Source organism: Dunckerocampus dactyliophorus, chromosome 2, assembly GCF_027744805.1.
Source record: "Dunckerocampus dactyliophorus isolate RoL2022-P2 chromosome 2, RoL_Ddac_1.1, whole genome shotgun sequence".
In the NCBI taxonomy this organism is placed as follows: domain Eukaryota; kingdom Metazoa; phylum Chordata; class Actinopteri; order Syngnathiformes; family Syngnathidae; genus Dunckerocampus; species Dunckerocampus dactyliophorus.
Window position 1 is genome coordinate 28,748,517 of NC_072820.1, and position 144,179 is coordinate 28,892,695.

At 42.3% G+C, this 144,179-nt stretch overlaps 4 protein-coding genes and 1 non-coding gene across 8 annotated transcripts in view; all 5 read right to left on the reverse strand.

Annotated features, from left to right (window-relative positions):
- Window positions 1-484: 484 nt before the first annotated feature.
- On the reverse strand, window positions 485-55,261 carry prkcea (protein kinase C, epsilon a). Its single transcript, XM_054760667.1, has 15 exons — window positions 54,208-55,261; window positions 35,838-35,901; window positions 25,829-25,994; window positions 25,700-25,734; window positions 22,682-22,770; window positions 22,478-22,607; window positions 22,272-22,414; window positions 17,622-17,721; window positions 16,060-16,274; window positions 14,083-14,256; window positions 13,842-13,996; window positions 11,018-11,156; window positions 10,601-10,789; window positions 9,622-9,768; window positions 485-3,254 (listed from the first exon to the last, which is right to left on the reverse strand). The coding sequence occupies exons 1-15, from the start codon at window positions 54,550-54,552 to the stop codon at window positions 3,105-3,107; spliced, it is 2,241 nt and encodes a 746-aa protein (XP_054616642.1). The 5' UTR covers window positions 54,553-55,261; the 3' UTR covers window positions 485-3,104.
- An 11,082-nt stretch (window positions 55,262-66,343) lies between these two features.
- six3b (SIX homeobox 3b) lies at window positions 66,344-68,449 on the reverse strand. Its single transcript, XM_054767594.1, has 2 exons — window positions 67,710-68,449; window positions 66,344-66,947 (listed from the first exon to the last, which is right to left on the reverse strand). The coding sequence occupies exons 1-2, from the start codon at window positions 68,393-68,395 to the stop codon at window positions 66,806-66,808; spliced, it is 828 nt and encodes a 275-aa protein (XP_054623569.1). The 5' UTR covers window positions 68,396-68,449; the 3' UTR covers window positions 66,344-66,805.
- A 10,560-nt stretch (window positions 68,450-79,009) lies between these two features.
- On the reverse strand, window positions 79,010-103,833 carry ppm1bb (protein phosphatase, Mg2+/Mn2+ dependent, 1Bb). 2 transcript variants are annotated; one of them, XM_054767414.1, is made up of 6 exons: window positions 103,459-103,833; window positions 85,118-85,960; window positions 84,688-84,805; window positions 84,499-84,610; window positions 84,346-84,403; window positions 79,010-82,374 (listed from the first exon to the last, which is right to left on the reverse strand). In XM_054767414.1, the coding sequence occupies exons 2-6, from the start codon at window positions 85,946-85,948 to the stop codon at window positions 82,345-82,347; spliced, it is 1,149 nt and encodes a 382-aa protein (XP_054623389.1). In that variant the 5' UTR covers window positions 85,949-85,960; window positions 103,459-103,833; the 3' UTR covers window positions 79,010-82,344. The 2 variants fall into 2 exon arrangements, with proteins under 2 accessions (XP_054623389.1, XP_054623388.1); XM_054767413.1 differs by lacking the exon at window positions 79,010-82,374 and adding an exon at window positions 82,815-83,847.
- Window positions 103,834-108,154: 4,321 nt separating this feature from the next.
- mta3 (metastasis associated 1 family, member 3) overlaps window positions 108,155-144,179 on the reverse strand; it is a 46,352-nt gene continuing 10,327 nt past the window's right edge. Inside the window, exons 4-20 of one of the 3 annotated variants that reach the window (XM_054766923.1) lie at window positions 139,685-139,811; window positions 139,497-139,560; window positions 139,302-139,419; window positions 136,529-136,631; window positions 131,317-131,416; window positions 131,044-131,232; window positions 125,876-125,950; window positions 123,405-123,463; window positions 123,098-123,216; window positions 122,352-122,509; window positions 121,181-121,400; window positions 120,014-120,106; window positions 117,555-117,716; window positions 117,426-117,457; window positions 116,599-116,729; window positions 111,755-111,955; window positions 108,159-110,205 (exon numbers count right to left, since the gene is read on the reverse strand). In XM_054766923.1, coding sequence (XP_054622898.1) covers window positions 111,784-111,955; window positions 116,599-116,729; window positions 117,426-117,457; window positions 117,555-117,716; window positions 120,014-120,106; window positions 121,181-121,400; window positions 122,352-122,509; window positions 123,098-123,216; window positions 123,405-123,463; window positions 125,876-125,950; window positions 131,044-131,232; window positions 131,317-131,416; window positions 136,529-136,631; window positions 139,302-139,419; window positions 139,497-139,560; window positions 139,685-139,811 — 1,922 coding nt within the window. In that variant the 3' untranslated portion in view covers window positions 108,159-110,205; window positions 111,755-111,783. Of the gene's footprint in view, window positions 111,956-115,637; window positions 115,711-116,598; window positions 116,730-117,425; window positions 117,458-117,554; window positions 117,717-120,013; window positions 120,107-121,180; window positions 121,401-122,351; window positions 122,510-123,097; window positions 123,217-123,404; window positions 123,464-125,875; window positions 125,951-131,043; window positions 131,233-131,316; window positions 131,417-136,528; window positions 136,632-139,301; window positions 139,420-139,496; window positions 139,561-139,684; window positions 139,812-144,179 lie in introns of all 3 variants that reach the window. The other 2 variants (XM_054766924.1, XM_054766922.1) reach the window with 2 other exon arrangements.
- On the reverse strand, window positions 108,995-109,088 carry trnai-uau (transfer RNA isoleucine (anticodon UAU)). The gene is made up of 2 exons: window positions 109,051-109,088; window positions 108,995-109,030 (listed from the first exon to the last, which is right to left on the reverse strand). It is a non-coding gene; the product is annotated as a tRNA-Ile (tRNA).

Here is a 144,179-nt window from a genome sequence, read left to right on the forward strand (position 1 = left end):
CGTGTTCAGCATCAATCTGCATTTTCTTTACGGGCTTATCTGCTATAATGTTTAAAATGGCAAACTCTAATGCACTTATAACAACCGTAATAACTTGTTCAATTAGTGGCTTCTAAGAAAATCACTTATAAATTAAATATATAAAATAATGCAGATTTGTAAGAAACCTTTGCACGTTTACCTTCTCCTCTCCTTGTCCGCTCTCATGGCATGTGGCGGGCGTCTTTAGTGCACCGTCACCCTGGACCCTCCAAAAGAGAGTGGGTGGGGTCAGTGGTAGATCACGGCCCCTGGTAGCTCGTCCCTCACCCAGTCAGTCTTTGTTAATTAGACATAGGCGACTGAAGATTGTGCAGCTGCAAGTTGAAAGGTCAACGGGGGCAGGGAGAGCATCCTCCCTCCCTCCCCTTGAAGCGTCATCCAAAAAAACAAAAACAAAAAAAAAGGAAGGAAGGAAAGACGACGCAGAGGAGCCTCTTACAGCCACGGGGACAGCTCAGTGTTTTTCTTTTATTGGAGTCAGAGCAGACAGGACCAAGCCTGTCTGTCACACTACATTTTGGCACAGAGTAAAATAGTGTGACCGGGATCAGGCTAACCCCTGGATGCACAAACCTTCACTATACATACATCGATTATACTGCACAGCCCCCGAACCCCCCCAACTCTGATGTACAGTGCACGCAACAGTCCTTTTACATGTATGTGCGTGTGTGTGTGTGTGTGTGTGTGAAACGTGAGGTTCTCTGCCTGTCTCCTCCCATCATTCGGCTGTAACAGACCTAAAATAGTATATTTAGGAGTAATATACACAATGATAGACTTTACAATAATAATAATTTGAATAAAAAAGAAAAAGAGAGCGAGCAATAAGAAGGAAATAAAGCCAGTGGCTTTTTTTGTTGCGTGGGAAAAAGGGGAGAAAACACTGATGGTAGCAAGAATTCACACAAATAAAAATGTACATTCAAGACAATATCCCCAATAAGAACGAGCGGCTTCCTATCTTGGCGGTTGTGTAATTAGTTGAATAGCCTGTAAAGCTCCACATTCATTGGATGCACACGAGACGGTGAGTGTCAATCACAACAAAGCAATAAGAAAAAACGAGGGCGAAAGACGAGCCATATATATATATGTATATGTATATATATTACAGTATAACTATACATATATATATATATGGGTGGGGGTATTGCACAGAGGGGTATATTTAAGCCATAAATGGGCCACAATGAGGGCAATTAAAACACCGGGGGTTGGGGTGTCCATGCGCCTTCTTGTTAGCTAGCTAGCAGACAACAGCAACACTATACAGCCACTCCACACAGGCTGCTATGTACAGGCGGCAGCACCTTCAGTCCGCATGGTGCTGGATGGGAAAGTGTGTGTGTGTGTTAAAGCATGTGCAGGTGTTCATATTCATAGTCATAATTAACCCAGGCGACATGAACGACGACAACAACGGCGCGTGTGAAGAAGATTCTGAAAGTAAAGACCAAATAGCTGTAAAGTATAAGTCTGTGTGTGTGTGTGTGTGTGTGTGTGGTAAAGGGATTTGACGCGTGTGTATGTTCCCTCTGCATGTACAGCACAAAAGTGAGCACAACCTTCACATTTCAGCAAGCAAATCTTGTCAAGGGCCAACACTATAAAATGCATCTACCATGTTCCCTCGTGCCATCGCGGTTCACATTTAGCAGGCTCGCTCTTTAGCGTTTTTTTTTTTTAGTGCAATTAGTGTTTTTTTCAGTTTGGCCCTTTAAGAATTGCATTGTGGGAAGTTGAGTGTTGTAGTTCTCTGCTTTAGCACAGGTGGCGGTGTCTCTCTACTCTCTCTCTTCTGTCTGCACTGTCCATTGTCTTCTCCATCCTGATTGGGTGTAGACCACTGTCAATCAATATCCTTCGTGCAGTCTCCTGTTGTGGTCATGGCTACCAAACTAGCTAACCGTGTCAGCTGCTTGTTAACCGCCGATACTGTAAACAATAGAAAAAACAGAAGAAGCTAACCGTGTGAGGAAAATACGACGACAGGAGCAATATTTTCTGAGAAGGATACAAAAACACTGCAGCCGAACGGTGCCAGGACGACGAGGCACGACCAGAGGAGGGAAATATGCATGAGTCACTTAATTTCTTGTGTCCAACCTTCTAGGTTGATCACTTAAATTCAAACAAAATTTGAACTTTGAGAGTTTTTAAACAAGAGAGAAATGTGATAAAATGTTCATGCCTGTCTGAGAAAAGTGTATCAAGTGTACGGTGAGGGGTTTTACAGCCTTAAAACATATATAATCATTATAAAAAAATATATAGTTGGCTACTTTGCGGATTTTTCTTATTGCGGGCTATTTTGGGAAGCTATCTCCCGCAGTAAACAAGGGAACACTGTACTTTAAAGTAGTTAGTATATAGCTTGTATAGCAGTATAAATATGCCATCCACAGAAAACACCATCCACACACAGCCATTATTTTCAAGCGAGTGCCAAGACAATTATCTACAGTCAAGCAGGGGGTGGTGGTAGAGTTATGGTCCAGGGCTGCACGAGTGCCACCGACACGGGAGGAGCTGCAGCTAACTGAGGCGAAAGAGGAATTCCAACATGGTAAGGAGGCCAAACACACCTCCAGGATGATCAAGTACCTCACCGAGGAAGCTAAAAAGGAGGGCCAGGGGATGGCCTCATGGAGGAGTGGAAGAGGATTCCAGTATCAACCGGTGCAGCTGTGCTCAATTCAATGCCCGACGGCATTAAAGGGATAGTTTGAATATTTTGACATGAAATTGTATGACATCCCTGTCAGCAGTGTACTACACCAACGGTGACTTACCCCCCCCCAATTGGTCCCGTGAGTCACTGTTGCTGTAGTATACTGCTGACGGGGATGCCATACAACTTCACGTCAAAAAATCCGAACTATCCCTTTAAGGCAGTGCTTGACAATGTTAAATATTCACACCGAGGACACAATGTGGATATGTATTCATTATTTAGATAATAATGGCTGGGTGTTAACTAGATGTGATCAAAGGGTCGCTGAGATATGAGGGTTGTACTCACGTGTGTGTGTGTGTGTGCGTGTGTGTGTGCGTGTGTGTTAGGTCTGCATTTCCTCCGGGGCGCAGTAGGAGAAGTCTTTGAACTCCTCCTGATTGATCTGCCGGATGATGGTCTCGTCGGTGGGTGTCAGGACAGGGTCCTCCTTGGTGAAGTCCTGGTCAAAGTTATTCACGTCTCGCTTGGTCTTCTACAAGACACACACACGCGTACAATATTAGCGGACACTCTAGCGTGTGTCAGATTGGCGTCCTTTGTTGCAACCAAACGTGATACGAGAGCGCCACCTTCTGACCGCTGTTACCTGCTGTATCTCACTAAACTGCGATTTTGTTAGTTTTTAGACCATCTTCTTTTCATTATTTTATTCTTAGCTCAGTGTGTAACCTGTGAGTAAGAACTGCATTGCTTTAAGTAACCTTTGTGTTTTACTGCGCATATGACAATAGACCTTTTCAAAAATGAAGTTACTGCCTGTTCCCTGAGCCGCCGCCAGGGGTCCCCGTTGAACTACAAAGCGAGAGGTATTATGTTGTAACGGGGGGGAAAGGAAAATTACACATGCATTCATTTATATCGTCACATTTTTAAGTACTTAAGGAAAAGAACGGTGAACATGCAAGCCTTTTACATATTTTAGGTGTTATTTTCACTTAAATGTGCAGATTTGAGGCTCTAAATCAGGGGTGTCCAAACTTTTTCCAGCAAGGGCTGTATGCTGAAAAATGAAAGGATGCAAGGAACACTTACATATTTTGTACAGCAACACATGCAGATATGCCAAGAATGCATCTCAGTTTTGTCATATAGGGGGAAAAGCCTATATAGTCTTTTTCCCAGCATTTTTTTTTTCATTTTCAAAATATTGAATACTTTCATGAACTTTCCACTTACATAAACTTAATATTATTTCTTCTAGTAATATTATGACTTCATTCCCATAATATTTAGATTTTATTCTTGTACATTAAAACTTTTTTTCCCAACCTGATTTTTCAAATATGACAACTTTATTTTGCTTTCTTGGTTACTCATACCATTACGACTTTTAAATTATGAGTTTATTCTCATGAAATCCCAACTTTTTTTCTCATCAGAATATGACTTTATTCTCGTAAAACTGCAGCTGTTTTTTCCATTTCTGCTGTTTGTGTAAATTTTACAACTAGTTCAACTTTCGTCTTGTACATTTTCCTCTCGTAATATTATAACTTTATTCCCATAATATTATCACTTTATTCTCGCATCATAACTTTTTCAAAAAATTTTCAAAAATCACAACTTATTTTGTTTCTCATATTACGACTTAAGAAAATAACATTTTTTCTTTACTATTTCTATGCTAGTAAAATACCGTTATTTTCCCTCACAATATTATAAGCTTATTCTTGTAAAATTATAACATTTTCTCACTAGATAAAAAAAGGTTTTCTCTGAATATTTTGACTTAATTCTTGCTAAATTACTGCAAACTTTTCAATTTTGCTGTTTTGCTACCACAAACGGCCCCCAGACTGCACTTTGGACACATCTGCTCTAATGATTTACTTATTATAGACAGAGCAGTCGTTAAAGGGATGGGTCAGAGTTTTTGACATTAAGTTGTATGACAAGGCCATCAGCAGTGTAGTGTGTTCCACAGCAGATGGAGACTGTGACTTGACACGATACATACAACCAAAGCCTAATTTTCGGGGGAATCCCCACTCTCTCATCCTAACACGCACATATACAGTATTGACAGGCTTTGGCAGTGTGGGGATTGGATGCGTACTCGACTTTGGGAATCTAGGCCCTATACGTCACATTGACTTAAAATTCAAAAATTGTTTAAGCTGCAGATGCAGCTGACCTCTCTCTTCTTCTGTGTCTACGGCATCTTGGAGACGAAATGTTGGCACTCGTCCGTCAGCTTGGCTTTTACATATACTCAAGACCGGTTCTAGGCATGCACATATGGGGGGGGGGAGGGCAGTCGGAAATGTGAAGGGGACATTATACATACACATCATGCGCCAACACATTTTTTTTTTTTTATAACAGTGTTTTGTTCACGGCATGTGTTGTTAGCTGTGTGTCCAGCCCTCAACCTGGACAAGTGGATTGCACTTTACCCTCTATCCTGAGACCTGGCCAACTTGGGTGTCCCACCTGAAGACTCAACTCCTGGCAGTCTGTTACATGCAATCCCCCCTCTGTGCATGTGTAGGCAATTAACTATTCCCCAAGTTGATTGAACAAATATATTACATATACGTTATATTAACTTTGTTTTTAGTTGTTAATTATTCGCTGTCTAACGGGTCACTTTCTCTGTTTCCTGCCCCCCCACCCCTCAGGAAACAGCCAATCACTGTTAGTATGCAAATGAACCAAGACGCGGCGCTGTGGTGTCAGGTTTCAAAACAGAGCCACGGATATGAGAGATGAGGGGAGCAATCTTGCACTGTCCCTGGCAGAATTTTAATTTCTAAAATTTAGATTTGGGGGGAAAAGACATTTATTTAGGGGGGCGTTGCCCAACCTTGCACCAGTGTAGAGCCTGCCCTGTATGTACTGCAGAAATCAGTGCACACAAAGTGCATTGTAAGTGCGGAGCAAGTGCTTACTCCGTATGGTCCATGTGAGTTCTGCGTGCTCATTGGACAGTTGAACCGGAGAAGTGACAAGTAAGCACAGACAATGCGCTTATCACATGCGTAGCATGCACTTGCCTAGCCTTAGGCAGCCTAAATACAGCAAAAGTTTCTCAAAGTGCTACGGCGTGTCTGCGTGCTCCCAAATCCGTACTAAGACGATACTCAACGCGTACGGATCCCCAAATTTTGCCCACCTTTTTGTAAGTATACAGCACGCACTTGAAAGTGCGGTAGGTTGGGACCATCATCTACAGTAAGTCACTGGGGATTTGTCTAAATGATGACATTGGTGATGACATACAGCAGTCATCACCAATTGACTCCGGATCCAGTGATGGCCCTTTACGGACCCTTGACCAATTAAAGTGAATGGGAAATACACTGCTCAAAAAAATTAAAAGATCTGGGAGGAGATCCCCCAGGACACCATCCGTAGTCTCATTAGGAGCATGCCCCGACGTTGTCAGGCATGCGTACAAGCACGTGGGGGCCACACAAACTACTGAGAATCATTTTGAGTTGCTACAATGACATTTTAGCTAAATGGACCAGTGTGCTGCATCATTTTTTCACTTTCATTTTTGGGGTGTCTTTGATTTCCCCCCTCTATAGGGTGATCATTTTCATTTCTATCAAATGATGTGGCATCATTTTGTTACTAATACATCACCCACTTATTATCAGGAAACATATTCAAGATCATTTTTCCCCCAGTTTGGATCTGATGTGTTTTCGAAGTGTTCCTCTAATTTTTTTGAGCAGTATATAATAACAACATATAACCATGCTCGCGTACCGATCGCAGCGGAAGCTTACGGGCGTAATTACTTAAGTTATTACAGCTACGTGACAGCAAACGCGGCGACGTCACTCAAAATGAGACACTGAAATAGTTTGTTTACTTGCCGAGTGAATGAGAACCACGGCTTGCTCAAAAGTAAGAACATTTGAAAGAGAAAACCGAACGTTTAAAAGTGAATGGATGGACCAATATGTGTTAATTCTTCCAGAATCCAGTGCCAAACCACTGTCTCATATGCTCTGAAACCGGAGCGTCGGTCAAAAGCGGGAATGTGACATGCCATTATGAGACAAAACACAGGTCATTCAAGGGGGAAGTGTCTAAAGTCTGATGTGAAAGTGTGGATAATAACATATAGCCCAGTATGAAACATCTACGAGGGTCATAACACATTCAATCACGGCACAGCAACGTACAAATGAGTGTTCACTTAGGATTGTGTGGGTAAAACAAAACATCTTTCCCTGACGGAGAGTGGTGGAGTGCTTCTGCTGCAGAGATCTTACTCAAAGGTAAAAAACAAAAAGAATTGTGTGACAAATTCAGGCAAATCTCAATGACGGCTACAACAATAACAAGAAAATGTGAAACTTTAAGAGGATGTATTGTTGCAGCTTTTCTGTTAAAGAGACACTTGTTAAATTGTTTTTTTTTCCCCCCGAGACACCCCTGCAGTTTTATTTAATTTGAAAATAAGCCTTTGTGTTCATTCGTTGTTCGTACAGTTCAACTTTGTATTATTTACAGTATGAGCAATTTGGTCCTGTTTTCTTTTAAATGCAATTTAGGTGACAAAATAATTGTGTTGTAGGGTGATGTGCAGGGTTTCATTACATTTGACATTCACATGACTTAACCTGTTTGATGCAATTTAAGGCAAAATAAGGTTCGAACCTTCCGCTGTGAAAAAAATGGCATAAACAGACCTTATTCAATTTTAGTTTAGTTTAGTTTTTATTGACTTCTCCTCAGCTTTTAATTGCATTCAACTGCATATTTTAGCGGAAAGTCTGAAGAGCATCCACAGCATCGAGCCCGGCCTCATATTCTGGTTGATGGACTTTTTTTCTGAGAGGTCGCAACGTGTGAGAGTAACCATCTTCCACTAGGTCGCCGCAGGGGTGCGCCCTCTCCCCACTTCTAATTAGTAGGGATGAGTTACGGATAATACATTTTTGCAGAGTACGAGCATGAAACGAGTACAGCTCATCATTATCCGTAATTGTGATGAAGGAAAATTCTCATTGGGTAACTACTTATGTATTCACTCTTCACACTCTGTGATTGGCCACACACAGCGACCGCCCCTCCCGAAGACAGACTCACTACAGCCAGAGCTCTTTCACACATAACACAGTGACTCTGCGTGCTCGACTCCAGCTCACCTTCTCTATTTTGCTCAGCTGGTATCTAAAGTTACTTGGTAAACTTGTTTCGTTACGTACGTGGTGCATTTGACAAGACAGAGCTGTACATGGCTCGCGTTGCGTCGGTCACTGCTGGTGTTTTGTTTTTTTCCCGTCTGCTTGCTTCTAATTTGGCTGGTGATATAAATTCAGTTGGAAAACTTTGCTCGTAGTACCGAAAGCGGTGCTTTCGAGAAAACTACAGTGAACAAGGCTGACAGATTTTTTCCCATCACTGGATGTTTGCAGGAATCAACTTCACACAGATCATTAAATTCTTTTTTTTTTTTTAAGTCTTACAGATCACTTATACACATACACAGTGCACATATAGCTGAATAATAAACAATAAATATAGCAACTTCTGATCAATCCATGTCAATTTCAGACTTAAAATAATGTACAGATTTAATCCCGACCCATTTCCGGTTAAGAAACGCCCACTTCTGGTTTATGCCGCGCCCACTCCAAGTACAGCTACGGATCATTTAGATGGGTGAACAGATACAGATTGATTACAGATACAGATATGACTCTGTGATTGTGTCTCTTCTCAGGGATGATGACCCTGATCATGGACCTGTAGTGTCTAAGTTCATTGACTGGTGTAGCACGTCCTTTTCAAACGTGAACGTGTCCAAAACCAAAGAGATGATTGTAGATTTTAGGAAGAATCCTACAGTCTTCTCTCCTGTCATCATTAATGACCAGGCTCGGAGGATGTATTTTTATCGTAAGTTTTGCGGTTTCAAAGTGGATAACACTTCTGAAAATGTTTTTTTTTGTTTGTTTTTTTTTACTGACCTGGTATGGGCTGCTCACCCTTAAAAACAGGAGCAGGTTGCAGGGCATCACTAAAGTGTGCAGCAGAATTGCTGCCACCATACTGAATGACCTGACTATGTTGTACCAGAGGTGGACTCAATTCAATTCAATTAGTCCTTGATGGTCCCAGTCATCCCCTGCATGATGAGTTCAGGTTGCTTCCATCAGGTCGCAGATACAGTGTTCCTTAATGTACAACCAATGGGATGAGGAATTCTTTGGTTCTGGCAGCCATTGTTCTGCGGAATAACTCTTTGGAACGTTGCTGCTGTATTTATTGTTTTTAATATTGTATTTATTGTTGGTTTGTTGTCTGTGTGATGCTGCTGGCTGTAGAACAAATTGCCCCTTGGGGATAATAAAGTTTACCTTGACCTTGACCCTCTAGCATTAATTAGCATTCGATCATTCATCCATTCATTAATTTTCTATGGGAGTATACTGGAGCCTATCCCAGCTGACTTTGGGCGAGAGGCGGGGTACGCCCTGGACTGGTCGCCAGACAATCACAGGGCACATATAGACAAACAACCTTTCACACTCACATTCATACCTGTGGACAATTTAGAGTCACCAATTAACCTAACTTCGTAGCACAATATAACATTCAATCATCTTTATCCTTAATGATGGTCGCAGTCAAGCAAACCAAATGAGCGGCCAGTATTGGTGGGCATGTCTCCTCTCTCTGGGCTTTTTATGATGTTCATTTTCACTTGGTGATGGCTTTCCTTTCCTTTGCCGCACTTGGGAGATATACTGAAGTGTAACCAGCGAGCCTCGTGTTTATGGAGCAAAATAAACCAAGGAACGTCATAAACCGAGGACAAACTGCAATAGTTTTTCATTTGGCATCATGAGTATGATAAGTGTAATGTTTCTTACAATTCTGGGCTTAAAGGGGGGTCGAACTTTCCTCTGCTCCAGCAGCACCCAGTCGATCTCTCGGAAGAAGGCGTGCGTCTTGATGGCGTCCTCGCAGCCTTGGCTCACCACGCAGCCCAGACGCTTGGCCGGGTTCTTGGTCATAAACTGCACACAAACACAGCGCTGTGATCACGACAGATGCAGCGGGGGGGGGGGCCTACTTGTAGCGCCACAATGGCTCGGCGGATGGATGGCACAAAGAAGCGTAGCAGCGCTGAGTAATCAAACGGGGTCGGCGGAGAGGGCCACCATTGAAAGCGAAGTCGCTTTTGTGGTGTCACCCGTTAAGTACAGCAACATCAATTTGTGGCGCTATGATCACATTGTTATTAACGCACACCTGACTGACTTTTTGTCTGCTTCTATTTGTTTTGTTTTTTGTCGCCACTAAATGCCGTTAAGTGCACTTTCAATGGTTTTGAGTGCGCTCGGAGCTTCTAGTGCATAAAATCTGAATGACTATTTAAACTCTTTGGACCAGAATGTTTTTGTAGAGCTATAGCTATTCAACTAAATTGCCCTAGGGGTCACATTTTTAGAAAACACACCTCGATGATACATAGAATGATTAACAAACACAAAAAAAAAAAACACTGGTGATATAACAACACAAAATTGAGCGTTATTATCTTTGAAAAGGCAGTATTACTGTAAATTAATGCCTATAGTCCTATAGTCCTCCTAGCATGGCCATTAAGGGCTATGGCTGTAGGCAACCTCCTGATGTAGTTTTTTTTGTTATTAACTCCACAAGATGGCATTAGCTGCATTTGAAGTATCATGAGTGGTCAGCAGCTTTATCTACCTCTGCATTCACTTTAAAATGTTTCCACTCAGCTTGTTTCCTTTTCACTTTCTCATGCATTCCAAATCATTATATTGCCTGCTTACAATTAACGTCCCGCTTGTGTCCTGTGATGCGTTCAATGACACGTACTGCTCTGAGGATGGACACGGCCTCTTTGCTGAGCCACACGGGGTAGAGGACGTCGTCGTGGAGGATGGACTCAAACAGGTCGTCCTCGTTGTCGGCCTCGAAGGGCGGCTGCCCAGCCATCATCTCGTACATCAGGACCCCCAGGGCCCACCAGTCCACCGAGGCGCCGTACTCCAGTTCTTGCAGGATCTGAAGGGCAAGAAGCGCATCATCAATCATCCCTCTGGCGCCAATCAGAACATAATAACCCCTTATCCCCCTCGGGGCGGATTCCATACTAAGATGATGACGATAAACATTGATTCAGTGGAAGTGATTCTCATTTAACAGCAGTATCACATGCTGTCTTTGTTGCAAAACAACTTAAGAAACATTTGATCTTTTCTCAACTGTGAAAGGACTGAGACCTCCTCTCACCTCGGGGGCGATGTAGTCGGGCGTGCCGCAGAAGGTGGTGGTGGTCACGCCGTTCATGATGCCCTCCTTGCACATTCCAAAGTCGGCCAGCTTGCAGTGACCCTCTGCATCCAGCAGAATGTTGTCCAGCTTCAGATCCCTGAGAGAAACACCACTCAATGTACCATCAATCAGCGGTTGGGATAGACCTGTAAATTGCCCTTAATCATCAACTGTGGATATTTCTGAGCAATTCTATGATTTTACAGGAAAACTGCACTTTTTTAAAAAATGTGCCCATCATCCACAATCCTTATGTGAGACAAGTACCAAAAAATACCAACAACGCTCCATTACATATAATGTGACATGCATATGGCATACAGTTTTCCTCTAACTATGAGGGAACGATTTGTACTTTTTACCATAGCCAGCCACCAGGGGGAAATCAATATCGGTATGCCTCATTTTTTTACAAAACACAAATCAGTGTCTAAAGCCTTGGTCACAATCCGTCGTACGGGCTCTTACAGCTGGTCGCCGTGCAAAAAATGCAAGGAGGCCGCACGTGTGACATGCTGATTTTCGAGCCACAGATGGGAAGCAGAGGTTATTTGCCATGTCAAACAAACTTTACGAGTGCTTATGTTTTTTTCAGGTTGCAAGACAAACGTACACACTTTGTAGGTCTTTGTGCGTCGTCCGTACGGCCAACGTTTGTCTTTCATACGTTTTGCTGGTGTCAGGTTTGGGCAAAATATTAACCCTTTACACTTGCAGACTCTATATGTGTGTCCTGCACCACATGTGCACATGTAATTAGTGCGGCCAAGGCACGTTCAGATATTTTTTTACGTGCTCCATGCCAGTCGAGTAAGTAAGTTGTGCGTTGCCCGTATATGCACTACTGAAATAACGATACTTCCAATGCTCTAAAGTCGATTCTCAAATCAAAATATCAATACTTATAATACTTCAGATTAGGGTTGTCACGAGACACGACATGAGACGATGCACGAGAAAGACTCTACAAGAACGAGACAAGATTTTAATTTTACTTTTAAGAAAAGTACAATGAAAACATATGAAAAATATATGAAATATATTATAGAAATATATATATAGAGAAATATCCACTCTTCTGCAATCTGTGTATACTTCCGGCACTGCCTCCACCCACCGAGACAAAGAGACGTTATGTTATGACTGACAAAAGGTCTCACTCCCTTCATGCCGTTGCGACAAGGTGCTGAAAGCAATGCACAGAGTGAACCTCTTCCTGCCTGTTGGAGGCAGGAGACGAGAAAACAGACATGCATGCACATGGCAATGTATTGAGGCCGGCAAAATATCAAGTTCATTTTCATTTATTGTGAGACTAATTAATTAATTTATTATCATCCCAGGCCTAGTGCCCACTAGTTTTTTTCTGAACAAGAAATCTTGTCAAATTTTAATCTGGTGAGATCTTGTGACATCCCTACTTCAGATATATGATTTTGTCCTCTGTTTTTGTTGTAGTTGTATATTAGCTTGGCTATATTGTAAATCACCCCGCAACCTCAATATACTTCAGGGTTTACAATAAATCAGTAAATTACTATGATTTGAAATACTGTACACTACTTTTTAAAATTTACCAGGCATATTAGGTGTATTTGCACAAAGTATCAGTATTGGATCGGTATCATTGATATCAGCCTGAATTTTATCCAGTATCGAATTGAGGAGGAGAGAAAAGGTGCAAGAAAGGGAGGAGGAGAAAGAGAGAGGGTACACGGTAAACTTACTCCTTTATGGTTACCACAACTACTTTATAGTCACCTTTAGATTCGTGTCACCCAATATAGTAAACATAAAAAGAGAAAATAAGACATATAGGTGCTCGTGTGTGTTACTGTAAATGTGTTCCCTAGGGGAGCTGAGTGAGTACATATAATTGTTTGAGCAAAATAAAGTCCATAGTGCAAAATAACTAAACAAAGCAAAAACTACTTCAATTCATTAAATCCTTTGGATTTTATTCCCTACAATTATAATTCCCAAGTTTATAAACAATATATACATACATAGATTATATTTGAACAACACAAATTAACTCACAGGTACTACACCCTGATAAGGATAATACGGATATTTGGATCAAACTTTCAATTGATGGCCAATTTAAAAAATAATATTGAATGTGGAGAGCTATTTAAAATGTTTTGGTCTGGTTGGTTTATTGCAAACTACTTCAAGTTTCTAAACTTTGCAGATAAACAGAAGATAAAAAATACAATTGAACATCTGGGCTGCACAAAAAATATCGCATTGCCGATTCACACCAACATGTGATCTTATTTCTAAATGATGATTCTTTCTATTTTACTGAATGGGTTATGACTTTGTGGCTTATTTTGAGTCTTTTCATATATTTCCATTAAAACCCGCCAAGAAGGGAGGAAACAAGGTTCTTGAAAGCAGCACAAGGCAATTAGGGGTCTAAATCAGGCTTCATAACGACATAATGTTTTTTCAAATGTAAGCATGTGGCTCCCACAGAATCGTAATCTCAGTTCTAAGCAAGAAAATCTTGATTCAGAATTTTTCTGGAATGTGCATGCCTATTTCGTAGTACGGGGTAATTATACAGTAAAAAATGAACATCACAAATCTTGCAAATGTGTGAATTACATCATGAGGTTTTATGCATTATTCAATGAGAAATAAAGAATAACTGCCAAATGTCACTAAATTCTTGGATTCACAAAAGTGTTTTTGCATAAACCAGCAAGCTAACAAACATCAAGGTGACCTCACGTGTGATGATTAGCATGTTTTAGCAGGTCTTGTAGCGGGGTACCTGTAGATGACTCCATTGCGGTGCAGGAACATGAGTGCTGAGGTGACCTCGGCGGCGTAGAATCGAGAGCGAGGCTCGTCAAACTTGCGGGAGCGCTGAATCTGGAACATCAGGTCTCCTCCGTTCACATATTCCATGACGAAGAACAAGCGGTCCTGGAAGGAGCAGAGCGGAAACGACATGATTGTTGACAGGCAGGACGGAGACAGGTGCGGATTATATACTTTTAAGATACACATACTCGGGTCTGAAAGCAGCAGTACAGCTGGGTGAGGTAGGGGTGTCGGCGGGCCAGAGCCAGGATGCGCTTCTCCGTCATGGTGCAGTCCACATCGTCGTCCTGCAGGATCACGTCCTTCTTCAGAACCTTGACAGCATAAACCTCCTCTGTCCCCTTCAGCTCAGCCAGCATCACCTGAATGAGGACACTAGCTGAACTTTATTGTATAAACATCCATCTATTTTCTATGCCACTTATCCTCATTGGGGTTGTGGGGGTATGCTGGAGCCTATCCCAGCTGACTTTGGGTGAGAGGTGGTGTACACCCTGGACTGGTGGCCAGCCAATGGCAGGGCACATATAGACAAACAAGCATTCACACTCACATTCATACCTATGGACAATTTAGAGTCTCCAATTAACCTAACATGCATGTTTTTGGAATGTGGGAGGAAACTGGAGCACCTCTGAAAGGCAATTTGCACATGGAATTGTGTTTAAAAAGATGACTTGGCTATTTAAAACAAACTTTTAAAAAAATTCTATAACTGTATTAATGTAAATAATTGTAATTTTATTTATTAACTTAAATCAATGTATTATTATTAAATTTACATATTAAAAGTATAGTTCTGATTTTTTGACATGAACTTGTATGACATCCCCATCAGCATTGTAGTCCAATAACAAAGACTTACCCCCCCACTTGGTCTCCTAAGTCCAGTTCTGGTCCGTGATGAAGAACATAGTTCCACTTACAGTAGTTGCTGGGGACAATTAAGTAAATAATCTCAAAATAATATGCGTTCAAAAGAGTAATACATTTGCATCACAAAAATGCCTTCTCAAAAAAATCAGACCTCACAAAACGCTTGGCGTTATATATCTGTCTCCCGCCGTATCCCTGCACACTGCTGCCTGTGCGTTCGTGTGTATGTGACGAAGAAGCTCGCATCTACTTTCGCGACGGAGACCTGCGGCCATCTTGTTTACGTATGTGTTCCACAGCGGAAGAAGATGCGAGTGTCTTCGTCACATTCACATGAACGCACAGGCTACAATGCGCGGGGATACGGCGGGAGACAGATATAACACCGAGCGTTTTGTGACGTTTGAGATGCAAATGTTTTAATCTTTTGAACGCATATTGTTTTTAGCAGCCACACTCCTTACGTAAATGTCACCAGCAACTAAGCGGAACTACGTTCTTCACCACAGAAATCTGACCAGAACTGGACTTAGGAGACCAAGTGGGGGGTAAGTCACTGTTATTGGTCTACAATGCTGATGGGGATGTCATACAACTTCATTTAAAAAAATTCCAACAATCCCTTTAAATCATTTTTTTAAAAGTATGATATAGGCTATTTCAAACAATTTAAAAAGATGTCTATAATCTATTAAAAATAAAAATACAAACTTATTAAATTGATTAATTAATAATAAAACATCATTAAATGTATTTAATAAATATTAAATAAATATATATATATCTATTTTATTTAAATTTTAAAAAACTCAAATTTAAATAAAGTCATTAAATAAAATAATTTGGTACCTTCTCCAGCTCCACCAGGAGGACACCAAGGCGTTCCCAGCCCAGCTGTGAGACATAATCCCTCCAGCGTGTCCTAGGTCTGCCCTGGGGCATTCTCCCAGCTGGGAATGCCCAGAACACCTCACCAGGGAGGCCAGGGACCGGGACATGTGCAGCTGGTTTTCTCTCTAAATTTAATGGATGCGGCTTAACACCGGTGCGTCTTACACACCGGAAATGACAGTAAATTTGTAATTAAACAATAAACTAAACCCAGTTTTATAATAAATTGCTTGTAGGGTTTATCAACTTTTATGTGAGTTAGCTTGTTTGTTATTATTTTTAGCATTTTATTGAATTGGTTTATTTAATTTATTGTACTAAACAGGGCTTTGTTGAGCCCTGCGGTGAAATTCTACCTGGCAACAAGACAGAACAAGAGCATGAAACAACAGACCAACCTTGCCGAAGCTGCCTTTGCCGAGAACCTTGATCAAGTTGAAGTCCTTTAGGGTCCTCCTCTGGCTCTGCCCGTTCTCCCGGACCCCAGAAGAGGAGACTGTGGACGAGGATGAGGAGGAGGTTGTGGAGGAGGAGGAGGAGGAAGAGGAGGAGTTCTGTGGTCCCTGCTGGTCCAGTGACAGTGCGTCCTGCAGGCGATCCAACTCGGCCAAGTCTGTAGGCAGCACATCAGGTTCTACAATGTTCTTCGCCCAAAACTTTGTGTGCTTTAACAGCAGCGACCCACTTTACACAACAAAGCAAGACGGTCTAGAGGAGTCTTCAACTGGCGACCCGTGGGCAAAATCCATCCCATAAACAACATCAGACCGGCCTGCATGTTCAGTTCAAAACTTGGGAAAGACTAACGCTTTTCTTCCTAAGAACAGCAGAAACCTCCTGTCAAATACAAGCTATTTTACAGTAGATTCCTAAAAACAGCAAAGCACTCATATAGATATTACACTCGTGTTTTGCAGTAGATCCTTAAAAAAAGCAGAGCATCCCTGTCATTTATAGGATCTTTGACTGGTATTTTTGCAGTAGATTACTAAAAACAGCAAAGCACTTTTGTTTTGTAGATCTCTATTTGACAAAGCACTTTGACTAGCATTTTGTGGGAGATTCTTAAAAACAGCAAAGCACTCATATTGATATTTAACTCAGTTTAGCAGTAGATCCTTAAAAACAACAGAGCGGCCCTTTCATATATGGGATCTTTGACTCGCATTTTGGTAGTAGATTACTAAAAACGGTAACGTACTTTTGTTATGTAGATCTTTGACTAGTGCTTTCTCAGTACATGACTAAAAACAGCAAAGCACTACTGTCCCATATAGGGTCTCTGGCTAGTATTTTTTCTGATTTCCCACCTCAAAAAAGGCTGAACTCTCCTGTAATATAGAGGATCTTTGTCGAGTGTTTTTACAGTAGATTTTTAAAAACAGCAGAGCTCTCCTGTCATATAGAGAATTTTTGACTAGCATCTGTGCAGTAGAGTACTGAAAACAGTAAAGCACTTGTTATACAGATCTTTTTGCAGCGTTTTTGTATGAGATTCCTAAAAATAGCAAATCACTCCTGTTATATACTGTAGCTCTTTGCCATGTGCTTTTGCAGTATATCCTTAAAAAGAGCAGAGGGCTCCTCTGATACATATAGGGTCTTTGACTAGTATTTCTTTGCAGTAGTTTCCTAAAAACAGTCAAAAGAATATTTTTACTCAACATTTTGTCAATCGTAACTTTGTGTGCTTTAAGAGCAACAGTGACCCACTTTACAGAACAAAACATGATGCCTCCACAGAAGAGAAAGTTAACTTCTTGTCTCCCTCAGCTTGTGTGAGGGAAAGTGTGAGATGATGATGACTAACTGCGAGCAGCAAATGGCGGTGGGCGGTGCGATATCGCTCCTCAGGTTCATTCTCAGTGGGCCAACAACACTTGCTTTGAAAAGGCCACATGACACTGTCAGCGCATCTCCTACATGCTAGCCAATGTTTGGATGCAAGGTGTGTTTTTACCCTGCTGGGAGGGCGAGGCGGGGACAGCTGACTGGCTGAAGCTGTTCTCCGACTGCGACAGCTCAGGGGGAGACTGGGGAGTGTCCTGCCCAGGGGTCAACTGGAAAGACAGAGGCAACGTGAGTGAGTGTCAAAAGCCATGTTTAACAGGTACTTTTCTTGTGGTACACAATAACAATATTTTAGGTGACTGAAAATAAGACTTTTTGGACACCTTTGCCCAGATTTTCTTGCTTTTAATCTATGTTAACATAATAGATCGTGTGAGCCCATTTTACGACCAATGTGCTTTTTCCCTGGTGTGCCTTATTCTAGAAATTGCTTTCTTCAGGCATCTGACTGACTGAATATTTAGGGGTTATCACGCCTCCTCTGGCATGCGCTTTAACTACCTTTTACTTGTTTAAAATCATTTTAAAAATTTTGAAAACATTTTTTTGATCATCTTGTTCACAAAAATATGGTTTTAGTTAAAATTACCAAGCAATTTATTATAAAATTTTGAAATTACATTTTATGATTTTTTCTACAGTCTTTTTAGTTTATTTTAATTAATTTTTGTTGTACTATGAATGGCACAAGCTTAAGCTTTCCGCTATTTAACACCATCTTAATTGGCCAAATATTATTTATATTTTTATTATAATATTTAGGTTTATTTATTCAGATTTACATATTATTTTATTGTTTTTTAATATTGTATCCAGTGGTGTAAAAAAGTGTTTGCCCCCTTCCTGATTTATTTTTTGCATGTTTGTCACACTTAAATGTTTCAGACCATCAAACAACTGAAAACAAAATGCAGTTTTTAAATGAAACTTTTTACTATTAAGGGAGAAAAAAAATCCACTTACATGACCTTGCGTGAAAAGTGATTGCCTCTACCCGTCAAAACATAATTTAACTGAGATTAATTACCATCAGTCTGGGAAAGGTCATAAAGCAATTTATAAAGCTTTGGAACTCCAGCGAACTACAGTGAGAGCCATTATCCACAAATGGCAAAAACATGGAAGAGTGGTGAACCTTCCCAGGGGTGGCCGGCCAACCAATATTACCCCAAGAGCGCAGCGACAACTCATTCGAGAGGTCACAAAACAACAACATCCAACTGCAGGCCTCACTTGCCTAATTTAAGGTCAGTGTTCTTGACTCCATAAGAAAGACACTGGGCAAAAACAGCCTGCATGATTATGGTTACGGTTTAATTTATTGCGAACATGCATACAGATTACATTGAATGCTTCGTGTTACAATTCACAGCTCCACATGTCCGAAAGGAGTAGGAAGAAGCAGAGCTTATTTAATCCTACCCCCTCTTTGTATCACATCAATTGCTAATACACACCCAGGTACTGTAGATTTATCTACATTTTTTTTATTATAATTTTTTTCTTTTTTTTCGTTCCCCCCGTTATCTGGAACCACATCCTGCCGCCTTTGGTGTTGTACTGTGACTGCCCTTGAATGCAGATTCATTTTAGTACTTTTTGAGCAGGCCGTTTCATGCTGACATCCTCCCATTATCCTTAATGTCTTAGTAATATGATTTTTAATATGAATCCAGATCGCTGATATCTTTGACAACAAGCACTCTTGCTTCTCCTGGACCTCCATTTAGCTTGATGTAGATTTTACTGTTGGTGCTCCAAGTGCTTCCCTGCTTCCTCATGCCTCATGCTTTCTTGCCGATGTCGGCATTGCGTTTTGTCAGATGCTCATTCATGTAGACGTTTGTGCCTCTCAGCTTCCTTCCCTGTTTCAGCAGTGCAGTTTTGAATTTCCTGTTGGAGAACTTAACGATGACAGGTGTGGTGTTGTTTCTGCCATTTAGTGTGACGTAAGTGTCGATGGTGTTGATTTCCCTTTGATTGTAGTAAGTTGAAAATCTGTTGCTTTGTTGAAGGAACATCCATTCCATCTGGTTCCCCCCTGTTTTGGACTGCCCTCTCTTTTGACCTGAATGTAATTTGGAGCCCTGTGAGGATCACATCATTCATTCGTACATTCTGATCCATCTCGTCAATTATATTTTTCATTTGCATAGTGATATTTTCCTTTGCTTCTTTCTCTTCCTCAAGAGTGGTGCAAAAGGCAGCATTATCCTTCAATAATGCCTTGATATCATCCTGTAAAATGTTGATATCATTGCATAATGTTTTTATTTTCTTCCATAGGTTTTTTGAACTTCTTAAGAGCAGCGCACAAGGCAGCTTCCACAGGTTTTATAGCCTCCTTAAGTCTTTCACTGCCAAAGACGTCGACTGACGTTGAATTTGCTTCTCTGTAGAAAAAGCTTGTTTTCTCTGTTTTTTGGTCAAAATCAGACGTTTTTGCTGAAACTACCCTATGTTCTACAGCCAATATCTAAAGACCCAAAAAGGCTTTTTTTCTTATGAAAGAAGAGGGTCTAAAGTTTCTTTAGATAATTTCAAGGTTTGTGTAAAACTCAAAAGTTCTTGAACGTTCAGCAAAAATGCCCAAAAACTCTGGCAGTATGGAGCTCTCTGCTCTGAACATGGCTGGCAGTAATTGGGTTAAGAGCAGCATGCAAGGCAGCATTGTCTTCCAATAATGCCTTGATATCATCCTGCAGAGCCCTACCATCCTTGCATAACGCTCTACTTTCTTTTTAGCTTCCTTAAGAGCAGCGCGCAAGGGCAGCGTTGTCTTCCAATAGTTCTTTAATATCGTCTTTCAGAATCTTGATATCATTGCATAATGCTCTGTAAGCTTGTGTCAGACCTTCTGAATCACACTGCTTCAAAAAAGTGCTTCGGTGCTTGTATCATTCCGCAAATATCACGTGACCGATTACATTGGAAGCGTCATACATCACAGCACGTATTGACTGTTCGAAACGGATTGGTGGCTGTCATTGGCTTGACAGGGTACTTTGGCGCCAACTTGTGTATATAATAACTACCACGTTGGCTTGTAATGAGAGCATTGGCGAGTTTGTTTGTGTATTTATAATGGCGACCTTTGTTTCACCCGGTTTACTGACATAGGTTGCTTTGACTTCACTCTTCCACCAGATGTCGCTAATGTTGCTTTTCAATGAAGCACAAAAGCTTCAAATCTGTTCCGGCACAATTTGAACAAAAGTCTCAAAGCTTCATGAGGCTTCACCCTCACATCTCTAGCTTTAACCTCCTTAAGAGCAGCGCACAAGCCCACGTTTTCATCTTGCAACTCCTTGATTTCTTTTCTTCGTGCTTTGGTATCCTTGCTCAGTGCCTTATTTTATTCCATGTTTGTGACATCATTATGGACATCCATGATCATTAGACTGAAGCTGTTGTATTTATATTTGATGTCTTCTTCCAGAAACAATATGTCCATACTTATTTTTGTCAATACTTGTATTGTTTGCCAATGCAGACGCTCAATTTCTCGCTCTATTCGTGATACAGTACGCGCTTGTGTTTAATTCCTCTCCTTCCCCAAGGCTTGTAATATCAATGTATTTCTCTTGCGAATATCTTCAATGTCGTCATCCGACAGCCTGATTGACCCTATTTCTGATTTGAGTCTGTAATTGCAGGACCAGTGTCATTTTGCTTTGTATTTGACATTGTTGCTAGGCAAACGCTTTGAAATTCAGCAGTTAGCCAGTTAGCTTGACTTGCGAGCAGCTATCAACATTTGCAACTAGTTTATTTCAAGGAATCTGCACCTCTCGCCTATTCGAGTTAAGGTTGGCGGAGTCAGCAAGCAGTGCTGATCTTGTGTTCGTCAAGTGTGGACAGGAAAGCACCAAAATAGTTCAAATGTCCAGTATCTTCAACAGAGCTCCTGCCATGTATGTCTTTCCCAGTCGACTGCAAGAAGAAAAAAAAAAAGAAAAAAAAGAAAAGAAAAACGATTCCAAGACAAAAACCACTGCTGAACAAAAAGAACATTAAGGCTCGTCTCAATTTTGCCACAAAACATCTTGATGATCCCCAAGACCTTTGGGAAAATACTCTGTTGAACTTTTTGGAAGGTGTGTGTCCCATTACATCTTTAATGCCGAATTTCAGAAAAAGAACATCATACCAACGGTAAAGTATGGTGGTGGTAGTGTGATGGTCTGTGGCTATTTTGCTGTTTTACCAAAACATCCTGAAGGAGAATGAGGTACCTCCATCTGTTTGTGACCTCAAGCTGAAACCTACTTGGGTTCTGCAGCAGGACAATGATCCAAAACACACCAGTAGGTCCACCTCTGAATGGCTGAAGAAAAACAAAATTAAGACTTTGGAGTGGCCTAGTCGAAGTCCTGACCTGAATCCTATTGAGATGCTGTGGCATGACCTTAAAAAGGTGGTTCATGCTTGAAAACCCTCTAATGTTGCTGAATTACAACAATTCTGCAAAGATGAGTGAAATTCCTCCACAGCGCTTTAAGAAACTCATTGCAAATTGCAGCAATCACTTTTTCACATAGGTTTGGATTTTTAAATAAAATGTTTCATTTAAAAAACGCATTATGTGTTCAGTTGTGTTGTCATTAACTAATATTTAAATGAGTTTGATGATCTGAAACATTTAAGCGAGACCAATACACAAAAAAAAAAAATCAGGAAGGGGGAAAACACTTTTTCACACCACTGTATATTAAAACATTTTTTTTTTATTTTTTTATTTTCAGGATGTTCAGTTTACCTTCCTGCGACGCTGCGCCGTGTTGGAGATCTTGCCAGGCGTGACCCCCAGGTCCGACAGGACCTTGGCGATGCCTCGGGCGTCCACGCCGCAGTTCGGAGCTACGTTGCTCTCACACCGCCTGTGCACATTCATCTTACACACTGCAAAGGCAAAAAGGTTTGTTTAGCAGCGCTTGTTTAAAGTCGCTAGCAACAATTCCTCACCTTTGCACTGCAGTCCCTGTCTCATGAGGCCCCACAGCAAGGATCCACAGTGATCGCAGAAGGTGGGCACCTTGTAGTTGTGGATGCTGAACTTGTGGGGCATGTTCACGCTGAACCGCTGCGATCCCACCTGCAGGGGGAGACACACGCAATCAGAAGTCCCGCTCCTTGCAGGGGAAACGCCTGTAGCAAAATAATGTTTACCTCCTCTGGCGTGTCCTCCTGCTTCTTCATGCCGGCACACTTGGTAATGATGAGCTCATGGCAGCGCTTGTGGACGACGCAAGTGCACACTGCAACGACACAGAAGCAACATTTAAGAGAGAGAATGTTCTTTTGAACCTTTATCCACTGGCCACTGGATCCAGGTGATGCGTAACAATCCACAAATTACCATTTTCTATACTGATGACGTTTTAAGTGGAGCTAAAATATGCAAAATCAAGAAGGGGGAGTGAGACAAAAAGCATTTTGAAAAAGCAATTGATTGAAAACAACAATTAAACTGAAATAGGCTGTTTATCAGCTGATCAAAAGTTTAAGACCATCGCTCAAAAAAATAACAAAAAACTCTCCAAACCAGAACAAAAATGTTCTCAGTAGGACTCAGTAATGAGTAGCTCCACCGTTCTTGTTAGTCACTTCAAAAATGGCTTTGGGCATGCTTGATGCGAGTGTTTCCAGGAGGCTAGTGGGAACATTGCTCCAAGTGGTGAAGATGGCTTCACTAAGGGCATCAACTGTCTGGAACTGATGGCCATTTTTATAAACTTCCCTTGCCATCCATCCCCAAATGTTCTCTATGGGATTGAAATGAGGGGAACATGCAGGATGGTCCAAAAGAGTGATGTTATTCTCCCTGAAGAAGTCCTTGGTCAAGCGAGCATTGTGAACTGCAGCGTTGTCCTGTTGAAAAACCCAGCTGTTACCACACAGACGAGGGCCCTCAGTCATGAGGAATGCCCGCTGCAACATCTGCATGTAAGCGGCCGCCATTAGACGACCCACCACCACCTAAAGCTCCAGTGTTCCACTGAATGAAAAAGCACCCCAGATCATGATGGACCCCCCTCCACTGTGCCGGGTAGAAAACATCTCAGGTGGGATCTCCTTGTCATGCCAGTAACGTTGGAAGCCATCTGGACCGCCAAGGTTACATTTTTTCTCATCAGAGAATAAAACTTTTTTCCACCTTTCAATGTCCCATGTTTGATGCTCCCTGGCAAAGTCTAAATGGTGGTGACGGTGAGATGAAGCCTCATGAGGCATCAAACCACGTGAGCCAACTGGTTCGAGAAAGGGTTCATTTCTCGAAGCTTCATGTGCACACGAAACCACCTACTGGCCAGGTGTATAATACAGGCAGCTGTATCTGAACGACATTGTGTAGGATTCATTGAATTGTTGTGTCCATGAATAACAAAAACCGTATGACCAAATCATGTCTCTACATAAATGACACGTGTGTAGAATAAAATGTTTTGAATGTATTGTGTTTGTGTACATTTTCCTCAAATGGTACTATCATTTGACATGGCGGGTTGTGTAATCATGTTTCTTTGCCACTGTAGAAAGATGGCATGGGCTTTTGCAGGCAGAGGACGGTGGAAGTGCTTGTGGAACTATGAAGGCACTGAATATGCGTGTGTAACTACGACAATGATGTGCGGGACAGGGTACATTTTATTCAGAAATAACACTTTCTCAACAGTTTTTGGTTTTAAACGATTTCTTTTTTTTTTAAACAACTTCTCCAGTCTTTGAAAACACTCTTTCAAAGGGGACAGAAGACGCTGGCGTGCACAAAAATTTAATTGCCAGTTTATATAAATCAAAACAATCTCATGTAAACCCGCCCGCACCGGGGCTCGAGCGCTGCACCTTCGTAATGGGAGGCATGAGCGTTGACCACACGACCAAAAGCCCGGGCTGTCGACCGCGTGTTCAGCGCAGCTCCTAAGGCAGAGGGACTGAGGTTTACCAACGTACACTCTCGCAGCCTCACAGGCTGGCATCCCTTACGCTCACACAGGGGAAATCCTCCTCTTCCTCACAGGCTCCATCCTCTCTCCAAACTATGCTATCCAAACTCTAGTATCCAAACTCTATAACTTTTATCCAAACGCTGAAATGACTACAACTCCTCATCAAAAACCCACATTTTGAATGGAGCCTGAGGGGTTTATATTGCTGTCAAACCTCATGCCAAAATCTGAACCACTGCCCGAAGCAGTCACGGGGTACAGTCGGGCAGCAAGGCTTCAGACGTCATCATTTTCAGCTCCTCCCCTAAATGAACCAAGCCTCGATACGCGCTTCGCGGAAATGCCCCCTCCATTACTCGACACAAGCTTCGAAGCCTCGGCACATCTCATGACATCACTACTACATGGGCAGTTTTGTGGTGTTGAAGGAGACTAGGACTTTGAATTTGTTTTTTGTTTTTTAAACCCTTTTCCCGCAAATGCCATCTGATGGTTATTGCGCTGTAGTCGGCACCAGTGAGGTCCTCAATGTGGGTCGCAGACCGTCCTGTGTCTTGATGGACATCCAATTGGATCCTCCGGTTCAGCGCAGGTGTGATTTTTTTAGGTCTACGACTTGACTTTTGTGCTCCATAATGCTCAGGACCTTTCAAAAAATGTAGAATGACTGATTTACTGCACCCAACCTCAGCAGCAATGGCACGCTGCGAGAGGCCTTGCTTATGTAGCTCGACAATCCGACCACGTTCAAAAAGAGAAAGCTTCTTAGCTTTACCATCAGGAGGGCATGACAGTGTGAATGCCTGACAGAAAATGAACATTTTGAGCAGATTTTGGCTTTCATAGCCTGTGGTCTTAAACTTTTGATCAGCTGATAAACAGCCTATTTCAGTTTAATTGTTGTTTTCAATCAATTACTTTTTCCAAATGCTTTTTGTCTCACTCCCCCTTCTTGCTTTTGCATATTGTAGCTCTACTTAAAACCTCATTAAGATCCAAATGTGCAAAATTAAATTTCTAGCAATTTTTCAACTGGTCTCAAGATTTTGATCAGGTCTGTATTGCTCCTTGGTCTTAAATATGACTTTATTGTTTTATTTATGACTAACATTTGGTAAAGTATATATTGTCTATGTAAAAGTATATGTACGTATTTGTATTGTATTGCATGCTAATATGGATTTATTATGGGTAAAATGTGATCATGTATGTTATTTATGACTTTGGAAACACTCACCCTGACACTGGTAGCCTTGCTTCCCCAGGACGCCCCTAAAAGGAAGTCAGCGTTAGTGTGACGTCAACTTCAAACACACAACAATTAAGCAGCGTGTGTGTGTGCGTGCGTGTATGTGTGTGTTCGTACCATATGAAGTCTCTGCAGTGTGAGCAGTAGGTGGGCTGTCTCAGGTAGGTGGCCATGAACTTGTGTCCGTTGACTTGATGGACGCGCCTCCGCACCGCCCCCTGGCGCCGCCGGGGGCCGATCCGCTCCCGGAAGACGCGCTCCTCATTGTCGTTGGCTCCCGAGGCTGCACGGTGAACAGGCACATAGACAAACACAAAAGAGTCACTTCCTGGGACGTTGCGTACAAACAGGGATGGTTGGCATTGTGTTGCCTGAGATGTTTAATCATTTAACAGTACTGGGCGAGAGAAGGTTGGGGGGCTCTTGTCTTGCCTCCCACACTTGCATGTTCCTCGCCGCATTGAGGCATACGTACAAGCTATTTATATCCCAATGTGTGGGCACTCGTGAGCAAGGGAGGTATATAAAAAAAAAATACTCCTCCTCATGGCGCCATCCAAGCAGCCATTCCCTCTTCTTCCCCTTTGAGCATCTTCATCTCCCCTGGAAAGACCAGCACTTTCGGAGGGTAACCTTAAGACAAGAGAACCGCCTGCGCTTGCACTCCCACACACACACGCACGCGCGCGCACACACACACACACACACTGCACACTTTTCCCTGTGTGCTGCCGTCCTAGTTTGCCTCCCTCACGGTGCGTCTCTCCTGAGTGAGCCTGAGATGTGCTTAATGCAGAGCATCTCCACAGTTCACTTACAGGCACACTGTCAAGGGACACCGCACATAAAGTACAACGTGCACCCAAAAAATGCATGTTCATGTACAGTATAGTACAGTACAACTACATGACATTCTCAACCATTTGCCATTCAGGTAGCACTGCAAAAACAAAAAAAAAATCTATATGAACGAGAAAACTTTGTTCCAGTTCACAGTACCAGTTTGGGGTGGCCTGCGGGAACATGCCACATAACACATCACTAAGACAGCAAGACAACCTAACTAACAACAACGGAGAGGGGCGCCTGGATTTATTTCTAGGCAGAGACAGGGCTGCGGCAGAATGGAGCGCTGCAGCAAAGTGGACACTGTCGTGTCTGAAGCCCCTTTCATGGTGCCTTTTATACAGAACAGCAAGGCAAAAATGCTAAAGTGGGACTAAGGTGCAAGAAATGTCAAATGCCAAGACGGTCGTGGTGTGGTAGAAAAGCAGCATTAGCAAAAAGTAGCCCCTTTTACACAACCTGGTAAAGCTGGAATTTTTCAGTCAATTTTTCCAGCTTCCAGAATGTCGGCACACCAATATTCTACCTTCTGAGGTTGTATCAGAAGCCGCTTTTACACAGAGATCCTGCCAAATTCCTGTATCAGTGCTGTTATAGTCATTCCATCCTTTAAATGCCTGTGCCTTTTACACAGAACGCAGGGCCTTTTACAAAGAACGCAGGGAAGTGTGATATTTCCGTAATGGTGTGCTTTCACATGACATCCAACAGTTATTAATTATATGATGACATAAGGGCAAGAGACGCAAATGTTGACTGTTAAAAAGTCGCATCCCTGTCCCGGCTTTACGCTATTCCCTTCCCCTTTCATGTTTTAATCGTTCTTCTACTTGTTCCTATTGATTTTATTTTATTTTAAAACATGTTACATGCTCCCCATTTTGGTTATTTTCTTTTCTTGATCTGTACAGCACTTTGGGGCAGCATAAATTGTTTGTTTTAAATGTGCTTTATAAATAAACCTTGACCTTTCACACAGCCTCAGTCCCGCCTCCGTTACCACTCTTATACAACGTCCGAAGATGGAAAATTGCCAGGTCCACTTCGTCACTGCTATTTTGTGTCAGTGGCGTTTACAGTATATAGAACAACCAGGAAAATACAGCCCAGTTTTAACAGACTGTAAAAGGGGCTGTTTCATCATTGATTCTGCTTTTCCACAGCACAGTACAGTGTTCTCTTGGCTTGAAACGGCTCTACTATACAGTTTTGACGCTATTCCGGTCGTGAAAGCACAGGTACTATCGAGTGCTATTTCTGGGACAGGCAGTGTATTCCACCTTTGCTGGGTTCTGTGTAAAAGGCACTGGCAGCTAAATACTGGATCTACCGTTACACTATTTTGCAGAATCTCTGTGTGAAAGAGGCTATTGTATCACCTCCCCTATTGAGAATAAGCATCTTTATTTGCAACTAAATGGCAAACAAGGTTAGAATTAGGCATAGTACTGTTGTCGGCATGAACACGTGTATATGTTAGGGGTGTAACGATTTATCCACTACATCGATGCATCGATTTATATTCCTATGCTCCAACTACACTGATCTGTGTTCAGCAAGTTGCCATTCCAGACGACATACAGGATATCAATATCATGCATATATCATAGATCGTTTAAAAGTAATTAATCGGTTGCATCGATACCAGGAAATACTGTACAGCATTGAATTTAAGCATGACAGGCTTCATATTCATATAGATAGGGATGTCCCGATCCACATTTTTTGGCTTCCGACCCGTTTTTTTTTTATAGTCTTGCCAATCTGATCGGATCACGATCCCTTTTTTTTTAAAATAATAATAAGCGTGTTACAAACATGAATTTGTGGAATTGAATATGAAAACAGCTCTTCAAAGCATTACAAATAATGTGACCAAAGTATTGCTGAATTTACTTTTTTATTACACAGCATGACCAACAATATTGTTTGGGTTTTGTAACAAACCTCTGAGTCAGGCCCCTAATCCAATAAAAGACCCAAAAAAGTCCATCCAATAAAAGATAAAATTGGAAAAATGGGCGTGCAAATTACTTTTACGTTTTTACCTTTACCACTTATTTTACCAGCAAAGAGTGTGTGATATTTGAGTTAGTGAATAAAATATCCATGAATAAAATGCAAGAATCCTTACATTTATTGATGCAATACATCATTGGTCCATTGTGTCCAGTAAGTGAGAAATGGATGTAGCTTAGCTAACATCTAATGGGATGTCAGCCTCAGCACATATTGCTACTACATCTTCAACAAACTAATGCCCGTGCTTGTGATTAAGGAAGATTCAAGATTCAAGAGAGTTTTATTGTCATGTGCATGGTAAAACAGCAGTTATACTATGCAATGAAAATCTTATTCTGTTCATTCTCCCAAGAAAAGAAAGAAAACACAAGAAAGAATAAGTACATAAGAAACATAAACACATAAACATAAATACCAATAAATTAAGCAACAAAAACAGAAGAGACATTAATACAATAATACATGTAATCACACATGTAATTCCAATCGCGTTATTAATGTAAGATATTTTAATGACACCCGTATTTTGTTTATACAATTAGACAAATGTGACAAAGAGTGCTCTCATTTTGAAAGGTGCAAGAGTAAACGTGCCTCTGGCCTTTTTTCACTGAGAACCTGCACGTCGTCAGTGGGCATTGTAAAATGGTCCTTACATTAAAGCAGTAAAACACAATACGGTGAAAATATACTCATCCAGCCTGAGTTGCGCTCGCGCGCACACACACACACACACACACACACACACACACACACAGCTGCACTAGCACGCTCTGCTAAACTAAGCTAACCCCGCTAGCTTCCATTCATGCTGCGTAACAGAGGAGTTTCCAAGGTTTTCGCCGCCGTTTCAACATGTTTAGTAGTGTTTGTAATGAGATTCCGCCATGATTGAATGTTGAAAAACAACAGTAAAAGTGGCAGGTAACCTGCTGTTAATTCAACCTGAAGAGATGTTGGCTGCACTTCATTTTGATATTAATATTGTATTATTTATAAAACAAAAAGGAGTAGCATGTAAACCAACTGTTGAAATGTTGGTTGCATTTCCTGTACTTTTATTGAAAATGTAATGGATATTGAAAATGAGAGCAGAAAAGGTTAACCTCCTGTTAATTCAACCTGCAGTGTTGGTTGCACTTTATTCAAATAAAATGTGAATGCATTTGCCATTAATTGTTGTTTACTTGTTTGTTTATATCCATAATTTATAACTGATCTCCTTACAAAAAACAACGGCAATCTAGGAAACTTCACCTGCACTGTCCAGTATCCAGGTATTTATTTCACAGTCACACTGGTTGAATTTTTGGCTAAAAGGTTACTGAATTATTGAAAGTTAATTAATCATTTCGGTTCGTATCGTTCTAAATGAACAAATATCGTCCTTGAATCGTATCGGCAACCACGAATCGTGGTACGAATTAAATCATTATTAAAACAAATCGTTACACCCCTAGTGTGTGTGTGTGTGTGCGCGTGTGTAATGTAGGAAGGGAGGGGGGCCTGGCTAAACAGGCCATCAGTGGGATCACTTTTGTTTTACATAATACATCATCCATCTGTCCAGGACACACACACACAAAAAAGGTTGAGGCTTGTGAGGAGTGATCGCCGTGGCAACACAAAATTTAAGGGAAATTCTGGTCTCTACACCAGCACCCCCCTCCACTCACCCAGCTGGAACGTTTTTCTTTTATCTTGAGACCAGAAATCCCTTCCTTTCCCAAAATTTTCTAGAAAAGTAGCCTTATTTTCAACTGCAAGTATATAGTGATATTATAGCAATAAATGAATGATTGCAGCCGGTAGAGATGGAAGAGGAAGAACGTGCAGATGGTCAGATTAGGTCAGATTATTCCAGCAGATGCATCAGAAGAAGAAATGTAGTGAGGTGGGGTTGGGCGGGGGTAGATAGATATCCTAAAAATACCACCAGTACTCTTTCTCTTCCTTTCACACACACCCACACACATGTGCGCGCGCACACACACACACACACACACACACACACACACACACACACACACGGTTGTTTACATCCGCACACAGCTGAACCCTGGGAGGAAGTTCAGGAGTGGGCGGTCATGAGGACGAAGGGGTTCTGAGGTCAACACAAAGAGTATCCAATCATGACGAGGAGAGGACAAAACGTCTCTTGTAAGTGTGCGTGTGTGTGTGTGTGTGTGATCCATGGCTCAATCTAACCTGCTATTTTAAGAAGCTACTAGCCTAGAATCTGCTAAACGGCAGCCTGCATACATCCATATACATGCACGCGCACACACACACACACTCCCATTGAAAGCAGGTTGCTATTTATATCCAGGCGTGAGCACGCACAGGTGAGGTGAGAACAGCTCTGCTATCCGGCGACAAGGAGAAAGCCAGCGAGGCGGAGAGGCTGTGAGAGAAAAGTTCCTTGGATTCCGTCCTTCTAAGAAAACAGGATGGCCAGAGGCTGTGTGTGTAGTAATCTTAGTAATCTTTCCATCTCCTGCTTCCACTTATTGCATGCACGCTATTTATGTATGTATGTATGCATGCATTGTGAGAGGAGCATACTATTATGGCATCACACGGACAAGCACTCCCGTCTACTTATTTTTTCATGCTTCCAGGTCTCGCGTGACTTCCTCTTTCTTATGTAACAAGACCCGCGTTGGCACACAAACTAATATAGATCAGCAAATATTATAAACAGCCTGTCAGGATATAAACTTTTGTTGGACGATAATTGTACTATAAATTATAAATGGTATTACTGTCAATTAAGTTGACACCATTTTTTCATTGATGTAATGATAATATATAGCATAATAATGTGAGTACACCATATCAAAAGCAATACATTTCAAATAAAATAAATCAACAACATAATTAAACAAAAAAAAGACAAAAAATGAAAATTAAATTAATCCCAGTCTATTTTAACAAAAATTTTGCTTAAATAAAATGGCCAAATCCCAATTAATCACAATATTTCTGATTTTGACTCAGTGTCAACTTTCGTTGACAAAAAACAGAGAAACAAACCAGGAATACTCTGAAGTTCACATAGTGTGCCAATGCAAATGTCAGCTCATTTGCATATACACTTCCTGGATTCACTTTTAGCAACCTCGTGTGGAATACGCCATTTATGTTTAATGGGGTGTTTTAACGTTTTGTCGAAGCTTGATCAAACTACAGGTCTTGGATGCAGCAAAACGCGTTTGGTGCACAATGAGGTGTTATACTTCGAAAATCACTTTTCCATTCTCTTTGTCACAAAATGACGATGTGCAAACGGGCTGAAATTAACATCAGATCGTGTTTTATACACAACAGGCACAAAAAAGTATTAGATCGTGTAGCACACGACACACACGGTTAGCAAGAAGGGCACCCGCTAGCGCGCAGCGCGCCTCTCCTCACTGGGCTAAAGAGACTGAATGACTGACAGGAGGGTTCACTCACTCTGTTCATTCCGCTATAGAACCAACACGCCCAGGTGTTGAGAGGTAGAGAGAGAGGAGGAAAACAAACTCGCATGCACATCTCAATATATCGATTGCGGCAAAACTATTGAGTTTGTAATTTATCGTGCGGTTAATTGATTTATTGATTATTGTGACAGGCCTAAACATAGCTATCAGTTAATCGATGATTAAAGGTCGCCTATTGTGCAAAAGTGATTTTTTAAATGCTGTTCTAATTTTGATATGTGTTTATGAGAACCAAATGTGAGAAAAATCCCTTATCCCCATCACTTTTGAGAGAAGAGGTGCCCAAATGCCAAATGTTTTTGTGACGTCATGAAGGAAAAACCTCATGGACATAATACCGCCTCTGATCCACCCCTAGTTAGAAATGTACATGTCCGCCACTTTGAAAAAAAAAAAAAGAAAGGCTTCACTTCACATCTACAATGATCTGCGAGAAAAATTTTACTTGAAACACATATGTGAGAACACTTAAAACCCACAGCATTTTAGTATGCGGAATTTAATTATGGAACAGACTGAGCAAGGAACTCAAACAATGCACCAAGACGAGCGAATTAAAAAAAACAATACAAGTAAAACCAAAGAGATGATCATTGACCCAAGAACAAGGGAAAAGGAGCCGCATAGACCCCTGTTTATTGATGAGACTGAGGTGGAGAGGGTGAAAACCTTCAAGTTCCTTGGCACACACATCAGCGAGGACCTCACCTGGTCTCACAACACCCAACAAATTATGAAGAAGTCCCAAAGGAGACTGTACTTCCTGAGAAGACTGAGGAAATTTGGCATGTCCACCACAATCCTGAGTTGCTTCTACAGATGCACCATCGAAAGTGTCCTTACCGCCTCCATCACTGTTTGGTACGGTAACTGTACAACACGTGATAGGAAGGCACTCCAGCGGGTGATCAAGACCTCACAGAACATTGTTGGGGCAGCCCTCCCCTCACTGCAAGACATTTATAAATCTAGAGTCCTACGCAGAACACACAACCTCATCAAGGACAGCACACATCCACAACACTCATTATTCACACTCCTACCGTCAGGCAGACGCTACAGGAGTTTGAAGTCCAGGACCACAAGGCTGGCAACCAGTTTTTACCCACAGGCCATCAGGCTTCTCAATGAAGCACTCACACACTCATAACTCCATTTATTTATTTCTATTAATGTCTCTTCTGTTCTTGCGGCTTAATTTATTGGTATTAATGTTTCTTTGTTCTTATTCATTTTCTTATGTCTTCTTTCTTTCTTTTTTTGGGAGAATGAACAGAACAAGAATTTCATTGCATAGCAGAACTACCTGTTTTACTGTGCATATGACAAACTCTTGAATCTTGAATCTTGAAGAAGTTGATGTTTGCTAAATACAAGGCAGAAGATTCTTGAACTTGCTTTATTATGCTTGCCTTCATCTTATTTACTATTATATTGATTATTATATTTATTGTTCTGTCATGCTTGTTTTTATTTCTTACTTATTATTACACTGATTATTATATGGAATAATATTACATGGAATGCAGGAAGTGAATAATATGTACTGTACAAGATGTGGAATGGATGGCGGGTAGGATTAAATAAGCTTTGCTTCTTCCTACTTCTTCCTAATGATTCATCAGATGTTTTCCACTGTAACCTGCATGCATGTTCAAAAGATAAACCAAACCAAACCAAAAGATAAAGCCAATTATCCATCAGTCAGCCACAGATGTGGGGGCTGGACATTTCATCATGTTGTTTTTCTTTAGCAAATAGGCTAACCTAGCATGATGTTGCTTTTAAAATATAGCTCACATCACTATTCTAGTGTTGCTATGTTGTTGTATGTGATATATGGCACCTGTTACATGCACTTCTTCACGCTTCTTGGAGACACACACTGGTGTGGGCAAACCCAGCTCATTAGCATTCATGCAAAACTGGAATTTAGAGTTTCATCTAAAAACTCCAGTTTGTGTTCTGTTGTGTTGTCATTGAATAATATTTAAATGTACTTGATGATCTGAAACATTTAAGTGCGACAAACATGCAAAAAAAAAAAAAAGGAAATCAGAAAGGGGGCAAACACTTTTTCACACCACTGTACCTGTACAGTACATGTTATCATGAATGTGCCTGTTACTACATGGTCACAGTTTGTATATAAAGCTATAAAACCTTTTTGGAGGTTTTTTGAGATTTTTTAATAGCGGGATTTCTAGGCATTTATCACCTGCTTCTTTTAAGCAGTTTTATACCTTTAGAATGTACAGAAAAGAGAAAAACGTGTGTACATGTCTTACATAAGGATTGTGGGTGATGAGAAAAATTCCAAAAAAAGTGCAGTTTTCCTTTAAAACTACAAACAATAAAAAATAATAATATTTTGAGGTTTTCCCCTTGACTCTTGGCTCCACATTTTCTTACTCCAGTGTCACATGCACATGAGAATGCACTGGCAGGCTGTCAAGTGCATGCCAAAGCAACAGGTGGCGCCATAATCCTGAACAGTGAGGGCATTTTAACCAATCAGAAGCCTGAAGAAGGTAATTTGCAGACAAAAGAAGATGCTAACCAAAGTGGCAAATTAAGGAAAAAGTGTACTCATAAAGCTATGTAGTAGAATAGGGGTCCACAACCCGCGGCTCCGGACCTGCATGCGGCTCTTCAGCCTCCTTGTTACGGCTCCCTTTGCTGAGCTCGGTGATTTTTTTTTTAACACCGAAGTAGGGGAAAGTGCATTTTTGAAAAGAATTTGAAATATCCGACTCACCGCAAGTCCATGAATGCATCTAGACTACGTTCTGACTGCTGATTGGATGATCAAGGGAAGGGGAGGTAGGCTAGTTTATGCGGTGAGTCTCACTTGAGAGAAAAAAGTTGACCGAGTTTGGAGTTGAGTCTGAAGCAAGTTACTACACAGTAAAATGAAACTATAGAATTTACGAGAGCATAGCGATATGTTTTATAACGAGAAGCGCGCTGTAGCTATGAGTTTGGAGCCCCTGACACGCTAATCCCTGAGGTGGTGACTCCAGGAGAGACGGATTGTGCGCTGCTGGAGGTGACGGTGTCACCCCGCCTGTGACTGCTATGAGTTGGGGCAGAACAATACGTTTTTTCACTTTTAGGTCTCCAAATACCAGTCCCTACATTTGTCGCCAGTCGCTTTTGGGAAAATAAATCACCAAGAGGGTTTGGAAAGTCGCCAGATTTAGCGAGAAAATGGCCAAGTTGGCTGCACATGAGATCGTAAGGAGGGGGAAGCCTTTCACAGATGGACAATACGTGAAAGAATTGTTCATTAAAATATCAGCACATCTATTCTTCAAATGAAAAAATAAACAAGAAATGATTCAGAAAATGAAAGAATGCCTCCCTCTGCAAAGACAGTCAAGGACAAGCTCTACAGAATGGTTACTGATGGCAATTCAGCACAGGCATAAACGCTGTTGAGCAAACAACACTCGTGCAAAAATATGAACTCTGATGAGCTTTTTTATGTTCAAGTTGGCTACATTTTGTTTTCATTTTAAACAAATACAGGAACCACTGAAAAAGGTGTTTAAATGATTTCAGAGTAGGCCTACACATGCTTGCTGCACTTGCTGAATTTTGTTGCTGTAACAGGTAACATTAAAAGATAGCAACTTTGACAAGTGTATAAACTGTGTAATGTTTTGCGGCTCCAGACTATTTTTTTTACTGGAAGAGGAGGCAAAATGGATCTTTTGATGCTAAAGGTTGCCAACCCCTGGACTACAAAAATGGATGTTGAGTCTTACCCTCAGTGGAAGATCCGGACAAATCAATGACCACGTACACCTTGCCCTCCGGCTCCAAGTCGATCTAGACAAACAATAAGGGAGAGACGCATTATAAATAAATACAGCCTGTTGCAGTCTTTCCACCAACATTACCAGGAACATATCAGCCCACCACTCAAAAGGTTCAGGGAAATCTAAAAAGTCCTACCCGCTACAGTAATCCCTCGTTTATCGTTTATGTTAATTAGTTCCAGACCCTGCCGTGATAAGTGAATTTCCATTAAATAGGATTCCTTATTTATGAATGGATTATTTTCTATTCTATGCTCTATAGTTCTAACATAGAGAACCTTTTTACGACCTCTAAGTACCGTATTTAACATTATTAGAGGCCCAGGGTTAGGGTCTACACCCCCTAGTCAAATGTATACTCCTATTGCCCAATATCCAATATCCATCCATTTTCTAGGGTCACGGGGGTATGCTGGAGACTATCCCAGCTGACTTAGGTGAAAGGAGTACAACCTGGACTGGTCGATCGCAGGGCACATACTGTATAAACAAACAGCCATTCACACTCACATTCATACCTATGGACAATTTAGAGTCTCCAATTAACCTAACATGCATGTTTTTGGAATGTGGGAGAAAACCGGAGAAAACCCACGCAGGCACGGGGAGAATATGGAAACTCCACACAGAGATGCCCGGAAGGTCACCGTTCGGCCTATTACCCAATATAGTAGATATATTGTAAATTCTGGTCTATAAGTCGCTACTTTTTTCTTAAACTTTGAACACTGCGGCTTATACAGCAGTGCAGCTAATTTATGTCTAAATTCTAATCTCATGACATCTTCTTTACTTGAGAACTACTCATTGTTTAAATACTGGGCCGCTTATGAATCAGTGAGGAAACGGGAGCTCTTTCTTTGGCAGGTGCACTCACCACAAACTTGACAGCCCCATCGGAAGTCGCGGGAGGTCCTTATATATATCAGTATAACAATATAACAGTGTGACTCAGTGTCATCTTTCACAGAACACTTTACCAACAACACTGAATTCATCACACAACAACTTAACACTCAAAAACTGTACCTGAGAAATATACAAACATGTCCCAATATGATTTTCAATTAAAAAAAAAAAACATTTTAAAAAGTTTTCCCATAAGGCATTGCGTCTGAGCAACACATTCATCGGAGCGCTGCAATGACGTCAGCTTCAATATGGGCTTTGGGCTCTGGGTGTTCTGGCTCCCTCTGGTGGACAGAGGCAGCACTGCAGCACCATCCACCATTTTCGATCCTTACTATGTTCCTCCAATGAAATGGTTTTCTCAAACAAATTGCATTATGGGAAAACTTTAAAATGTTGGGGGTTTTTTTCCACTTATATTGATAAATAGGTCTGTATTTCTGAGGTATAAACATTTCAGTGTTAAGTTGCTGTGTGATGAGTTTAATGCTTGTAAGATGAAACCCGAGTCAGACTGTTATATTGAGTAATGACCTCTATATAACAGATGCAACTCAGTTGACCTAGTACTTATTTGTCACAAATAATGAGTATAATTAATGATTTCACATTTATATGTGAAATCACACCTATAGACAGACAACCATTCACAACATGCGTCCGTGCGTGGGTGTTCTCCGGGTACTCCGGTTTCCTCCCACATTCCAAAAACATGCATGTTAGGTTAATTGGAGACTCTAAATTGTCCATAGGTATGAATGTGAGTGTGAATGGTTGTTTGTCTATATGTGCGCGTATGTAGAATACTACATATCATATTTATGTATTTATTTATTATCATCCCAGTCCGAGTGCCCACGAGGCAGTTTTTTTCTGAACAGGAAATCTTGTCACGTTTTCATCTCGCAAGATCTCGTGTCATAAGATCTGTGACACACCTAGCATATATTACTTTAATATTGAAATATTTGGGGGAAAAACCCAGCAAAAATGGGAAAAAAGCAAAACCCGAAGTTCATACTTCTAATAATATGCTTTTTCACTTACATCACAAGCTGAGAGCCAGTTTTTTCTTTAAATATATATAACTTCTTATCATATCTATATGTGTTGCTTTACAAAATATCAAGTTGCATCCTTTCATTTTTCACTATGTGGCCCTGGCTGGAAAGCGTCTGGACATCCCTGATTTAGGCAAAAAAGACTATGTGCTTAAATATGCATATTTGCTGACTAATAATAGGCCGTAGTCAACCACGAAACACTGGTCATTTTTTATTTCATATACCTTATGAAAAACCGTGGTAGAGTGAAGCCGCAAAATTAATAAAGGGATTACTTTACTTAGTTGTAGGTTGAAGCTTGCAGTTGGGGAAAAGAGTTCCCCGTAAAAGAGAAAGAAGGAGGTTGACTGTATTTTAATACTGTATATAGTTAATCCATGTTAGCGTTAGCACTGGGCAAAGTTACTGTATGTCGTTATCTTTTGTCTTGCAGCAATAGAGGCATGATTGATTGTTCATTACGTACACGGTCGCGAGTGAATATAAACATGCAAAATAAAATGTTTGTGCAGGAGGGCGATTATGAGAGAGGGAGATTAGACCCAAACGTTATAAAAGACAGCATCCAATCTGCGCATAAACAGAATTATTCAACCCCTTAATGACATCACCGCCTCCCCACCCACTTTACAAAACACATGCAATTACAGAGATTGGAGTGGGGGCCACAGAGGAGCGCTCAAGAGGCGGGTGGTGCAGGCGAGGAGGAACGCAAGCAAGCGCGCGCGAGAGAGAAAAAGGGGTTTTAAATCCTTAGTTAAGCTTCGGGACAGCCGCAGATCCTCTTACGCAACGCGAGCCGACTCGCTGAGCGCCACTCATCAACACGACTGGCTTGCAAACAAATATGAGACAGCAGAATGTTCAAACCCCCCGCTCCCCTCCATGAGATAACACTGCAGGTGTCCCACAGGGGATCCGAATCATTTACTCGTAGTTTGTGATGTTTTTGCACAACAACAACCACAATAGCAAACACAGTGCAGAGTTCTCGCATTGGTTGTGCGGGTGTAGGCCTACCTAATGTTATGTCTGCGGAGCGTATGATTTTGACGGGGATTTGGGTTCTTGACGTATATCCTTGAAAAACCATTCGCTAATCCTCAAACGCTACCTCTTGCGTAACTCCTCGGATGCACTTCGGAGGGATTTGGGAATGAAGGGGTATGGCACGACGGCAGCAGAGGCTGCCACGTTATGAGATATTTTAAAAGTGTGCTCAGTCTGTATGATATATCAACCATGCACAATAATGGTCTCTATAAATCCTGTGTCAGCGACACTGTGTGTCTTTGTCAGAGCAAATCAGGTTCCTGTTTCGGCACGTGGATAGGCTCAAACTGACAACAATATCTGCTGCACTTGGTAAGTCTCCAAGTGTGATGAGAAGCTGAGACTTGAACACAGGCTCTAAGAGACAGGCTGCTTGTGAATTAGGATGGTTTGTCGAAAGCGACATACACTATATCGATCAGACATGGAAAAAGGAGCGTCTCAAAAAATGCGCGGGAATGCTGGTGATGCTAAGGCCGAAATGCAATGCTGCAGTCGCTTTCAAATCCCGTGGCAATAAGCTAAATGGTTCCATTTTTGGTGCCCACTTGTGGCCAAAATAGGAGAAGACAGCGTTGTGATGCCTTCATGTTACAGGTTAGATAAGTAAATATCACTGCAAATTCGAAGTTGGGTTTCCCCTAGGATTTTTTTTAAGCTATGGTGGTGGGCTGCATGGGAGGGCGGACTGCTGCCGTTGTGTTGTGCCACTGCTGCGTCTTCATTTTTTTATGACTTACAGTATTTATTTAAAAGTCAAGTGGTAGACCCAAAAAAATCACCACTGCGCTGAGTCGGAGGATCCGATTCGCTGTCCATCTGTGGGAAAAGGGTTTCAAAAACAAAAAACAAATTCAAAGACCTCGTCTCCTTCAACGCCACAAAACTGCCCGTTTAGACTTTGCCAGGGAGCATCAAACATGGAACATTTGAAAGGTGGAAAAAAGTTTTATTCTCTGATGAGAAAAAATGTAACCTTGACGGTCCAGATGGCTTCCAACGTTACTGGCATGACAAGGAGATCCCACCTGACATGTTTCTACCCGGCACAGTGGAGGGGCGCCCATCATGATCTGGGGTGCTTTTTCATTCAGTGGAACACTGGATCTTCAGGTGGTGCAGGGTCGTCAAACGGTGGCTGTTTACGTGCAGATGTTGCAGGGGCATCCTTCATGACTGAGGGCCCTCGTCTGTGTGGTAACAGCTGGGTTTTTCAACAGGACAACGCTGCAGTTCACAATGCTCGCTTGACCAAGGACTTCTTCAGGGAGAATAACATCACTCTTTTGGACCATCCTGCATGTTCCCCTCATTTAAATCCCATAGAGAACATTTGGGGATGGATGGCAAGGGAAGTTTATAAAAATGGCCATCAGTTCCAGACAGTTGATGCCCTTAGTGAAGCCATCTTCACCATTTGGAGCAATGTTCCCACTAGCCTCCTGGAAACACTCACATCAAGCATGCCCAAACCATTTTTGAAGTGATTAACGAGAACGGTGGAGCTACTCATTACTGAGTCCTACTGAGAACATTTTTTGTTCTGGTTTGGAGAGTTTTTTGTTTATTTTTGAGCGATGGTCTTAAACTTTTGATCAGCTTATAAACAGCCTATTTCAGTTTAATTGTTGTTTTCAATAAATTACTTTTTCAAAATGCATTTGCCTCACTCCCCCTTCTTGCTTTTGCATATTGTGCAGCTCCAGCAGTTAGCTAGTTTGCTAGCGGCGGCACGAAGGAGATTAATTGACAATGGTCTACAGCCAATCAGGACGCAGAACACATTGGGTGGGTTCTCCCTTGGCAAATAAGGACTGTTCTGGCTCTATATTTAGCCGGTTGTTGTCTACTGTGGGTTTGTAATATGCTTGTACAGGCACGTAAACACACTGAGATAAGTGGAGCTGCACACGTCTTCAACATGAGTATACAACACCCTCTACAGGTAGCAGTAGCAAATACAATAACAGACACATACAACAGAGCACCGATATATCGCTCTAATACACCACAAGGCCGCACAACACCATGAGCGTTCACACGCTGTTAAAAAAATATATGCAAAATTGCACTTAAAAGAAATCTGCAAAAGGTGAACACAATGTACCGAGGGAACACTATCATACAAAATGCTAAACGCAACGGATTCAGCTAAATAAGAATAATAATAACTATAATTTGAATTGTAATTGCTGCTGCACTCACGCTTCACCGCAGCAAGAAAAGTTACACAGAGAATCTATCAGGTCTCATTAATCTTGTTAGTCCAATTAGCACGCACACACAAGCACCAGAGGAGGGATAACTTCACCAAGCTCTATGTTTGTGTGTGTGTGTGTGTGTGTGTGTGTGTGTGTGTGTGTGTGTCTGGGGATTCTAAAATGGACTTCAGAGGGACGTTAGCATTAACCACATACAGTACCAGGCCGAGCACAGACAGGATGCACACACACACACACACACACACACACACACACACAGAGACACATAGCATATGTGGCGGCACTCAAGCAAGCAGACAAGGCCACTCAAAGCTCGCTTTGTATCAATCCTGTGCAGCTAAACCCCCTCAACCCCACCCCCCACACACACTCTCCGTCCACAAAGCAGCAGACAGTGCTCAGGCGGCTCTCGGCGGAGCGTTTAGTCTCGTCGACAGGCGGCCTCCCACCCTCCATCTGTCACATGACACATTTGCCAGGATGACACGCACACTGGTGCGCCCGAGGTAGTCCTACTCAAAATGTCCCCGTAAAGTGAAGATGTCAAGGGCGCACAAAGATAGACGAGCAAACACACACACACACAAACACACCCAGCGCTGAGTGAAGCAGCATGAGAGTCATGCATCTTTAATAGAACATCATAGATCATAGATGGCTAATAATGTAAGAGGAGCTGCACTGTGATGAGCACCCCCCCCCCCGTGATATCAAGTGACAGGTCATGTGGGCATGAGGCAGTACTGCAAGGGTCACCCTAAAGCTGTTTATGCTGGGCGCACAGGCGCAAACACGCACGCACACACAATTCTTGTTTGCTCAGGATATTTTTGTCCAATTGGTGAGTCGTCGTTTCCATTTCGGACCAAATTGTCATCATTCATGTCCTGAAAATGGGTATTTCCTGGCTGCGTTACATCTAAGTAGTTACATCACTAACGTTACATAATTTAAACAAAATATTAAGGTTTCGTTGAACATACACTCCGGAACTAAATGTTAAGACCAGTGGAACAATTGCAAGAATTTACATTTTGCAATGTTGGATCTTAATGAGGTTTTAAGTAGAAGAAATGGGAGTGAGACCTTTTTTTTGAGTAAGCAATTTATTGCAAACAAGCATTGAAGTGGAATTTGCTGCTCATCAGCTCATCAAAAGTTTAAGACCACACGCTTTAAAAGGAAAAATGTAGATTGAATGTGATTTTTAGAGATATACGACAATATCTTTTTTTCTCAAACTGATACCGATAACTTTGTGCTTCTCAACACCAATAAGGTACCTGTAAGTGATCTACTTTTTTAAAATTTAGATTTAACTACAGTTTGTGCACACCTAGAGGTAAGAAGGACTCGAAAAAATATGGATTTGACCAACTGTACAAGTTGATTTGTCCTAATCAAATATCAGGACAATACTACTACCACACCACTACTATCAGGAGTATAGAGAGGAGGGAGACGCCTGCTGTGGCCCAGTAAGGTGCAGAAGATTCGAACACACACTCCGAGCAGCCAGTGTGCCGCTGCAGAGGTCAGGAGGACTGGAGTATAGAGTGGGAGAAGCCACCTAGCGTGGCCCAGCAAGGTGCACTGTATTTGGGTACAAACTCGAGGCAGCCAGTATGATGCCACTGAGGTCTCTGGCAAACCTTTAGCACTGGCTGATGAGGCGTTTTGTGTGCTTGGTGGGGTTAATCAGTTCGCCTCCTCTCCTTCCACGCCAGAAAATTGGCCGATTGGAATTTGCAAAGGAGCATCACACATGTGACTTTGAAAGGTGGAAGAAAGTTTTATTCTCTGATGAGAAAAATATTTAACCTTGTGGAGATGTTGCAGGGGGCATCCCTCATGACTGAGGGCCCTCGTCTGTGTGGAAATGACTGGCCTTTTCAACAGGACAACGCTGCAGTTCACCATGCCACCTGACAAAGGACTTCTTACAGAGGAATAAGGTCACTCTTTTGGACTATCCTGCATGTTCCCTTGACCTAAATCCAATTGAGAACATTTGGGGATGGATGGCAAGGGAAGTTTACAAAAATGGACATCAGTTCCAGACAGTGGATGCCCTCCGTGAAGCCATCTTCACCACTTGGAGCAATGTTCCCATTGGCCTAATGAGGGTCCAATTATTGCCTGCTTTCAATTAATGTGCCCGTTTTGCTTTTTTTGCTAGAATTTGAATTGATTTTCGCAATTGTACAATACATAATCAAGGAGACATAAGCCACATTCAAAGCACAATTTGCTGACAATAATTACACGCTATTAAGTTTCTTCCCTTAGGTTCTTAACGGGCCTCAAACCAGGAAGTATAATGGTAGTTAAGGGACAACAGGCATTTTGCAAAGCGCACATTTTCAAAAAATTGCAAAACCTTTTCCAGCATTTCCAGGATTTTTGTTTCATGAACACACTTTCTGCATGGTAGAGTATGCTAAATATTCTAACTGTGGGCTAAGCGCCCATAAAATTTACATCCTGCATTCAACGCTAAGGATATTAGTGATGCAGCGTGCAAACTAATGTGGAAAAAGAAGACAATGTCCTTCAAATGCAGGATTCACCTCCTCCATTGGGAAACAGCTGTTGCTAACACCTGCATGTGTGCTACTATTTATGTTGCAATGAAAACAAAACAGGTTTTTTGCACAGTAGTGTACTGTCCTAACCCCAAAAGCATCTTAGGAAATAAGACAGACAGTGGAAGGGCTGCCGTCCCAGAACTTTTCCCAAATGTCCTTCACTCGCTTCCTCTGCATGCAACGCCTTGCAGCATCCACAAGCAGCAGAGGCTGACCTGATTTGGCGTCAGCCTGCCGCTTGTCTCGGCGTGTTTGTGCCTACTGTCACTAAGGCGACCGTGCGTCTCAAGTCCGGCCTGTCCTATTTCACCAGACACTCCATGATGCCACGCTCGGGCAAGCAGCCACGACTAGAGAGGGCACGTGGGAGCACTCAGGGTGACGACGGTGCAGCTGTGACCTCACAGCAGGAAGGGATGGAATGAGGTGACAAGACGCTGCCAAAAAAAGTGCACCGCAAGGCAAAAGACTCAAAGTGGCACAGCAGCAACTTTCTACCGCCTCTTTCTGCAGACTCAGCAATGTCAGGAGCATGCTAGCTAGTTTGAAATAAAAATAAAGGATGGCGGTTACGTGAATATAATTGGATGTGGTGCTCAACCTATCCTCACAAAAATTTTGTCAGAAATTACAGAAAAATCTTATTTAAAACTGCACTATTTTCCAGTGTCACCGCACTGTACACAACATGGTGACACTGAAAACACAAAAATTCAATATAACACTCACAATGCTACGATTTGTGCCATTTCTTTGGCATCACTGTTTGGAAAAAAAATTTAACAACTTCCAAAATATGATAGTTTGCTAGTAATTACAATGTATATCTTTTTCTACAAAATCCTGTTCAATTAATTTGTAAACAATTTGAAATTAATAATACATTTAAAAAATTGCATTGCAAATACAATGCTTTTTGTACAAAACAAACGATTTCTTGATGTCACAGTTACATTTGTAAAAATAAGACAAATTCAAGCAATGTGAAAATATGTTAGTTATTCTACTTAAAGGGGTAGTTCAGATTTTTTGACATGAAGTTGTACGACATCCCCATCAGCAGTGTACTACAGCAACAGTGACTTACCCCCCCAATTGGTCCTGTGAGTCCAGTTCCGTGACGAGGAACGTAGTTGCGCTTAGTTGCTGGGGCCATTTAAGTCAAGAGTTTGGCTTCTCAAAACGATATGTGTTCAAAAGAGTAACACATTTGCATCACAAAAATGCCTCCTCAAAAAAATTACACCTCACAAAGCACTCTGCATTATATTTGTCTCCGGCTGTATCCCTGCGCACTGTCGCCTGTGCATTCATGTGCATGTGATGAAGACGCTCGCATCTTCTTCCACAGTGGAACACATACGTAAACAAGATTTTCCCCTTTTTCTTTCACCTCATAGTTGGTCCTAAATGCCGATACTATGTTGGAATGCATAAAGGTAAGATTTGATGAGTGCTAATGTGCATATTTGTGCGGTGCACCTCTCTGAAAAACAAACTCCAGGCTTGTACTGGTGGAGGGTGGGTCTGTATTCATTTAGTGCTTTTGATTAGATGTTGTTCCTGTCATAGTTTTACACAACATATAAGATGAATTGGATCGCTGTAATGTACATATGCTTTGCTCAAGCTAGGCCCAAAATATGTTTTTCTAGTTCTTCTTGTATAAAATGCAAAAAACATTTCAGAATGTCACATATTATTAAAAAACAATTAAAACAATTTTTCCATTTATCCATCTTCTTTGTCGCTGATTCTCACTAGGGTTGCGGGTATGCTGGAGCCTATCCCAGCTGACTTCAGGCGTGAGGCGGGGTACACCCTGGACTGGTCGCCAGCCAATGGCAAGGCACATATAGACAAACAACCATTCACACTCACATTCATACCTATGGACAATTTAGAGTCTCCAATTAACCTAACATGTAGGGGTGCAACGATTCCTCGAATATTTTCGAGTACCTCGATTACAAAAAATAATCAAAGATTTTTTCTGCCTTGAGGAATTGCTTATGTCACCAATGCAGTTACGTCACCCACTCAGAGGATGAAGAAGGAAGTGGAGGTTTGAAGGCCCGGGAGAATGAGACAAGGCAAGGAAAGAGATGGAGAAAAAAATGTCCAAAACAGACAGAAAATGTGGCTAAACAGTAAGTTGAACATCGTGACGTGTATCCGTTGTAACGCAGCACTTACATACCACAACAGCACATCTTATATGTTGCATCATCTCCCGAATGGAGCGGAAGATCCGAGATAAGATAACATTAACGTAGCGCAAATCAGTGAGATTAAGGTTAATGTTCCTTCCTAAAGGGGGAGTTACATCCTAATATACGTGCTCCTACGCACTGGATCGTCCAAAAATGGGGAAAAACGCAAGAGACACGCACATTGCCTGCACAAATTTTCAAACCCGCAGACAGCACGCAAAGCCTGTAGGAAGAAAATTGGGATGCAAATTATTTTCTGTGTGCACGCAGGAAAACCTTGCATGCAGCCAGGTCGCAAGAGCAAGGCAGAGGAGGAGTGCGTGTGTCGCGAGTTTAAAAGTACATTTTGTACATTGCCCTGCCATGGCAGCGGCAGCGGCTCTTCCCACTGCGAGCGACTCCTCCAGCTATACACTCTGATTCCCCCGACCTTCGTGGACGCACGGCGGCTGCTCACATCGCGTATCCGACATTAACGCACCTTAGCCCTCCACTGCCGCTGTACACTCTGGTTCTCCCGGTTACAATAGCGGTAGGTGCCGTAGGAAGCCAGTACGCCCATCTCGCAAGCTAAGTGAGTGGGCTTCACGAGCCTCCAACGATGCCTACACACGGTACGTCCCCAGTGACGTACGTCAGCAAGCACGTGGGTGTCACGAATCACTTGCTAGTACGACACACTTGCAACCCCTCTGATGCCCTACTTCCTCTACGTGCTGGCCACGGCCAACACATTTTCCAAAAAATGCAGAGCCCGTGTGTGTGATAACACGCACTGTAACTCCCGCTTAACATAACGTTCGCCGTGTGGAGGGCTAGCTTTCTCTTAATTATGACTACTGTCGAATGTGTGGCAGTTTATTACGATGGTAACGTGACTTCATACAGGGTTTTTTTTTTACCTACAGAGAGTGAGTATGGGAGGGAGAAAGAGTGACGCAGCGCAGCGACATTCCTGCTCACGCAACAGTTAATATTGCACCTTTGCTACCTCAAAATTAAGGCACAAATATAATTCCATAGATGTGCACCTCCAAACAATGCTGGTCTTACTGGTGTAATGCAGCCCCTCAACCACCATCGCTCACCCACGCCAACAGGTCAAAAAAAGTTGCAGTTTGCTCACAGAACCGACGGGCTCTATGAGCAAACTACCCAACTAGCCCGACCCCCGCGAAGATCTACAAAAGTAGGGGTGCCCGAAGTGCGGCCCAGGGGTCATCTGCGGTCTGGGATGGATAAATTCATCTACAAAAGCGCCATCATGTAATCCATCAGACCCAAGAAAATACAGTTTGTTTGTTTGTTTGTTGCAAATTTAAGAAATAAAACAGTTCTTCGTTAGATGAGTCAGACTGTTATTTGTTATACTGTTATATGTACACTGACCTCCTGCTTTGTCCAACGGGTTGACAGGCTTGTTTTGAGTGCACCGACAGGTCGTGATTGGCTCCCGCCGAGCTAACGTTTCCTCACTGACTCGCAAGCGGCAGAGTATTTAAACATTTAGTAGTGACGTAGTTCTGATGTAAAAGAGATGTCACAAGATTCGAACTTAGCCATAGATCAGCCGCACCGTTGTAGGGTTCAAGTTTATGAAAAAAGTAGCAGCTTATACACCGGAATTTAAGGTAATTCTTGTACAAAATCCAACCTTTTTTTTAACATGTCATACAATAATTTGCTCGTTCTCAGTCGTTAATCTGGCAAGAGTGTGTGTGTTAAGTTAGTGTGATGGAAACATGCCCGCGTGCAGTCGAGCTTCCAAGTGTTGAAAAGTGGCATGACCTTGCGTGTTTAATGATCATGGACCTGTTGACATTCTACTTTTATACTCGTATAATCGTAAAGAGGAAGAACGTGCAAGAAACTCAATGAAAATTCAATTTCCCTTTTGGGGATTCATTAAAATCGCCGTTGGGCATCTCTGTGTGGAGTTTGCATGTTCTCCCCGTGTGTGTGTGGGTTTTCTCCGGGTACTCCGGTTTCCTCCCACATTCCAAAAACATGCATGTTAGGTTAATTGGAGACTCTAAATTGTCCATAGGTATGAATGTGAGTGTGAATGCTTGTTTGTCTATATGTGCCCTGCCATTGGCTGGCCACCAGTCCAGGGTGTACCCCGTCTGTCGTCCAAAGTCAGCTGGGATAGGATCCAGCATACCCCCGCGACCCTAGTGAGGAGAAGCGGCATAGAAGAGGGATGGATTTACAAAAATTTTTATTGTGAATTTTAAAAAAAACTTTTAAAGGAAAACCACTTTTTTGGAACTTTGCCTATCATCCACAATCCTTATGTGAGACATGAACACACGTATTTCTCTTTTCTGTACGTTGTAAAGATATAAAATCAGATAAAAAGGAGACAGCTCATTACTGCACGTAACGGGACACACCTATTCCGCCTATACAGCCTTCTGAAAACATCTCCAAAACGCACAGACAACACTACATTTCCATATAATGTGACGTTTATATTAACAATAACATAGTTACGCAGATCGAACTACGTTACTGGCGTATTGACACCTTGCCACAGCACACTGGCTAGCGACAAGCTTCACCACATACTTTCTCGCAGCGGATCAGCGCCGTGCTCTCAGTGCTTCAGACCATTATCAAAAGGGTAAAGCTACATAATGGAGCTGCTGCCACTAATTGCTGTGTTTTTATTTTTTAGTTTGGAAAAGTTAACGCTAGGTGTAGGTGCCAAGGAAGAAAGTTCTAGTAATGTTTAACAGGACCAGCATAAGGCAAAATACTGTATTACTTGTTATCATAAATGTACCGCTTACTACATGGTCGCTGCATGTACAGTATATAAAACCATAAAACCTAATAGAGGTCTTTGTAGGCGGCATGGGTGTGTCCCATCTTTTTATCTGTTTTTATATCATTAGAACATATCATTAGAACACAACATCATTAGAAAAGGGAAAGATGTGTGTTCATGTTCATGACAGAAAACGGCAGCAAGGGTGACTTAATTAAATTAAAGCGAGACAAAAGTAGGCGTGGCTGTTTTAAAGGGGGTAGGCGGGGGCTGTGTTGTTGTGATGTGATGATATGAGTGGCAGCGGCGGCCAGCTAATCAATAGGAGTGTAATGAACATGAGTGATCCATTCGGTTTGACCTTAGCTTAGCGGGACGACATCAATGTGAGCCTGTAGCTATTTATACGCTAACGTATGCCAGTGTAGGAAAAGGTTACATAAGCATATGTCGATAAACACCTACCACAACAATAAAGATCCATTTTTAGCCCATTTTGTACGTATTTTATGCTCACTTCCTACTGGAATTGAAGTGGTTTAGAGTGACAAAGGTGTCGATGCGTCTCTTCAAGTTAAAGAACAGGCCACTTTGTCTTATATTTTGGTGGATCTGAGCATTATGTGTAGGTTTCGTTTTTGCTTCTCATAGCACATAACTGTGGACCGCCAAAGTGTGAAATCTTAATGCTTGACAGAAAAACATTATCAATGAAACAAAGAGCTTTCTAAGAGAGACTTGTCTCATTGAGCAGTGACCGCTCACACGGGGCTCCGTCTTGTTTGTGGCCAATTATGCAAATTACACGCCACGTGGCCGGTACAAATAGATTGCGGTCCTGTCTACATTTGTCTTAATTTCAGAGGGAAAAAAACACACAGTGGAAACTTGGTTATCTTGGTTAATCATCATTAATTTGTTCCAAACGGTCTGACTCTAACCAAAATGGACACTAACTGAATACATTTTTTCAATAAGAAATCATGTAAATCCAATTAGTCTGTTCCAGAATGCCAAAAATGTTAACACAAAACACATTTTTATAGTTTTACATGCGGTAAACAATTTCAAATACATATTAGTTAGGGTTGTCAAACGATTAAAATATTTAATCGCGATAATTGCATTTTGCCCATAGTTAACTCATAAGTAATCACACTTAATCACAGATAGAAATAAGTTTTTATCTATAATACATAGGAATGTAAATCTCTGTAGTAAACAATTTGATACACACCTATGGTAACTACATCAAATTTTATGTAAAGGGATATCAATTTTGGAAATATTCAAAATTCAAGTTCAAAAATTTATATGAATTTCAAAATCCCCGTTTATGCATGTTTAATGTGAGCGGCGCTTTGTCCCATTTTGTTTGACGGTCCTTGAACGCACAATGTAACTTTAAACTACATGGATTTTAAAATACAGTATAGACCAGGGGTGCTCACACTTTTTTAGTCTGTGCTCTACTTTTAAAATGACCAAGTCCCAAAGATCTACTTCCTACTATAAATATAGAAAATTATATTTACTATATTTTAAAAAATACAAGTACGTATTTATGTACGTTATACTAGTATATAGTTATTCTAGTACTGTATATTGTACTGGACAACATTCCAGTATGCTGCACCCTTTGCGTGGAATGATCTGCAAAATGACGTAAAACTTATCTCAGCTTCTTACGTTAGGAGAATTTAAGGATATTTTAAAGGAATGTGAAATGAATGGGCTTTTTCAGCATGCAAGTTACACGTCAAAATGATCTACCTTTTTCTATAAAACATGTCTAAAATATAACCAGTAAACTTTGAAATACTATTGTAAATATTAATGATTAGTATTTCACATTTTCAAAGTTTACAATCAAAGTAGTTGATATCATAATTATATTCAATATGGAAATACAGATAATTACACATAATTCTTCAATGGTTGTGTACATAACCTCCATCCATCCGTCCATTTTCCATGTCGCTTATCCTTGTACATAACCTGAGTACTGGTAATATGTCAGTCAAAATAGCTACATAACGTTCTTTAGGAGACACAGTTCATGTATTACATCCAATTAGCACTTGCTATCAAACATTACCAATATGCACGAATTGAAAATGATTACGCAAAAGACAATACAGCCGAAGACAAGGCAAGTTTCCATTTCATTATGAAATAATTAAGAAGCGGACGTGTAAAAAACACTCGATTTCTGTAGTGGAGTTCAGGACGCGAAGCAAAGCCATCAAACAGGGGAAGCGAGAGAATCAGGTGGAGAGGTTAATGTCAGCTGAGTGATGTCATATGACATCTACAAAGTGACGTTTACGCGATCGACCCAAACTTCCTTGGCGATCTACCGGTAGCTCGTAATTGATGTAATGACACCCCTGGTATAGACTATACTGTATTTTTACCCTTTTTCTTTCACCTCATATTTGGTCCCAAATGCTAATACTATGTGGGAATGCATAAAGGTAAGTTTTGATGACTTATTGAGTGCTAATGTGCATATTTGTACGGTACACAACTTCCCTGAAAAACAATAAAATTGAAAGTCCAGGCTTGTACTGGTGGATGGTGGTTCTGTATTCATTTTGTGCTTTTAATTTGATGTGGGTCCTGTCATAGTTTTCCACAATATATAATAAATAAGATAAATTAGATCACTATAATGCACCTATGTTTCACTGCTGATTATTCCCAGTGACTAGCTCGTCAGCGGTGCTAATGCTAGCACTGTTAGCTCTTCAGCTATGGTCACATTGACATAAGCCCCCAAATAGCTGTCCTCGGCTATGCCTGCTGTTAACTAGCCCCTTGTACCCAAATTTTAGCTTGTCAAAGCAAAAAAAAAATCAGTCGAGTGACGGCTCACATCTTTAAAAAAAACACTCGTTAGTTGTGACACTCGTACGCCCAGATACCTCTCCATAAATGACAAAAAAATATCGGCAGTGCTTCAGTACCTTCTCACAGCTCGCTACTCTCTCGCAGGTTGACGTAGTCCGTGACGATTTAAATCACAGCGACAGTAGATACAAATAACTTTGGTCTTGTTGCGACAGCCATCTGCCAGGGCTTTGAAGCTAAATTTACCAATCAAAATACTCTTCTCTTTGTCCTTTTCTGCTCAATATTTGTTGCCGCTTGTGGCTCCGTTGTCACAGCTACTTCCTCAAACAGGACGTATGCACGTTAGTCGCACGTCAAAAAAAAAATAGTGCCGTTAAAGGAAACGTCCGTTATCTTTGACAGCCCTAATATAAATACATAAAAATTATAAATGAAAGGGATAAATGATGGATTTAAGGTTACTTTTACCTTTATTGAAGACGTGATTCTTGATGTGTTCCTAAAGACACGATGTGGCAACAATACACCACTCAGACATGAGTTATTTCTTCAATTCAATACTGTTTCTCACCTCAATAACCCAAAATGAAGCCAAAGAAAGATTCAAGTGCCAGCATTTTGATAAAGATGATAAACACCACTGAATTGAATCAAAATCAAGAAATAACTCATGACAAAACAGGAAGGTGGCGTCCGTGTGGTGAAAGTACCCTTAAATGTTCATTTATCCCTTTCATTCCTCATTTATATGCATTTAGAAGTGTTTTATGCATGTAAATTTATAAAAACGTGTTTTGTGTTGACATTTTTCAGTCAACCGCTAATGGCATCATACACAGGCTACATCGCTGACTTCTGTATCAAGCTAGGAAACCAGCTTCTTTGTTAGAAGCTAAAGACATTTTCTGATAAAAAAAAAAAATACATTAAGAACACAGTTAGATTCACACAGTGTATTAATAACATGACAAAACACGCGGCGTATTGTACACTAACCAGAAAATGTACAAAAACCGAAGCAAAATTTTGGTTAACTGAAAAACAGTCATGCTGGAAGTGAGTACAGTCGTCGGCTTCGGCCTATCACGGTTTTTCAAACATATCAATGAATCAATCATGCTGTTTCGTGGTTAGAATTAATAAATTGGAGGCTAACTAGTTAGCTCGCTAGCATGCTAATTTTTAAAGCAGTGCCCGTCTCGTGTCCCTGAAGTGATTCCGTCAGCTGCGCATTAGCAATGTGGTGTAAACAAAGAATAATAGGAGTGTAAAGGTGAATATAGGGGTGTTACTTCATGTCTAGATGGCTCTAATAATGTTAAAAACAGTATTTAGTAGATCGTAAACAGCTTTTCTAAGCCATAACTACCAAAATATTCCATTTATAAAGAAGGAGCCCTACTTGGCGGAAATTCACTTAGTGCGGTCAGGTCTGGAACCAATTAACCGTGATAAACGAGGGAATACAGTAGATTTATAGTTTCTGATCCAAACTAGAACGTCTTCTGGTTTACGTTCACTTCTGCAGTGGGTGAAGCCAAACATCTTTGCAACATAAAGCATTTTTGTGGCAATATATTGTGTTTTCAGCGCAGAATGTCGGCCATGTTTGTGGACATGTTTGTGGGCCAGACGCGCCCTTTTTTGGAATGCGTCCCTGCGGGGGGTTGCACGCGCATATGTTTGGGTTTGTTTTTTTTTTTACATTCGACTAAGAATGTATAGTATTTCATCCTGGAATGACTTAAATTGGGTCCTGCACCAAAAAACAGATTCCAAACAGCACGTGTGGTCAATTGAAGCAAGCATCCTCATCTTCTCTTGACGGTCCAAATTCCCCAACATGAAGTGAGACGAGATAAATCAAAGTCTTTGAGTTGGACGGGATCACATGTTGCCGCTGAGGACAAACTCTTAGAGCCAAAACAAATAGGCCTTTATCCGCTCGCGTAAAAGGATGGATGCACCATTGCGGTCCCGAGTCCAAAGCAGATTACATGACAAGAAACCGTAAGGAATGAAAGGAGCCTCAGTCTGTCTGAGCCTCAGCCATGTTAAGATAAGGCAACTGGACTGACCTGGATGCAGAACGTCTCAACACTCTAGAGGAATACCGGGAATTGAGCACTGGAACTTTGCCGTGGATCGCAAAGTCTCTCAATTAAAAAGGCCGAAAAAGACACCGGCCTTTTTATTTTGGAAAACCTCATGAAAATCAATTACACATATTCTGTTTAAGTGTTGGAGAGTGTCCTATGATGCAGAATAGAACAAAGTGTAACTTATCCATGTGACTGAGTTCCAACTAACCTGCGTGCAGAATACCAAAACAAGTACGATGAATGGAGTAACACTTAACGCGGGGTCTTGTCAACTTCCTAGCTAAAGCTAGCGTTGACGTAAACCTGCAAGCTTGTCACCCCCAGAAAGGTTCAATCAAAGTGAACCTGCTGCACTGTTTGGTGTCGGGTATCACAGTTGTCAACATGAGCATTGCGTGATATAATAGCATCAACAGGGAAAGAATCGGATCAATGCAGAGGCCAAAAAAGCAACTATTGATGCTCGAGTAGGAAAATAACATTTTTCCATGCCTTCAACATGCAAGAAGGCCTCATTCAGTGTCACCGTCACATACCCAGTCCTCATAGTGCCTGGTCCCGTTCTGCAGCAGGTCCTCCAACTGGATGGTGCAGTTGGCCACAAAGTCGTCGTAGCCGATGGGCGCGTCGTGAAAGACAGACAGCTCCAGGCTGCGTCCCTCATGGACCTCTGTGCAGAACTCCTGGTGCCAGGCGGGGCTGTTGGTCTTGGTGCGGGTGGCCGTCTGGCCCAGCCGGGTCTGGTCCAGGTTGAGGGCCAGGTAGGGGTCCAGCAGGAAGGAGCCGCTCTTTCCCACGGCATGACGCAGGGCCCACGGGGTGGGCTTCAGGTCCACCGCCTCGCACACACGCACCTTCAGGAGGCCACTGAACACTGGCATGGCTGCCTCCTACTAGTGTGTGTTTTTGAATAGTCTATCTGTGTGTGTTTCCTTCCAATGATTGTGTGTGCGTGCGTGGAGGTGTGTGTGTGTCACTACACAGTCCTGCTACATCCCAAAACGACGCTTGAACCTTAAGCCATATCACAGGTCTGGTGATAACGATGAAGGATGAAGATTTCACTCTGTCCTTGTTTGTTTGTTTGTTTGTTTGTTTGTTTATGGTGCACACAAGCGGAAACAGGCCGGGATATGAACAGGCGGTAAGCGGGAACCCCGACTAAGGGCCTCCACTTGGTATCAACCCCTGTCCTCCGCAGCTCTTTTTCCCCAAACCCAAACGTCCACTGTGTGCCTCGCCCGGGTCAGGGTGGGGGAGAGCGAGAGCAGCCGCGCCTAGCCATCCGGGATTGGCGCTCCAGTCTCCAGCCCCAGCCCGGGCTCCCTCCCTCGCCTCGAAGGATGATAATCCCCCGTGGGTTGGAGCTCGCTTTTACCCGTCAAATCGACCCTGGTTCTCGGCTGCGGAAGGCTCGGAGTGCTCCGGTGTATTTTATGTGCTGTTACTCACAAGCCGTTAGAGTCCATCACGGCGTCGCTGCATAAACGTTCGGTTTTTCCTCTGCCGTTCTTCTGTGGCTCCTTACGCGCGAACGTCAGTCTGACCGCCCCCCCTTAGCTTCCCGTCTCCTCGGGTGCGCGCGTACTGCAGGAAATGCGCAAAACGCGTCACTGGCTTGCTCACGCGCACGCAGATCCTCGCCAGGCGCGTATTCGTGAGTGACCAGACTTGCGGTGGGCGATACTGTAAATGTTGGCATTATTTCGATACCAAGGAAATACAGCAAAATGATTGCCATTACTGATACTAATACCGATACTTTTTACTTGAAAAAAATGTGTTGTTCATGAAAAAGACAGCAAATATATACGGCCAACAAAAATGTTTATTGTAATCTCACTTATTTATAAGCAAGTTAATAATTAATCCACCAATATAAGATAATGATTCAATTTTATTACATTGTTTGAAGTAAACAAAAATAGATCTGAAACACCCCTACACACCCCACCCCTACCAGACTGGGGCCTTAAAGAGATATTTCGGATTTTTTGACATGAACATGTATGGCATACCCATCAGCCCATTACGTCGATTGCGAGCTACCGGACGATCGCGAGGGTAGTTTGGGTCGATGGCATAAACGTCACTTTGGAGATGACGTCAGTCATCTGACATTAAGATACCCTCCCGATTCGCTCTTGCTGCCCCACGGCAATGGTGAACATCATGTCGCAAAATACACACAGAGATGCAACTTTCATCTTTATTATTCCGATTATGGATAAACTAACTGAGCGGTAAGATGTCTATATCTATAACAAAAGTTATCCATTCACTTGTAGCGGCTAGTTACATAGAAAAAAAGTCAATTGTTCTATGACTTTGCTTTGCGTTATGAACTCCACTATAGAAATGCATGTTTTTCTACTTTTCCGTTTCTTAAACTATTATTTCATGATGATTAGGAAATGTGCCCGTTGCTGAAACCTTATTTATATGTTGCCTTGACTTCGGCTGTATTGTCTATTGCATAATTTTCAATTCTTGTATATCCGTAATGTTTAATAGCAAATGCTAACTGGATGTAACACATGAAGTGTGTCTAATGAACGCTACGCAGCTATTTTGACGGACATATTACAGGTACCCAGGTTCTGTTCACAGATATTGAGGTATCATATGTAATTATCTATATTGCCATATTGAATTGAACTGAGTTATTTGTGAATGATACCAGCAACTTTGACCACAAAGACTTTGAAACTGTGAATGTGAAATATTAATCATTAGTATTTATTATAGTAGTTTCAAAGTTTACTGTTTTTTTAATATATATGTTATATGTTTAATAGTAAGAGATAGATCATGTTGACTTATAGCTTGCATACTGAAAAAGTGCATGAACGCCTATATTATGCTTTTTTATAGACTATAGCTCTGCTTTTAACACAGTCAGCCCCCACAAACTCACAAATAAGCTCCTCACACTTGGCCTGTCACCCTCCCTCTGTAACTGGGTGTTTAACTTTCTCACAGGCAGGCCCCAGTCAGTCAGAGTCCACAATCGCACATGCAGCTCAAGAATTGTGAGCACTGGGACCCCACAGGGGTGTGTGCTGCATCATGAAATTTGCGGATGACACTACAGTCATCGGCCTGAACACTGGTGGTGTTGAAACATCATACAGAAGAGAGGTGGCGGACCTCATAGCTTGGTGTCGTGATAACAATCCTCAATACAGATAAGACTAAAGAGATGATCATTGACCCAAGAACAAGGGAAAAGGAGCCACATAGACCCCCGTTTATTGAGACTGAGGTGGAGAGGGTGAAAACCTTCAAGTTCCTTGGCACACACATCAGCGAGGACCTCACCTGGTCTCACAACACCCAACAAATTATGAAGAGGTCCCAAGGGAGACTGTACTTCCTGAGAAGACTGAGGAAATTTGGCATGTCCACCACAATCCTGAGTTGCTTCTACAGATGCACTATGGAAAGTGTCCTTACTGCCTCCATCACTGTTTGGTACGGTAACTGTACAACACGTGATAGGAAGGCACTCCAGCGGGTGATCAAGACCTCACAGAACATTGTTGGGGCAGCCCTCCCCTCACTGCAAGACATTTATAAATCTAGAGTCCTACGCAGAACACACAACCTCATCAAGGACAGCACACATCCACAACACTCATTATTCACACTCCTACCGTCAGGCAGACGCTACAGGAGTTTGAAGTCCAGGACCACAAGGCTGGCAAACAGCTTTTACCCACAGGCCATCAGGCTTCTCAACGAAGCACTCACACACGGCACACGCAACACACGCACACACTCATAGCACTTTATTTGTATTATTTATCTGTATTAATGTCTCTTCTGTTGTGGTTGCTTAATTTATTGGTATATATGTTTCTTATGGTATTTATGTTTCTTATGTTCTTTTTCTTGTGTTTTCTTTTTCTTGGGAGAAGGAACAGAATAAGAATTTCATTGCATAGTATAACTGCCTGTTTTACTGTGCATATGACAATAAAACTCTTGAATATATATATATATACACTCATATTTATAAAGACAGTAAATATATTATTTTCCGTATTTCTAGTAGGAGGTAGATCTTTGGGACTTGTCATTTTAAAAGTAGCTGAAAAAGTGCGAGCACCCATGCCATACAACTTCATGTCAAAAAATCCAAAACATTCCTTTAATGCAGTCAGGCAATTAGTCGGACAGCTAAATCACAAGCGCGCGAAATGAGTTTTCTCCGTAGGGTGGCTTGGCTCTCCCTTAGAGATAAGGTGAGAAGCACTGTAATCCGGGAGAATCTTGGGAGTAGAACTGCTGCTCCTCCACATTGAGCGCAGCCAGATGAGGTGGTTTGGACATCTGGTCAGGATGCCTCCCGGGGAGGTGTTCAGGGCACATCTGACCAGTAGGAAGCCTTGGGAAGACCCAGGACACGTTGGAGAGACTATGTCTCTGAACTGGCCTGGGAACGCCTCGGGATCGGCCGGGAGGAGCTGGACGAAGTGGCCGGGTAGAGGGAAGTCTGGGCTTCTCTGCTGCCCCAGCGACCCGACCTCGAATAAGCAGTAGAAGATGGATGGATGGGTCTCAGCGATTACTAATAATTTGTTCATTTCCTGTGTTTAAAATGTTCCCGTATTACCATTTTCGACTAGAAAATAAGAATAAAAGATAGTTTATTCAACAATTGTCTGTCCTTTTTTGCAGTGTACTTTGTACCTGAAGTGTGCTTTTGTAATGATTTCTACATATCTGTGTTTTTCTAAATAAATACAAATGATGGATAAACACAAACATGGCTGGTATTGTCAACATCATAGACATAGATACACGCTGCATCGACTGGGCTTGTCGAATAGACGCCGCATCGAGTGGGTTTGTCCACTCCTGCGATAGTCGACGTCGCCGCCATATTGGATGGGTCAAGGCTGTGCTATAAATGAATACGTCAATGTACTTGCTTTCATAACTCGCCTTTCTCCTAAGAAATTAAATTTAACTTCTCTCGTTTATACATTCACACACACACTAATATACTTGAGAAACAGTTAGGCAACAAATACAATCACAAAGACATTGTTGAAAAACAATCATTGTTTTTGGTGCTTAACTGTTTCCCAAGTATATTTGTGCGTGTGTGAATGTATAAACGAGATGAATTAACTTAAATATCTTTGTAGAAAGGCGCTTTATGAAAGTAAGTACGTTTACTTGTATTCATTTACAGCGCAGCCTTGACCTATCCAATATGGCGGTGACGTTCACGTACGGCTCAGCGGTCGATGCGTCGTTTATCTACAGTATGTCTATGGTCAACATGGCCAACTGCCGCCCCCTGCTGGCCATCTGGTCGTGTCACCGAGATTTTTTTGTATCGCTTCCGTGTTACCTCACGTAAGCGCATGATATTGTGTCTCCTGATATCTGGTAAATTTGATCGCCACGTACTGCTGCTGTAGAAACGGCAACCAAAAACTGAAGCAGACACAAAACAAACACCAGAATACCACACAAGCAGCATGTTCACGGTCGAGAACAGGAATCTCAAAAATGTTGGTGACCACTGATTTACATAGATTTTTAAAAATCCTCAATGAACATCTGCAAAAAAAGATATTATAAAAATACAAAAACAAAGACCGTCTCAACAGTCAAGGTCAAGTCTCTGCAAGCAAATTTAATAAGTATTTACAATGAAACAACATCAACAAAACACCACACAACAAAACACAAATTAAACCGTGCAAAAAAAAAAGCAGCAACCAGGTAACAGTTGTGTGTTTACTAAGATTAACATTAAACCAAATAAACAAGTGCCTCAGCTTTGAGGGGATGATCCTGTTTCTCCTTTCTGTTACGATGTGAAGGGAGTGAAAACCCCTTAAAGTTTTGAACTACAAATAAACTTGGTTCTTGGTTTGTTGATGTAAAATTGGCCATCACTTCATCAAAATCAAATTGTCATATTTGCAATACCATTTCGGTCCCCCAGTGGGGGCCTGACAGAAAATAATTGAGAACCACTGATCTAAACTAACATGTTTTTAAAGATTGAAGACAGTGATTAGCATGTATGCTAATTATCACTGAAAATATTGCACTTTGTGGCATTTTGTGACCTTTTTAACCCATGCACAGGAGACATGAATTGTTTTTAATAGGGATATCCGATGCTGGCTTTTCTGCTGATGACCGATATGCCGATATTGTCCAACGCTCAATTTCCAATTTGGATATCAACCGATACCATTATGTGTATCATCTAATGTTGCGGAAGGACTGGACAGGACTGGATTTATTACATTATGTATTATTTATTATGTATTATTGCAGTACAAATTTGACAAAACCTGTTCCATATTTATTTATTGTTATTTTTTTTATTTTTCTTATGGCTCATGTCTCACCTTGGTTGTTTTATTTTGTGATTAAGTTCATTATTATGACATTTTTGCAGAGCTGCTGGAAATGTCAATTTCTCAGAGATTAATAAAGTATCCATCCGTCCATCCATCCATCCATCCATGTAATTAACACATCTGTTCTCGACGTGGCTGGAAACAACATTGTACAACTCGCGTAAGCAAATAACTGAGAAATACTTGTAATTGGGCATGGCAAAGTGTGGCCGATGAGTCTAGCCTGCCGTTATTTCCACGGTTTTTTTTTACATTCTCGCTACCCTCACCATTAGCAGTGTTTTGACAAGTCATCATGTCCTGCCACCGGCTCAAGTACACGTACTGTATGTGCTGCATGTGGACTTTTTGACGAGCGAACTCACTGCTGCAGCAACTGCAGGCACGCGGGGCTTAAAGTCTATAAACTCATGAACTTTGCACAGAAACACCCACAAATGTTGCTCATATTGGAAGTTACAGATGTCAACTCCATCTTCTGGTGTAAAGTATTAACTACACGAGGCAGCAAAGTCAGCAACGTTTTGCAATTTTGGCCCTGAAAAAAACAATACCGACATTGAACGATATTACATTTTTATGCCAATAATACGCACATTGAACAACGTCTATATGGCGCTCCGTTACTTCCACAGCCGACCGCCATAAGTGAATTTCCGCACGGCAGTATTCAATATCTTATTCATTTTCTTGTGTTTTTCTTTTTCTGGGAGAATGAACAGAACAAGAATTTCATTGCATAGCAGAACTACCTGTTTTACTGTGCATATGACAATAAAACTCTTGAATCTCGAATCTTGACTCTATCAACAAATGGAATATTTTTCTACTTGTGGCATAAAAGATGTTTATGGTCTTCTTAATACACGTTTTATTAGAGCCCTCAAAACATGAAATAAAACCCACATTATATATACATATATATGTATATATTATATACATATATATGTATATATATGTATATATATTATATACATATATATATATATATATATATATATATGAAGTGTTTTTGTTTTATTAAATATATTTATTTTGTAATTATATATTTATAGTATTTTTTTATTTGATTTCATTATTTTTATGCAAAGTGTTTTAGTTTTATGACCATTTATGTAAATTTGTATTTATTTTTAACCATATTTCTTTTGCGATATATATTTCTAGCACTTATTTTTTATTTAATTGTAGTATTTTTAGCGTTATTACGGATCTGTAACAATTACTATTATTTATGTACATTTACATTATTTGTATTATTTTGTAGTATATATTTAGTAAAAACAAATAATCTAATCAAAAAGACACTTAATTTTTATTATATTTGATTTTTAGTATTTAAAAAATATATATATAAATGTATTTAATTACTATTATTTATGCACATGTTTATTTTACATATATTTATATTATAGTATATATTTATAGTAAAAAAAAAATCAAAAAGTCACTTTTTTTTGGTGTTTTCTTAACTATGTATTTTTCTATATATTTATTTTGTAGTAGGGTGCTTTGTTGGGCACTTGACGTGACGGAACAATACTGTCGGCACGCAGGCCACTTTGTTACGTGCAGTATTGTACGGTAAGCCAGAAGGCAGAACATGCAGTTTGTTGCCCAACCAGGTGCGCCGGTTGATGTGTGATCACGTAGGAGATGGTTCCCTTGTGCAACAGCCAAGACACTCCCGTTTGGTAAAGCAAGGCGCCCTCGGCGTACGAAATCAGTCCCCAGTTCATTGGCGACTCCAACTAAATTGTCCATAGGTATGAATGTGAGCGTGAATGCTTGTTTGTCTATATGTGCTCTGCCGTTGTACCCCGCCTCTCGCCCTAACCCAGCTGGGATAGGCTCCAGCATATGCTAGTGAGGATAAGCGGCATACAAGATATGGATATACATTTAAATAAACTGCATGCAGTACATATAACACAGCACAACAAAGTTGTAACTTTGCGAGGCATAGAAAACCTGTGTCCCATCTTCTAAAAATGCTTTTTAACATTATTATAGCCCTCTAGACATGACATAGTAGCACGTTAGCAATGCTAACATTGCTCAAGAGGGTCTGGGGTCAGTACCATGCATGGAAATAAAGCAGCCATGTGTGGTCTTACCTTCAACGCATCAATGTCCTGTTTCACTGTTGTCAGTTCCTGCAGGAGCTTCTGTTCTGGGGTCAGTACCATGCATGAACATAAAGAAGTACCCATGGGTTCTTACATCAGTGGCCTGGGTGCTTTGTGCCGTGGCGACGGAGTCCCACGGCCAAGACAGGTTAGGCCACGGCCAAGCCGTCACCACGGCGATCAAGACGAGCGGAGTGACCAAGAAGAAGCCGTGGTGGACGCTGTTTTGTGGCTTCTTCTTGCGGGCGTGTGGGCCTTTCACCTTCCTCTGCATGTCGCAAATTCTTCTGTGATCTGGGAACTGATCAGTAAGTTATTTCCAGTACATAATCTGGAGTTACCACTCAGGCTAAACATTTTAGTGCTCAGTCGTTAAGTACTGGGTCCCAACTTTTTGCAGTTGGCCCACATAGTGAAAATTCAAAGGAGGCATGGGTGGCGTTGATGTGTTGATGCTAAGGAGTTATATATATACACATATACTGCTCAAAAAAATGAAAGGAACACTTCGAAAACACATCAGATCTAAACTGGGGGGAAAATGATCTTGAATATCTTTCCTGATAATAAGTGTGTGATGTATTAGTAACAAAATGATGCCACATAATTTGATAGAAATGAAAATGATCACCCTATAGAGGGGGGAAATCAAAGACACCCCAAAAATGAAAGTGAAAAAATGATGCACCACACTGGTCCATTTTGCTAAAATGTCATTGTAGCAACTCAAAATGATTCTCAGTAGTTTGTGTGGCCCCCACGTGCTTGTACGCATGCCTGACAACGTCGGGGCATGCTCCTAATGAGACTACGGATGGTGTCCTGGGGGATCTCCTCCCAGATCTGGACCAGGGCATCAATGAGCTCCTGGACAGTCTGAGGAGCAACCTGGCGGCGCCAGATGGACCTAAACATAATGTCCCAGAGGTGTTCTATGGGGTTTAGGTCAGGTGAACGTGGGGTCCAGTCAATGGTATCAATTCCTTCATCCTCCAGGAACTACCTGCATACACTAGCCACATGAGGTCGGGCATTGTCGTGGACCAGGAGGAACCCAGGTCCCACTGCACCAGCGTAGGTTCTGACAATGGGTCCAAGGATTTCATCCCGATACCTAATAGCAGTCAGGGTGCCGTTATCTAACCTGTAGAGTTCTGTACGTCCTTCCAGGGATATGCCTCCCCAGACCATCACTGACCCACCACCAAACCGGTCATGCTGAATGATGTTGCAGGCAGCATAACGTTCTCCACGGCATCTCCAGACCCTTTCACGTCTGTCACATGTGCTCAGGTTGAACTTGCTCTCATCAGGGAAGAGCACAGGGCACCAGTGGTGTAGTTGCCAATTCTGGTGGTCTATGGCAAATGCCAATCGAGCTCTACGGTGTTGGGCAGTGACCACAGGGTCCACTACAGGACGTTGGGCCCTCAGGCCACCCTCATGCAGCCTGTTTCTGATTGTTTGGTCAGAAACATTCACACCAGTGGCCTGCTGGAGGTCATTTAGGGCTCTGGCAGTGCTCATCCTGTTCCTCCTTGCACAAAGGAGCAGATACCGATCCTGCTGATGGTTGAAGGACCTTCTACGGCCCTGTCCAGCTCTCCTGGAGTAACTACCTGTCTCCTGGAATCTCCTCCATGCGTCCAGGTACCGCAGTGGTGCCCTGGTCCAGATCTGGGAGGAGATCCCCCAGGACACCATCCGTAGTCTCATTAGGAGCATGCCCCGACGTTGTCAGGCATGCGTACAAGCACGTGGGGGCCACACAAACTACTGAGAATCATTTTGAGTTGCTACAATGACATTTTAGCAAAATAGACCAGTGTGGTGCATCATTTTTTCACTTTCATTTTTGGGGTGTCTTTGATTTCCCCCCTCTTTAGGGTGATCATTTTCATTTCTATCAAATTATGTGGCATCATTTTGTTACTAATACATCACCCACTTATTATCAGGAAAGATATTCAAGATCATTTTTCCCCCAGTTTAGATCTGATGTGTTTTCAAAGTGTTCCTTTAATTTTTTTGAGCAGTGTATATCTGCTTCAGGTGAAAGCATTGTCCCCAAATATTTCAGCTTTCTCCTTTAATAATCTGTCAATAGTAAGATTGTGACTTTATTGCCATAATATTTGACTTTATTCTGATTACCAACTGTAGTTTACTTCTCATAAAATGACATGGTTTTCTCTCATGAGTTTATTCTCATAAAATTGCAACTTTGTTCTCTTAACAGTCCAATGAGGTTCCTTTGGCCCATCACACATGGAACTAGCCAACTCTGGTCTGGAAAACAAGAGTGGTTTGGAATTTTACTCTTAATATCTTGACTTTAATCTTGTGAAATTGCAGCTGTTTTGTTGACTTCCGCTGCTGTTTTTTTTTTTTTTCAAAATCTTGTAAATGGTCTTGTACCATGACTTTAATCATGTCCTATGTCAAATCGGAACCATTTTCCAAGAAGTCAATGTGGTACTCCATTCACTGGCAGATGTGCAGCTTGTTCAGGTCAACAGCGTATTTTCCCAGCAATACCAGTTCAGACTTACCAGTTGGCTGTGAGGTCTTCTCTGCTGCTTCCAATCGCTTGTGCCGTGTCTGCTTGTCCTGCAGCCCACAACCAGCAAACGTGTGTATTCTTTATATCAAGCATGTCATGGAGTCATTTAAAAGGTATGAAAGGACGCATCACAGTCAGAAAAGTCATAAAGGCAATGTGTCATGTGGCATCATTAATCCTATTAGCGATGGCGTCTGGTGTTTATGAACAAGATATTTCCAAGTACACTAAGTCCCCAACTAACGAACACAATTGGTTCCAGACGACCGTTCTTAAGTCGATTTCTTCCTAAGTCCAACAAAAGGTAATATTACCAATGATATACATATACAGTATATGTGTATGTATGTAAATATGAGTTTGGATGCAGTAGTAATATTAAACCAGGATAATTAATGAAAAAAACAATAATAAAAATGATATAATAATACGTAATGATAAATGTTATTTACCTTTGAAGAGGAGTGGTCCAGCATACGTCGTTGTGGTGGAGGAGGAGGAGGAGATATTGGAAAAAAGGACAAATCGTCGTCGTTAGACTCTTCTAAAAGAGGTAGTTCAGGGGAAACTACTGAGGTGGAAGGAATTGGCGACGAAGGTGTAGGCATTGGTGGCGAGTCACTTGGTGACGACGGTGCAGGAGTAGCAGATCTACGTTTGAAGAAGCTTTCAGTGGACGTTTGTATGGTCTTCCTTTTCTCCTCGTAGATGATACGGTAGCACTGTAGAGCGCCATTTTCCAACTAATTCAAATGGCAAAATATTGCAATTTTCAACAAAATACATGAAAATATAGACCTTGCGTTCGTATCTCTGAATGTTCGCAAGTCCGATGTTCGTAAGTAGTGTATACCTAAAAACAACTTTTCTCAAAATAACAAACTAGACTTGAAGGCTTGGTGGGTAAGCCAACACTGCCGTCAAGTGGCCAACTGACACAAAGACGCACATTGTGGCCTACACAAGCCTGATTTGTAGTGGACAAAAACATTTTCTGTGCACAATGAATTGTAAATACTTGACGCCTTGATAAATAGATTTTGGGGTGATTGGTGGCTCACCATGTCAATACACTACTTGTATGTCACACTTTTTCCAGCGAGGGCCACATAGTGAAATATCATGGAACTTTGCCACTTTGATATTTTGTAAAGCAACACATGTAGATATGCTAAGAAGTTTTATACTGTACATTCCAAGAAAAAACAGCAGCTTTGCACTTAAGCAGCTTGGTCATACAGGTGAAAAAGCCTGTTGTTCCTATCAACTCTGCTATTTACTCTTTCCTCCCACTGTTGCTGTTGTTTTAATTTTCCAACTTTTTTCTTCAATAATCTATTTTGACTTTATTCCATTTTTTTACATTTTTTTCATCCACTTTTGCTGTTTTTTTTTCGTGTTCTTGTTAAATTTGATTTTTAGAATATGCTGCGGGCCAATAACCAGCCGCCACTGCAAATGGCCCCCGGGCCGCACTTTGGACACCGTTGTCCATGCATGTCAAAATGAAAAAATAAGCATTGCATTTAATACCACCAGTTTACTACCAAAACACACAAGAAGACTTGTCAGTGGTCGTAGGTTAAATACTTTTTATTTCTATAAAATACCCAAACATTTTGCTCAGCGAGTGCAAGAAGACTGCATTTGGATGTGAACTTGAAATAAAAGCCGTCTGCACTCTTAGGAGGAGGGAAAACAAAGAAAGCAAGCAGACAGGGAGGAAGGTTTTAGTGCGTATTGATTGTCAGTGATGTAAATGTGGATTCTCATAGGGAACATGTTAATACAACAAACATGACATGGTTGTGCTGCATAGCTCAAAGTGGTACTTTTCAGGCCTTAATCGAGGGTCCCCAGCTTGATGCTTAATTTGGCGGCCCAGCTTTGTCCACAAATCCAAAAAGTAATCATCAAAAGCTAAGAAATCTGTCAGCTGTGGGAATATCTCACATCATTGCCAGGAATATTTATTGCAGGCTTGCTCCCATTTGCAGGTTGGACCACCAAAGGGTCTTAAAGGTCCTTAAAAAAAAATAAAAAAGTCTCACACCTCCAAGTCAGAGTCACTGTCTGTTACTGAGAGAAGTGTTTCGCCGTCCGCATGCGCCGCGTTCAAGTCTGGACTGCAGCCGCCTCCACTCAGTGGATGATGAGCGCCATTGGAACACAGCCGGTGGTGCTGCAACCTGGAAATAACATTTTTGTTCATTAGGATGATCTTTGGCCTAATTTTCAATCCTTTTTTGTCAACTTTGTTAAAACAACTGCATTTTCATTCCAAAACTCTTCAAATAATTAAAACTGAAATAAGAAATACCAATAACATATCATATTTTTATTTATGACAATTATATTTTCAGCCTGGTTTTCAACACTGAAAATTTTAAAGTTGGGGGGGAAAAAAAATCTTCATTCCAAAACACCCCAAATTATTTAAGAAAGAAAACTAGTAAATAACGTTTATTCATTTGAATGATAAGTTAGGCCTAATTTTGAACACTGAAATTTAGAAAGTTGACAAGATTTTTGTATTTTCATTCTAAAACTCCCAAAATATTTTTTTCCAATGGAAAAAAAAAATAATTCATAATATTAACGATTTTATTTGTTAAAAAAAATACATATAATACATATAGTACTGAAACGTTGGCTAAAACAAGTGTTTCTTCATTCCAGAATTCCCAAAAATAACTTCAAAACGGAACTAAAGGTTAAGCTGCCAGAATGTCTGTGCGCTTTTACGCATGAATGCTCCTTTTTGCGCATATCCATTGCCGCCCGTGGAGAGCTTTCCTCGGTTAGTAAAGGGACCCACGGTGCCAGAGGATCACCAAAGGCACCCAGGGTACTTTTGCAGGGTGAACTGATGTAAATATGTGAGTTTACTGTAACAATATTCACACTTCCACCACAATACGTTGGATTCCCCTCAATGAAATGTGTTTCACCTGTTTTTGGCGGCTGCAGCTCGGTCCCTCTGTCTCCGATTCTTGAACCAGTTACCAACTTGCGTGGGTGTCAGCCCAGTGGCGTGGGCCAGCTCCCGCTTCTTTCCGGGATTCGGATAAGGGTCCTGCAGGTACCACTCTCTGAGCAAGCCGCGCGTACGCTCCTTGAAGCAGTGCGTCTTCTGCTCGCCGTCCCAGATGGTCCTGGGCAGGGGGAACTTCTTCCTGACGCGGTACTTGTCCACAGGGCCCAAGGGCCGCCCACGAAGCTTCTCCGCCTCCCGGTAGTGTGCCTCCAGCCACATGGCCTGCAGCTTGCCGTGTGAGGCTCTTGTGAAGCGGTGCGTCTCCAGGATGCGGTAGAGCTCCCGGAAGCTGCCGCTGTGGTAGGCCACCACAGCCCGGGCGCGCTGCACGGATTCGTGCTCCGAGATAGAGTCTCGGCCGTCCGCTGTCACCGGGAGGGACCAAAGGAAGCGGGCGAGACGCTCGATGTCACCGGTCTCCTCAAGGGTCTCGCATACGCTGGCGATCTGCGCTGCGGAGAAGCACAAGCCGGGCAGGGACAGGGGCGGGCAGGAGGCAGAGGCGTCATCCGGGGAGCGTCCAGGTGAGCCATGGTCCGCCAGGTGAGGCAGGAAGAGGCGAGACGCGGAGAAAAAGTCGAGAGGAGACCTGAACACCATGTGGAGCTGCACGGAGAGCCAGCAGGGAACCGTGTGGACGAGGTCTGCTCCAGTCTGGACTCTTGAGCTGACCCTAGAGTCTGGGAGGGACCCCAGCTCTCAGTCCTGATTGGCTCGGACAGGGGCTGATGACGGTTGTCATGAAGATGCTGTCAATCAAACAGGGAGGGATGGACATCTTACAGCATGACTGCTTTGGACTGTGAAACCTAAAAATGCTGCTTCAAACTGAAAATTGGATTTTTAAGTGAAGTCAAAAAGTGGAGCATGCAGGCTGTGACAACACAAATGTAAACATACCACAGCTTTGTGTGCTCGATGCCCCCCCCCCCATCGCTGAGCATTTGGTAAAACTAACACGCAAAATGTCCTCATCAGAAAGTTTATTTTGTTTACAAGTGAGCTCAGGTGAGGTTAGGACAGGCAGTTAAAGGTGCTTAATTTGCTCACCCGCACAGTGCGGGTAATCTCGCCTCATTGGAGTGTTTTTTTTTTAAATGATCGGTTATTAATTATCGATCCGATAATTATCGTGCACCCCTACTTATTTATAAAGCTGATATTTTTGTGGTTAAACCTGCTTACAACCTTCTAAATAAATGTTTTAACATTATTAGAGCCCTCTAGACATGAAATAACACCCCTATTGTCACCTTTACACTCCTATTATCAAATAAACAGAGAAAATAAGACATTTAATACATAAAATACAATAAATAAGACTCGTGTTCGTGTGTGTTGCAATAAATGTGTTCTGGACGTGTGGACAGGAAGTGACATTGAGGGTTCAGAGTTGTAGCTGGATCACGGCCACAACACTAGCCCTTGTTATTATTATGATTATGATGCGGATGATTATCATCATGTTGTTATTGTGCCTGTTGTGAGATCATTCAAACCTGCAATAAAAGCCTGTCGTTCCGGCCATCAAGTCTGGTGCTTGTGTTACTAGTGACACCTTGTGACTAGTGTAGAGTACTACATTTAACATCTTTGAATGGCTCATATTTGTATTTTAGTTTAATTATTTTGATGAGTGAAAATGCTTAACTTAAGCCAAGAATATGTTCAATTTAGCATGCGTATTTTTGGACTAACGGGCAACCACAAAACTGCCATCATTTATACATTTGTTTGGATGAACGGCAACGTGGCGAGGGTTGACTGTACGCCTTTTTCAGAAAACAATACGACACTAACAATATTTATCCTGACATAGCAAATGTATGTGAACTTTTTTTCACGGAACATGGCAAAAAAATGTACTTGCACAGTATTGCAACTTTATTCTTGCAATAGTAAGACTTCATTCTGGCATTCATTGAATTGTTCTCATAGCATAGCTTCTTGGTTCTCTTCATATTATGACTTTTTGTGGCATTATGACTTTTTAATCATTTTTCCTCATAATTTTAGATTTTTTTTTTTGCACGGCTCAAATAGTCCTTTGTATGCTACATTTTCAGTCTTTGGAGCTGAATTTTTTAAAATTGTATTTCATTCATTTAAGGCATTTTATTTTATTTGTAATTTTTATGTTTTGACGTTTGCGTAACATTAATTTTTTTTACGTTTATAACGTTATAGATTGCCAGTAAACCAATAGTCTACAGTGGATTGCTAGCTGTAGACGTGTTGATCTAATCACATTTCTGTGTTCCCTAATATCAGTAAAACTGGCAGCTAAGCCGCGCCGCTTGCTGTTTTGATTAAAGTGTGCTGACATTAGTCTAATAGCAGAGCATTATTCAATCAACATTAACACATGTTGCTGGGCGGGGGCCATATGCTTTGGAGTGTGCCACTTTTTTCATGCAAGGGGGGCCACAAATAGATGACAACATTAATAAATATAAATGAAGTAGATTCATGTCTTCAGTCACTTTGTAGAAGCTTTGATCACGCTTCACCTCAACCTTTGCTGCTGTCCACTCTCGTCACACGTGATGTGATGCTCATGAGTGGGAGACAAAATAGAAAAGGGGGTGCAGAGTTTTAAAGGGGGTTCATGCCAATTGCTGGGTTTCAACCACGCGGCCAAGAGGGGGGGCAAGCATGAGCTACGACCACATACACACTCATGTTTGTGCAATACGTTGGAGATTAAAGCTAATAACGGTGCATGTTGTTGAATTTGCTGCCAATTGTGTGAGCGTACATGGTGTCATGCATGAAAGAATAAAATAGTTGAAAACAAGACAGTCGGAAAGCAGCCAAAGATAATCTCAGCGTCAGTCGCCGTACTGTTTGCGCTCCGTGACCACTTTTTAGCCAGATTTGATGTACTATTTCCAGGCTGCTAGATTCAAGCTAGCCAGCTAGCAAGCCTCACATCCACGCCCACTGTGGAGCATTGCTGGACATTCTTCCAGGTGTCTGCATTTCACATTTTTGAGTTTCGACAATGTTTTAAAGGGATAGTTCAGATTTTTTGACATGAAGTTGTATGACATCCCCATCGGCAGTGTAGTGCATCAACATGCGTCCAAAAGAGTAATAGATTTGCGTCACAAAAACCGTTGTCCTCAAAAAAGTCACGCCTCTCAATCGCTCTGTGTTATTTTCTCTCCGTTCGTATCACTGCACGCTGCCGATTGTCCATTGTTGGGATGAAGACAGATGAAGACCGCTGCAATGCTAACTCTCTCGCATCGCAGCGGTCTTCATCCACTCATGTAAACACTGGAACACATACACAACAATGGACAAGCGGAAGTGCGCAGTGATACGAACGGAGAGAAAATAACGTAGAGCGATTGGCAGGTCTGACTTTTTTGTGGGCAACGGTCTTGTGATGCAAATGTATTACTCTTTTGAACGCATACTGTTTTGACCCTAGCGACAAGCCCGACCTACTTTCCTCCACAACAAAAAACGAGAACTCGGCTCAGAGGACGAAGTGGGGGAAGAAGTCGCTGTTGATGGACTACACTGCTGATGCGGATGTCATACATCTTCATGTCAGAAAATCAGAGCTCTCTCTTTAACTCTGATCTTAGTATAAATTGTGCTTCTTTTTGCTCACTGTAAACTGTAGCGTATTTACTCGGCTCCGCTCAACAAGAGCGACAGCTGGTTAGGAAACGCTGAAAAAGGTGGCTTCTCTGCATTTCACAAACTTATGATGGACTATATTAGTAACGGCGCTTTCTGAAATCGATATTTGAATGCTTTCCACACGTAAAAACAGCGCATCTATGCCGTATTTTTGCTCTGATTTTACATGACTTCTAGTTACGAATACGCTTATTTGCCCCGCCCATCTCTTACCGGATGTGACGTCACGTGAAACCCAGCAGGGACAGATGGGGGAGTACAGTGAGGGTGTTGTTGGCGAACCGTGTGCCACTTTTCCCTCCAGATGATGTTTGTCAAAGTAATCCCTTCATGTTGTACACTCAAAGCAGCTTTATGATGTCATTAGTAAAAATCATTTTCAACTTTGATTGACATGCGACATTATTTACAGCAGGCATGTCCAAACTTTTTCCATCGAGGGGTCGCATACCCAAAAATGAAAGGACGCGGGCCACTTTCATACATTTTGTGCATTAAAGATGCGATCCAGTGTGTAGGTCAAAAGCTACCTCAGATTAGCTCTCATAGATTAGCGGTGTAGGTGGCAAAACAAATGAGTGTGATATCTAATAACGTACCTCAATAATACATTTATTGGATTTTTACAAAACGCCAAGGACCAATAAAATAATAAGCTTTGGGCCAAAAATGACCCCCGGGCTGCACTTTGGACATGCCTGACAGACTATATAGTTTACTCTTTTTTTCATGTAAAATTTTACTTAATGCATTTCCTGATTATCCAAATATGATACAAATATTATACTGCATAGGCCAATAGTTTCGGTTATATTTTTTGTTTTTGTGAACAATTAATTCCTTTTTTTTTTTTTAATTGCCTAATCTACAATATTAAAAAAAAAATCCTTGCTAATGCTAATGCTAATTCCTTGCTTCTTTGTCAATTAGAACTTTATCAACTACAACTTCAGATGAGGGACTGCAATTTGATTAAAATTATGACATTTTTAAAGTGATGCTAAATATTTTCCGTGGCATGTGTTGGCAGGTGAGTTCCACACAGCAGACGTGTTTGTTTTTGTTGTGGCACGCTCGTGCCGTGTGAAGGAACGTGGGAGGAGGACGCTACTCAAGACACCACACTGCGCGCAGGGATCACTACAGGCTGCAATGGTGGAGAGGACCTTATTTCAGTTGAGCGTTGATCATGATTCTTTCATTACTTGAGACAAAATGTTTCAAATAAACATGACATTGCACATTGCAGTGTTGTGTTTATTTGTGAAATGCATCGGGCGGCATCACAGCAGAAGCATTTGTTTGAGGGAAGAGCTACTGCCTACATGAAGTGCCGGACAATATCGGTAAGAAAGCCAAAATATCGGGCATCTCTGATTGTGTCTAAATATTAGAAACAGCGTCAATCAAAAACCACATGCATATATTCCTATTGCTGTTGTGTGTTTGTGTACATCAACACAACAACAGCAAATGGGAGCGACAGTCATGGCCAGAACTCCTCTAAGCTGAAAAGACATTCCTCAGATTGTGAGCAGGAAGTACTCACTCTAAAAGTGTGTGTGTGTGTTTGTGTGTGGGTTGTGTCATTAAGAGAGGCTGCGATGGTGACAATTAAGTCAATTCTGCAACATCTCCTTTCACAGGTGGGACAATAAGAGTGAGGGGGATGGAGGGGCTGGATGGATGAAAACGGTGGTGAGGACACACAAATCCCAGTGTGCGATTATCCCGACTACACAGAGCCCAGCGCATAATTAACCCCTCCGCTGACCTCGGACAACTTAACACTGACCTTTTAAGGCCCCAAACTTTAACCGCCCTCACCCCCCGGAGCTCCTCCTACTTCTCTTCGTTAAATCACTAATTACTTCCTGGCTCTTTGTTGTACTTTTGTGCTCCTCGCTGTGCAGGAGAAGTTTGCCGCACAATGGCAGAAGAGGAGGACAACTTTTCTGCACTTTGTTTGGATCCTATGCGTGTTTTCATCATAATAACCAAGCGTTGGCTTAGCTTAGCATCCACAGGAAGTACTGCTACGGTTTGTTACAGTTAGTGTTACAGAGTGAAGCTTAAAAACAAACAGCTTTTCTTTTCTTTGGCAAGAGCTCTGCTGTCACCACTGGAGTTTTGAACTATGTTGGTGCTTTCCAGAATACACTTAATACACTTGGGGAGCACAAGATCAGAACAGCTTGCTGACAACCTCAACTTGAGCTCGGGACCGGCGAGAGGTACAGATTCCTTAACATAAACAAGTTACAAGTGCTGACAGCCGAAAGCAAGCCAAGGTAACTGGCTAACTGCTGAAGTTCAAAGCAGCCGTCTAGCAACAATGCCAGACAAAAAGCAAAATGATACTGGCCCTCGAAATCTGCATCCACAATCAGAAATGGGGGCAAATATGCTGTTCAATGAGAAGGATTTGATATTATATGGAGCCTTGAAGGATGTGATGAAGGAGCAACTGGAAAAGCAACAGCAGGAAACTCTAGCACCAACTGAAGCACTAATAAGGCAAGATCTAGGAGGCCTGCAAACACACACTGGAAATGTACAATCACAGAATGACAGCTTCAAGAGGGGGTTCTCTGAGATCCATGATGCAGTCAAACAGGAGGAAAATAGAGCACTGCGCATTAATATCAAGGTACTACAGGATGATATCAAGGTAATACAGGATGATGACGCTGCCTTGCATTCCAAAGCAAGAAAGAAAGAAAGGAAAAAAGTATTGCTCAAATAAAGAATACAATGGATGAGATGGATCAAAATCTTCCAACTCCTTTTCGGACATGTGCAATTGTGAACTGTAACGAAGTATTCCAATGTAACCGGTACGCATGTTCAAAATAAACTAAACTCATACCATAGCATATCATATCATATAAAGGGGTGGGGGTGGCAGTAGTTTATATCGTTATTATCGGACTTTTTGGGAGAACTGGGGGGTGAAAAGGTCAAATCAATACAGGATTTAATCATTACACCTCTACCAAGGTAACTTTAACATATCAGGCTTAAACATGCCCATTTTTACGACCTATTCTAGCCAAGATGTTACTAAAAAGATTTTTTTTAAATGTATTCATTTTTTGGTTTGTTTTAATCATCAAAAAGTGAAAATAGTATATTAAATAAATAATCCATTGAGAGTTACTGCCTTCTTAATTTTAAAGTATGAAGATCCTAGATCAGGGGTGTCCTAAGTGCGGCCCACGGGGCATTTATGGCCTGTGGTTTGTTTCTTGGCCCATGGCACATTGTAGAAATAAAAAACAATAAAAAAACAGCAAAAATTGAATTTTTTCAATTCTTAGTGTGTGTGTGTGTGTGTGTGTGTTTATGAAATGTAAAAAATATATAGAAATATCAAAGGGGCCACTTAATCACTCCCCCAGGTTTTTACACAAATAAAAAATAAAAAATACGAAAAATATCAAGTTACATTCGTCCCTCGCAATATGGCGGTTTGATTATCGCTGTCTTACTTTATTGCAGTTTGTCAGAAATGACTAAATGAGGGCTGTGGTAGACTACTGTATGGTGTAGTATTAGTCCAAACATATTGAAATGCGAGTGATGTAGTATTCTGGCCACTAGACTGCACTAATGTTACATGGATGAGACATCCATTCTTATTACATTACTCTGTCTTGCACTCCGTGTAGCCAGCCATGGATGCAGAGTGAAAAAAAGGTTCTCCCATTCCTTGTGGAAGTGGTTTGTGGCTTCTTACTTTGTCCTTCTTCCCCACTCCGTTTGAAACCCTTTCTGAAGTTTAGAATAAATAAATTTGAGGCTAACCGGTTAGCTCGCTAGATAGCGTCAGTCTAGAGTCCCTGTAGCATAATAGTTGTGCAATTAAGTGTAAACAATGAATAATAGGAGTGTAATGGTGACTATAGGGGTGTTATTTCTACAGGGCTCTCACAATGTTAACAAAAAACTTATTTAGAAAGTCGTAAGCAGGTTTTCTATGATTCAAATACAAAAATATGTCATTTATTAACATTGAATCCTATATTGTGGAAATTAATTGATCGCGACCGCATCTGGAAACAATTAACCGCTATAAACTCAGCAAGACTGTCTTATTTATATTTTTAATTCCCAATCTTTTTTACCCTTTTGGCTGGAAACAACCCAGACATTGACAAGCATATCATGGTTGTCTTTCAACACGCACACACACACACACGTATAAAGAGACAGATGTGTGACAAACACCTCCCTGCTAAATGAACAAACAAGATAATCAGATAATTCCACAAGCAAGTCTTGGTTCTAGGCTGACATTAATGCAGCTGGGCCAGATGTTAGGCAATGTTAAGAGCCACGGTGTGTTATTTTGTTGTCATGTCAGCACAAGTCATGTTTGACATTTTAATTAATAGCATGGCTGGGTTAACACAGTTAAGCAAAACAAAAACACGTCTAGCGCGTGGACACACGGAAGGTAGAATTAACACAATTAGACTCGCACAAATCTACAAATACTGGTTAGCATCAACTATAGTGCTGTACTGTAGTGCCTGTATTATTTCTAATGACCGACAGGGGGCAACCTATCTGTTGAGCTCTATGGGGAGAATAGGGCGAACCTCTCCTTTTAACTCAATATTTGATATTTCTTTGTCACATATTCCTCAGTATTAGAAATATCATAAGGCTTTATTTATTTTAGTGACACATTCGCAAGTATTACTTCATGACAAATTTTTAATATAATATCATAGTATTTTGAAATCATAATTAAAATATTGCACATAGCAATGTATAAAAACTGTAACAACAATAATTATTAAGAAATAATTAATATATAAGAATAGTTACACCTTGTTTTTCCCTTTTAGGTTAGAGGAACCAAAAGTGCAGTTTGCTATTTGTTGGTGTATTGCAAAAATAAAATTAAAAAAAAAAACACACACACATGTATATATTATATATATATATATATATGTATATGTATATATATATATATGTATATGTATACACAGTATGTATATGTGTGTGTGTGTACAGTATACAGGTATATACAGACACAAGTGTGAAAGTGTTTGCCCCCTTCCTCATTTTTTTTGCACGTTTGTCACACTTCAATGTTTCAGATCATCAAACAAATGTAAGTTTTACCATGACAACAGAACTGAACACAAAATGCAGTTTTTAAATGAAACTTTTTTTTTTTTTATTAAGGGAGAAAAAAATCCAAACTTACATGGCCCTGTGTGAAAAAGTGATTGCCTCCTGTTAAAACATCATTTAACTGGGATTATTTGAGATCTATCAGTCTGGAAAAGGCTATAAAGCCATTTCTAAATCTTTGGGACTCCAGCGAACCACAGAGAGAGCCATTATCCACAAATGGCGAATAGATGGAACAGTGGTGAACCTTCCCAGGAGTGGACAGCCAACCAAAATTACCCCAAGAGCACAGCGAAGACTCATCCAAGAGGTCAGAAAAGGCCCCACAACAACATCCAAAGAACTGCAGGCCTCACTTGCCTCAGTTAAGGTCAGTGCTCATGACTCCACCATAAGAAAGACACTGGGCCTTTTTGTATAATTCTGAAATACACATTTTTCAGTTTAGGGTAACCTCACCTTTTTTTTAACCTCAGGCACTTCACCACTTACCTTCGTACCATTTCAAGCTCTTCGTTGGACTTGAACGACTTGACTTTCAATACCTGGAAAAATCAAGTGTGTTCTAAAACTTTTGACCGGTAGTGTATATAATACACATTCACACACACACGTATATCTATACACACACATATATAATCAACATAAAATGGCTCCTACATCCTTTGATTTTTCAATATGCAGCGCTCGATGAAAAAAGTTTGGACACAGTTTGTTACAATTTTTTACCTATATTTAAATGTAACTAGAGGCAGGGTACACCCTGCACTGCAAATGTTCTATATTTTTATTTCAAGGATTGCCTTGTTTTTTAAACAATAGATGTCAAAATTAAACAATAGCTGTTGGTTGGTCATATACTCTTCTTCAAACTGAATCAACAGTACCTCTGCTGGTTGCACCAAGTAGTGCACTCCTACTTTGGCATTTAAAAGAAGCCTTTTGGTAGTTTTAATCAGAAAAACAGACGTGCGTGAAAGGAGGCGGATGAGGCAGATGCGAGGCGGTGGAAAGTAAATTAAAAATGAGGGAAAGGTGGGGCAACATTACTGAGTGAAAAGAGCAGGGGAGGGGATGGTTTGGGCCGGTGGTGTTAGGGCATGTCTTGTCTGGTGTGGTTGGGGGTAAGCCGCCCTAATCCGCTACATGTTAACCTATCTGAGCAGCAAGAGCTAGATTATCCCGATAACAATGGCCTGCCGCTCATCTGCTAAATTACTCCACTCAAAATCATATGCTTCACGCAGGGAGGTGCTGCACATTGTAGGGAGGGGGGGCAGCGAGGAGGTTATCAGGACATTTAATAACTGTGTATGGAAATTGGACTTTTTCTAGTCTCATTTTGGATCATTTCCAAAAGATTATTAAAAAAAAAAAAAAAAAGAGCAAGGATAGAGACTGCAAATGACATCCTTGATGCAAAGAATAAACTCACCAACACCAGAGGGTGTTTTCCAATTAAAAACGGCGGTGCAAGGGCCATTTACGGCCCGGCCCCGCTTTTTTCCATTGGCCTGTGGCACGTTTTAAAAATAAAATTAAACAAGAAAACTACCTAGAACAACAGCATATGTTAAAAACAAAAGTAAAAAGGCAAAAAGTAGAAAGGCTGCAACTAGCAATTATTTTCTTAGTTGATTAATTTGAAGCTAATCAATATAAAGCAAACACTGTGGTGGTTTGGTCTGGAACCTGGCGTGTGTGAATATCTTGTTTTGCCTAAAACACAATTATAATAGGTCTGCTTTCATGGACAACTAAATTGAAAAAAGTATTCACATTTCCGAGGCTGAAATAAAAGGAAATTTACATTTTTAAATTAAAAAAATTAAATGACCAAAATTGTTTTCCTCCCACATTCCAAAAACATGCATGTTAGGTTAACTGGAGACTCAATTAATTAAGTTAATTGTCAACAGTTAATTGTCCATAGGTATGAATGTGAGTGTGAATGGTTGTTTGTCTATATGTGCCCTGCCATTGGCTTGGGTGGCCACCAGTCCAGGGTGTACCCCGCCTGTCGTCAGCTGGGATAGGCTCCAGCATACCCCTGTGACCCTAATGAGGAGAAGCGGCATAGAAAATAGATGGATGGAAATTCCCAAATAGTTTTTGATTAATTGTTGCAGCTCTCATATATATATGTAATGAGAAAAAGTTGAAATGCTAAAACTAATAATGTAACCCCCCCCCCCCTCCAGAGGCGCACATATGCTACTTTAACAGGTCGGATGGTTTAAGGGTATTCATCACTCAGTGGGTGCACACGTACCCCCAACAATCATCCAAATTGAGTTTACCCCCCCATCCAAAATGATCCTCCTCCACTGGGTTATTATTATTAATATATTTAGATTGCTCATTCACATCCCATAATCCCATAATCCCCCTCTCCAGATTGAGAACACCTTAAGGACGCAATGTGATTATGATTAAATGATGATGTCACAGATTAGACGGGGCTCGTTTTATGTTTGCGTTGGTAGTACTGTATATAGTTATTTAACTAGCAGCTAGTACGGCATGCAGCCTGTATGCATGGAGGGCAAACTCCGCAAAAATGGACCACATGCCACTCACTACTTTATGGCAGGACTGTACCACTTATGATTCAGGGGCAGGGGGGTTCGGTTACAAACAGCAAAAACAGAAAAATGACTTCAACAGACGTCAAAGACTTGTTTAGTTACATCTTTGAGTTTCTTTTTGCACTCATATGCTGACAGGCCACTTCCTGGTTTAAGACAAAGGCGTAATATTATGGGCAGTGTTGGACAAACCTCTTGAAAAAAAAATTAGCTATATTTACTATTTACTTCAACTGAATTAGTTACAAAATTACTCCTACATAAACGTAATTAAGTTATTATACATAAACTGACATAAACGTAAGTTATTATTGGGTTACTGAAAAACCTTTACATATCTAAACCAATTCAGATTTTGCTTTGTAATGGCATGTGCCGCTGAGGGATGTTTCCTGATATTAAGGCAGAGGGCTGAACTTGTGATTCGCAATTCTCTATCAAAATGCAAGGGGGGGGGGGGTTTCCTTAGCGTTTGCAACTACAACGCTCATAGACTATAGTCTAGTCACTCTATCATGGTTTTTCAAAAAATGTATAATAAACGATGGCTGTTTCGTGGTTGACGATGGTATTAGTCAAAAAATTGTGAAAGACAAGTTATATGTAGTATTCTGGCCACTAGGCATTAATAATGACACTAAATATTGATACATGACATGCCATTACGGTCACACTGCATATAGTCAGCTATAGCATGTCTGACATGACAGAGTGAAAAGAAGTTATCCTATGCGATGTGGAAGTGGTAAGTTTTTAACGCTTTCCCCACTCTGTTTGAAACCCTATCTTAAATTTAGAATGAATAAATTGGAGGCTAACTAGTTAGCTCGCAAGCATGCTACTGCTTAAGGACGTGGTCGTGTCATGTCCCTGCAGTGATCCCTTAGGCTGTGCATTAGCAATGTGGTGTAAACAGAATAGTCGGAGTGTAAAGGTGACAAGGTGTTATTTCCTGTCCACAGGGCACTAACAATGGTAAAATTTTAAAAACCCTATTTAGAAAGTCAAACATGTTATGAAACTATTCAATTTAACATTGAATCCTAGTTCACGAATATTCACTTACTGTGGTCGGGTCGCAATAGGCGAGGGACGACTGTATTGCTATTTAGCTTCCTGAACAACAGGTGTGTCCAAACATTTTCCACCAAGCACTACATAGTGAAAACTGAGAGGATGCGTGGCCCATTTTTACATTTTGTAGATATACTAAGAAGTTTCAAGACAAAACTGCTTTCAGCTTTGTGCTTTGGCTGAAAAAGTATAGTATTAGTCTGAAAGTTGGTATTTGCTCTTTTTTCCATTTTGCAGTTTTTAATATTCAAAATATTTCAACTTTGTACTTACATACTCTTCGAAAATGTTCATATTATGATTTTATTCCCATACTATTTTGCTTTATTCCCATAATGTAATTTCCCTAACTTTCTAGTATTTTGTTGTTTCTTATATGACACTTTTAAAAGATAATTGAAAACATTTCTAAATTCATTTTAAACATCTTTAATATTTCAACTCTATGCTACTAAAATTACATTTTTTCTCATATTACGAGTTTATTCTCATAAAATTGAGAAGGAGGTAAAGGAGGTGTCACGAGATGAGAATTTAGCCATGTATTAGCCACACCACTGTATAAAGCCGCAGGGTTCAAAGTTCAAGAAAACAGTGGGTTATACACCAGAATTTACGTGAATGAAAATAACAGTTACTCCAGACCATTTTTTAGTTTTGGGCCAGGGAGAACGTCTCCATAGGTGCTCAAATGGCACAAACAGAAAATAAGTTCCTTTCAAGTACTGTTTGCAAAGTTCATAAAGATGACCATAGGACATTATCAGTAAAGAGCAAAAATTGGACTCCATTATTTAGATACTAGATTACTCAAGTGTGAAAATAAAGCCCTTTGTCTGCATTTCTATCCATACTTGCGCTGACATCTGCAAATTAGCTGTGCGACCAACAAAATGCCAACTTAAACATGAACGTAATATGAAGGCAAGAGGAGAAGCACTGACCTCGATGTTACGCCTTTTATTTTGAACACCCACAGCACTTCCCGCGGCTGATCTGTTTTTTTCTTCAGAAAACGACCTCCACTTTGTCCACAGACGGTTATTTTTGTTGTTTTATTTCATATATAGACGCTTTCTGTAATCAAATGTGAGTGCAAACAAACAACAGCAATACAAACATGATAACCAGAAACAACTGGATTATTAAAACGACGACTTGACTCACTCTACGAAGTGAGCAGCTAAGAGTAACCTCATGGACAACATTAAAAAAAAAAAAAAAAAAAAGGAAGGAGAAAAGGAAAAAACAAACAAAAAAAAACATGCCGCCATGTGCACTTCCAAATGTGATGGTGTGTGGGGTGCGTTGGGGTGGGTAGGTGAGGAAGCCCCCTCCCAGACACTCCACCACTCAAAAACGTCCAACCAATGATACCATACTCGTCCCTTCCCATCCCAAAGACGTCCATCCTCTTCTCAGTTATGATCATCATCACCATGACAACACAAAGACAAAGAGAGCCAATCAGAGTCCAGAGGTCATTCGCGGTGGGCATGGTGGGGGCGGGATCAGTCAGTGTCACTAAAAGACTGTCCATGTCCTCATGCAGCGTGGCCTGCAAGGGTGGCACATCACATACAGTACGTGCACGGGTGGGTAGTATTGATGCTGCTTCGGGTGTGCGTGTGTGAAGTTGGGGAGGGGGCTTAAAGGGGAAAGGGTCAGGACCACCCCCCACAAAAAAAAAAAGTCCAGGAGAAGAACTGAATGTCTTTATCCACCATCTTCTCTTCACCATTATTCACAACACACACACACACCTCATGTCATTTAAAGTCAGGAGTCAACATAAAAAAACAGCATAAATGGTAAAAATCATCTCTACCATCACAATGCTTCAGTTCATAAAATCTTGACATTCTCTGCCCCCCCCCCCCACCCACTACTTACTTTGAGACGTGTGTGTGTGTGTTATCCCCACTGCTTCAAAAATACACACACACACACACACACAACCAACATACACAAGTCCCCCCTTTTAAGTGGAGAAAGAACATAGCGCAATGGAGAGACACACTCCTCGTCCTTCTCCCTCGGATGCACTCGAGTACAAGGAGGGGATGCGGGTGGTTGCCATGGCTACCAGGGGTCTTCCAGCTCGCCAGCACACTAGGTGGGTAAAAAGAGACGGGGAGAAGGGAAGTTATTTATTTTTGCTCAGCTACTACTTGCAAAAGCGGGGAAACCAGAAGCTCTGATCAGGACTCACCTTGCATCATGAGGGCACCTGTCGGGTCTAAAAAAACATTTGGTAGTGTACGCAACTGCGGCATTATTTATATTTGATTGTGTTATGTGTTATTTACTAACCCTGCACATCAATAGATGATAAGGACGGTGATGGAGATGATGATTGGCGATGATTAAAGGCAGATTTCAGTGAGAGACACAAACACACACACACACACAAACGGACATAGCACAACACCTGTATCTCAAGTTATTTTTATTTGTATACCTTTGCAAGACTGATTTGGCCCCATGTAACCACACACACGCACTCAAAACACAAACATACAGTGTTGAGCATTACATAAGTGGATAGGATGTCATAATAAATGCTAGTTTGTCAGCCATTATTATGTGAAATATTATTCCCACTAAAACTTCAAGATGGTAATTATTATTACTTTTTTTTTTTTTTTTACCTCAAAATAAAAACCTAAACGTGCTGTGGAAAACACCCACCTACCCCACAGACACACAATAGCTGTTCAAAACAAACTCAGATTGTTACTACCAGTTATTAAATAGAACACTCTCAGCATCAAAGACTGGTCATCTGCTCACTGGTCACTCACACACAACCATTCATACAAACACATACCCATGACACACAAGTTCGAAGTTTAAAAAGTTCAAGAAAATCTTGTTCCGAGAGTCCCCTCTTTCTCCCGTCTGTTGGACAGGTGCGGGGTAGGAGGACGCTGGAGTTCATTGGGTGGTACAGGGAGTGTGCAGGGCGGGGCAGGGTCGGGGGCGGGGGTGCAAGGTGGGTACCAGCCAGACAGAGAATACTGTTACGCCAAGGCTCTATTTTGCATTACAGCTTCAGCCGGTGTGGTCCTGTTGAAAAAATGGCTGATGGGAGTCTGAGCGGAGGCGCTGTATGTAAGGCGTTGACAGGCCGGCGTTGTTCAAATCGCGATGGGGTGAAGAAGGTGTGTGTGTCTGTTCAAGTTCTGTGATGGAGAAGACGGGAAGGGGGGAGAGGGGTATCTGTCAAGACATTTGGCGGTGGAGGGGAAGGGGATGGTAGAAGGAAGGGCTGCTCAGTCAAAAGGAGGGATCTGACTCAGGAGCGAGTGCATCCTGGCAGGCCTCAGACCCTGCGGCGATGGGTGAGGGCGGGGGCGAGCGGGGAGAGGCGGATTGCTCCCAGTTATCATCATTGTCGTTGCCGTCGGCGCCTTCCTCAGATGTATTCCCTTCCTTGGGATGCAGCTGGTAGGTGCCTAGGGACTCGTCCAGCACCGCTCGATACTGCCCCCGGTGATGCAGACGGAACTGCCGCAGCGCCTCCAACAGATGAGCCGCCGTGCTACCTCCCTCCTCACTCTCCTCCTCTCCCCCCGCACAGGCCTGAGGTGATACGCCAGGGGTCAGACTGTGCGGGCACGCGCCACAGACACACACATTCACAAACATCTAGTGCACACTAGCGTGACAGAATCAGGGGCATTTGTGCAGCCGCTGCAACGCCACGCCAGCGCTGCCTCTGAGCCTGGGACCCTCAACCTTTCGCCATATTTGCTCAAAGAGGAGGACTGCCAGTCAATACTAGACTGACTTGCCAAAATACACACAGAGCCTTCAAAGCTACTGAAAGCCTTCACTGCTACTTCTCTTTGGCCACACTTGATTGACATAACTTTGCCGTTTCTATGATTTTTGTCAGACAAAGCACACATTCAATGCTGTCCAACATGGAACATGAGTTTAGTGAATACGAACACACACACACACGCACAGAGTGGGCTGGTGGAGGTGTGTGTGTGTGTGTGTGTGTGTGTGCGCTATTGTGAGTGGGATGGATGGCTGAAACGAAAGGGAATAAAAAAAAAAAAAAGGTGGACTTACCCCTTCTTCTTCTTTGTGAGGGTTCAACTTGTTGTACACTGCCTCAATCACGCTGCGTCTGCAACACACACACCAGCTCCATTAGCAACAAGACACAGCTAGACTGTACACACTTGTGGCTTACCACCTGTGTATTGATTCGTGTGTGCTTACTTGCTCGCCAGGCCGCCACCTGGTGGAAGATTGGAGATGTTGTCTGTGGCGATGCTCCTCAGCACAGACAGCAGGTCAGGGGTTCCGGCCTCACCGCAGTTTGCAAGAAGCTCTGGAAAGACAAAGAGAAAACAGATTAGGGTGGTGTGTTGCCATAACCTGTTGAGGTGAAGGGTAGTTGTCTCTGACCCTCAACGCGGGCCTCCAGGTATTTGTCTAATTCCTCCTCTTTCTTTACAGCCTCCTCTGAGATCTTAGGAGTGCCGGGTAAACACACCAAGACGACACTCATGTTGTCTCTGCTACCCTGCAGAGTGACGGGCGACACAGCAAAAACACTATCGCATTTACACAGTTGGGAATGATGCAAAACACAACCAATAGTATGCGTATTTTACACCGCAAAATTAAAACAAAGCTCTGGACAATTTAACCAGTAAAAGGCTGAGGTTCGCTTTGAACTATTAGCATGTTGTTGATGCAAACAAGTCCTACTCCTTAAGGTTTGCAGGGCAGCAGATGTATTGACGTGCTAAATTTGGCAGGAATTGGAACCTCACTCCATTTACTGTCAAGCAGTCAGTGCCAGCATTAGACAGGGACATGTGAAGGAGCTTACCTTGTGCAAGCAGGTATCCACCACCGAGTTACAAACTTTCTCCAGGTCGTCGCACACCAGAAGTCGCGAGCGCACAAACTCACACAGCTCCTCGTTGGACATGACATCCCAGATCCCGTCGCACGCGAGCACCACAAACTCATCGTCTTCAGTGGCCCGCTCCAGCACGCACACTTCAGGCTCCGGGCTCACCAGCTGCTCCGTGGGGCCCTTACCATCCACACATTTGTAGTCATAGTCCCCCAGGGCCCGGGATACGGCCAGGGAGCCGTTTACCCTCTGGATCATGACCGAGCCACCGGCCTTCTGGATTCGCTCCTTTTCTCGGGGGTTGCAGGGCTTGTGGTCCTGGGTGGAGAAGCCCACTTTGCTGTCTCGGCTCAGCACAGCCCGAGAGTCTCCGCAGTTAATGAAGTAGAGATGGGTAGGGCTGAGCAGCACGCAAACGGCTGTCGATCCACTGCGGTCCAAGCCCTGCCGCAGGTCGGCGAAGCTGCGCATGTACTCGTCAATTTTCAGGAAACCCGCGCGGATGCCGTCCTTCACGCCCTCCACGGAGCCGGCCCCAGACCCAAACTCTGCTCCCCCCGACAGGATGTGTTCCAGCAGGTGGCCGGAACAGTAGTTGGCCACTCGGGAGCCTGCATGGCCGTCATAGACGGCAAAGAAGGACCAGTCGGTGAGTCCATGGGGGAGGCCTACCACGGCTGTGTGGGCATCCTCCATCTCCACCCGCCAGCCCTGCATGGAGCTCAGTCCGTAGCGAAGGCCGTTGCCTTCGCCGTGGGCACTGTGCTTCTCAGTCTTCGGCTTGTCCAGGAACGCACCCATTGCAGCCTACAGCTGAAGAGCAATCAAGGACAGAGATGAGTTACCTTAACAAAACAATGACTGCATCACGTGTTAAACTGCTTAATGCCTGAATCATTACACAAGTTTACATTCAAACAACCCTTCTATAAATCATCTCTGTTTTTGTGTGTGTGTGTCAGCAGTTCAGTGGGACAAAACTTGGAGTGCTTTTAATGACTTAACGCACAGTGAGAGCCAGAGTTCCTGACAACAAGACAAGGATCGCAGGAGGAGGAAGCGCAGAGTGGAGGATTACACTGTGTCTGTAAAGCGTCTTGCCCCACACAGGCAGCTAATACCATTAGTGAACCTGGCGGGAAATACGGCGTCACACTGTAGCGTCAGCAGAGTGAAAGTTCCACCTGTCAGGTAGTGAGTTGGGATGGAATCTGGGGGGCGGGGAGGGTTACCATATTAGGATGAATATGAGACTTCAATGAATATCGGACAACGCCTATTTTTCAAGACTCGTTTGTGTTGTGGCTGACTGGTGTGTGTCCCACCTAGCCTTTGAGCACGAACAAATGAAGCCTGCTCGAATGAGAGTCGAAACCTGAACGAAAGACAACAAAAGACCTGTTGTGATCGATTGAATGCCCTGAGAACACAATGACCTAGATGAATGAGAATATTCACAGGAATAAATCCCTGATTGATAAACGTACTTGGATAAACTCACTGACCAGTGACATTGCTCATCTCCCGGAGCAGCCGTTAGTATGTAATAATAATAAAAATAATAATTATAACCGTGATAATTTTGGTCACAATATTCATGATATGAAGTTTTCATATTCATTACATCCTGAATGTGCACTAGGCAAGCGCTGCAGCACTCATGTGACCATGGAATCAATATAAAAAAGCAAAACAAATCAGATGCATGCTCAGATAGTGATTTCCTGCTCATTTATTACTTCCCACACGGCATGGCCGGCATGTGCCCAAAAAAGGCTGCAAAGGAGTGACTACAACTGCTTTCAGAGGAATGTGTGTGTGTGTGTGTGTGTGTGTGTGTGTGTGTGTGAGGGGGGGGTGTCATTGTCAACGTGTGAGGAGGAGACACGCTATTAATACATCGGACCGGTTTGAATTTCATGTGCAGGGTGGGACAGTGGGCGATGCTGTGCACACTCCTGTTGGCCTGTGTGTGACGTAATTGTTGAACGAGAACCCCCCACCCTCCTCAAATCCCAGCTGCCACCGAGACGTCGCCTACATCTGTCTGCTGTCCTGAGAAAGTGCGCCTGCAAGTGTGTGTGTGTTATATGTGTGTGCGTGTGAGAAGCGAGAGCGTAGAAATCTGGTATGTGCACCAGCAGTGCTTCTGGCTAAAAATAAAATAAACAAGTTGTCATCGCCTAGCAACCACCCACCCTGCAGTGCAAACATCCAGGCTTAGCTTCATTCAGCAACACCCCCCCCCCCCCCCCCCCACACACACACACACACTTGCATGGAAGAGAGAAGGAAGAGGAATTGCATCATCCCGCCTTTAAAACAAACACACAAAAAAAAACAACATACACCTTAACAAACCAACTGCTTAGTTCCTCAGAACATCACCCACAATGTGATCATGGCTGAAAACCAACACCCCCAAAACCAAAAGCTCAATTCTCAGACGCACGTGTCTGCCAAAAGTCACTGAAGTACAAGGTTGGGAGGGGATTACATAACGCTGTGGAGAGGCTGCTCGAGAAGAGCACTCAAGCGCGCGTGCACACACACAAACAAAGAAACAAGATAAATTCCAGGCTTTTTGATGGCTAATTTCTTGGGCTTTCAACTTCTACACGGCAACTACCACCTTTGTCATGTGGCTGACTGCTAGCATCACAGGGTTATGGAGAGAGTACTACGGCTGTTATGCTCACAGAAGCCACAATCAACTTTACTTGCTGGTGCCTGAAGCCCCTCCCACTTACCCAAATCAATCCCCATGACACAATGTGCATCCTAACCCCCACACGCTACGATAGGCTCGTAACACGACAATTTAAAGAAGCACAGTCGTTGACATTTTAGACCAGGGCTTCCCAACCACCGGACCATCACTGCACCTGAAAGTTTCCCGCGGCCCGGTTCAGCCCCACCCACGGACCATGGACATGCACAGTTAAAGTACTATACTATATTTTTTCACGTTTTCACGTATTTTTTCACATATATTTCACGTTTTTCTTTCATCTCATATTTGGTCCTAAATGTGTGGGTACTATGTGGGAATGCATAAAGGTAAGATTTGATGTTATTGAGTGCTAATGTGTTGATATTGGCAAGCAACTAATCTTTCCCCCGGAGATTGCAACCACCACACTCAGGCCAGACTTGGTGCTATGGTCCCCTTCATTAAAAGGTGGTCATCATAGAGCTCATAGTCCTATGGGAGGATTCCATCCAGGAGGCCTGCCTACGAACAAAAGAAACTGTAATACACAGACCTGGCAGCAAATACACAACAACGAGGATGGAAGTCCAAGGTATAGCCAGCTCAAATAGGATGCAGAGGTTTTGTGGCTTCCTCTACCATCAGGCTCATGAGAGACCTTGGCATTCATGGACACGCTCTGCGACAGACAATAAGATTGGTCTCTAAAGTGGCCGAAAGAAGCAGCCAATGGCTATGGATCAAGACTCCCCCCCGCACTACTCTACTCAAGATTGGGCATGGGACACAGGCTCAAGCTTGATCACTCTGTAATTGGCCTCCTTTGATGAGGGTGTCTACTGTTGAAAGGCCAAAACACCCACTAAAAAGTACACTACTGACGGTGTGTCCCAAAATTTACATCCTTCCCATGGCTGAGATGAAGTTCCCACGCCACTCAACATTCACACCTCATGTTACCACCATCTGTTGGCACAAATGACAGTTTCCATCAAGTTGTGTATTTACAAACAGCATATTTGTTGGTGCACAACCTAAAGTTAATTCAGGTTAGCACACTGCCTGTTATAAAACCACAAAAACAAACTCCAGGCTAGCACTGGTGGATGGTGGGACTGTAATAATGTTGGGCTCTTAATTTGATGTTGTTCCTGTCTTAGTTTTACACAAGACATAATAAATAAGATAAACGAGATCGCTACATCTCGCCCCCAGAGCGTTGAAATTTGTGGGAACACAAGCCAGTCTGTGGGTCCGAAAAGGTTTGCGGCCACTGTTTTACATGACTTACGTTGAGTACAATTGTGACAGTAATTGTTGAGAAATTTAGGTGGAGATTCTTATTTTGAAACATTCCCATAAAACATTCCCATAAAAATAAAAACAATAATCACATGCACACGCGTCATGGCCACTTACACAAATTAGGCAATGACATCTTCCGCCCTGCCACAGTTAGAATGCAGCCCTGTGGGGAACAGGTGCAAAACGGACCCCGGCTTGGGTTGCACATTTTTGCAACCGCAAAAACTAAAATGTCAAAAGACTGTCAAGTGTAATGCACTGTCCTGTCCAGCCTTTAAGGCAGATAGAATTGTAGATCTAAATGCGGGGATAAGTGGGGGACAAAAAAAAAAAAAAAAAAAAAAAAGGGACAAGAGACAAGGACAACAGCAGCAACAACAATTGTGACAACAAGAACAGAACAACAGAAACATACAGAACGACATCAGCAAATAAATGTCTGTGACAACTATAAAGACCCTGACAGAAAGGACAAAATAATATCAACAACCACAATGACAATGCTGCATTGAAACAGTCACGCATAATAGTAGTCTTGAAATGATGAACTATGATAGTGATCACAATGACAATGCTGCATTGAAACAGTCACACATAATAGTAGTCTTGAAATGATGAACTATGATAGTGATCACAATGACAATACTGCATTGAAACAGTCACACATAATAGTAGTCATGAAATGATGAACTATGATAGTGATCACAATGACAATACTGCATTGAAACAGTCACGCATAATAGTAGTAATGAAATGATGAACTATGAAAGTGATCACAATGACAATACTGCATTGAAACAGTCACACATAATTGTAGTCATGAAATGATGAACTATGATAGTGAACAGAATGACTAACTGTAATGCACATCATTGTAAAAAAAAACAAACTATAATCATACTGCTGCTATCACCGTCGCTGTAATAAAACCAACAACATAATAACACCCTGGTTAACTCAGTGAGTAATGTGGAGAAGTACGTATGTACTGTGAGTGTGCAGGTACAGTATCTCTGTATGTGGGGAAGTCTTCATATATATAAAGGTGCAAGAATGTGTGGGCGTGTAATTGTCACTGAGAATGCATGAAAGGAAAGGGGCTGCTATGCACTAGAATTTTTACCAGCAGACACCCACAATGACGAGTTTCAAAATCCAAAACCTTGACAAACTAATTGCAAATGCTGTTTAATGAAAATGGAACTAGTCTCCTCAAGAAATGCAACAACTGGAATAACAAGTTCTCAAGAAAATACAGTGTGTTCGCTCTTTACAAACTTAAAATGGGGTATTTTTGGATACCTCCTCACCGAAATCCGACCAGAACTCAGCTCATGGAAGTGGGGAAGTGTGGGGTAAGTCACTGTTGACATACTATACTGGTGATGGGGATGTCATACAACTTCATGTCAGAAATCCGATCTACCCCTTTAATGTGAGCTATTTTTTTATGACACCTATTTTATTACCACTATTAGACAGGATGTGCATTGCTCTTATTTTGAAGGCTAGAAGTGTGATTTCCTTTGAAAATGTGTTTTGACTGTTGCTAAGTGAGACAGCTGTGCCTCTTAAAGACGTGGCTGTCCCTATTTCACACACAACTTGCACAAAGTCAACGGACAACCTAAATGCCGGGTTACATTAACAAGTACTAAAGCACAACTCATACAGCGTGACTCATACGAGTGGCACACACACAGCCACATTAGCCATGCTCTGCTAAACTAAACCAACCCTGCTAGCTAACACTTGCTATTGCTGTACGTGAGCTCATGCTTGTTGACAAGTAAGAGTTTCAAAGTTTTTTTCACCGACTTAACCGATGTTTCCGGTTACTGCCCCGACATGTTTAGTTCAGGTGTGGGCTGGTTAACTTTTGTAAGGACATGCCGCTATGAGTGAGCGGTCTGCTGTGGAAATATTTCCCCACACCGCCGTTCCTTCTCCTCATGGTCACAGCATTTCATTAACACACTATCAATTTCTACGAGATTATGCATTTAAACAGTAGATTCTGTTTTTATTGGCCAATTCCGCCATTCCGTTAATGCAGAAATCATAGGGCCCTAAGAGAGGCTCCATGGAAGGTGGGGAAGTGTGGAGGCGAGGGGAAAGGAGCCTCCAGCTGCCCTGGAATGTTGCTTGGAAGCCAACCAGAGCAGCAAGGTTTTCAGCCTGGAGCACGCCCAGCGAGGCTCCATGGATGACAGGAAAGTGCAGCGGAACAAAGAGCTTCATGCAGCCTGGAAATGGTGTGTGGAGCCCGGCCATAACGGTGAGATGTTCCGCCTGGTGCATGCCTAGTTCACAACCGGATGTATCATTTTTTTGGATGTGAAATTTTTTGGCGCTCACCCAAATCACTGTGTTTTATTTATTTTTTGTAGAGAATGTAGTTGTGGTGACCCTGAAGGAGTAAAATCTCGACACCCGTGGAGGACGACGAAATATCTGAATGTGCGTTGGCCGCACTAATTACGGGGGTAGGCATGGGCCCGGCTACTGGTTTCAAGGCATACCACGGTATGAAAAAGTCACGGTTTCAAAACCACTAAAATTGTGCATCATACCGTTTCAACGATATGAGAGAAAGACAAGGTTGGGCGCAGCCACTACGTGGAAATACTTTGTCACGTCCTGTGTTGTCCTCGCAGTAGGAACTGGGCTTTGGCGTGTTGCCAAAAGTACTTTCCTGGTGATACGCTGGTATGGCCGCGTTGACATATTACTCACATCGAGGATCACCAAATGTGGAGATGTGATTCAGAATGGGACAGAAGTGGAGGATAAGTCGTACAATCCGTTTATTCTCCACTGAGCAACAAGCAACAACCACTTAAAGGGCCAATGACATGATTTATCTTTGCTTAAATGTTCTATATTGTTTGTAATTATGTTCTATGTTCGTTTTTTCAAAGCAAACGGTAAATTCGTAATAATTCCGTTTATAGTTCGTGGCGGGAGAAATGTTCACTGACCACCGCAGAAAAGGGTCATTTCCGGAAGTGACGTTGGCGAAGGCGCAGCTCTCATCTTAAGCAGAGTAAACAAACATGAGAGAATGGACAACGTTAACTGTGATTATAGCAAAGATTTGAGTGATGTCAACAGTTTGAGGAAGTAAAAACATCTGGAGACGAAATAGAGAACTTGCAGAACAAGGAGTTAAGCCTTATATATTCAAACCACCGACGATGGGATAGCATGTCGGATGCAGAGGTGTCCGATGACAAAGACATGGAGATGAAGATTGGTCGGCTTCAAACACAAAATGGTAAGTGTAAATTACCTTGGAGTTGCTTATTCTTCAATTATTGTTTTAAAACTGCTTCTTAACCCTTTCAGCGCCAAAGTCGCAAAATAACAACAAGCAACATTGGTTAACAAGCCATTTCTGCAAATATGCTTCCTCGTGTAAGTCATACTTACATGAGATGCCGGACATCTGTAACTTCCATCTGGGGAGGCGGGGCGCGCAAAGACATTTCTGTCCCCCAATAGGGACATGACAGAAAATAATGTAACATTATGAGTTTTAAATTATTTATGTTGTGACTTTCTTGAGACACATTTTTTTTTAAACTAAGAAACTATTTGTGTTGTGACTTGAGTTGCAGGATTAGCCACAGTTCACGGCATTGAGAACTGCATTTGATTTATTATTTATTTAGAACAAATTCTGTTATTGTCATTTATTTTAAATACCTGTGTTCCGCTTTTATCGTGTTACATAGTTTAAAAATGGCTGTTTTTACTTGAATTTTTTCTCCAATCAATAAAGCTACTGCAAAATAACACATTTAAGAGCTGTAATTATAATACTGTCAAACCGTGATAGCTTACCATACCGTCACAATTTCATACCGAGCCAAGTGTGGGGTGCACATGTGTCGCACGACATACATAAGAGTCCGCAAGTAAGACTTACAAAAAAATTTATATTTTGCCCACATCTGACACAAGCAAAACGTATGACAGACACACGTTGGCCTTATGGACGATGCTCAAAGACGTACGAAGTGCGTAAGTTTGTCTTGCAACCTGAAAAAAAAAACATAAGCAGAGTTTGTCTGACATGGCAAAAAACCTGTGCTGCCAGTCCACAGCTTGAAAATCAGCACGTCACACGCTCTCCCTCCATGTGTTTCTTGCGTTTTTTGAAAAAATGCTTTAACAAGGTATGGAAATCGAAATGTAGAATGAACATAGGAGCAGTTTGGAAGTATGCTAAAACGTAGAATGAAAGTAAGAGTAGTTTAGAAACTGAGCACAACACGACCTGAACAAACGACCTCGAAGATGGTTACCAAGCACTCTACGAGCTGAGCCATGCAACTTCTGGAGACTCAGCAGAATGTGGGTATTAGTAATGTTTGCCAAATAATTCCTGCTTTGCTGCACTGCTCTGTAAATAGTTGTTAATATTACATATTTGTAATGTAATTAGTTTTTGTCATTCCATGCAATATTGGTAGTTGCCCTGTGTGTATTTACTTATGTTATCTCTTCTATTCATCTGACACCATGACTATAGTTCGTCTTCTGTGCAGTTATTCCCCTTCCCTTCAGATTGAAATGTGACTAACAAACAACTGAGTACTCCATCCACTTTGTGTACTGCTTGTTAGTACTAGGTATGATGGAGCCTACTCCAGCAGGCTTTGTGCAAAAAGTGGGATAAGTTGTGGACGGGCATAACAACATTCTGTCATTGTTAAAGTGGTGGTTTGAAGTCGCAATCAGATATCAATGTTATCAAAAAATCAAAATTTACTGTCTCCTCAGTTCGACAATCGGCCATGATTAGTTGTGGCAATTATTATAAGACAGTAACATCCGTCTGATGTAGTAACTTTATTTATAGTACTATATAAAGTAGTTCAAAGCTGAGCTTGATACTGTAATTGAACTTGTGCCCTCTGGGTTGAGAACCAAGTACTCTACCAGCTGAGCTATGCAGCATCAGTAGATACAAAACAATGGGCATAGTAGTAGGGTGCGCTAGGCCTGGGCAATAAACCGAAAATTTACCATTACCAAAATTTACTACAATGATCAACATCATTTTGCCCAGTCTTTTTTGTCTATTTTGACTGTGTGTGCTGGTATGCTATGTTCATTCCCCTTTAAGACGAGGTACAGTGTGTGTAGTCGCGTGACTCCACCCATCCAGCCTAAGCAAGAAGGGAAACAGACGATGAGGGGACAGGTGATGGTTCAAATGAAGAAGTGGCTGTACAGTGTCAGTATTTCACTACAAAATAGACTGTGCGAGTAGAAAAAATAAAAAGGGAGGACCCGTGCTACTACGTTTTTCAAACCCTTTCATTCACATTTTGCTCCTGAAATAAGTCCATACAAAGTGAATCAAAGTAGAGGAACATTTTGGCACATCGGTATATAAATATATTTTTATTTTCTTGGCTCACATCGGGAACTCGCCTTGACGCGCGATGACATCTCAGCCGTACCAGCTGCACTTGCTGATGTAGCTAACTAGCTATGTTATCAGTTGGACACTGGAGCGCTGCTGGAAAGACGACTGCTCTCTGTGACGAACTATAGTGCTTTCTCACTCATGCGCTAAAAATACTTTTTTCCCCCTGTTTTTATTCATTGTAACGCCGCTCCGAATGATACACAAACGCTTGACTTGAAATATATGGATTTTTAAAGCTTTGAAAAAAAACAAAAAACATGTACATCATGACCAACTAGAGAAAACAATTTCGACTGTCAAAATTGTGTGTGAATGCGTGAAATGCAGAAGCTTAACTGTAATGTTGTAGAATGGTTGAATTTTGAAATGTAGAATGACTGTAGGAATATTTTGGCTGATGAGCTGAAGCTGTACTGAAATGCTGTCAAAATGTATGAATGTTGAAATGTAGAATGTAGAAATATTTTAGAAGATGAGCTGAAGCCGAACTGAACTGAAAGTACATTTAATATAGCCAAAAGATAGAGAATAACGTATCAAATCGTTTTTAAGGGACGAAGGCTGCGTTACTTGAAGGAATGGGAGAATCTCCCCGCTTTTTAGTTTAAAATATAGATGTTCTGCGAGCCTCTTCATCTGCTTTGTACACTATGTATGCTGTGCCAATGTAGTCTGCTACGTACGAGATGTGAGTGGTAAGATGGCCTCTCTGTGGCTTCAGCGGCTCGCACGGACACGTGCGACGTATGAGCTATCCAGATTCTTTTAGTACAGATCAGTGGTTAACATGCTAACACCTAGCATGATAATGCTAAGTGATGATATATGTGTCTACCTACCTAACTAAAATGGAGTATCAAGTCTGTGTAAACAAAACTGCACTTGAATAAACAATTAACAGGAGGGTTTAACATATAGCAAACAACACACAACATTGTGCACCATTTTCTTTAGGGATGTCCCAATTCACATTTTTTGGCTTCCTTTTATAGTCTTGTCGATCCGATACCAATCCTTTTTAAAAATAATTAAAAATTAATAAGCGTTGGTTACAAACATTAATTTGTTGAATTAAATATTGTTATGAAAATAGTTCGTCAAAGCATTAAAAATAATGCAACCAAAGTATTTCTGAATTTACTTTTTTGTTACACAGCATGACCAACAATAGTGTTTGGCTTTTGGAACAAACCTCTGTGAGTCAGGTAAGATCACTTTGGAAAAAATCGGCATGCAAAATACTTTTAGGGTAGGACTAATCATTTGACATGGTTATAGGTCAATTTGTGGTGTCAACTTTCGGTCTTCTGACTTTTTTTTTTTTTTTTTTTTACAAACTCTCTTCAGCTCAATAGTTATGTGTAAACAACCAGCAGTTAGAGTAGCACATCCTATGCGAGCAGTGGCGGAGCCAGACATTTTTCATTGGGGTGGCCAAGGTGAGACCATTACTCACATAGGAGTGGCAATAAGCCGATACCTGAAATGTCTAGATGGCCAATAGTGTGGCCGGAGAGTGACCAAGGGTGGCCACAGCCACCAAATAGCTCCACCACTGTGTGCGAGCTCCCCGCCCAAGGACACAGCAGTCCAGGCACAGTGAGGGCAAACTACTGCTGAAGCTACGGAGCCGAATATCCGATGCCCAATGTGAAACTAACTTCACCACGGTACACCACGGACATGTCTGCATGGTGGTTTTGCGTTTTCTATTTCTTGCGGGTGCCGGGAATCGAGTGGCAACAAGCTCTGCAGTGCATTACCACACCTACCATGTTGAAGTTGTGGCCCACGATTACGAACGTGATACTGCAACCGGATTGGCCTGATCTCGTGGTGGAAGACAATATTATCTGATCTTCAAAATACAGCGGATTGGCAGCCGATCCCGACCCTGAAGATTGGATCGGGACATCCCTAATTTTGTTTATATTTACTTTGCCGACCAAACGCTGCAGTAAGCGCTGACTGTTGGGACAAAGGCTCCGCTGCCCGCGGCACTTCCATCGGTATTTTTTTCCCAGGTGGGAAAACTGTCGGTGATCTGTGTTCAGGCGCTCACCTTGTTCATTCTGTTTAAAACCAAAATATTCCCACCGTGGGGCTGTGGCATTCACCTCGGAAACCATCGCTTCTGTGCCTTCATTTAAGTTAGCCTATGCTGGCTCACAAGGCTAACTTGCTGCTAGCACTCTGTAGCCACTCACTAGTAGCCCCGCCTCCACAAAGAGGCTGAATGAGAGGAGGGTTCACTCTCTCCGTTAATTCCACTATAGAATCAATGCACACAGACAGATGCAGAGTGAACCCCCTTGTCATCTGGCTTGTGTGGTGTCGAGAGACGAGGAAATGAAACACGCATGCATGCACGTGTCAATTTATCGAGGCTGGCATAATTATTGACTTTTTTTATCATGCGATTATAGATTTATTGATTATTGTAACAGGCTTAATGCACTATAAATCAAAAGTACTCGTATTACAGTATGCTTGTTTATACTTTAATATTTTGAGCCATTATACATCAGCGCAGTTCATCACACCCTTTTCTTGCCTGCCTCAAAAATCTGGTTAAGTTACAGCTAATGCAGGGCTTCTATTGAGGCCAATGTAGCAGAAATGAAACGCTTATGCCCTCTACAGCCATCAAGCCACTGAAAGCATTTTGGTTCCAGCCAACTTTGCAAGGCCTTCGCTCGCACGACTGCACAGCTGTTAGCATATACCAAAGTCACCTCGCACAACTCTCCATGTTTTATCAACATCTTTCGTCCTTGCACAATGGCAGTATCTGGCCAGCACAAGGTACAGTATACATGCCCAACCCTGAGTGACGTCATAGAAGTCTAACCTGTGCACTTCATAGCAATATGTAATATATACACAAATTCATTTGTAAAAAAAAAAACAAAAAACACAGCTGCTACAGCTGTGTCCTACAGCACGCTCTGCTAAACTAAGCTAACCTCGCTAGCTTCCATTAATGCTCCGTAACAGAGGAGTTTCCAAGGTTTCATGTCGCCGCCATTTCGACATGTTGAGTAGTGTTTGTGATGAGATTCCTCCACGATTGAACATGTCTGCATTATAGATCAACCGACATGGGTGTTTCAGGACCGTTACCAATTAGTAGTAGTTAAGGACCGATAACAGATATTTGGAGCAGATATTCATTTGCAGTATAAGTGTAAACATTTCCGTAAACTTGGTTTAACTGCCTAAAGAAGGTTTAAAAAAACAAATAGAAAAAATAGCTCCAGAAGAACATGGAGTTCCTAGACACAGAAGCATCTCTTAGAAGTGAAATAAAAACTTTAATAAATATCTCCCTGAAATGTTTCCACAGTAAATAAAGTAACATTTATATATACGTTTAGAGCAGGCGAGCTAATGTTATGCTAAAAGCAAGTCAGCCTTCATCTTAGCGTTCTTCCCTGCAACAAAACAATACTGAATTGAAGTTCTTACTCTCTCTCACAATCACACACACAGGCTTCTACAATCACGGAATGTTTCACATTGACATTACCAACAGCATTGTTTCAAGTGATTCACAGACATATCGGGAGGTACTACGAGCTAGCAAAGCTGCCGCGTGTGTTTACTCCGCTCTGAACGTTAAGTTATTGTAGTAGTCGTGAGACTTTCACACAAACGAACACTATTCTCCACAACACATACTTTCTCCCCATTGCTAATATATAGACTGCTGAGATTTTGACAAAGCCAGACCGGCGAACTAATGTTATGGTAAGCTAGCTAACCAGCCTCCACCTTGGCATGCTTCCCTCCAATAAAACAAGTGAATTGAGTCGAGTTGTTCACACTCTCTCTCAGTCACACACATGCTTTAATTATCACGGATTGTTTCAACTGTTTACATTATGAGCAGCCTTCTTTCAAGTAATTCACAGACATGTCAGGAGGTACTCTGAGCTAGCGCTAATGTTTACTCGGCTCTCATGTTATTCTGCTGCTCACTGTAACGTTAGTAGTAGTTGTGAGATGTAGAGAACTGGGATGTTTATTACAATTTCGAGAGAGTTTTCTGTGTTTACTTTGACATGTGCGTTTGCTCTCAGTTCTCCACACAAGAAAACTTGCCTCTCGCCGTGTGTGTGTGTGTGTGTGTGTGTGTGTGTATGTGTGTGGACAGCGTCCGCTTCAGATTAGCTCTGCCACTAACGCATGCAGCGGCTTGCATAACCAATCAGATGGCGCAGTGGGTGGAGCAATGCTGGAGACAGCAGCTGAAGGAAAGAGAGAGAGAGAGAGAGAGAGAGACGCAGCTGCATCTGAGCTGAAATAAACCAGTTATTGGACTGATTTCTTGATATCGGCCCTGTTGGATTTGAATAAAGGCCAATACCATTATATGTTAATATTCCAAATATTGGCCCTGATTATCGGTCGACTAGTAGTCTACATGGTGGTGTTGCGTTTTCTTCTTCTTGTGGGTGGCAGGAGTCGAGTGCCAACCAGCTTTGAGGCGCATTAAGGCACCTACCATGTTGGAGTGTGGCACAGGGTTATGAACGTGATACGGCAACCGGATCATCCCGATCCTGAAGATCAGATCGGGACATCCCTAGTATTAGTGTCCCGATACAACTTTTTCACTTTTGATCCTATACTGACATTGCAGCGTTGAATATCGGCAGATATCTATATCACGTCGATATCAGCATGAATCATACTTAACTTTCTTTACTCATTTTGTAGTGTGGAATGTTAGAATAGGGTTACTCAAGTGGCATTACTCAAATAGAGAACCATAATCAGCAACAGTAGGTATAAGAAAAAGTGACCTATTTAGTTTTGTAAGCATCTGGGGTATAGTTGTATATACAATGCACTGGCGGCTAGGCATAATATAGCGAGGATCCAGGTCATCAATTAAATAGATAGATACTTTATTCATCTCCAAAAGAAATTCACATTTCCAGCAGCTCTGCAAAAACGTCATAATAAACTTCAACACTAAAATTTAAAATAAAACTAACAAGGCAAGATAGGAGAGAGAACAAAAATAAAAAATAGAATAAGAATAAAATACGGAACACACACTTAAAATCACCTTCATTTAGACAAAAACATATTTGACCTAATTTTTCCAAAGAACATATCACTGGTCAAACTAACAGAGGATGAGACACATTCTTTAAGGAGACATTGGCTGTGAGGTCGGGTACATGGGTGGAGCTCTAGCAGGACTTCCAGCAGCACGTAGGTGGGTTGCAAGCGAGACAGCAGCCAGCAAACCCGGTGTCTTCCATCACTGATGAAGGATGGTCATCTAATTGTATGAATTCAGTTATTTTTCGGGTTATTTGCTTAGCCTTCTGTCAGGCACATATGGGTGGGTGTTGGCTGTGTGAGCTGCTGTTTGACTGATGATCACATCGTGACTCTCAAAAACTCACCATACTCCGTCAAGTGTTCTTCAATAAAGTGTTCTTCACACACGTATTAAATTGAAAGCTTTTTAACATGCTAACCCGGCGAGATATTTTCTGTGCCATGTTTTGCAGGGTGCAAAATTGATATCACGCTTACAAACGACAGGTAAGTCTATGAAACAGGTTTTATTTTTTCTCAAATTCCGTTTTATTTTTTTCTAAATTCTGCTTTTTCCATTTAATTTTTTTTAAATTCCATTTTTTTAACATTTTACACTTATTTTGCCAGCATAGTGTGTGTGCTTTTAGGGTTAGTGAATAAAAAGGCCATTAATTAAATGCAAAAATCCTTACATTTATTGATGCAACACATCACTGGCTAATTTTGCCCCGTAATTCAGACATGAATGTAGCCTGGCTAATTTTTCTAATGGGATGTCAATCTACGCACAATTTGCTACAAAATTCAACAAACTGTAATGCCCGTGCTTGTGATTAAGGAAGATGTAGTCACAGATGTAATTCCAACTGCATTATGAAGATATAAAATGACACCCTTATTTTGTTTACAAAATTAGACGAGATGTGACAAACAGCACTCTTATTTTGAAGGCTGCAAGTGTGTTCTGTGTGTGTTGAGAATGTCTGTCGACCGTTAAGACGGGCTGGGTGCAAGAATAAATGTGCCTCTCATCTTTTTTCCCCCACTCAGAGCTTTAACGTCATACATTAAAGCGGTAAAACACAACATTGTGAAAACACTCACCCAGCCTCAGTTACACACACACAGCCGCACTAGCACACACGGCTAAACTAAGTTAACTCCGCTAGCTTCCATTCACCTTCTGTAAGAGAAGTTTCGGCCAACTTTCACTGGTGCTTTAGGTCACAATTTTGACATGTTTAGTTCGGGAGGGGGCGGTTTAATGTTTGTGATGAGATTGCGCTACAATTGAGTGGGCCACTGGGGAACTACTTCCCCACAGCAATGTTCCTTCTCCTCACAATGACATAATTTCATTCACATTATGTCAATTTCCGTGAGATTCCGTGTTTACCAGTAAATTCTGTTTTTATTGGACAATTACGCGATTCTATTAACGTGGAAATCATAGGGCCCCATCAGTCCCACACGGCAGACGTGATTGTTTTGGGTTTGGCATGCATGCGCAGTGTGAAGCAAAAGAAAGTGGGCGGGAGATGCTCGCTACAGGATGCATGCTACAAAGTACGAGCCAGAGATGATCAGTTTTTGTGATCAGCGTTGAAAGGCACTTATCGGCCTATGGTGATCACATGCTTTTTCACGGAAATCGGACGATTTTGATAGGTGGCCATTCGATCAGAGCATCCCTAATAATAAAGTAGTAAACCCAGCTTCAGCCTTGTGTGTTTTTATCGCTCTCCCTCTGTTGTGTTGAAAAGCCGCATGGCGTGGGGAAGGAGTGATCTGCTCAGTTTTTCAGTGGAGCAGGACAGTGATAGTAATCTGCAGCTGAAATTAAATAATTGATTAATTGTATTTAACGTTTAAACCCGACTTTACTCACGACCGACAGGAGCTAGTCATCTTTTCTGTTATAGCTAATGACTTCTTGTCGTTCTGTGGGAGGTTCCCGTGTAACACTGCTTCAAATGCATGATGAGGTGTATTAAACTTCCTCGGTTTTGTGCCACCACGGGAAACTTGTGCATGACAAGTTCTAGTTTTGCACTCAGCTGCAACATCTTTTTCAGACTTTAATAACGAAAAACACACACGGCCGACATCACTCCTACTTCTTGCGTAACAAGTTGGCACATGCTTGTGTGATCATGGGGGCTCTATCCGGTCGCTGCTGGATAGACACGCTGGGGCTAAGTCTGGAATGGACTGCTTATATCGGAGTGTGAATATCAGAAATTTTAGATGCAGGCCGATATAATCACATACTCTTTTTTTTTTTCCCCTGATATCGGCTCGTTCATATTAATATCGGATCGGGACACCCCTAACGTGCATCATCATTCACAGTAGCGATGCCAATGCTCAAACTTCCGGCTGTTCTCTTAAACGACAAATATTGTCACGTTTTAATCTTGCGAGTGACACCTCCATTATCTAATGCCCAATGTCCAAGTGGCGAGGGACCAAGGCCCCTGTTTTGTGTTGCTTTTCAGGTTTTTATGGCTACGTTTAGCTTACCATCACATATTTCAGCTTCATAGTGACTAACAACAAAATGTACTGTACTCTTACATAACACTATTTCTGGACTTGAACAGTACACAATAAAAGTTGTTGAATGATTGGCTGGCAGTTGTCAAATTTGGACAGAATATTGGGAATCAATCGGGCACTTTGGTCTTCCAAATAAAAGTCGAGCAGCATTTTGTTTTAATTTAACGTCTATATTCATTTTTTTAATTTCCTCCTGTCTACTTCCGTTTGGCTCTTTATGTCTATATTTGAAAAGAAAAGTTTTCTTTAAAACCCTATTTTTAGGGGGTTTGTTTGTTTAATTGGATTCATGTCATTTCAGTTCATGTTATATTAGTATTAGGTTTTTTTTGCATATATGCTTGTGGATTGACCGACTAAGAAAAACCTTTGACTCATTGAAGCTTCTTTGTGGAGCTTTAAGATTCGTGTTTGAGTATGACTGATTTATAAAAAAATGTCTGACCAAAATCCTGCTCAGTTCTGTCCAAATTGTGTTAATAGTAATAACATTAGCATTCAGAACAACAACAGAACCACAATGTTAAACAACGACCACAGCTTATTATCTCTCTGAGAGTGTATCTAATATTGTCCTGGTAGTGTAATTTGTTGTGTGTGTACTAGCTAGTGTAATCTCAGCAAGGCTAAGCCAAGTTGCTAACCACTGAGAAGCCAATGACAATTTTAACTGTCATTAGCGCGGAGCCGCCTCGTTATAACCCTATATTGGCTCACTTGGGAGGGAGGACCAGCAGTGAAGCACAACAAGAGGTGGAGGTGGTCATAGTGGTGGGGGTCAAGTCGATTTGTGCCACAACTATTAATACGTTAGTTCAAAGGGGCTTTAATTTACAAAAAAAAAAAGCGTCGTTCTGTTTATGACGGAGCCGAGTTCACTTGGAAACTTCTGGCAATCGCTTTGGGCTTTTTATTCTACAGACACCAGGACAAGGCATGGCTGCCTTGGCCGCCAACACAAGAAGGTTTAGCAAGCAGGTGGCGACTAAAAGATTTTTTTTTTTAATACAAATATTAAAATAGCTGTCCACATGCTGAATAAACTGCATAACACCTTGAGAATGAGCCAAACTACGAGGAAATGCCCCATTGCTCGAGTGTTGACAGAAGCTAATGTTGGCTGGCTAGCTAGCGTGGTAATGCTAACGTCATACCCTAGCCTGTCAAACTCCAGCTCCAGTGCGCGCGCGCGCACGCACACACACACACTTACTTTAGCATACTACTTACGTTTTCCCGTCGTTCGGATCCAATCTTGATGATCCTCTTGGCGTCTCCGTTGGTGTGAAGGTGTGATCTCCGGAGCTAACGTTAGCTAGCTAGCCAAGTTGTGTTTCCTTATTTGACCAACAAAAAATAACTGGAGATTGGCCTCAGATGAGCGGCGTTAAGTCCTCTCTCGGTGGTTCCCTGCTTGGATGGCCTTGATTTTTACGCATGTTTGACGCCACTTCTGTCCCCTTACATTAAACGCAGACGATTCCGGTCGTTGGAGAAGTCAAACGAGGGCAGTGAGAGGTGGCTAATATTATACAAGAGTGGCAAATCTAGCACTTTCCTCCATTGAGAGGCCACACAGCTTTCCTTCGACTTTGGGTGCTGAACAAGAGGAGGTGTTATTTTGGGTGCATGCTCGCTGATTGGTCACAACCCAGAGGCTAGACGCCGGCTAATTTGCTGCCTTTTTTGTCAATTAGCTCAAAGTGACGCACCGATTGGTCTATTACTGACGTTTATGTGACGCGCTGGGTCGCGCTCAACAACTACACCTGCGTACGCCGGAGAGGTGGAGGCAAATAGGCGTGAGCCTCGATTGTCAAACGTCAGATCTCCCGAGGGTGCGTTTTGAAAGTGGCCTCAAAGGTAAAGTATACGCACACTCAAAAAGAATCACGAAACGTCTCGGTTTGGGAGCTTGGATGCTTAAAAGTTGTTAATATCGCCACTACTGAGCGCTAGTGATCTGTGTAAACGGAAGGTCCTGACACTGGAAATTAAAGGGATAGTTCAGATTTTTTGACATGAAGTTGTATGACATCCCCATCAACATTGTAGTCCATTAACAGCGACTTACTCCCCACTTGGTCCCCTAAGTCCAGTTCTGGTCAGATTTCTGTGATGAAGCAAGTAGTTCCACTTACTTGCTGGGGACAATTAAGTGTTGTCTTCAAATCACTAGCTGTGTGTTCAAGTTGTGCACCTGAAACACGTCGTGTATACAGTTTTAGACAGGTGACGCTAACAACAGGTAGCTGGTATGCTAGCAGTAGCTAATAGTTCACCAAACAATATTTGCTTCACCTCTTAGTATTTTCTAAGTGTTCTATTCAAAAATGCATACTCAGCAGCGGCACGACACAGCGGCAGCAGTCCACCCTCCCATGCAGCCCACCACCACAGCTTTAGCAAATCCTAGGGGAACCCTAAACTGGTTCCGAAGTATATTTGTGTGTGTGTGAATGCATAAACAAGAGGAATTAACTTAAATTTCTTTGTAGAAAGTTGCTTATAGAAAGTAAGTACATTTATTTGTATTCATTTACAGCGCAGTCTTGACACGTCCAATATGGCGGCGATGTTGACGTATTGCCGCGCAGCGCAGTCTTGACACATCCAATATGGCGACGACGTTGACATATCGCCGCAGTGGACAAACCCACTCAATGCCGCGTTTATCTATGTCGATACAGGACCAGTATCGCCAATATCAATACTGGTACTTTTCATGTGAAAGCTGAAATGCTCATTGAATTATTTGGGGATTTTTGCCTTTAATTTGACGATCATGATTACAGTCAGAATTAAACATAAGACAAAGAGTACAGGCAAAAAAAATATGTATCTACACACCTTTTTGTTAACAATATTTAATACATCAATATAAGACAGTGCTTCTCAAATAGTGGGGCGGGCACCCATGAGGGGTGGGGGTGGGGGTCATCTCGGTGAACTGTCAAGGGGGTGTGAGAGACAGGGAGTACTTTCAGTCTGTGCAGTACAGATAAATACATTTTATCAGTTTCTCAATAGTAATTCAAATTGGGGGAGCGTGAAAATATTGGGGCGGGGGAATGACAGAAAATGATTGAGAACCACTGATATAAGACAACATAACAATATTAACAAAATAATACAATTACTGCCGTCGATTAAATAAAATTTTTGGAGCAAAATAAAGTCAATAGTGCAAAATAAACAAAACCACTCTCATTAAAATGGTTTGGATTTTGGAACTTATTCTCTGGGTTTGTAAACAATACAAAAATACACACAATGTATTTGAACAATACAAGAACAAACAGATGCATCCATCCATTTTCTATACCGCTTCTTCCTCATTAGGGTCGCGGGGGCATGCTGGAGCCTATCCCAGCTGACTTCGGGCGACAGGCGGGGTACACCCTGGACTGGTGGCCAGCCAATGGCAGGGCACATATAGACAAACAAGCATTCACACTCACACCTATGGACAATTTAGAGTCTCCAATTAACCTAACATGCATGTTTTTGGAATGTGGGAGGAAACCGGAGTACCCGGAGAAAACCCACGCTCACACGGGGAGAACATGCAAACTCCACACAGAAATGCCCAAGGTCTTCCCGATCTCCAAGCTGTTACTGTGTTGGCCAACGTGCTAACCACTAGACCACCATGCGGCCCGAACAAACAGATATTTGTGAAAATAAACAGAAGAAAAGATAAGCAGAACTACCCTGTTATCGACATTATTGGTATTAGTATCGATCCGCCCACCTCTACTGATCTTAAAAAAAAAAAAATTAGTTTTAAATATAATATTATATATAAAAAAGTTTAAATATTTTCATTAAGTATAGCAAGAGAATTTTAAAAAGCAAAAGGTGTATAAAGAGAATTTAAAACTGTAAAAAAAATTATACATATACACTATAGTATGTACAGTGAACACGAAACGACACCGCCAAATATTAAAAATATATAAAATAAACCTTTCTTAATAACTATTATATACAGTGGTGTGAAAAGGTGTTTGCCCCCTTCCTGATTATTTACTTTTTGCATGTTTGTCACACTTAAATGTTTCAGATCATCAAGCAAATGTAAATATTAGTCAATGACAACACAACTGAACACAAAATGCAGTTTTAAATGAAACTTTTTATTATTAAGGGAGAAAAAAATCCAAACCTACATGGCCCTGTGTGAAAAAGTGATTAACCCCGCCATTGCCCCCCCCCCCCCCCCCCCCTCCCCAGATAGAAAGTAAATGAGATGTATAAGTCTGGAAAAAGTTATAAAGCAATTTTTAAAGCTTTGGGACTCTAGCGAACCACAGTGAGAGCCATCATCCACAAATGGCGAAAACATGGAACAGTTGTGAACCTTCCCAGGAGTGTCCTGCCAGCCAAAATGATCCCAAGAGCGCAGCGACGACTCATCCAAGAGGTCACCAAAGACCCCACAACAACATCCAAAGAACTGCAGGCCTCACTTGCCTCAGTTAAGGTCAGTGTTCATGACTCCACCATAAGAAAGACACTGGGCAAAAACGGCCTGCATTCAGAGTTCCAAGATGAAAACCACTGCTGAACAAAAAGAACATTAAGGCTCGTCTCAATTTTGCCAGAAAACATCCTGATGATCCCCAAGACTTGGGAAAATACTCTGTAGTCTGACGAGACAAAAGCTCAACTTTTTGGAAGGTGTGTGTCTCATTATATCTGGCAAAGTAACGCCGCATTTCAGAAAAAGAACATCATACCAACAGTTAAATATGGTGGTGGTAGTGTGATGGTCTGGGGCTGTTTTGCTGCTTCAGAACTTGGAAAACTTGCTATGATAAACTGAACCATGAATTCTGCCCGTCTCCCAAAAAATCCTGAAGGAGAAGGTCCGGCCATCTGTTGGTGACCTCAAGGCAGCCTAAGGCCCACCGGTGAGATGGATGGATTAGCTCTGCAGATGAGAAGTGCTCACTAACACAGATTTAGACAGATTTGTCAACAATATTTGACAGAAATCTGCCTTTTAACTTCAGCTCATGAAAGAAGGGAGCAAAAACAAATGTTGGTATTTTTTGTTGAGTGTAACTGAAGCAGAGCATTTATTGCGCCATTCATTCCATCAGTGGTAGACAAGCAAAGGAAGAAGATGCAGTGAACGCAATTTATAAGAGAAGATTAACGCTTTTTAAAAAAGGTCTATGTGTGTATGAAGATGTTTAGTGTGTGTGTGTGTGTGTGTGTGTCCGTGGTGGCAGGATGGTGAAAGCACAGCTTATCTGTTGTCATTTTATGTTTCTCCCGCAGGATTAGACTTGAGTCTTATTAATGAAAAACTCATCAGATATCAGAACAAGTCCCGAAGAAACCAACTGGGGTTATGAGACACACGGGTCAGATTAAGACCCAATTTTTTTTCAGCGCTTGTGTGTGTGTGTGTGTGTACAGATAGCGGAGTGGTATTTAATTTTCCAAGATGAGGGATTATCACTGGCAGAATTTGATCATTCGGCTCTGATCTGGGGGATGTTCAATCACAGCTTATCCCAAATATTAAACTCTTGTCTTTTGTCCCCTTTTTTCACCAACACAATCCCTGACACACACTTCTCATTGAGTAAAGTGGCCCGCTGAGCCTTACTGCCAGCGTGTGATTGTTTCCGCCACCTGGTCGACTCCGGGGACCAGTTAGGGAAGGGCGGGTTACGTGGGCGGGACGGCGGGGGTTCTCCGAGATGTTGCATCTCCAAGCCAAAGGAGAGTAAATTAAAAAAAAGTGTTAGTTCTAATCCGGAGCACAGAGAGCAAGTGGCACACACTCCCAAAATCTGACCCCCCCTCTGACCCTTCTGGGTTTACAGCAAACATTAAAGACAAGCATGCCCACACGCACGTATATTCCCTGCTGTTAAATACCACCCCCCCCAAGGACGCAGTGATGGAGTGTGTACTTGGGCACTCTCATTTTCAGCCTGCAAGCGAGACATCTGGGTCACGTCATTACTGCAATCTTCTGCTTGTTCATTCCCAGCTTTGCATGGCTTACACACACACCCACCCACACACACACACACACACACACACACACACACGAATAGGAATAGAACAGCTACATGAAGTAAAGCAACATCTGGGTAGATTTAAAGGACAATAAACACTATCCGAAAATAAAGCGTTAAAGATTATATGTTCATTTTTGTCATGTTTTAAAAGTACAGGAAGTCACATGACCAAACAATCTTCAGGTGGCCGTCTCTCTACTAGCTCTGTTAGGACACCCTCTAGTGGTCCAAAGATGTCTTTAGACAAATTGCAGTTCAGGTAAACTACGGTAATACGAATGGCTGAAGTTGTTATAGTGACATGAAAAAACAATCATTCATAATAATGTATTAATTATAATATTTGTGTAATTTTTTATTGAAAGGAATGTATTCATTCCACACACACATTTTATGCACTCCATGATCCAACATCACCAGCGAGACACTTATTTCATTAAATGGACAAAGTAGCATCATCTGGTGGAGAAATGCAAACATTACAATTTTTCAGGAAGAATAATAAGCGGCTTTCCTGGTGGAGAAGAATTGATGCCTCGGCAGCACCCAGCATCATATCTCTGAAGTGTGATTGGCGAACACGCACGTGTTAATTTTCTGACAGTAAATGGGGCTGGTAAACACGTCGGCAGCAGGATATTTTTATACGAACATCTAAGCCGGAAGCTGAAGCGTTTCATGGGGTACAGGGTGGTGACAATCTTCGGTGTCGATCAAAACTGTGCTCCAGGTGAGGCTCGAACTCACAACCTCGGCATTGCTCTGCTGTGTACTGTCATATAAGTACCGCGCGCTAACCGATTGCGCCACTGGAGCTCCGCAATACCCCCACCAAAACGGCTAAGGAAGAGAAGCGCGATGGGCGGAGCCGTGGTGTTTCTGTTAGCTTCATACGAAAACTAACACATTTGGTGGTCGCCTGGCAAGTTGCCATAGACGTGGTGCGTTCAAATACGACGCATAAAGTAGGATGGCCACACACACTTCAGTTGTTTGACGTCATGGGATCCGGCTATTCCGGCTGTTCCGGCTGTTCCGGCTGTTCCGGCTGTTCCGGCTCCCAAGTGGCTCGAATTTTTTTTTATTAAATTGTGTGAATGCTGGCAAACACTCACACATGTAAAATTCCGCACCACTTTTTTTCTGTTTAGTATTTTTATTCCACCCTTTTTTGCTAACCACTTCCTCAGTTTTCAACCGATTTTCATGATTTGACACGTCAAAACGTTCTGCTTATTCGGGAAAGAGGTGCTATCTAAAACAAAATTCCAAAAAATGCCCAGTTTTTCCACAATTCCGCTTTCTCCCGAGACATTTTCCGATTGAAAATGAATAGGGAGTTTTTCAAAGTTCCATATTTGTCACATTTACCGCACACATCAAGCAGCGGCACTATCATCTTCTCTCTGAAAAATAAACTCCAAGCTTATAGTGGTGGATGGTGGGTCTGTATTCACTTTGTGCTTTCAATTTGATGTTGTTCCTGTCTTAGTTTTACACAATACATACTAAATGAGATAAATTACATCGCTATACGACCCCCACCACCACTACCCCGGTCCGCGGAGATTTGTGGGAACACGAGCCGGGCCGTGGGTCCAAAAATGTTGTGGACCACTGACCTATATGACAGGAGCGCTCTGCTATCTTTAAGAACCTATACTGCCAAAAAGATGAATCAAAGGTTTACATGACAGTGCCCTGCTGATTCTAATGCAAAAATGTTAGTCCCTGGCAAGTTTTGAAGGGAATTTAACCGGTGAGTGTGATTTCTTACTCCACCCGATGAATAAATCTTCTCTATACTCTGCTTTTATATTATCAGTGGAATTTAAAAGCGTCCATATTTTACCGCGTTACCTGCGGTCGCCTGTCTTTTCACCTGCTCCGCGTGAGGCGTACAGCCGGATCGCACCCATCTAGTCCTCACACACTGCAGAGGAGAGAAAGCCCAGCAAGATCTGCCATTATGTTTCTTTAATTATCATCATCATCATCAGCAGCATATTCATAACAGAACACCACATACAAGAAACATTCTGAATTCAAACTCAACAACTCACAGGACCACGTTGTGTCACCTGAAAGACATGCCTGATTTCAAAATAAGAACAAAGCTAAAGTAACCGCCGCCCGGAAGGCTCCCATCGGAAACTTCCCCAAGCAATTTTACGGAAAACGCTACTCGGCGGTGACAGCATCAACATGTTTTTTTTTTTTTAAAGGACAAACATGAACAAGCTGCAGTGATGCCATAGAAATATGATGAGTAGAATTTACAGTGGCGTATATGGAGACGTTGAATGCAGAGATTATGTACCTTGGGGAATGTAAGTGAGATCAAAAATATGGATTTGAATGTCATTATTTAAATTTGCGGAGGGAGAAATCACATAATTGACACATTTGAATGCTAACATCATTGTGATTATAATAATACAGTACATAATAGCCTCACTATTGAGTCATCCATTCAATTGGCATTTTACACAATAAACACAATTACATTGGTTCATTTAAGAAGTTTAATTGTACGTCCTGTACAAAAATGTTACTTTTTTCCTCATATTTATTTGAAATTAATTTCCCCCTTTTTAAATAATGACAATTATTCAAATCGAGTTTAATAGTGAGGAATATGAATGTCCCTGAACGTGTCCTCTGCTGTTCTGTGTATTTTGTAGATGAAAATCGAATGAGATAATAGCAGACGTGGTCTATCTTTACATAGTGCATTTTTTTATGTGGGCCTTTGCCTCCTTTTAAAAAATGTATTTTGAGATGATGATGCTGCCACTATTTGTTGTTCTATATTACATATATCTTATGTGGCTGAGGATGGACACAAATTGGATTACGCCAAACAAAATGGAGATTTGGAGTCCTCCTACATGGCAAGTCATTGATTTTTAAATCCAACAGGTTTCTAAAACAAAAATGACCCCACATGCCCACTTTTCCTTCATTCCCAAAGCCCTGCCCACCCTTGTACAGAAAAAAACTACTTTATATGAAAAGATGAAACGTCACGGGTCACAACACAAAAGTCCCATCCGTCGTCGCCGCATTCAGGGCCCCTGCCGTTGCCGTGGCAAAACACACCATATAAACACACACTCTCGCGCATTCATGTATTTAATACACTGGGGCCGGTCTGTCTGGTACAACTTGACAAAACCATCTTAATAGTCGTCGCATACTTTCGCTTTTGAATGGTACTGCATTTTCAAATTCTCTCGTGGCAAATCAGCTAGATTCGGTTGTTTTTCAATGGACATTTTGGATTGAGACAGTCAACCTGATTCATATTTGTACCTGTAGATGCTCATACTGCATACGAGTTAAAATTAAGGTGTACCTAATAAATTGGCATGTAAGGGGGGGGGGGGGGGGGGGGGTCAAAGAAGGAGACAGTGTATGTTTCTATTGTATGGCGGTTTTATGACGTCCCCCTACTGGAGGAATAGTTACACAAGTCTGACTTTTCGGAGGAGAGTTGAGGAGGAGAGGGTCAGTCATGGATGACGATGGGGCCTCGCATCCTCAGGCTGGGATGCGGATGCGGGGGTCCCAGTACCAGCCCCTGTGGCGCCCCCTGGGAAGCCCTGCGGAGGGTGATCTGCTCGCAGGGCTGCCGACAAGCGTGTCTGAGCTGGGAGCGCGACAGCATTCGTCTGGCCCTCCTGCAGGGTGGACACAGGACAGGAATTGAGTGAAAGGGCACCAAAAGGTCTGTTTCAATCCTTAAACGTTGCCGTTTACCGGTGTTTTTGCTTTTAAACACTTGACAATGCCCCTCTAGTGAATCTTGTTCTGTTTTCTTGCAGTACCACAATGCTCCAACAGAGGCAATACCGAGCACTGGCACGTAAAATGGCCCAGTGTTATGAAGCTATTTCATCACACAATACCGGCCTGATTTGGCAGAGGCACCTGGGTTTTGAAAAAAAGTGCACTGCATCATGCTGACAGCAATTTCTATTATTACAACCTCTCTCAAGCTAACCAAAATATGAAAAACAGCCGTTAGCATGATGTTCAAAAATACATGCAGAAGGATTTTGAATAAAATTTGAGATGAGACGGGGAGCCAGTTGAGGTGCTGCAGGATGGGGGTGATGTGATGATGCCGGCAGCTGAATTCTGGACCATTTGAAGCTTATGGAGGGATTTGTTAGGGAGGCCGACGAGGAGATAATCAATGTGGGAGGTAACCAGACTGTGAACAAGAATATAGGTAGTATGGGGGCTGAGGGAGGGGCGTAGGTGATTGATGTTGCAAGATGGAAGCATGCAGACCGGGTAATGTTATTGATGTGGGATTGGAATGACAACAAGTTATCGAAGATGACACCCTGACTCCTAACCTGAGGGGAGGGGGAGAGTGTGGTGGTGTCGATGTTGAGGGACAAACTGTCACCTTTGGGTAGTGTAGATTTGGAACCGACAAGAAGGATTTCTGTCTTTTCACAGTTGAGTTTGAGGAAATTTGAGGTGAACCAGGATTTGATTTCAGTTCAGCAGATGGTGAGGGAGGAAGGTGGGAGGATTAAATTTGGTTTGCTTGAGAGGTAAAGCTGGGTGTCATCTGCAAAGCAATGAAAATGGATGTTTTATTTATGAAAGATATTGTCGAGAGGGAGAAGGTAGATGATGAAAAGGAGGAGTCCCAGGACAGAGCCTTGAGGCATGCCTGCATTAACAGAGGAGGACTTGGATTTGTGGGACTTGAGCTGAATGAACTGAGTGATAATGAAACCAGGTGAGGGTGGTGTGGCTGATGCCAATGTTGCATAGGCTATTGAGGAAGATGGTGTGAGAAATTGTTTCGAAGGCTGCACCCAGATCGAGGAGGATGAGAATGGTAAATAGGTAGGAATCTGCTGCAATCAGGAGGTCGTTGGTGATCTTGAGGAGGGAGGTTTTAGTACCCAGACTCAAACTGTTCATAAAGGGCATTATGGGTCAAATGAGCATGGAGCTGAGAGGCAACAGGTTTTTTTTCCAATATTTGGGTAATTAACGGGAGGTTTCAAATGGGGCGGGTAGCTGTTGGGGTCTAAAGCTGTTTTTTGGAGTAACGGGGTGACAGCTGTAGTTTTTAATGAATAGGGAACAATTCCAGAGGTTAGTGAGGAGTGGAAAACGGCAGAGAGGGGAGGCAGGCTTTGACCAGGACTGTGGGGAGGGGTTTGAACTGACAAGTGGAGGGATTAGAGTTGCAGATGAGGTCTGGGATGTCGCAGGGGTCTGGAAGCTGGAAGGTGGAGAATGGCTCACATTGGGGGAGATATTCAGTTGAGAGAGACAGAGAAGTTGAACTTAAGGCCTGGTGGATGTTCTGTTGTTGTTTCTGGTTGGAACAGACGCTCCAGAGAAACAGGCAGATTTGAGCAATGGAATCCTTGTACAATGAGATGTGGGTTTTATATCGTTGTTTATGAATGGTTAGGCCAGTTTTCCTGCAGAGGCGCTCTTGTGGTCGCTCTTTGGCTTTTTGAGCCCGGAGTTCAGGACTAAACCAGGGGGCAGATTGGGAGAAGGACACAAGGCCAGTTTTCACTGGAGCGGGGTGATTGACGATGTTGTTAAGACGATTTTTATAGAGCTCGAGCATTTCATCGGGGGTGGATAAAGAGTCCGGGATTGAAATGGTGTTGATACAGGAGGTGAGAGAACCCAAGTTAATGTCTTTGATGTTCCAGAATGAGATGAGATGTGGAGTTTTGGTTATGGAGAGGTGGAGGGAGATATTAACTGAGAGCAACAAATGGTCAGATATGTGGATATCAACAGCTGTGCAGTTAGAAAGGGTGAGACCGGAGCAGCAAATTAGGTCCAGGGTGACCTTTAATGTGAGTAATGAAGTCTGACAATGGATGACAGCCAAAACTGTCGAGGCATGATAAAAAAATCTTCTGTTGTCCATATGTACGTGGAAGTCACCCTCTAATAGTACATTAGGTGAGAGCGTGAACAGGTGGGTGAGCAAAACTGTAAGGTCATGTTGATGTTGTGATCAAAACTTACATTTTTAAACGTAGGAATGTTAGTCAATGTGGAAAAAAACTACATTATGCAAGTGCAAAGAAAAGAATGTATCTCCAAATGTAGCGATCAAAATGACTATTTTTAAAAGCAATTTGGAAAACAAAACCTACATTATGTTGGTCAGAGTAAAAGAAGGTATCTCTAATGTAGTCCTCAAAATTACAATTTCAAAAGTAAGAATTTTATTCAATGGGAAAGTGGTGGTCTAGTTAGTGGTTAGCATGTTGGCCACACAGTCACAGTCTGGAGATCGGGAAGACCTGGGTTCGATTGTGGAGTTGGCATGTTCTCCCCGTGTGTGTGTGGGTGTTCTCCGGGTACTCCGGTTTCCTCCCACATTCCAAAAACATGCATGTTAGGTTAATTGGAGACTCTAAATTGTTCATAGGTATGAATGTGAGTGTGAATGGTTGTTTGTCTATATGTGCCCTGCCATTGGCTGGCCACCAGTCCAGGGTGTACCCCGCCTGTCAGCTGGGATAGGCTCCAGCATACCCCAGCGACCCTAATGAGGAGAAGCGGCATAGAAAATGGATGGATGGATAGAAAGAAAACTAAGTTATGTTCGTGATTAACACCAGGTGCTGCCTAGTTTTTCTCCTTCACATTTAACAAAATTATGACTTTTAAAAATTGTAATTTTGATCCAAATTTAGTGACTAACCAATTTAGGACTAACAGCTAGTCTGAGGAAAAACATTTATTTCCAAATTTAGTGATCAAAATTCAAAACATTTTAAAGTAATAATTTTAATAAATGTGGAAAAAACCTACATAATGTTAGTCCAAAAAAGCATGTATCTCCAAATTTAGCGATCAAAATGAAAATTTGTAAAAGTAATAATTTCACTGAATTCATTTAAAAAACAATCTGTATGAATATATATTATGTTTTAAATACCGGTAATATACAGTAAATACATAATATCATCTGACATTGTTTAAATATTGTATTTAATCATAATAATCATGTAAATATACAGTATGCAGAAATGATGTACTATATTACAAATATTAATTTTTTGCTTAAGAATTCAGCAACTATGCGGGGGTGCGAATGTCGAAACACGAATAGGCTGAGATCTAGTGTAGTCATAAATGCTTGGACAAAGGAAAAAGTGTGTTGCTGGGCAGAATTTGGTGTAGTGGAGTCGCTGCAGCACAGAGGACAGTGCGAGTCGGCAGGAGTAGCCAGTTTATGAGGTTAAAATAACGCATCGTGAGCTACTCTCTTTATATTACGAAACAGATTTTCTTTGATTAGTTGATACTGTTTTTTTTTTTAACAACAACTTGCTTCTTTTTTTTTTCCACCTCTTTGTCCCTCAAGGCCGTGACCTCTCACTCCCATCTCTCTCGGCTGTGGCTGACGATGTTCCTCACCACACTGAGAGAGAATTAAGGAGAGAGGGAGAAAGAGACGGAGGAGGAGACAAACCAGACGTTGGTGTCGTTAGCGAGACGGGCCTTCTCCCATCACAACCATTAGCATGTTGTATTATCTCACAAGCACTGTTATATACATCTGTGTGTGTGTGTGTGTGTGTGTGTGTGTGTGTGTGATTGCGCTATACGAGGCCCAGTGCCGCTTAATGAGCTAATGACATTTCCACCCAGGACCCAGCGGTGTGGTGCGTTAGCGCGCCGGTCCGAAGGCGGCTGTGAGAGCCCGGTGCCAGGGCTCATTTAGATGCTGGCTTAATGGAAGAACATCTTTCTCTTGCACGCTGCATGAGCGAAGCAGACTATTTGTGTGCAAAGACTAATAAGGAAGTTTTATTGGGAACCATTTTTGGTGACTTGGTCACCAGTGTAGTTTAAAAACTCTTTAAAGTTAACCGCTTGTCTGAAAATGTGTTTTAATGTCACAATATAAGCAGTATTTCATTTATTTTAACACTCAAAGAAAACAAGGCTTTGCATTAGACTCAAGAGTGTGACTTCCTTTAACTCTTTGTAATTGCTTGCCTTAATCATGTTCTCCTCCCCCTTAAGCAGGACGATGAGGACATTCGTCCTGCTTCTTTCTTTTTATTAGACTATTTTTCACCCATGCTGCCTCCTTTAAGCGTTTTTTCTCATGACAAACTTTAAATTATTCACAAAAGTCAAGTTTAAACTGTGATAGTCAAGTATGCATAACCAAGAACGCAATTAAAGAGCACCTGAACAAAATAAAAAATAAAATAAAATGTAATAAAATAAAATTTAAGAGTTACAAAGGGTGGGAAGGAAGGACGTGGGGGGAGGTGAGGTGGTCGCCTTTTTAGCTTACCTGGTCTCCCGGGTGACGAGGAAAAAGCTGTCGTCGGGAGCGTCGATCCAGTTGGGGCGTCTCTTTCGGATCATAACTCCTCCCCGAGTGCTGCTGCCACCGCCGCTGTTGCTGCTGCTGCGGCCGTTATGCTGTCAAAAAGATTACATGTTACTAATAATCATAGTTTTTGCACAAAATAATATCCATCCATCTTTTATGCCACTTATCCTCACTAGGGTCACGGGGGAATGCTGGAGCCTATCCCAGCTGACTTCGGGCGACAGGCAGGGTACACCCTGGACTGGTGGCCAGCCAATGGCAGGGCACATATAGACAAACAAGCATTCACACTCACATTCATACCTATGGACAATTTAGAGTCTCCAATTAACCTAACATGCATGTTTTTGGAATGTGGGAGGAAACCGGAGTACCCGGAGAAAACCCACACACACACGGGGAGAACATGCAAACTCCACACAGAAATAAATCATATATATTTTGTCTTTCATTATGTCATAGTTTTGACTACTCTTATACATCACATACAATTTGTATTCCTTTTTTTGCTTATTTTTGTTTTCTCACCCCCATCAGGCTCAGGCAGTCACACAGAATGTCTCCAGACATTGCAATCATCCGATTACATTTTAGACTTTTTTATTTTTATTTTATATGACTACATTTTCACTGTAAGTATTTTACTATTTCTTTTTGCATTTCTGTTGTAATTATCATTACTTTGCATGCAATACATTGTAATGCATCCCTGCTGTGTTTCTGGCAGGGTATCAATAAAGTTGAACTGAACTGAATGTGATTACAGTTGAAGAAGGAGAACTTACCAGGAGCGCGCCACCTGTTGTCCCTGGATTCTCTGCCAAAAAAAACCCAAAAAAGTGATTAGTTATTGTTTATTCACAACCTGCTTTAGGTAAAGGATGTGCTTCCTTACAGTATTTGCACAATCATACCTGGGCGCCTGTCTGGCTCCGCCCTGCTGTGGTGATGGAAGCTGCGTTTTCCCAGCATGCCATGGGGCCCGTGGGGGAGGGAGGAGAGGAGGCGTCGAGGTGGTGGCGTCTGCAGGCCGGGCGTGCGGTGGGAGCGAGGGGCCTGAGCCGCCGGACGGGACTCTGCAGGACATGGTACAGGTGTCGCCATGGCAATGAGACAATGCAGGCGGATGTAATAATAACAATACATTTTATTTAGAAGCGCTTTTCTAAAAACTCAAAGCAAGCAATGCAATCAATACAATGTACCATAAAACAGAACAATACAAGACATACGCAGTTAAAATGAGAATAAATAAGCAGAAATGGGATCAAAGATTATAAGCAAGTTTGAGGAGATGGGTTTTAGCATCAGACTTAAGGCCGACAGGTCAGTGCAATTACTGGCGGGTGCGGGAAGGGAGTTCCAAAAAGAGGGACCCGTGAAATATAAAGGCTCTGTCGCCCCAGGTACAGCGCTGGGCCATTGAGGGTGGGGACAGGAGGTTGGTGTCAGAGGAGCAAAGGGGACGCTTTGGGGAGTGAAAGTGGAGGTGGCCAGTGAGGTAATGGGGAGCCAGGTTATGTAATGCTTTAAAAGTGAGTAGGATTTTAAACTGAGGACATAAGAGCCTGTTTGAGTAAATAAACGGGCAGCAGAGTTCTGAATATACTGAAGTTTATTGAGAGGTTTGCTTGGAAGTCCGTAGAAGATGAATGAGGGTTTCAGCAGTGGAAAGGGAGATGTAAGGGTGAAGACAGGCAATGTTTTTTAGGGGCAGTTCGTGTTATGTGGCTGATGTGGTGTTCAAAGGAGGGGGTGCTGTCAAGGAAATGGACAAGATTTCAGATGTGAGGTGAGGGAGTAAGAGAGGTGTTGTTGAGGAGGAGGGAAAAATTGTTGGCTGTGTTCATGAGCTATTCTTCTATTTGGACCAATTATGATGATATCAGATTTGTCCCAGTTAAGTTGAAAAAGTTTCATCCATGATTTTATTTCGGGGAGACAGGAGGTGAGTGTGGTGTGTGGGGAGGCAGTGATGGATAATGTGGATATGTGGAGCTGGACATCGTCGGCATAACAGTAAAACTGAAGACCATGACGGCGGATGATGCCACAGAGTGGAGGCAAATACAGGATGAAGAAGGGGCCAAGCACGGATCCCTGGGGGATACCTTGGGACAGGGGGGCAGTGGAGGAGGAGCAGTGGTTGATATGTATGAATTGATGACTTTCAGTGAGGTATGATTAAATCCAGGTGAGTGCAGTTCCAGTGACGTTGAGGGTGGATGAAAGGCGAGAGAGGAGGATGGAGTGACTGATGCTGTCAAAGGCTGCAGTGAGGTCTAAGAGGAAAGTATGGTGAGGTGGTCCAAGTCTGAAGCGAGAAGAAGATTGCTTGTGATTTTGAGAAGGGCTGTTTCTGTATTGTGGTGTGAGTGTCAGTGAAAGATGAGGTGATATTGTCATTGGGTCTCAGGAGCTTGTTAATGGTGGAGAACAGGGTCTTGGGGTCACTGAGGCCAGTATGGATGGGGTGTGAATAGTAGGAGGACGGACCATAGTTTAAGGCAATTTTGTACTGGTGGATGAAGTCAGTGTAGGTTTTGAGGTGGGCAGTGAGACCGTTTTTTTTGTGTGGAGGTGTACCAGTTGCCTTGCTTCCATCTGACGTATGTGGGAGTGAACCTGGGGGCCGAGCGTCTGAAAGTAACAGTTCTGGTTTTGATGGGTGCTAGTTCATTGAGACAGGAGGAGCGAGTGTTATTGTAGAAGTCGACCAGGTCAGCAGTGTTGTCAGATATGGGGGAAGGAGAGGCAGACAAAATGGTGGTGAGATGGGATGCAAAGTGCGAAACAGAGATGGATTTAAGATTACAAAATGAGATCAGGCGTTTTTCTTTTGGGATGGGAAGGGAAATGTCAACATTTATGATGATAGCAAGGTGGTCAGACAGGTGAAGTTTGGTGCTGGATATGTTGTTGACAGTGATACCAACTGAGCAGAGCAAATCCAGGATGTGTCTATGGCAGCGAGTGGGGAAATTTATGTGTTGTTTAATATTGCATTGAAGTAGGTCCAGAAAGTCGCTGGCAGGTTTGTAGTCAGGGTTGTCAATATGAAGGTTAAAATCACCAAGAAGAAGGATGGAAGGTCAAATAGCACAAGGATGGGTTAGAAAACCAAAATCAGGGAGGAATGAGGGATTATTAGATTTGGGTGGGCAATAGATGATAGCAATGACGAGGGGGGTGGGGGGGAGTTTAATAAATACATTTTCAAAGGAGTGGGCAACAGGGGTTGGGATGGTGGTGGTCCTGTTGATAACTGCAATGCCTCCCTCCAGTCTTCGCAGCGTGGTTTATCAGAAAAGGTGACTCCATGGGGTATGGCCTGAATGAGTGAGAAATAGTTGAGAAATGTGTGGGAACTCACCTAGAAACTGTACGACGCTGGTCAGGGTGCTCCTTTGGGCTGCTCTGATTTTGGGTAGGCGGGTTCCGTGACCTTCTGACACCCTTGAGACGTCTATATCACACACACACAATTTACATGTCACTAAGGTGTTAAAAGGCTTTCTTGTGGTCATCATGGAAGATGATGATGCATGAAGGTCACCTGCTGATGGAAGGGGGGAGGGGTCACACAAGTCCCCCTGCTCATTAGGGGGCGCTGCAGGCAGCCACATAGTCAAAATGATAGGAGGCAAGGTGTGTCACTGGATCCGTGACAAGGAAGAAAGCATGAGGTGCGTTATGGTCCATGCGTTGGGGAAGGGGCAGGGGTGGGCGTGTCTTTATGGGCTCCAGGCGGCCAATCAAGAGTGAAGTGCAGTGGAGTCGATGAACAAGTAACACAGACACATGAAGCACAAGGACTCGGAGGAGATGCTTTCAGGTGTTGACTTTTATTGGAGGTCGGCGCAGACATTCACATGGTGATGAGCGAAGAGAGCACGAGAATGTAGATGGTGGAGGGGTGATAGGGCGGGGCTCGTGATAGACAGGGGGCATCCATTCAAGGGTTGATTGATGTGGATGATGACGTCAACGCAGGGTTGATTAAATGCTGATTGTTAAGGACACATAGCAGGGCAGTCCTTATGAGAGGTGGCCAGCAGGGGGCGACATCGGCAGCAGCTTGTTTTTGCTCCCAGAAAAATAAGTCAAGAGTTCCAATTCAACACTTTATGAGATGGGAGAATGTGTGTGACGGAAGAAAAACACACAGATGATATTTACAATAGACATCTAACTTTTCTTGGTATAAAATACACGTTCTCGACTAAATAGCCGATGAGTCGAGAATATGATATAGTGCAACCAAATCGGCAAATAAAACATGAGTCAACAGATGACTGAAACTCAAGAGTTATGAGGACAGGCAGTCTTTATTGGGAATGGGGGGTGGGAGAATACAAAAAACCCAAAATAATAACAATAATAAAAACTTTAGGAGACAAACAAGGCTGAGGGTGGTGGAGAGAGGGGGTGCAAGATGGGTGCTGATGGTGGGAGTGAGAATGTGTGTGTGTGTGTGTGTGTGTGTGTGTAGATGTGTCCACACGCGGCAGAAGTTAGGAGGAATTGAAAGCGCTCTTACACTCTGCCTTTATGGCCCCACAGTTAATGGGAACAAAGGGGCGCCGCGCGGCGCGGCGCAGCCTGATGACGTCACGGCACATGTGCCGCGCCAGCTTGGTGAGCCGGGTGGCCTGCAGCAGGAAGGCCTGCTTTGTCTTCATGGACGACTTGGGGCTGCCGCTATTCCGCATTGGAATGTGGTTGGACTGGCGGGGGGCGTGACTCCGCGACCGGGGCTCCTGGAAAGCAGCAACGACAAACTCTTATTTTGACGGGACGAGCCTCCAGGAAGTTGTGCTTTTGTTTTATAAGCGGAAAGTACAATCGCATGTGTATTTGCTGCTTATACACTATCTCACAAAAGTTAGGACATCCCATGTAATTTCAAGAGTCAGTACTATAGAAAGTGAACCTGGGGGTAGTTTAGAGTAGTCAGTGTGCAGCTTGTACCGCAGTACAGATTTACTATCCACTGAAAAAGAGTTGAAACACAGCCATTCATATCTTATTATCTAAATAAAAGACAACTGTGTCTACAGCCAAGAATGGTGGTGGATAGTGGCATGGGCTGGTGGAGTGCTGCCACCACTGGGGGAGCTGCGGTTCATTGCAGGGAAACATGAATTCCAACATGTACTGTGACATTGTGATGCAGAAACTGGGCTGCTTGGCAGTTTTCCAACATGATAATGAGCCCAAACACAGCTCCAAGATGACAAGTGCTTTGCTGAGGAAGCTGAAGGTGAAGGAGTGGCAAAGGATGTCTCCTTCACACCTGAACCAAATTAAGCACCGGTGGGGAACCCTCAAGCAGATGCAAGGAAGATAAAGTGAAGGAGCACATCCACCAGCAATGGATGAGGATTTCAGTAACAGCCTGTACAGCTGTGCTCAATTCCATGCTCCAAAGGATCAAGTCAGTGCTAGATAGCAGTGGTGCTCCGACTTCAGTAAATCTATACTGCTATACAGGCTGTACGCTGACTACTCTAAGATCATTTCTATAGTATTGTCCCTTCAGAAGATGCTTGCTGAAATGTGAAGATTTGGAGTCACTATTGTGAGATACTCCATGCAAGATGTTTGCAGCTCACTGAATAATTAAATCAGGCTGACGGCTCCCGCAATAAATCACTTACTGCGGCTTTAACATGCAACAGAGCAGCAGAACAACCATGTGGAGAACTCACGTTGCTGGCCGGGGTGGGCGAGGTCCTCTCCTCGGGGGCCTCGGCTCGGCTGGGCATCTTCAGGCCGCCGTACTTCTTCCAGTACATCCAGCAGGACACGCACAGGCGGCACTGCATGTTGGGCGGCCCCCATGAGTACCACTGGGCTGACTGCATGGCTGCAGATACACAGGATGGGGGTGAGGGGCATTAAGGACCGGCCATATTGATTTCCTGCGATGTCCCCGAAGGACTAGCATCTACTTGCGAGTGCCTGATTGATCCCGCTCAACGACGACCACAATCTCAAGAAACTATTGTGATAATGAGAAATCAATATGTGAGAGTATGTTTTCGCTCTCACCTCATTATCTAGTGTGGACATAAGTATCAGGACATGCCTCCTAATCACGTAATTAATCACTTAGCGGGTGAGGGACTCGATCCCTAGAACGTTAAGTCATCTTTTAGAGACATGTTTTGCTTCCAACTTTGTGGGTGCACTTAGGGAGGCGGTTCTTTCGTGACCGCAGCGCACAAAGGTATGCTTGGATGAGTTTGGTGTTGAAGAGCGCCATCACTGCAACACCTTTCAGATGAACTAGGATAGAAATCCAATGCCGAATCGTACTGTAAGCCTTTCTAGGTGGAATGGCACGTGTCCCTATACTTTTGTCCATATTGTGTATTTCAAACCTAACATAGATTGAGTGCACTGCATAATAGACTGACAAAAAAAACTTTAAAAACTGGACTTTGACACTCACTGTAACAGCTCTCACATGCCCGGCCCCCGCCCATTGTGTGGAAGGCTCCGGGCCCGGCTCCGTTCACGGTCGCCATCTTGCCATTGGTCAATGAGATCTGGTTGGGGTTGGGCTTATTACTGTGGTCATAAAGGACGACGTGGGAGAGGGTGAGAGGGGTGGGGGTTGATAAAATGATTTAGACGTCGTCGGCTGCGCATTAAATCAAAAGCATCAATTATGCATGAATGTTTCCATCTGGCAGCAACGGGAACACTAATGATGCTGTCATGTGTTTTTACAGCATGGGAGCCAGCCAATGACTTACTATGTGGGAATATAAACTTGCTTGAGCTTGCTCTCCGCCTCAGCCGCCTTCAGCCTCTTCTACTCAGAGAGAGAGAGAGAGAGACAGACACAAGTGGGTGACAGTCAGTAGAGAAAGCAATAACAACAAAAGAGACAGCAATGAGATGACGATGTGGGGTCCAAATGACATGCAAAGGAAGAAACAGCTGCTACTGTGGGTTTGATTTTGCACTTCTTTTAGCATGGTGTTGCATTCTTCATACATGATATGATTTGCAATAGGCATGGGCCGGTTACCGGTTTCAAGGTATACCACAGTATGAAAAAGTCACCGTTTCAAAACCACTAAAATTTTTCGCCATCCCGTTCCTGCGGTAAGAGAGAAAGTGGAGGTCCTTCATTGTCTTTTATCCAGTCATCAGTTATCTGAGCCAACACTGTTGATGTGGAGTGTCCTTTCTTGTATGCATGTTGATAAACGGAAATTAAATAATTTACACTGAAATACACACTGATTTGTTCATATACAATTCTTTCCATATGCATCATATGAACAAAGTTGTAAGTTTGATGACTTTGTGCATTAAGAGTGTTTAATCTTGAAGATTTCATTTATATTGGTTTTCCTATCCCCGCACGGCGCAGCAATGAAAACCTGTCACTGTGAGTGGGCATTCCCCCTAAAATCAGGCTCTACTGTTGGTTGTATGTTTTTTTGTTTCTTTTTTACTTTGGACTCTGCTTTATTGTGATTGTTAAACGTTCCCCTTCAATTTGGTATTAAATGAATACGCAGACTTAAACCATAGCCATCGTGAGTGGACAAAAAAAAGTGCCGCCAACGTCAGACTGGAATAAAAGATATGTAGGATATTTATCAGTGCTCATGTGAAACTTATCAAAATGTGACTATGAAAAATACACATTTTTGACCCACAATTACTATAAAATGAATTCACAAATTAATTACGTTCAATATTTCAAGCTAATTTATAGTTAATGAGATAAAAAGGTGTTTGTGCAGTAGGGGGTACATGGCTTCAGGTCAAATGTCAAAAGTTTAGGAACCACTGCTGTAAGGCTTTGTTTGGATGCTCCTCAGCAAATATCCTTGACCAATTAACATTTCTAACGTCCTCACAATATTCATTGTCATTGCAATACTTTAATATTCGGTTTACAATTATTTTCTGATCTCATTTAGGAACTTTGGTTTTCCAGCTAATTGCAACTAAATTGTGATCACTAAAACCTATTGGAACTGATACTACCTTTGAACATACTGTAAGTCTGCTGCATTAGTAAAAATTGTAACCAATGCATGTAGCTGTTTTTGTACCATTAGATTGTTGATTTTGTAACAACTTGTGACAAATTCCACATATCTGAAAGCAGCTTACTTTTTAACAAAGAATTCTTTAAATGCCAGTCTATATTTACAGTAAATCATCAAAAACTATACCTCATATCTTGTATCACAAAACTCTATATTGGCTACATTCACACTGCAGGGTGTGATGCACAATTTAGATTTTTTGTTTAAATCCGACTTTTTATGTGGTCGTTCACATTACCAACAAATGCGACTTGTTAAAGGTCACATTTGTTGGTAAGAAAGTGATGTGCGTGCGCAAAAGCATGACATCACTCGTATTTCCGTGTGTTTACGGAAGTAAAGATTGCTGCAGTGGGTGCTCTAGTGATGTGCGATACCACTGATTTCATTTCTGATCCCATACTAGGTAAAAATTTAGGCTAGTATTGGTGATACCGATCCAAGACTGTGGAAATTCACCTAATGTGTCTGGTAAATTTGAAAAAGAAGTGTACAGTATTTCAAATCATAGCATAAAGAATACAAGACATCATAGTGATTTATTGATTTGTTTTAAACCCTAAAGTATACTGAGGTAGTGCGAGCTCCTTCATGTTTATTTGTATTATTTATTTGTATTAATGTCTCTTCTGTTGTTGTTGCTTAATTTATTGATATTTATGTTTATGTGTTTATGTTTCTTATGTTCTTATTCTTTCTTGTGTTTTCTTTCTTTTCTTGGGAGAATGAACAGAATAAGATTTTCATTGCATAGTATAACTGCTGTTTTACCATGCACATGACAATAAAACTCTCTTGAATCTTGAATCTTGAATGTTCTAAAGAGATTGTAGTGTGCTCTCCTTAATGCGTTTGTGGCAATTTCAAGAATTTTGTGTCACGGGAGTCAATAATTTCTCAACCAAATGATTCTGTGTAGGAGATTAAGAAGAGGGCAAGAAGTTTGGCGATGGCAGTTTGTTGACAACTTGCTGCCATGTATGTTCCAAGGTGCGTGTGAGAGGTAGGATTGGTGAGACATTGACGAAAGCTGCTGAATGAGTCTGCCAATGTTTGCGGTTTTATTACAGTTTAACATGTTGGCTACTCCTCTTAAACACGTCATTCACACAATGATGTGATTGGCCACTCGAAAACATCCCGCCCCATCTTACCTGTTGCACGTATCTGTCTGTAGTCTTCCACATGTAGTAGTATTCTATGATGCTGGTCAGAGACTTCCAGGGAAGCTTCACAGGAGGAAGAGGGAGAGCGAGAAAGCAGACAGACAGAGAGCAGGAGCAAAAATTAATTCTAATTTCTCATGTTCTTGCCATCTGGGTGCGAAGCCTTTCATGTATATTCATAAGCGTCATGACCGCAGACGGCTGAAAGCTACAGGCTTTCTGGACGCGTGTGGAGCGGGTACATTTTGCACAAGTATTCATGAGCACCTGGTGCCAACACACATGTAAATACACACAGATAAGAGTGTAAATACTGGGGATGTAACGGTAAACAGTAAAAATCATGTCCGGTCTGGCCCGCCCTGCACAGAACAATCCACTTTATGAACCGGCGGCTTTGTGGTGCATTTTGCACTGTGTGTGCGCGTGCATGTGCCTGTCCAGGTTGTACATATTTCAAGGGAGGGACAGTCTGCCTAAAAACAAATACAAAGGCGGGGCATTCAGTAGGGATGGGTGATTTATCGATATTTTTCAAATATCAATATTAGCACAATATCAAAAACAACCATATCGTTCATGTCAATATGGACTGGATTTGCACTGTATCTCCCTCATCTCGCTGCAACATGTGCAATTTCCCAGCGCACCCTTCCGTGCAAGCAAGAGAACAGAGGAGGGGTGGAGCAGAAGTCCGGCTCCTCAGTCTAAGCGACAGCGTCTCCGGTGGAAAAATTTGTCAGAATGTGGCTGTAATACTCTGTCGCAGCTCAGTAATTTGGAGGTACAGTAATCCCTCGCCGCTTCGCGGGTTTTTCGAAAATATTATAAAAAAAAAACAAAATCATCAAAAAATAAAAATGGAAAAAATACAGCCATATCGGCAGCCGTATTGCGGAAAAAGGCATTGTTTCATGTTGCTGCGTGAGAGAGAAGGTTTCCCTTCCTGCCAAAAAAAGAGATGAGTTGACTCAGGCTTTGTACATGCCTGTACTGTACTGTACATGCCACGGGTCCTCAGACAAGGTGCGCGATTGGTTTCCAGCGTGACATCCACCAGTGAAAGCACGAGTGGATTTATCCCGTGAGCTATTTGGTTGCGCGTCATCGCAGCATCACCTAGCATCTTCCCTTGTTGTGTCTCGCCAGTCTCATCCACGCTGTTGACTGGCTAGCATACTGTATCTTGGTGGTGTGTTCGCAATAACTTTTTTTGATTAGTTAAGCCCTTACAATGCCGCTTCAATAACCTTCAATACGGAAGCGAAACGTGTGGTAACTCGCGTAATAAGAGAATTGTGAAAATGTAAGCTGCATTGGCATTGTGGATTGCTGATTGCAGGAAAAAGAGTGAGTTTGGACACTAATATGATCAGGACAAAGGCAAAAGCTCTCTACGATCAAATCTTGCCAGATGACAATAATGAAGAGGCTGAAGGAGGTGCCGACGAACCTGATGAACCTCAAGCCAGTACTAGCGCTGCCAGGAGTGATTCGCCTCCTCGAGTCTCCGAGTGAACCTAAAGCCTCTACGAGTAAAGTGAGAGCCACTCCTCCGCCACCAACACAACACCTCTCTCAAAAGGCAATGTTGAGGAATGTTAATTACTGTATAAGGTTTTTAGTTAAAGATTTAAGTAAATATGTGTACTGTTGGAATCTTAATGTTAAGTATAAATACTGTTTACATATTTTAAACATTCTGGTACCCATATACACATACACACAGGTTGGTGTTCCCGGCACAAAATAGAAGATGCTTGTGTCTTCTAAAAATGTTCACCTAAAAAAAATACTACTGTTCAATTTCAAGTATTTTTGAGTTGCTGACATTTAAAAATTTCCTAAAAATGCCCTTAGTGAAGCCATCTTCACCACTTGGAGCAATGTTCCCACTAGCCTCCTGGAAACACTCGCATCAAGCATGCCCAAACCCATTTTTGAAGTGATGAACAAGAACGGTGGAGCTACTCATTACTGAGTTCAACTGAGAACATTTTTTGTTCTGGTTTGGAGAGTTTTTTGTTATTTTTTGAGCGTTGGTCTTAAACTTTTGATCAGCTGATAAACAGCCTATTTCAGTTTAATTGTTGTTTTCAATCAATTGCTTTTTCAAAATGCTTTTTGTCTCACTCCCCCCCTTCTTGCTTTTGCATATTGTAGCTCTACTTAAAACCTCATTAAGATCCAAATGTGAAAAATGCAAATTCTAGCAATTTTTCAAGGATTTTGATCAGGAGTGTATGTATGTATGTATGTATGTATATATATATAGTCAAACTTGTCTATAGCGGCCACTAGAGGGAGTCTGCAAAAGTGGCCTATAGACAGGGTTGGCATCCAGTTTGAATGTTGACCAGTAGAGGGAAAAAAAAGAAAAAAAAGGGGAAAAAAATAATAATGTTGACCAGTAGAGGGCACTGCGGACTGCAGATAAAAGTTGTACAGCACTACTAGGCTTGTTATTATCATGGTTCATGGTTCAAGGTTTTAATTCATCCTGAACATGCATATGAGTCAAACAGTAGCACATCACATAGTACAATTCACAATTTTGCATGTCCAAAAAGGAGTAGGAAGAAGCAAAGCTTATTTAATCCTACCCCTCATCAGTTTCACATCAGTTGCAATACATTTATTCACCTCTTGTTCTTCCAAGTGTACTTTGTAGGTCTACATGACAATGTAGTGCAATCATAGTCAAGGTTTTTACTTACTAAAAGGAAGCTAGAGGCTTAATAATAACTGATAGAATATATCCACGACCCACAGAACAAAGCTGTGCTAGTAATGTCTTACGCTTGTTTTTAATATTTTACTTTTTATACGGCAGAGTGTCATTACAGCTTTAGTTCATCAGGAAGTGACGGGAAGTGACGGTGGGCGTCCCGAGCAGGAGAGCTAGGCTCAGTGCTAGCTGTGAGTTTGGAAGTGTGTTTATGTTGGCGTGGATGTAAAGTCCTGCAGTGTTCTCCGCTGTTAATAAAGCCATTAAAGTGCATCGGCGACGTGAGTCTCTCCTTCCCCACAGCAAGCGGCATTACAGTATTGACCAGTGCACACCAGGAAATAAACGGTGTCATTTCTTACAGGCATTGGCTGGACAGCTATGTAGTAGGGCTTGTTTAACCTTTGCCTTGTGGGCAAGCAGGAAGGAGAGACGATGCTGAGAGATGTGTGTGTGTTCTGAGCTGCTGTCTGGTGGCCGCGTTCAATAAATAAAGTTGGCAGAAGCAACAGGAGAAGTTTCCTTCTTTGCTTCGGAGCTGAATAACACTGACAAGTTAACAGACTAGTAGCGAACGGAAAAGAAGACGGCTTTGTTTGTGTCGAATACAGAAGATGAGGACTTTGATGGATTTGTGGATGAGGATTGATCAAAAATAACATGAGTACATTCTAAAATACTTCAATTAAGTACAACTGAACTCAGTTTTGCTCCCGGTGCCGCATGCATGTAGGCGTATGTTGTTTTTTTTTTTATTGTAGCGTCGCTGGGAGCGCGTCTTGTTCCCAGTCTACTTTGCGGTAATGTTTTGGTGCAAATGCTCTTAAAGTTACATGTTTGACCAGGAAATAGCAAGCTCAAAAGAAGACGGCTTTTTTATGTGGAACAACTGACAGTTTGTGTGGATCTTGTGAATGATTGTGACTGAGCTAGGACTCAGTAATTAAAGTCTACACACGACGGCTTCATTGATTGAAAAACGAAACTTTTTCGTGCATGAAGCTTCTACTTGAGTCGGTAATTTGGCCGCTATATGCAGTCAGATATTGACCAAGGGAGACAAAATGGGTGGCCGCTGGCCGCGTTGGACAGGTGACTGCTATACACAGGGTCTATAACGTTAAATTTGCTGCGGGTGATTTTTCAGTGGCTGATATATATAATACACACACACACACACACACACAGTTATACAGTATATTTAAAGCTTTGTCTTTAAATACAAAACTTTGCGTTATTATTCAACATTTCAGCCTTTTCCTCATTGTGTCCTTTGCTCTATTTTTACCATTTTTGCTGTTTTTTTAAATGTTATTTTGTTTCTGCAGTGATGCAATGACAAATGAGGCATGGGTGGATGGCCCCCGAGCCGCACTTTAGTAACCCCTACTTTGTGGGTCGGGGGTCGGACATGTGGCGTGGGCTTTATGAGTAAATTACAACTCGGCTTGTTGGCTCAGTATCGTGGGTGAGCGGTGGTGAAGAGACAGAGACTGGCCAAAGTGTTAAAATAGTCAGCCTTAACGAGCTGCAGCTCTAAGCCTTTTTTGGAGGCGCACGTCTATGGAGTTATATTTCTGCCTTAATTTTGAGGTAGCAAAGGCAGATTTTGAGTCATATTAACGTGCAATAACTACTGTTGTGTGCTCAAGCAGATCGCTGCGCTGTGTCACTCTCTCTGTCCCTCTCGCTCGACTCTTCTGCACGTGGCTCACTCAACCTTTACTAGAGCGGCGAGGGGAGCTGGTGTACTATTATCTCCGGCTGGGTTTTGCGGACTGGGCTCTTAGCTGGAGCTTGCTGGTGGCTGCCTGCATGTCCCGTGGTCAAAATGTGTGAGTGTTGGTCACTCTCCGGGAATGGAGGGCACTAATATAATAATACATTATTTTTTCTAACATTCTTATGATCGACCGGCAAAGTCCCGAAGATTGACCTATAGCTCGCGATCGACAGAATGGTGACCCGTGAACTAGACAGTAGTTGTTGTTTCACACCGCTTAACACTTGTTGACATAAACAAACCCATTTTTCATCAACTTTTATGTCGACGGCTGTTCAAGCAGGCACCTTTCAGGAATAATAAGAACACGGCAACAGGGCTTAAATGAGGTGGTTGACATACCAGCCATTTCTTTTGTTCCATCTGTATTAGCTTAGCCATGTAGGGTGCTCTTGTTTTCCACACTAAAAAGCCTCAATGTGCATCTCCATCTTGTTCATTTGTATGCTAATTAAAGACGTCAGATCGCGCGTGGAGCTCATTAGCTTCTAGACATGCGCCACACTTGACCCAAATGCGGTGAGGAATAAGGTTATTTCTCCTCGTCTTGTCATGGCGGTTTTGAAGATACAGTCTTTTCATTTATGGGCGCTATTAAGAGTTAACTGAGCATGAATGTGTTGCAGGAAAATTAAATCCACTTACAAAGTCTTGTCGGATGTCGTTGAAGTCCTTGCCGTACTTCTCTAGCGCCTCCTCGAACATGGCCGCCTCTGAGGCACTCCACTCCTCCATCTCATCCCTGCAAAGCACAGGACCGCCCGCCGGCACCAGCACGCTCAGCGCGCTTGACAGGTCGTAGTTGTAAGAGTGCAGCGTGTCCATGGCGTGGAACTGCGAGATGAGAAATTAGAGACGGTGTCTTTTAAGAATGGCGAGTGCCGTTGAATTGTGTGGCCGTGTTAAGCAGGGACTCACCAGTGTGATATCACGCGACGCCGCCGCGGCGCTCATGTGTAAACTTGGCTGTCGCACAGAGCTGCTGCAGTCCAGCGCCCGAGCGAAAGTACCGACCGCCCTACGAAGTAACATCAACACAGTGTGAACATTGCCTTGACCAGGTTCATACATAATCAGTATGCACAAAAAAACCTTATACACCCTTTAAATAACTGTAAACTAGGTGTTTATTATAATTTGTTAAATTTTCAAAATGTAATAGAATTTACAAATTTACAATCATTTTATTGTTTTGCCTGTTTTCAAACTGATGTCCGTTCTGGTCCAGATACTGCTCAACACGCAAAGCAATAGAATCGTACACATCATGAAACAATTCACTTGGGATGTACGTGCATTCACATTCAATGACTGCTCTCAATTCAGCGACTGTTGCAGATCTCATAGCATAGACTTTGTCTTTTACGTATCCCCATAAAAAAAGTCTAGAGGTGTGAAGTCTGGTAAACGCTGATGTATCCAACGAAACCCCTCTGTCCTTTTCACCTGTTTGGTAAGATCTCACCAAGGAAGGATCTAACTTTGCGATGGTAGTGTGGGAGTGCCCCATCTTGCTGAAAATACAACTCATCTTCAAAGTCTTCTCTAATACTTGGTATGACAGACTGTTGCAGCATATATCTAAATTTTTTGGGACATCCTGCATGCAATATTTTTACTTAACCCTTTAAGCCCCAAAGTCGCAAAATTGCGACAAGCAACATTGCTGAACTTAAATCAATGATGAGCTATGAATAAACTCACGAAGGGCTTGTCAACCCATTGGAAACTGCAGCAGGTCATTACTCAATGCAACAGTCTGACTCACGGTGTCATCTTACAAACAACATTAAACTTGTCACACAGCAACTACACTCAAACATTATACCTCAGAAATATAGAAACATGTAAAATAAGATATTTAGCGCAAAGAAAGACGTTACACAAATATTTTTTTTTACTTTTCATACATACATCACCCAACCATACAACAGAACACATCATCAATAGGGTGAAACTAACCTGTCTCACGACAGGTCAAATCCCAGCTCACGTTCCCATTAGTAGGTGAGCAATCCAACACTTGGTGAATCCGTGTCAGAATTGAACAGCATCCTAATTCCGTTACGTCTGCTCTCTGGCTTTTGGTGAGCTGTGTCCTTCAATGCCAGTAATCCTACGCGAAGCAGCCATGTTTCCTTGTCTTGACAGCCAAATCCATTGCCATCCATCCATCTTCGATGCCGCTTATACTCAAATCTATTGCTTTAACTTGAAAGAGGCATCATATCCATTTCTTCGTGTGTTTTGTATGACGGAGGATTGTCACTACCGGGTTCACTAGGAATGTGCATAATGCGTCTACATTCTGGTACAGTAGGTGGCATCTAGGTGGTATGCATCTAAACGTTGGTTGCGACCCGCCATAAACCTTACTAAACTTTGCTGTAGCGTTCCTGGAGCAGTGAAAAAAATTCATCACCGCTCGTAACCGCGCACAAAATGGGAAAAAAAAAAAAAGAAAACACGGGCGTTGTACTAGCGGTGCACCGCTGAAGCCGGCGTTGGTTTAACGGTAGCGAACGTGTGTTTAGCGGTGACGCGAGCGTTGATAGAGCGGCGTCCAGCGCATGCGGGCTGGTGGCATCCTCATGAAGTGCTGGAAGGCTCGTGGATCCTCATTCCTCAACTCCACCATCAGCTTGTCATACAGTCCATGTTCAGGCCTTCTCAGTATCCACTGTCTGACCCACACAACTCTGTCTCTCCTTCTTCTCGTTCTTCTCCTTCTGTCAACAGCTTGTTGCAATCTGAGGAGGTTCTCATTCTGCTGCTGGACTAGTGCACCAATCATAGCAAGTCTCTCAGCATCCATGGTAGTACAGTTTTACTGTAACTTTGAGCAAATTCGATATAACTGAGGTCATATTCCAAATGGGCTCCTGCTCTATTTCTCCCCGTATTTATAGCCAAATTCTGGTCCCCCTCCGACACCTCCATACCAACGCCAAACCAAAGTTCATCACCTCGATGGATCGCTGCTTCAACGCCTGACACCGTTCCAGCAATCCTGTGTCCGCTCGTAAAACGCTTACAACTGCTCCACCAAAGTTTGTGCAACGTTTAATCACCGCCCGGGCAAAGCTGGCGAAGTAGCAGTGGTCTAGCGTTCAAGATTTCTGCGTTGGCCTAGCGGACCCAAGCGTCCACGAACTTGCGTCTAGCGGCGCCATACTTTGACTGGGCGTTGTTGGAGCGGTGATGAACTTTGCTGTGGCGGAAAATTGCCCGCTCCTCACCGCTCGCAATATTTTGTGCAGCTCAAAACTTTCGGAGCGGTATGAGGGACCATCAGCAGTGGCCGAGCGTATATGGCGTTGCCTTAACGGGGGCCAACTTCTGTTAAACGATGGTGAACGGTTACGAGCAGTGATGAATTTTTTTCATTGCTCCAGGAACAGCAAAGTTCGGGCGGTGTGACCGGGCTTTAAGATAGCCCATCATAAGGGCAAAAAACAGTTCAGGAAACAACCATAAAATGCAGGGAAGCCACCATTCTCGGCATTTGCTAACCCTCTGCTCTTGTTCAGTGCAGCCGGTTATGCATGTACACACTCCAGTTTACAGTGAGCACAATTTATACTGAAATCAAATGTAAAACGTTGGATTTGGATTATTGGATTATACAATGAACACCATAAATATACCGCCAAAATTGCAAAGCCTGTTATGTTGAATGAAAACAAAAAAAAAAGAAGACTGTAGAAAAAGAAAAAAAAAAGAATTTCCAGAGTGGGTAAATAATTATTATGAGTAGAATTGTTTGCATTTATGTCTATTGACTGAATTATTGTTGAGTGCCTTAAAATAAGTACAGTATAGAGATAACTGTTTAATCAATTAATCTAATAACTTAGTGAATGATTACAAGTAGTTTGTAGAAATAATGCTTGATTAATAATTAGCTGAGTAGATGAACATCTGTTTCAGTGTGTGGTGCTCACATAAAGGGTACAAACAACTTGCGCCAGCTGGGATCAACAACCAGAAACAGACAAAACTGACCTACAGGCCAGCGTAGGAGCCGGCTATCATCTGCTGACATCACAAGCTTCGTCAAGGAATCCAGGAGAAATTTATCTTTGGAGAGACTGACGCAAATGGTTTGACCAAAACAAGTATAAAATGACAGATGGGACTATGGATTGGGACTCCATTTCATTCGGCTGGAAGATGGGAACAGGTGAATGAAACGGGGTCCAGGGCTCTGAAGCTGCAAAAGATATCCTGTCTGACTTATTTTTTAATTATTATGTCTGACTTATCTTCAGTACATTTTGTAAATCTAATTTGGTGTGGGTGTCTTTTTTTTCCCTTCTCATAATTGGATTTTAACAACACGCAGGGGGGAAGTGAAATTGGCTTAATTTTCCAAAATGGCCCTTTGACCTTTAGGAGGTTGTGGAGAATTTAATCTCCAACAAGACGCGTTGGAATTTGTGCATTAGCACAGACCTGTGAGGACACAGCTCACCGAAGAGAGTGCGAACGTGTGTGACAAAGGAATTAGGATTCTGTTCCAATTCAGATTCACCAAGCGTTAGATTGTTCATCCACTAATAGGGAATGTGTGCTGGGATAAGACGGTCGTGAGACAGGTTAGTTTTACCCTACTGATGATGTATCGTTGCAATGGTAATTCTGAGCTTTGTAAAACAATGTATACCAACACTGACAATGTCGAGGTTGTTTTATGTAGTGACAAACTACAACTGCGATAAATGCACCTGTTCACAGCTATTGTTAGCTACTGGCTGTTATATGCACTATTTGGCACTGTTTTTAACGAGCTGTGTACTTCTCTGCAGTTAATTAGCACCACTGTTGCACCACTGTCTGGCACACATTGTTTGGAAAAAAAGCATGTATATTTGTTATTCGAGTGTCTTTTTTCTTTCCATAGAGAAAGCAGAGTCTGAGGACACGAATGTGGACAGTTCCATCACTGTGGATGAGGTATCCAGGGTAGTCAAAACACTCCCCGGGGGCAAAGGTCCGGAAGGCTCTGGATGTTGGTGGACTGTCTTGGCTGATGCGTCTCTTCAACATTGCATAAAAGTCGGGAACGCCTCCAGGTTGGGAGTGAGGTCTTGCCCCAGGTTGAGGTCTTGCCCCAGGTGGAGGAGTTCAAGTATCTCGGGGTCATGTTCACGAGTGAGGGAAGGTTGGTGCATCAGAGCGACAGGCGGATCGGCGCCGCGTCTGCAGTAACGCGGTCACTGTACCAGACTGTCATGGTGAAGAGACCGACAATTTACGGGTAAAACTATGTCCCCACGCTCATCTATGGTCATGAGCTTTGGGTCGTGACAGAAACAACGAGATCGTGGATACAAGTGGCTGAAATGAGTTTTCGCGGAAGGGTGGCTGGACTCACCCTAAGAGATAGGGTGAGGAGGTCCCTCATCCTGGAGGGGCTCAGAGTAGAGCAGCTGCTCCTTCACGTCGAGAGGAGCCAGTTGAGGTGGCTCGGATATCTAGTCCGGACGCCTTCAGGACACCTCCCTGGTGAGGTGTTCCGGGCATTCCCAGCCGGGAGAAGGCCCCGGTGCAGACCTAGGACACGCTGGAGGGATTATGTCTCACAGCTGGCCTGGGAACGCTTTGGTGTCCTCCAGGTGGAACTGAGACACCGGAGAGTCTGGACTAACCAACTGAGACTGCTGCCCCCACGACCCGGATAAGCAAATTGAATGGAATAGACACACAGTGTCTATTTTTTGTTGTTTTTGGTTATGATTTTTATTTAAGTGCAATTTTTGCTAATAGGAGACTCAGAGTCCATTTTATTTTCACTCGTTTTTTTTTTTTGCCTTTTTGTGGTTTTATGTTGTTTATTTCATTACTGTTATTTAAAAGCTCTTGACATTCCAATTATAATGTTATATACTCTTGAGAAATGAAAGTTTATTGCTTTTGATACGGCGTACTCGCATTATTATGCCATGTATTCTTACATTAATGAAAAAATGGTTGCAAAATAATGTTGACAATGATATCGTTTATCGGCAATAATTTGTCGGACAATTACCGTCCAGCAAAATTTGTGATTGTGACAGGCCTAATCTTAGCTAACCACAACAGCACCAGGGGGTTAATAAGTGCAGTGTGTCAAAAGGTCACATCTTACCGTGCCACTACCAGAAACTGGTCTATCTGTTTATTGCTGAGCGGACACTCTGGGTCCCAGAGTTTCTCCTCGAGTTTGGCCTGGTCCCTGTCGTCAGGTTGACCTGCAGGGCACACAGACAGGTTCAAAATCTCAACTGGTTTTAATCTCCAAAGTGCAGAATATGAATTGATGCAAATATAAGATGTTATTTCTTCCCAAGACAAAGAGTGGCTCAACAGTCTATGAAGAGCAAAACCATTAGACCGAGTTTTCCCTCTCCCGGAAGTGGGTCATTGGAGCCCTTCTATAGAGCCAGGCCTGGAGATGGGGCACGATGGCAAGCTTCTGGCTGGGCCTACACCCATGGGGCCCGGCCGGACATCACTCATGGGAGGGGCCAAAGGGATCGAGTGCAGAGTGAGTTGGGTGGCAGACGAAAGCGGGGACCTTGGAAGTGCAATCCTCGGCTGCAAAAGCTAGTTCTTGTCACGTGGAATGTCACCTTTGTGGTGTGGAAAGAGCCTGAGCTGATGCTGTGGAGAGGCGACGAGCAGGGGTGGCAATTCTTATTGCGCCCTGGCTTGCAGCCTGTTTAACCCGGTGCCTCCGCTTTCAGGTGAAGGGACTGGTCCTGACTGTTGTTTGCGCTTATGCGCCAAACAGCAGTTCAGAATACCCGCCCTTATTGTACCTAGAGGAAGAACTGGAGAGCGCTCCCTCAGGGAAGTCCCTGGTTCTGCTGAGGGACTCACGTTGGCTTCAAAATTGAGACCTGGAGAGGCATGACGAGGAAGAACGGCGCCCCCTGATCTGAACTCGAGCAGGGCTTTGTTGTTGGACTTCTTGACCATGTTCAAGCATAAGGGTGACCATTTGTGCACTTGGCTCCAAGACACCCTGGGCCTCAGTTCGATGAGTGACTTCATGGTCATGTCATCGAACTTGCGGCAATATGTTTTGGACACTCATCACCACCTGGTGGTGAGTTGGCAGGCCCTAACGCATTATGAGGGTCTGCTAGGAATGTCTGCCAGAGTGTCCTGTCAGAAAGAGTTTCAATTCTCACCTCCGGGAGAGCTTCAACCATGTTGCGAAGGAGGAAGAGGACATTGAGTCCTCGTGGCCATGTTCTGTGCCTCCATTGTCGAGGTGGCTGACCGGAGCTGTGGCCGTATGGTAGTCGGTGCCTGCCGTGGCAGTAATCCCAGAACCTCAGCTGTGAGGGATGCTGTCAAGCTGAAGAAGGAGTCCTATCGGGCCTTTTTGGCGGTTTGCGGCTTTGTCAGTCACCAAGGCAAAAACTTGGACGTGGGAGAAATTCGGGGAAACCATGGAGAAAGACTTCCGGACGGCGTCAAAAAGATTTTGGACCATCATCTGCAGTCTCTGGAGGGGGAAGCAGTACACTGTCAACACCGTGTATGGTGGGGATGGTGTGCGGCAGACTTCAACTAGAGATGTTGTGGATCGGTAAAGGGAATATTTCGAAGGCCTCCTCAATCCCACAGACACGTCTTCCACAATGAGTGAGAACTGCCTTTGGAACTCTATGTGGGCTCTCCAATCTCTGGGGTTGAGGTTGCTGAGGTGGTCAAGAAGCTTCTCTGTAGCAGGGCCCCGGGTGTGGATAAGATTCCTGAATACTGTGGATGTGTCTTGGTTGACAACTCTGCAGCATCGTGTGGACATGGGGGGCGGTGTCTCTGTATTAAAGTGGTGGTCCTTCTTTTTGGAGAGGAGGATGCGTCGGAAAGTTGCATCTCGGATTCAGGAGGAGCAGTGTGGTTTTCGTACTGGTCGTGGAACTGTGGACCAACTGTACACTCTCAGCAAGGTCCTTGAGGTTGTATGTGAGTTTGCCCAACCAGTCTGCATGTGTTTGTGGACTTGGAGAAGGCATTTGACTGTGTTCCTCAAGGAATCCTGTGGGGAGTACTACGAGAGCATGGGGTACCAGATTACCTAATTCAGGCGGTTCGCTCCCTGTATGACTGGTGTCAGAGCTGGGTCTGTATTGCCGGCAATAAACTGAACTCGTTTCCAGTGAGGGTTGGACTCTGCCAGCGCTGCCCGTTGGCACAGATTCTATACATTACGTTTATGGACAGAATTGCTAGATGCAGCAGGGGCATTGAGGGGATCCGGTTGGATGGCTGCAGGATTGGGTCTTGCTTGATTGTGGTCTTGCTAGCTTCACCAAACCGTAATCTTCAACTCTCACCAGAAGCGGCTGGGAGGAGAATCAGCACTTCCAAGTCCAAGTCCCAGTACATGGTTCTCGCCCAGAAAAGGGTGGAGTGTCATCTCTGGGTCGGGGATGAGCTCCTGCCCCAAGTGGAGTTTAAGTACCTCAAGGTTTTATTCACAAGTGAGGGAAGGATGGAGTGCGAGATCAACAAGCGGATTGGTGCAGCGATTTGAGTAGTGACCAAAAGGACAAGACCAAAATGACTTTTGTCCATAGGGTGGCTGGGCTCTCCCTTACAGATAAGATAAGATAAGCACGGTCATCCGGGAGAAACTCGGAATAGAACTGCTGCTCGTCCGCATTGAGAGGAGCCAGATGAGGTGCCTCGGGCGTCTAGTCAGGATGCTTCCCAGGCGCCTCCCTGGGTATTCAGGGCAAAGCAAATGCACAAGACTTGTTTTAGCCGAACCAAACATGACAAGTGTGAAGCTACCCTCAGCAAACTGAGCAGTTATGATCCCAATTTTACAATGGTCGTCATATTGGAATCAATACGCTACTTCACCCACAGCTAACTAATAAATAAATGGGTACAGTCCTGACCCTCTTGTAGCATTTCCGGTACATCCGCCTGAAAGCGCGGCCCCACCCGGATCTCTCCTTTGTCGGCCAGCAGGGTCTTCTGCGTAGGGTCGTACACCAGCGAGTAGAAGAAGGTATCCTGAGAAGGAAAGAGGTGGGACTATTAATGAATTCACAACAGGCGTCAGCCACGTTTTGAAAGGCACAGTCCCTCACCTCTTTGTCGAGGTATGAAAGAACTGCTTCAGTCTCATTCAGTAGCGCCACGCTGCACTTCCCCCTAAAGAGACAGCACGAGAAAGGACCGTGTTAAAAACACAAACAGGAAGTGAGCAGATGCCCGTTTGTGCCTATTGAAGGGCACTGCCTGCATCTAATGCGCACATTACAAAAAGGCACAGCACCTGATGTGCGTCGCCGGTAGACTCTCGTACTGCCGCGAGAGGAAGAGTTCTCTGTGGCGTAGCTGGTGTTTCTGTTTGTCTGTCAGCTCCGTCTCTGTCGGGTTCTCCTTCTCCTCCTCCAATTCCTCTGTGGAGACACAACAAAATGATGTCAGGAGATGTCATTACATTTCTGTAACAATATGTCATTTTTTCCAGAATCACAATCCTTATTGTCATTGTACAGAGTACAACGAAATTACACTGTGCGCACAATTATTAGGCAAGTCGGTATTTTGACCATATTCTCATATGGATGCATATTTTCTGACCCCAAGCTGAATAAACTTGAATGCCTTATGGGTTTAAGCATACCAGGTAGTGGTGAGAATCTCTGGCCACCTCACGATTCGCTGAGATTACGATTCACTGGCCTGCGATGCGATGATAAAACGATTATCGATGCATCTTTTTTTGTGATCAATAGTTTGTCAAGTTTTTCATGCATAATTTTTCTATATATAATTTATTTTTACTCATTGTGTACTACTAAAACAAAGCATATTTGTAATGATCAACAATTAAAACAAACATGAAACTGATCAAATTTACTTCCATTATCTTGTAATAATTGGAAGGTTACATCTACCACATATTTTCCATTGCACAGACCCAGCAGGAAAAGTCAAGTGCACCAGTAGCAGCATGTCTAAAATTAATAAACTTCAGCATATTCTGAGTAAACAACATAAAATATCTGCCATTATTGACAAATAATTAATAAACTTCTGAATTCAAACTAAAATCCTAAGCATAGAATCTCTGATAAAATAATATTTTTGCTGTATAGCAAAGTCAAAAACAGCTTTCATACAAAATACAGATTTCTGTACCAGTGGCTCTCACACAAGAATAATGCTTGCAGACGTCAGTATATTATGAATAACCAAAAAATCTAGGCTGCCCTTATTCACAATTGCAATGTCAGTGAAATAACGTTGCAATGGGACGTTGTATCTTGGTTCCAAAGTGCGCAACAACGCATGAAAGCCCTGCTTCTCAACAATCGAATACAGCCACAAATCCTTTGCAAAAAAAGTTGCGATTGACTTTGTGATTTGCTTCGGCTTTTCCGAGTTGGGTGGAAAATTAGTTATCACCTGCTTGATGGTTCTCTGGTTGGCAGCAACTTTAGCTGGCTGTTTTTCCTCCTGGTTCTGGTGGAAACGTGCTATGTGGTTTCTCAAATTTGTCGTGTTCCCAAAATACTGTATTTTAAGCTTGTATGACAAAGCTTGCATATTGTCTGGCTCTTGTCCAACTCATTTATGCCTTCAAATACATGAAAGCCAAAGTGCTTCCGGATACTCGTTTCAAAGATCAGAGTTTACGCTCAGCCATTTTGGTAGCGTTTTACGGTTAGGTGCACCACCATAAATTCTCCAGGCGGCACCGCTCTCCGTCTTTTTGTTCCGTTTTTTTTGGTTCTGTCAGCATTGATTATTGACATTTATGAATCAATAAATAATTGTCAATGTCCACATCGCGATGCATCAAAGAATCAATTATTTCCCCCACCCCTAATACCAGGTGATGTGCATGTGTGTACTGAGGGAGGGTGTGGCCTTAGGAGATGAACATCCTTTATTAGGTGTGCACAATTATTAGGCAGCTTTTTTCCCTCCGGCAAGATGGGCCAGAAAAGAGATTTAACAGACTCTGAAAAGGGATGCAGCACTCTTGAAATTGCGAAAATTAAATGTTTTGTTGCAAGTGCACAAAAGGGTCGCAAGAAACGTGTCGAGAGAAAAACATGCAAACTGTCAAACAAACTGTCACATATTTGAAAAATTACAGCACAACATGTAACAGGTAAGTAAACACACATAGGGCAACTACTACTATAGGGAATAATAAACAACTATATTAACTCCAAACACATAACTTCAACAAATTTTCACAAACTAAGTACCACAATGCATGGTGGGAGCCGGCATCACTCCCAATTATGACTGCGTCAAATCATCTTTATCTCAAACTATTACAATATTAAACCGCACTTATTATCGATACGATTATTGATAAACTCTCACTATCGTTTTTTATTATAAATAAAATATAGCTGCTATAAACTTCTACCGCCGTCCCTTCTCAGTGAGCAGTCACCATTTTACATGCACCGGTAATCTAGGAGGAGCGCCTCACCAGAACAGCAGACAATTGGGCGGAAAAAAAGAAATGAAAGAAGAAAAAGCAAAAACAAATAAAAGTATGGACTCACTTTGGCTTTTATAATGTGGACGAGACAACGCTGACTTTGCAGTATGGAAGAAGTGTCTGACAAAAATGGGCACACATGGGCGGCACGACAGACGAACAGCAACCTCATTCGTTTCCGCGTTCATGGAGAAAACTGCCCAGTCAGAAAAAAAATTATTTTTGAATTCAAATGCTAAATGTGTTATTCAATCAAGGGACTTTACGTTCTTTATTGGCAAAATTGTCATGCGGCTCAATCTTATCCAGGTTATTGTCCGTCTCCCTCCGCTGAATACGTCACTACTGCCATACTACACTAAATATTTATTTTGTTATGCTTTACTTCATAGAGTTGATCTACCTGGGACACATGAGATGTGTTTTCTGAATGAGTTTAAAAAAGTGTCACTGTTTGTCAGACACCTAAACTAAAATACTGTTTAAACTTACATTGCACTAAACTGTCTCATTCATTTTGCAGCCTCGCCGCTTGTTTTCTGGTTAAAAATATGCTTTAAAAATTGCATCCATTTTCTATACTGCTTGTCCTTAGGTTCACATGTAAGCTGGAGCCAATCCCAGCTGAATGCAGCAAAATATACACTATGAAATGATTTATTTTTTGTGTCACTCTTTCACCGTATCAAAATATTATCGTTATTGTGAGCCATATATCGCAAATCTTATCTTATTGTGAGTTACACTGAGATTCCCAGCCCTACTCCTAATACTTGATGAGGCCCAGCCTCACCCTACCTCTAGCGGCCCACAGTGACATTGAGTTGAGGCCCTTGGTCCAGAGTGTACCCAACCTCTCGCCCAAGTCAGCTGAGACAGGTTAAGGGATGGACGGGAAGAAAAATTTGGCCCTGGACTTTTTGATCCAGACCGGCCCAATACAATCTGCATGCATATACTGTGCCAACTCGCCCCATTGATGTACATACAAACTCACAAGCCCTTAATAACACCACTATACTAAACAACAAGTATAGATAGCAGATGCTTGGAGATGTGCAATGTGGCATCCTTTTGATTCAAATATCACTTATGTGCTTCATAAAAGCAAATCATCAATGAATTAGTATAGTATGCTTGTTTTCCAATACTTTAGAATAAACTAGATTTACTTATAACACAGCAAACCATGTTTGCTATGTATTATGTCAAGTAAAGTTCATAGACAGCGTTCTGAACCATTTGCAGTGGCACCTCAGTTTTCACCACCAAACACACCAGACCCACACAGATTCAAATATTAGTGTATATCAAACCTCTGATAGTAACATTATGACCTAGGCAGAACAAACGGCCAGCATGTTAACAACATAAAGAGGCAGAAGTAAACAAACATCTCGCCAACAAGCAAAACACCTGTGACAACCTCCGAGCGCTCATAAAGTGACAGTGGGGACGGCCATTCACACGTTATCAAGACACAGAAAGAGCCAATCGATGAGCTTGTCGGTGGTCTTGAGCAGATGTTTTCCCACTTGGTACTATTCCCGAGCATGTATCAATTTCCATTGAATATAGCGTAACAGTAAGGCGTAGTAATAAATAAATAAACGGCCAGTACTCCTGATACTCCCGATCACGGCCGGTTCTAGTCATGCACATATGGGGAGGCAGTCAGAAATGTGAAGCAGGGATGTGTATACATATCATGTGCCAACACATTTTTTTTTTATAAGAGTGTTTTCTTCACAGCATGGGTTGTTGGCATTTCCAGCCCTCAACCTCGAGACGTGGATTGCACTTTGTCAGGCCTGCGACCTGGCCAACTTGGGTGTTCCACCTGAAGACTCGTTGCAGCCTGTTACATGCAGTCTCCCCTCTGTGTTTGTGTAGCTGAGAAAAGCTCCCACTAGGCGAAAAAAACAGCTATTCATAAACTATTCCCCCAGTTAATTGAACAAATATATTAAATAGGCGTTATATTAACCTTTGCTTTTAGTTGTGAATTATTCGTTTTCTAACGGGTTGCTTTCTCTGCTTCCTCTGTTGCATGTTTCTCATAGATTCAGTTATCCGACACGGCCCACCACAAATAAACTTGGACCGCCACAGATATTTTTTGCCGCTATATATATATATATATATATATATATATATATATATATATATATATATACATACACACATACACACACATACATACTGCTAAAAAAATTAGAGGAACACTGCAAAAACACATCAGATCTAAACTGGGGGAAAAATGATCTTGAATATCTTTCCTGATAATAAGTGGGTGATG

What these genes read in the sequence shown, in the direction of transcription:
- six3b (XM_054767594.1), bottom strand. Translation starts at nt 68,395, where the DNA reads ATGGTGTTCAGGTCTCCTCTCGACTTTTTCTCCGCGTCTCGCCTCTTC. An exon ending in GCTGCAGCCGCCAAAAACAG is followed by an intron (nt 66,948 to 67,709) that starts GTGAAACACATT and finishes TGTTATTTCCAG; the next exon opens with GTTGCAGCACCACCGGCTGT.
- prkcea (XM_054760667.1), bottom strand. Translation starts at nt 54,552, where the DNA reads ATGCCAGTGTTCAGTGGCCTCCTGAAGGTGCGTGTGTGCGAGGCGGTG. An exon ending in AGGAGGACACGCCAGAGGAG is followed by an intron (nt 22,608 to 22,681) that starts GTAAACATTATT and finishes CTCCCCCTGCAG; the next exon opens with GTGGGATCGCAGCGGTTCAG. An exon ending in CCGACTACATCGCCCCCGAG is followed by an intron (nt 10,790 to 11,017) that starts GTGAGAGGAGGT and finishes CTTGCCCTTCAG; the next exon opens with ATCCTGCAAGAACTGGAGTA.
- ppm1bb (XM_054767413.1), bottom strand. Translation starts at nt 85,948, where the DNA reads ATGGGTGCGTTCCTGGACAAGCCGAAGACTGAGAAGCACAGTGCCCAC. An exon ending in TGGATACCTGCTTGCACAAG is followed by an intron (nt 84,806 to 85,117) that starts GTAAGCTCCTTC and finishes GTCACTCTGCAG; the next exon opens with GGTAGCAGAGACAACATGAG. An exon ending in CCTGGAGGCCCGCGTTGAGG is followed by an intron (nt 84,611 to 84,687) that starts GTCAGAGACAAC and finishes TTGTCTTTCCAG; the next exon opens with AGCTTCTTGCAAACTGCGGT.